Source organism: Brassica napus, chromosome A5 (genome assembly GCF_020379485.1).
Source record: "Brassica napus cultivar Da-Ae chromosome A5, Da-Ae, whole genome shotgun sequence".
Classification (NCBI taxonomy): Eukaryota; Viridiplantae; Streptophyta; class Magnoliopsida; order Brassicales; family Brassicaceae; genus Brassica; species Brassica napus.
Genome location: NC_063438.1, coordinates 28,083,852 through 28,195,823, shown reverse-complemented (window position 1 = coordinate 28,195,823; position 111,972 = coordinate 28,083,852). Strand labels below are relative to the sequence as shown.

The 111,972-nt window shown below is 34.7% G+C and overlaps 23 protein-coding genes and 1 pseudogene across 26 annotated transcripts; 14 read left to right on the top strand and 10 right to left on the bottom strand.

Annotated features, from left to right (window-relative positions):
- Positions 1 to 15,624: 15,624 nt before the first annotated feature.
- LOC106345657 (uncharacterized protein At2g34160) lies at positions 15,625 to 16,758 on the bottom strand. Its single transcript, XM_013784827.3, has 5 exons — positions 16,502 to 16,758; positions 16,359 to 16,407; positions 16,207 to 16,269; positions 16,058 to 16,122; positions 15,625 to 15,975 (listed from the first exon to the last, which is right to left on the bottom strand). The coding sequence occupies exons 1-5, from the start codon at positions 16,655 to 16,657 to the stop codon at positions 15,835 to 15,837; spliced, it is 474 nt and encodes a 157-aa protein (XP_013640281.1). The 5' UTR covers positions 16,658 to 16,758; the 3' UTR covers positions 15,625 to 15,834.
- A 1,693-nt stretch (positions 16,759 to 18,451) lies between these two features.
- Positions 18,452 to 20,540, top strand: LOC106453091 (protein WVD2-like 1). The gene is made up of 7 exons (XM_013895323.3): positions 18,452 to 18,650; positions 19,006 to 19,222; positions 19,326 to 19,417; positions 19,508 to 19,601; positions 19,700 to 19,771; positions 19,838 to 19,948; positions 20,063 to 20,540. Exons 2-7 carry the CDS (start codon positions 19,010 to 19,012, stop codon positions 20,312 to 20,314), a joined length of 834 nt encoding a protein of 277 aa, XP_013750777.2. The 5' UTR covers positions 18,452 to 18,650; positions 19,006 to 19,009; the 3' UTR covers positions 20,315 to 20,540.
- Positions 20,541 to 20,710: 170 nt separating this feature from the next.
- Positions 20,711 to 21,217, bottom strand: LOC106454349 (keratin, type II cytoskeletal 1-like). Its single transcript, XM_048780214.1, has one exon. The coding sequence runs from the start codon at positions 21,215 to 21,217 to the stop codon at positions 20,816 to 20,818; it is 402 nt and encodes a 133-aa protein (XP_048636171.1). The 3' UTR covers positions 20,711 to 20,815.
- A 1,105-nt stretch (positions 21,218 to 22,322) lies between these two features.
- Positions 22,323 to 23,887, bottom strand: LOC106453093 (annotated as a pseudogene).
- Positions 23,888 to 25,529: 1,642 nt separating this feature from the next.
- LOC106345656 lies at positions 25,530 to 26,686 on the top strand. The gene is made up of 2 exons (XM_013784826.3): positions 25,530 to 26,261; positions 26,338 to 26,686. The coding sequence occupies exons 1-2, from the start codon at positions 25,775 to 25,777 to the stop codon at positions 26,415 to 26,417; spliced, it is 567 nt and encodes a 188-aa protein (XP_013640280.2). The 5' UTR covers positions 25,530 to 25,774; the 3' UTR covers positions 26,418 to 26,686.
- Positions 26,687 to 28,866: 2,180 nt separating this feature from the next.
- On the bottom strand, positions 28,867 to 30,867 carry LOC106453088 (auxin-responsive protein IAA16). Its single transcript, XM_013895321.3, has 5 exons — positions 30,480 to 30,867; positions 29,655 to 29,911; positions 29,445 to 29,580; positions 29,265 to 29,326; positions 28,867 to 29,182 (listed from the first exon to the last, which is right to left on the bottom strand). The coding sequence occupies exons 1-5, from the start codon at positions 30,680 to 30,682 to the stop codon at positions 29,145 to 29,147; spliced, it is 696 nt and encodes a 231-aa protein (XP_013750775.2). The 5' UTR covers positions 30,683 to 30,867; the 3' UTR covers positions 28,867 to 29,144.
- A 9,063-nt stretch (positions 30,868 to 39,930) lies between these two features.
- Positions 39,931 to 46,923, top strand: LOC106453086 (mediator of RNA polymerase II transcription subunit 14). Its single transcript, XM_013895319.3, has 7 exons — positions 39,931 to 40,332; positions 41,134 to 42,165; positions 42,347 to 42,444; positions 42,524 to 42,698; positions 42,769 to 44,382; positions 44,954 to 45,939; positions 46,019 to 46,923. Exons 1-7 carry the CDS (start codon positions 40,123 to 40,125, stop codon positions 46,806 to 46,808), a joined length of 4,905 nt encoding a protein of 1,634 aa, XP_013750773.2. The 5' UTR covers positions 39,931 to 40,122; the 3' UTR covers positions 46,809 to 46,923.
- On the bottom strand, positions 46,889 to 48,951 carry LOC106453087 (pentatricopeptide repeat-containing protein At3g04750, mitochondrial-like). Its single transcript, XM_013895320.3, has one exon. The coding sequence runs from the start codon at positions 48,897 to 48,899 to the stop codon at positions 46,944 to 46,946; it is 1,956 nt and encodes a 651-aa protein (XP_013750774.2). The 5' UTR covers positions 48,900 to 48,951; the 3' UTR covers positions 46,889 to 46,943.
- Positions 48,952 to 49,475: 524 nt separating this feature from the next.
- LOC106453085 (pentatricopeptide repeat-containing protein At3g04760, chloroplastic) lies at positions 49,476 to 51,588 on the bottom strand. The gene is given in 2 exon segments (XM_013895318.3): positions 49,476 to 50,279; positions 50,282 to 51,588. Coding segments are annotated over 2 exon segments (1,716 nt in total). The 5' UTR covers positions 51,258 to 51,588; the 3' UTR covers positions 49,476 to 49,539.
- A 1,975-nt stretch (positions 51,589 to 53,563) lies between these two features.
- LOC125608712 lies at positions 53,564 to 55,356 on the bottom strand. The gene is made up of 2 exons (XM_048779171.1): positions 53,987 to 55,356; positions 53,564 to 53,627 (listed from the first exon to the last, which is right to left on the bottom strand). Exons 1-2 carry the CDS (start codon positions 55,354 to 55,356, stop codon positions 53,564 to 53,566), a joined length of 1,434 nt encoding a protein of 477 aa, XP_048635128.1.
- A 1,272-nt stretch (positions 55,357 to 56,628) lies between these two features.
- Positions 56,629 to 57,569, top strand: LOC106454348 (F-box/kelch-repeat protein At4g38940-like). Its single transcript, XM_013896478.2, has 2 exons — positions 56,629 to 56,668; positions 56,776 to 57,569. Exons 1-2 carry the CDS (start codon positions 56,629 to 56,631, stop codon positions 57,567 to 57,569), a joined length of 834 nt encoding a protein of 277 aa, XP_013751932.2.
- Positions 57,570 to 57,931: 362 nt separating this feature from the next.
- LOC106345653 (PITH domain-containing protein At3g04780-like) lies at positions 57,932 to 59,544 on the bottom strand. Its single transcript, XM_013784824.3, has 8 exons — positions 59,395 to 59,544; positions 59,120 to 59,206; positions 58,818 to 58,941; positions 58,674 to 58,722; positions 58,550 to 58,607; positions 58,417 to 58,463; positions 58,263 to 58,340; positions 57,932 to 58,151 (listed from the first exon to the last, which is right to left on the bottom strand). Exons 1-8 carry the CDS (start codon positions 59,431 to 59,433, stop codon positions 58,103 to 58,105), a joined length of 531 nt encoding a protein of 176 aa, XP_013640278.1. The 5' UTR covers positions 59,434 to 59,544; the 3' UTR covers positions 57,932 to 58,102.
- A 2,182-nt stretch (positions 59,545 to 61,726) lies between these two features.
- On the top strand, positions 61,727 to 62,707 carry LOC106453084 (probable ribose-5-phosphate isomerase 3, chloroplastic). Its single transcript, XM_048780213.1, has one exon. The coding sequence runs from the start codon at positions 61,820 to 61,822 to the stop codon at positions 62,648 to 62,650; it is 831 nt and encodes a 276-aa protein (XP_048636170.1). The 5' UTR covers positions 61,727 to 61,819; the 3' UTR covers positions 62,651 to 62,707.
- A 1,589-nt stretch (positions 62,708 to 64,296) lies between these two features.
- Positions 64,297 to 68,387, top strand: LOC106453083 (serine/threonine-protein kinase Nek2-like). The gene is made up of 15 exons (XM_013895317.3): positions 64,297 to 64,882; positions 65,296 to 65,409; positions 65,499 to 65,565; positions 65,663 to 65,728; positions 65,855 to 65,901; positions 65,998 to 66,043; positions 66,126 to 66,206; positions 66,314 to 66,356; positions 66,444 to 66,493; positions 66,571 to 66,652; positions 66,744 to 66,793; positions 66,872 to 66,945; positions 67,017 to 67,068; positions 67,154 to 67,495; positions 67,641 to 68,387. The coding sequence occupies exons 2-15, from the start codon at positions 65,324 to 65,326 to the stop codon at positions 68,232 to 68,234; spliced, it is 1,680 nt and encodes a 559-aa protein (XP_013750771.2). The 5' UTR covers positions 64,297 to 64,882; positions 65,296 to 65,323; the 3' UTR covers positions 68,235 to 68,387.
- A 296-nt stretch (positions 68,388 to 68,683) lies between these two features.
- Positions 68,684 to 71,427, top strand: LOC106453082 (ER membrane protein complex subunit 2). Its single transcript, XM_048780212.1, has 9 exons — positions 68,684 to 68,916; positions 69,234 to 69,298; positions 69,586 to 69,634; positions 70,025 to 70,119; positions 70,205 to 70,290; positions 70,378 to 70,437; positions 70,559 to 70,640; positions 70,954 to 71,067; positions 71,160 to 71,427. The coding sequence occupies exons 1-9, from the start codon at positions 68,730 to 68,732 to the stop codon at positions 71,331 to 71,333; spliced, it is 912 nt and encodes a 303-aa protein (XP_048636169.1). The 5' UTR covers positions 68,684 to 68,729; the 3' UTR covers positions 71,334 to 71,427.
- Positions 71,428 to 71,843: 416 nt separating this feature from the next.
- On the top strand, positions 71,844 to 73,672 carry LOC106453081 (40S ribosomal protein S3a-2). The gene is made up of 6 exons (XM_013895313.3): positions 71,844 to 72,051; positions 72,147 to 72,252; positions 72,592 to 72,729; positions 72,830 to 73,015; positions 73,103 to 73,303; positions 73,391 to 73,672. The coding sequence occupies exons 1-6, from the start codon at positions 71,993 to 71,995 to the stop codon at positions 73,487 to 73,489; spliced, it is 789 nt and encodes a 262-aa protein (XP_013750767.2). The 5' UTR covers positions 71,844 to 71,992; the 3' UTR covers positions 73,490 to 73,672.
- A 1,635-nt stretch (positions 73,673 to 75,307) lies between these two features.
- BNAANNG10680D lies at positions 75,308 to 76,820 on the bottom strand. Its single transcript, XM_013784823.3, has one exon. The coding sequence runs from the start codon at positions 76,441 to 76,443 to the stop codon at positions 75,583 to 75,585; it is 861 nt and encodes a 286-aa protein (XP_013640277.2). The 5' UTR covers positions 76,444 to 76,820; the 3' UTR covers positions 75,308 to 75,582.
- A 701-nt stretch (positions 76,821 to 77,521) lies between these two features.
- Positions 77,522 to 80,408, top strand: LOC106453079 (zeta-carotene desaturase, chloroplastic/chromoplastic). Its single transcript, NM_001315877.1, is given in 12 exon segments — positions 77,522 to 77,654; positions 77,978 to 78,102; positions 78,183 to 78,317; positions 78,411 to 78,483; positions 78,552 to 78,625; positions 78,740 to 78,844; positions 78,938 to 79,182; positions 79,265 to 79,352; positions 79,434 to 79,633; positions 79,725 to 79,853; positions 79,938 to 80,175; positions 80,268 to 80,408. Coding segments are annotated over 12 exon segments (1,686 nt in total).
- Positions 80,409 to 80,431: 23 nt separating this feature from the next.
- On the bottom strand, positions 80,432 to 81,656 carry LOC106453080 (DNA damage-repair/toleration protein DRT102-like). The gene is made up of 2 exons (XM_013895312.3): positions 81,051 to 81,656; positions 80,432 to 80,913 (listed from the first exon to the last, which is right to left on the bottom strand). Exons 1-2 carry the CDS (start codon positions 81,639 to 81,641, stop codon positions 80,512 to 80,514), a joined length of 993 nt encoding a protein of 330 aa, XP_013750766.2. The 5' UTR covers positions 81,642 to 81,656; the 3' UTR covers positions 80,432 to 80,511.
- A 128-nt stretch (positions 81,657 to 81,784) lies between these two features.
- On the top strand, positions 81,785 to 83,436 carry LOC106345651. The gene is made up of 8 exons (XM_013784822.3): positions 81,785 to 81,947; positions 82,017 to 82,171; positions 82,260 to 82,345; positions 82,413 to 82,478; positions 82,630 to 82,712; positions 82,787 to 82,833; positions 82,909 to 82,987; positions 83,079 to 83,436. Exons 1-8 carry the CDS (start codon positions 81,897 to 81,899, stop codon positions 83,166 to 83,168), a joined length of 657 nt encoding a protein of 218 aa, XP_013640276.2. The 5' UTR covers positions 81,785 to 81,896; the 3' UTR covers positions 83,169 to 83,436.
- Positions 83,437 to 87,328: 3,892 nt separating this feature from the next.
- On the top strand, positions 87,329 to 90,622 carry LOC106453078 (serine/threonine-protein kinase WNK1). The gene is made up of 6 exons (XM_013895310.3): positions 87,329 to 87,830; positions 87,917 to 87,954; positions 88,148 to 88,375; positions 88,443 to 88,821; positions 88,890 to 89,358; positions 89,645 to 90,622. Exons 1-6 carry the CDS (start codon positions 87,753 to 87,755, stop codon positions 90,481 to 90,483), a joined length of 2,031 nt encoding a protein of 676 aa, XP_013750764.2. The 5' UTR covers positions 87,329 to 87,752; the 3' UTR covers positions 90,484 to 90,622.
- A 2,630-nt stretch (positions 90,623 to 93,252) lies between these two features.
- LOC106453077 (40S ribosomal protein S24-1) lies at positions 93,253 to 94,735 on the top strand. Its single transcript, XM_013895309.3, has 5 exons — positions 93,253 to 93,468; positions 93,895 to 93,936; positions 94,026 to 94,196; positions 94,397 to 94,483; positions 94,573 to 94,735. The coding sequence occupies exons 1-5, from the start codon at positions 93,397 to 93,399 to the stop codon at positions 94,600 to 94,602; spliced, it is 402 nt and encodes a 133-aa protein (XP_013750763.1). The 5' UTR covers positions 93,253 to 93,396; the 3' UTR covers positions 94,603 to 94,735.
- Positions 94,736 to 95,362: 627 nt separating this feature from the next.
- On the top strand, positions 95,363 to 97,380 carry LOC106453076 (probable transcription factor At3g04930). The gene has a single exon (XM_013895308.3). The coding sequence runs from the start codon at positions 95,757 to 95,759 to the stop codon at positions 97,044 to 97,046; it is 1,290 nt and encodes a 429-aa protein (XP_013750762.2). The 5' UTR covers positions 95,363 to 95,756; the 3' UTR covers positions 97,047 to 97,380.
- A 232-nt stretch (positions 97,381 to 97,612) lies between these two features.
- LOC106453075 (bifunctional L-3-cyanoalanine synthase/cysteine synthase D1) lies at positions 97,613 to 100,190 on the top strand. Of its 4 annotated transcripts, none has more exons than XR_007339604.1 (11): positions 97,613 to 97,761; positions 98,026 to 98,080; positions 98,216 to 98,325; positions 98,494 to 98,551; positions 98,640 to 98,903; positions 98,975 to 99,112; positions 99,182 to 99,336; positions 99,442 to 99,521; positions 99,601 to 99,660; positions 99,748 to 99,828; positions 99,937 to 100,190. XR_007339604.1 is itself a non-coding variant. In XM_048780209.1 (11 exons), the coding sequence occupies exons 1-11, from the start codon at positions 97,625 to 97,627 to the stop codon at positions 100,024 to 100,026; spliced, it is 1,125 nt and encodes a 374-aa protein (XP_048636166.1). In that variant the 5' UTR covers positions 97,613 to 97,624; the 3' UTR covers positions 100,027 to 100,190. The 4 variants fall into 4 exon arrangements, 3 of the variants coding, with proteins under 3 accessions (XP_048636166.1, XP_048636168.1, XP_048636167.1); XM_048780209.1 differs by having other exon boundaries at positions 99,182 to 99,233; XM_048780211.1 differs by having other exon boundaries at positions 97,722 to 97,815; positions 99,182 to 99,233.
- The last annotated feature ends 11,782 nt before the right edge of the window (positions 100,191 to 111,972 follow it).

Sequence of the window (111,972 nt, the reverse complement as noted above, 5' to 3'; positions counted from 1 at the left end):
CTAAATCATTGGACTAACCACTATAAAATTGCTATTCCCTAGAGAAACGGAGACAACAAAGGTTCCAAACCTCTTTGAACTTCATCATATTTTATTACATGATTCAAATATGTATTAAAACAGTATTTCAATTTTTTGAATTTTTCTCAAAATCTATGTGTACCCCCCTACGAAAATAGTGAGTTTTCGATAAATGCTCTATATATGAAGCCTATAATCTTTAAATTGTTTTAAAATTTAAAACCACATTATACCTTTGTATTAATGTATGATAAACTTCTTTTCATGGTACATGGACATCGTTCTAATTTTTTATCCATTAATTTAGCAAAACTGCAAATACTCCCTAAATCATTGGACTAACCACTATAAAATTGCTATTCCCTAGAGAAACGGAGACAACAAAGGTTCCAAACCTCTTTGAACTTCATCATATTTTTTACTTGATTCAAATATGTATTAAAACAGTATTTTCAATTTTTTTATTTTTTCAAAATCTATGTGTTAAAAAACGTTTTCGGTAAATGCTCTATATATGAAGCCTATAATCTTTAAATTTGTTTTAAAATTTAAAACCACATTATACCTTTGTATTAATGTATGATAAACTTCTTTTCATGGTACATGGACATCGTTCTAATTTTTTATCCATTAATTTAGCAAAACTGCAAATACTCCCTAAATCATTGGACTAACCACTATAAAATTGCTATTCCCTAGAGAAACGGAGACAACAAAGGTTCCAAACCTCTTTGAACTTCATCATATATTATTACATGATTCAAATATGTATTAAAACAGTATTTTCAATTTTTTTGAATTTTTCTCAAAATCTATGTGTACCCCCCTACGAAAATAGTGAGTTTTCGGTAAATGCTCTATATATGAAGCCTATAATCTTTAAATTTGTTTTAAAATTTAAAACCACATTATACTTTGTATTAATGTATGATAAACTTCTTTTCATGGTACATGGACATCGTTCTAATTTTTTATCCATTAATTTAGCAAAACTGCAAATACTCCCTAAATCATTGGACTAACCACTATAAAATTGCTATTCCCTAGAGAAACGGAGACAACAAAGGTTCCAAACCTCTTTGAACTTCATCATATTTATTACATGATTCAAATATGTATTAAAACAGTATTTTCAAATTTTTTGAATTTTTCTCAAAATCTATGTGTACCCCCCTACGAAAATAGTGAGTTTTCGGTAAATGCTCTATATATGAAGCCTATAATCTTTAATTTGTTTTAAAATTTAAAACCACATTATAATTTGTATTAATGTATGATAAACTTCTTTTCATGGTACATGGACATCGTTCTAATTTTTAATCCATTAATTTAGCAAAACTGCAAATACTCCCTAAATCATTGGACTAACCACTATAAAATTGCTATTCCTTAGAGAAACGGAGACAACAAAGGTTCCAAACCTCTTTGAACTTCATCATATTTTATTACATGATTCAAATATGTATTAAAACAGTATTCTCAAATTTTTTGAATTTTTCTCAAAATCTATGTGTACCCCCCTACGAAAATAGTGAGTTTTCGGTAAATGCTCTATATATGAAGCCTATAATCTTTAAATTTGTTTTAAAATTTAAAACCACATTATACCTTTGTATTAATGTATGATAAACTTCTTTTCATGGTACATGGACATCGTTCTAATTTTTTATCCATTAATTTAGCAAAACTGCAAATACTCCCTAAATCATTGGACTAACCACTATAAAATTGCTATTCCCTAGAGAAACGGAGACAACAAAGGTTCCAAACCTCTTTGAACTTCATCATATTTTTTACTTGATTCAAATATGTAATAAAACAGTATTTTCAATTTTTTTGAATTTTTCAAAATCTATGTGTAAAATAGTGAGTTTTCGGTAAATGTTCTATATATGAAGCCTATAATCTTTAAATTTGTTTTAAAATTTAAAACCACATTATACCTTTGTATTAATGTATGATAAACTTCTTTTCATGGTACATGGACATCGTTCTATTTTTTTATCCATTAATTTAGCAAAACTGCAAATACTCCCTAAATCATTGGACTAACCACTATAAAATTGCTATTCCCTAGAGAAACGGAGACAACAAAGGTTCCAAACCTCTTTGAACTTCATCATATATTATTACATGATTCAAATATGTATTAAAACAGTATTTTCAAATTTTTTGAATTTTTCTCAAAATCTATGTGTTACCCCTACGAAAATAGTGAGTTTTCGGTAAATGCTCTATATATGAAGCCTATAATCTTTAAATTTGTTTTAAAATTTAAAACCACATTATACTTTGTATTAATGTATGATAAACTTCTTTTCATGGTACATGGACATCGTTCTAATTTTTTATCCATTAATTTAGCAAAACTGCAAATACTCCCTAAATCATTGGACTAACCACTATAAAATTGCTATTCCCTAGAGAAACGGAGACAACAAAGGTTCCAAACCTCTTTGAACTTCATCATATATTATTACATGATTCAAATATGTATTAAAACAGTATTTTCAAATTTTTTGAATTTTTCTCAAAATCTATGTGTACCCCCCTACGAAAATAGTGAGTTTTCGGTAAATGCTCTATATATGAAGCCTATAATCTTTTAATTCGTTTTAAAATTTATAACCACATTATACCTTTGTATTAATTTATGATAAACTTCTTTTCATGGTACATGGACATCGTTCTAATTTTTTATCCATTAATTTAGCAAAACTGCAAATACTCCCTAAATCATTGGACTAACCACTATAAAATTGCTATTCCTTAGAGAAACGGAGACAACAAAGGTTCCAAACCTCTTTGAACTTCATCATATTTTATTACATGATTCAAATATGTATTAAAACAGTATTCTCAAATTTTTTGAATTTTTCTCAAAATCTATGTGTACCCCCCTACGAAAATAGTGAGTTTTCGGTAAATGCTCTATATATGAAGCCTATAATCTTTTAATTCGTTTTAAAATTTAAAACCACATTATACCTTTGTATTAATGTATGATAAACTTCTTTTCATGGTACATGGACATCGTTCTAATTTTTTATCCATTAATTTAGCAAAACTGCAAATACTCCCTAAATCATTGGACTAACCACTATTAAATTGCTATTCCCTAGAGAAACGGAGACAACAAAGGTTCCAAACCTCTTTGAACTTCATCATATTTTTTTACTTGATTCAAATATGTATTAAAACAGTATTTTCAATTTTTTTTTTTTTTTCAAAATCTATGTGTTAACCCCCTACGAAAATAGTGAGTTTTCGGTAAATGCTCTATATATGAAGCCTATAATCTTTAAATTTGTTTTAAAATTTAAAACCACATTATACCTTTGTATTAATGTATGATAAACTTCTTTTCATGGTACATGGACATCGTTCTAATTTTTTATCCATTAATTTAGCAAAACTGCAAATACTCCCTAAATCATTGGACTAACCACTATAAAATTGCTATTCCCTAGAGAAACGGAGACAACAAAGGTTCCAAACCTCTTTGAACTTCATCATATATTTTTACATGATTCAAATATGTATTAAAACAGTATTTTCAAATTTTTTTGAATTTTTCTCAAAATCTATGTGTACCCCCCTACGAAAATAGTGAGTTTTCGGTAAATGCTCTATATATGAAGCCTATAATCTTTAAATTTGTTTTAAAATTTAAAACCACATTATAACTTTGTATTAATGTATGATAAACTTCTTTTCATGGTACATGGACATCGTTCTAATTTTTTATCCATTAATTTAGCAAAACTGCAAATACTCCCTAAATCATTGGACTAACCACTATAAAATTGCTATTCCCTAGAGAAACGGAGACAACAAAGGTTCCAAACCTCTTTGAACTTCATCATATATTATTACATGATTCAAATATGTATTAAAACAGTATTCTCAAATTTTTTGAATTTTTCTCAAAATCTATGTGTACCCCCCTACGAAAATAGTGAGTTTTCGGTAAATGCTCTATATATGAAGCCTATAATCTTTAAATTTGTTTTAAAATTTAAAACCACATTATACCTTTGTATTAATGTATGATAAACTTCTTTTCATGGTACATGGACATCGTTCTAATTTTTTATCCATTAATTTAGCAAAACTGCAAATACTCCCTAAATCATTAGACTAACCACTATAAAATTGCTATTCCCTAGAGAAACGGAGACAACAAAGGTTCCAAACCTCTTTGAACTTCATCATATTTTATTACATGATTCAAATATGTATTAAAACAGTATTTTCAAATTTTTTGAATTTTTCTCAAAATCTATGTGTACCCCTACGAAAATAGTGAGTTTTCGGTAAATGCTCTATATATGAAGCCTATAATCTTAAATTTGTTTTAAAATTTAAAACCACATTATACCTTTGTATTAATGTATGATAAACTTCTTTTCATGGTACATGGACATCGTTCTAATTTTTTTCCATTAATTTAGCAAAACTGCAAATACTCCCTAAATCATTGGACTAACCACTATAAAATTGCTATTCCCTAGAGAAACGGAGACAACAAAGGTTCCAAACCTCTTTGAACTTCATCATATATTATTACATGATTCAAATATGTATTAAAACAGTATTTTCAAATTTTTTGAATTTTTCTCAAAATCTATGTGTACCCCCTACGAAAATAGTGAGTTTTCGGTAAATGCTCTATATATGAAGCCTATAATCTTTAAATTTGTTTTAAAATTTAAAACCACATTATACCTTTGTATTAATGTATGATAAACTTCTTTTCATGGTACATGGACATCGTTCTAATTTTTTATCCATTAATTTAGCAAAACTGCAAATACTCCCTAAATCATTGGACTAACCACTATAAAATTGCTATTCCCTAGAGAAACGGAGACAACAAAGGTTCCAAACCTCTTTGAACTTCATCATATATTATTACATGATTCAAATATGTATTAAAACAGTATTTTCAATTTTTTGAATTTTTCTCAAAATCTATGTGTACCCCCTACGAAAATAGTGAGTTTTCGGTAAATGCTCTATATATGAAGCCTATAATCTTTAAATTTGTTTTAAAATTTAAAACCACATTATACCTTTGTATTAATGTATGATAAACTTCTTTTCATGGTACATGGACATCGTTCTAATTTTTTATCCATTAATTTAGCAAAACTGCAAATACTCCCTAAATCATTGGACTAACCACTATAAAATTGCTATTCCCTAGAGAAACGGAGACAACAAAGGTTCCAAACCTCTTTGAACTTCATCATATATTATTACATGATTCAAATATGTATTAAAACAGTATTTTCAATTTTTTGAATTTTTCTCAAAATCTATGTGTACCCCCCTACGAAAATAGTGAGTTTTCGGTAAATGCTCTATATATGAAGCCACTAATCTTTAAAATTGTTTTAAAATTTAAAATCACATTATAACTTTGTATTAATGTATGATAAACTTCTTTTTATTGTACATGGACATCGTTCTAATTTTTTATCCATTAATTTAGCAAAACTGCAAATACTCCCTAAATCATTGGACTAACCACTATAAAATTGCTATTCCCTAGAGAAACGGAGACAACAAAGGTTCCAAACCTCTTTGAACTTCATCATATTTTATTACATGATTCAAATATGTATTAAAACAGTATTCTCAAATTTTTTGAATTTTTCTCAAAATCTATGTGTTAACCCCTACGAAAATAGTGAGTTTTCGGTAAATGCTCTATATATGAAGCCTATAATCTTTAAATTTGTTTTAAAATTTAAAACCACATTATAACTTTGTATTTATGTATGATAAACTTCTTTTCATGGTACATGGACATCGTTCTAATTTTTTATCCATTAATTTAGCAAAACTGCAAATACTCCCTAAATCATTGGACCAACCACTATAAAATTGATATTCCCTAGAGAAACAAAGACAACAAAGGTTCCAAACCTCTTTGAACTTCATCATATATTATTACATGATTCAAATATGTATTAAAACAGTATTCTCATATTTTTAAAAAATTTCTCAAAATCTATGTGTACCCCCCTACGAAAATAGTGAGTTTTCGGTAAATGCACTATATATGAAGCCTAAAATCTTTAAATTTGTTTTAAAATTTAAAACCACATTATACCTTTGTATTAATGTATGATAAACTTCTTTTCATGGTACATGAACATCGTTCTAATTTTTATCCATTAATTTAGCAAAACTGCAAATACTCCCTAAATCATTGGACTAACCACTATAAAATTGCTATTCCCTAGAGAAACGGAGACAACAAAGGTTCCAAACCTCTTTGAACTTCATCATATACTATTACATGATTCAAATATGTATTAAAACAGTATTTTCAATTTTTTTGAATTTTTCTCAAAATCTATGTGTACCCCCCTACGAAAATAGTGAGTTTTCGGTAAATGCTCTATATATGAAGCCAATAATCTTTAAATTTGTTTTAAAATTTAAAACCACATTATACCTTTGTATTAATGTATGATAAACTTATTTTTATGGTACATGGACATCGTTCTAATTTTTTATCCATTAATTTAGCAAAACTGCAAATACTCCTTAAAGCATTGGACTAACCACTATAAAATTGCTATTCCCTAGAGAAACGGAGACAACAAAGGTTCGAAACCTCTTTGAACTTCATCATATTTTGTTACATGATTCAAATATGTATTAAAACAGTATTCTCAATTTTTTTGAATTTTTCTCAAAATCTATGTGTTAACCCCTACGAAAATATTGAGTTTTCGGTAAATGCTCTATATATGAAGCCTATAATCTTTAAATTTGTTTTAAAATTTAAAACCACGTTATACCTTTGTATTAATGTATGATAAACTTCTTTTCATAGTACATGGACATCGTTCTAATTTTTTGTCCATTAATTTAGCAAAACTGCAAATACTCCCTAAATCATTGGACTAACCACTATAAAATTGCTATTCCCTAGAGAAACGGAGACAACAAAGGTTCAAACCTCTTTGAACTTCATCATATATTATTACATGATTCAAATATGTATTAAAACAGTATTTTCAAATTTTTTGAATTTTTCTCAAAATCTATGTGTACCCCCCTACGAAAATAGTGAGTTTTCGGTAAATGCTCTATATATGAAGCCTATAATCTTTTAATTCGTTTTAAAATTTAAAACCAAATTATACCTTTGTATTAATGTATAATAAACTTCTTTTCATGGTACATGAACATCGTTCTAATTTTTTATCCATTAATTTAGCAAAACTGCAAATACTCCCTAAGTCATTGGACTAACCACTATAAAATTGCTATTCCCTAGAGAAACGGAGACAACAAAGGTTCCAAACCTCTTTGAACTTCATCATATTTTTTTACTTGATTCAAATATGTATTAAAACAATATTCTAAGATTTTTTAATTTTTCTCAAAATCTATGTGTTAACCCCTACGAAAATAATGAGTTTTCGGTAAATGCTCTATATATGAAGCCTATAATCTTTAAATTTGTTTTAAAATTTAAAACCACATTATACCTTTGTATTAATGTATGATAATCTTCTTTTCATGGTACATGGACATCGTTCTAATTATTTATCCATTAATTTAGCAAAACTGCAAATACTCCCTAAATCATTGGACTAACCACTGTAAAATTGATATTCCTTAGAGAAACGGAAACAACAAAGGTTCCATATAATGAAGACTATGGTCTTTAATGTTGTTTTAAAATTTTTAAAGACATTCTAAATTTGTAATGTATATTAAACTCTCTTTCATGGTACGTGGGTATGGTTTTATTTTTTTGTCAATAAATTTAGTAAAACTTCATAATACTCTATAAATTGGTGGACTAACCACTATAAAATCGCTATTTTCTAGAGAAACGTAGACAACAAAAGTTCAAAACATCTTTGACTTTCATCATATGTTAGTGAAGGATGCAACAATGCATTAAAACAAAAAAAAAATTTTGAATTTTTCTCAAAATCTACGAGTTAACCCCTAAGAAAATACTGAATTTTTCGGTAAATGGTCTATATAAAAAAGCCTATGATCTTCAGTGCTGTTTTAAAATTTATAAACACATTCTACATTTGTATTAATGTATATTAAACTCTATTTCCTGGCACGTGAACATCGTTTTAATTTTTTGTCAATTAATTAAGTAAAACTTCATAATACCCCCTAAATTGGTGGACTAACCACTATAAAATCGCAATTTTCTAGAAAAGCGAAGACAACAAAAGTTCCAAACCTCTTTGACCTTCATCATATGTTAGTGAAAGATGCAAGTATGTATTAAAACAGTATTTTCATATTTTTGAATTATTTTCAAAATCTATGCGTCCCCTACGAAAATATTGAATTTTCGGTAAATGCTCTATATACTAAAGCCTATGATCTTTAGTGTTGTTTTAAAATTTATAAACACATTCTACATTTGTATTAATGTATATTAAACTCTCTTTCATGGTACATGGGCATCGTTTTAATTTTTAGTCAATTAATTTAGTAAAACTTCATAATACCCCCTAAATTGGTGGACTAACAACTATAAAATCGCAATTTTCTTGAGAAACGGAGACAACAACAGTTCCAAACCTCTTTGACCTTCATGATATGTTAGTGAAAGATGCAAGTATGCATTAAAACATTATTTTCATATTTTTGAATTTTCCTCAAAATTTATGTGTTAATCTTTACGAAAATATTAAATTTTTGGTAAATGCTCTATATACAGAAGCATATGATATTTAGTGTTCTTTTAAAATTTCTAAACACATTCTACATTTGTATTAATGTATATTAAACTCTCTTTCATGGTACATGGGCATTGTTTTAATTTTTTGTCAGTTAAATTAGAAAAACATCATAATACTCTATAAATTGGTGGACTAACCACTATAAAATCGTTATTTTCTAGAGAAATGTAGACAACAAAAGTTCAAAACATCTTTAACTTTCATCATATGTTAGTGAAGAATGCAACAATGCATTAAAACAAAAATTTTATATTTTTGAATTTTTCTCAAAATCTTTGAGTTAACCTCTACGAAAATATTGAATTTTTCGGTAAATGCTCTATATAAAAAAGCCTACGATCTTTAGTGTTGTTTTAAAATTTATATACACATTCTATATTTGTATTAATGTATATTAAACTCTCTTTCCTGGCACGTGAACATCGTTTTAATTTTTTGTCAATTAATTAAGTAACACTTCCTAATACTCCCTAAATTAGTGGACTAACCACTATAAAATCAAAACTTTCTAGAGAAACGGAGACAACAAAAGTTCCAAACCTCTTTGACCTTCATCATATGTTAGTGAAAGAGGCAAGTATGCAATAAAACAATTTTTCATATTTTTAATTTTTTTCAAAATCTGTGTGTTATCCCCTACGAAAATATTGAATTTTCGTTAAATGTTCTATATAATGAAGCCTATGATCTTTAATGTTGTTTTAAAATTTATAAACACATTATACATTTGGATTAATGTATATTAAATTCTCTTTCATGGTACATGGGCATCGTTTTAATTTTTTGTCAATTAATTTAGTAAAATTTCATAATACTCCATAAATTGGTTGACTAACCACTATAAAATTGTTATTTTCTAGAGAAACGAAGACAACAAAAGTTTAAAACCTCTTTGAATTTCATCATATGTTAGTGAAATATGCAACTATGCATTAAAAAAATATTTTCATATTTTTTAATATTTTTCAAAATTTGTGTGTCCCTACAAAAATATTGAATTTTTCGGTAAATGCTTTATATAATGAAGACTATGATCTTTAATGTTGTTTTAAAATTTATCAACACATTCTACATTTATATTAATGTATATTAAACTCTTTTTCATGGTACAGGGCATTATTTTATTTTTTTGTCAATTAATTTAGTAAAACTTCATAATACTCCCTAAATTGGTGGACTAACCACTATAAAATTGCTATTTTCTAGAGAAACGGAGACAACAAAAGTTCCAAACCTCTTTGACTTTCATCATATGTTAGTGAAGGATGCAACTATGCATTAAAACATAATTTTTATATTTTTGAATTTTTCTCAAAATTTATGAGTTAACCCCTACGAAAATATTGAATTTTTTGGTAAATGTTCTATATACTGAAACCTATGATCTTTAGTGTTGTTTTAAAATTTCTAAACACATTCTACATTTGTATTAATGTGTATTAAACTCTCTTTCATTGTACGTGGACATCGTTTTAATTTTTTTGTCAATTAATTTTGTAAAACTTCATAATACTCCCTAAATTAGTGGACTAACCACTATAAAATCAAAACTTTCTAGAGAAACAGAGACAAAAAAAGTTCCAAACCTCTTTGACATTCATCATATGTTAGTGAAAGATGCAAGTATGCATTAAAACAACATTTTCATATTTTTTAATATTTTTCAAAATCTGTGTGCTAACCCATACGAAAATATTGAATTTTTCGGTAAATGCTCTATATAATTAAGCCTATGATCTTTAATGTTGTTTTAAAATTTATAAACACATTCTACATTTGGATTAATGTATATTAAACCTTCTTTCATTGTACATGGGCATCGTTTTAATTTTTAGTCAATTAATTTTGTATAACTTCATAATACTCCTTAAATTGGTGGCATCACCACTATAAAATCGCTATTTTCTAGAGAAACGGAGACAACAAAAGTTCTAAACCTCTTTGACCTTCATCATATGTTAGTGAAAGATGCAAGTATGTATTAAAACAGTATTTTCATATTTTTGAATTTTTTTCAAAATCTATGCGTCCCCTACGAAAATATTGAATTTTCGGTAAAATGCTCTATATACTAAAGCCTATGATCTTTAGTGTTGTTTTAAAATTTATAAACACATTCTACATTTGTATTAATGTATATTAAACTCTCTTTCATGGTACATGGGCATCGTTTTAATTTTTAGTCAATTAATTTAGTAAAACTTCATAATACCCCCTAAATTGGTGGACTAACAACTATAAAATCGCAATTTTCTTGAGAAACGGAGACAACAACAGTTCCAAACCTCTTTGACCTTCATGATATGTTAGTGAAAGATGCAAGTATGCATTAAAACATTATTTTCATATTTTTGAATTTTCCTCAAAATTTATGTGTTAATCCCTACGAAAATATTGAATTTTTGGTAAATGCTCTATATACTGAAGCATATGATATTTAGTGTTGTTTTAAAAATTTAAAACACATTCTACATTTGTATTAATGTATATTAAACTCTCTTTCATGATAAATTGACATTGTTTTAGTTTTGTGTCAGTTAATTTAGTAAAACATCATAATACTCTATAAATTGGTGGACGAACCACTATAAAATTGCTACTTTCTAGAGAAACGTAGACAACAAAAGTTCAAAACATCTTTGACTTTCATCATATGTTAGTGAAGGATGCAAAAATGCATTAAAACAAAAAATTTATATTTTTGAACTTTTCTCAAAATCTACGAGTTAACCCCTACGAAATATTGAATTTTTCGGTAAATGCTCTATATAAAAAAGCCTATGATCTTTAGTGTTGTTTTAAAATTTATAAACACATTCTACATTTGTATTAATGTATATTAAACTCTCTTTCCTGGCACGTGAACATCGTTTTAATTTTTTGGAAATTAATTAAGTAAAACTTCATAATACTCCTTAAATTGGTGGACTAACCACTATAAAATCGTAATTTTCTAGAGAAGCGGAGACAACAAAAGTTCCAAACCTCTTTGACTTTCATCATATGTTAGTGAAAGATGCAAGTATGTATTAAAACAGTATTTTCATATTTTGAATTTTTCTCAAAATCTATGTGTTCCTACGAAAATATTGATTTTTCGGTAAATGCTCTATATACTGAAGCCTATGATCTTTAGTGTTATTTTAAAATTTCTAAACACATTCTACATTTGTATTAATGTATATTAAACTCTCTTTCATGGTACATGTGCATCTTTTTAATTTTTTGTCAATTAATTTAACAAAACTTCATAATACTCTCTAAATTGGTGGATTAACCACTATACAATCGCTATTTTCTAGAGAAACGGAGACAACAAAAGTTCCAAACCTCTTTGACCTTCATCATATTTTAGTGAAGGATGCAACTATGTATTAAAACTATATTTCCTAATTTTGAATTTTTCTCAAAATCTATGAGTCCTACGAAAATATTGAATTTTTCGGTAAATGTTATATATACTGAAGCCTATGATTTTTAGTGTTGGTTTAAAATTTCTAAACACATTATACTTTTGTATTAATGTATATTAAACTCTCTCTCATGGTACATGAACATCGTTTTAATTTTTAGTCAATTAATTTTGTAAAACTTCATAATACTCCCTAAATTGGTGGACTAACCACTATAAAATCGCTATTTTCTAGAGAAACGGAGACAAAAAAGGTTCCAAAGCTCTTTGATATTCATCATATGTTAGTGAATGATGCAACTATGCATTAAACTGTATTTTCATATTTTGAAATTTTCTCAAAATGTATGAGTTAACCCTTCGAAATATTGAATTTTTCGGTAAATGCTCTATATAATGAAGCATATGATCTTTAGTGTTGTTTTAAAATATATAAATACATTATACATTTGTATTAGTGTATATTAAAGTCTCTTTCATGTTATGTGGGCATCGTTTTATTTTTTTTTCAATTAATTTAGTAAAACTTCATAATATTCCCTAAATTAGTGGACTAACCACTATAAAATCTAAACTTTCTAGAGAAACGGAGACAACAAAAGTTCCAAACCTCTTTGACATTCGTCATATGTTTGTGAAAGATGAAATTATGCATTAAAACAGTTTTCATATTTTGAATTTTTCTCAAAATCTATGTGTTAATATCCCTACAAAAATATTGAAATTTTCGGTAAATGTTATATACTGAAGTCTATGATCTTTAGTGTTGTTTTAAAATTTCTAAACACATTCTACATTTGTATCAATGTTTCTACATTTGTATTAATATATATTAAACTCTCTTTCATGGTACATGGGTATCGTTTTAATGTTTTTTCAATTAATTTAGTAAAATTTTATAATACTCTCTAAACTGGTGGACTAACCACTATAAAATCGTTATTTTCTAGAGAGTATTATGAAATTTTACTTAGTCCAATATTAGTTTCATTTAAAAAAAAATTGCAAATATTAATATTTAAAAAAAAAATTAAAGTGATGATTTGTCAAAATTTAATTGGTTGTTTTATATAGTATAGATTTTATTCATAGGATATTTTTTTATATAATATATCATAAAGATTTTGGAAACTTTTATTGACATAGGATATTTTTTTGATGTTATGATATTAAGTTTTCATTTTTTAATTAAGATTTCGAATATTAGATTGCTTTAATTTTTACAACATATATAGTTTATTTTTTCGTGGTGAATTTTAAAAGATTATTCTTTATTATCTATGATTTTATCTTTTGTAAAATTTGAAATATTATCATTTTGAGTTTGAATATTATTTTCAAAATTTTATATTTTGTCAAAAAAACTTTAGAAAATTATACAACTATTTTGAGTTTGGAAGATTACATGTATTTTGAATTTGTCTTTGTTTACTACATTAATATATTATTTTATAAAAATATTTAATTTTTTGGTCAATGAACATGTACTGTTGCCATTAAATGATGTGTTATTAATTTTATTATCTGAAGAACTCCTACCATAAATGATGTGTGATCTTGATGATACGATGTCTCTTTTAGATTGGCAAGAAAAAAAAAACTAAAAAGTAAAGACTATAGAAATTATGAAAAATAGACTTCTAATAATTTTTAAACTATTAATTTATACTTACACAAATCATCTAAATTTATAATATATACAAATAAAAAGTTTGAAAACAACCTTTTGTCAAAAAAAAAAGGTTTGAAAGGTAAATGATGTGTTATATTATTATTATCTGAAGAACTCTTGTCATAAATGATATGTGTGATCTTGATGATATGATGATGATGTCTCTTTTAGATTGGCAAGAAAAAAACAAAAAAAGTACAGACTATAAAAATTATAAAAAAATAGACTTATTATTATTTTAAAAGTATTTATTTTAGACTTATACAATCATCTAAATTTATAATATATATAACAAAAGTTTGAAAACAACCTTTTGCCAAAAAAAAAGTTTGAAAACAAGTTAAAATGTTTAAAAAAAAAAAATTCTACCGAGTCATTTCATTAGTTCGCTTCCAGTGATCTTACTGAAGTTTTATAAAAATAAGTTGTTGGTCATTTCATTGGTTCGCTTTCAGTGATCTTACCAAATTTCTATACCAAAATAATGCCTAAATTCAAAATCAAAATTAATTAAAATTTTGTTCTATTTCAGCACAAAAAATACTATGGTGTGGGAAAAAAATTACTATGGTTATACTTGGAGAAGTAAATACAATCTAATACAAACTCAATTGAATAAATATTATATATCTAAATTACATATATATAAAGTAAAATATTATAAAATTATTTAAATAAATCATATATATAACACAAAATAATTTAAATAAAATTGGAATATTAATAACTTTTATAATATATATTTTTAATACTTATAAAAGTATGAGCACGGAAAAATCACATAGTAACCCTAAATGTAATAAAATTATTGTGCTGTGATGACTTGGAATAATTCATATGCGTCTATAAACTTCCTCGTATAGTTTTAAAATCCAAAAAATTACTTGACATTATTCCTCTTGATTGGTTTTAGAAGGAAAAAATTGTCATCTGAAAAAGAAGAGGAGAGATAGTTGGATTACTCCTTGATAATTTAGACTTTCTCTCATTTATAAATTTCCTCGTCTAGTTTTAAAATCCGAAAAAATTACTTGACATTATTCCTCTTGATTGGTTTTAGAAGGAAAAAAAATTGTCATCTGAAAAAGAAGATGGGAGATAGTTGGATTCCTCCTTGATAATTTAGACTTTCTCTCATTTATAAACTTCCTCGTCTAGTTTTAAAATCCGAAAATTACTTGACATTATTCCTCTTGATTGGTTTTAGGAGGAAAAAAAAATTGTCATCTGAAAAAGAAGATGGGAGATAGTTCGATTACTCCTTGATAATTTAGACTTACTCTCATTTATAAAAAGAAGATGGGAGATATGTTTTAAATTTCTATTAGCTAATAAAAATTTAATTATTTATTATTCATTAAGCGTATAACTCTAGTATTTAACGTGAGATCTCAAATGCAAAATATCATTTTGCAAATAATAATGTATGTGTGTTGGATATTTAGAAATTAAAAATTAATGTATGATATAGTAGTAACTTTTAAATCATTATTTTACTTTAATTTTGCAAAAGGTCACATTCATATATATACACTCTTTAAAAATTTAGAAGGAATTTTAACTTTTAAAATTTACATTTAAATGATTACCATTTTAATAAATACCTTAATTTTATTATTAAAAAAATTAACCCTCATAAATTATTTATAAATGTTTAAAATTATTTATAAAAAAATGTTAAACTCATCCTCATCCACTAAATACTAAATTCTAAACAGTCATCACTAAAATTTAAAATTCAAATATTATAATTGGGATTTACTATTAAGAAGAAATAAATGAGAAAATATATCATTGGAATGTTTGGGAGAAATATATATTTCTCAAACAAAAAATACTAGAGTAGTATTTTCCTAAACAAACTACTAGCATGTCTATTGAGTATTATGATCGATATGTCACAAAAGAAACAAAAACAACAAAGCAAAGCAAAACAAAAGCGAAAATCGATCTTTCATATGTGGTGTTTCTGAGGCAGCTCCGTCCTAGGCCTCGGTGGCTGCAGCTTCTTGTACTTCAACAGCAGCCTCCGTCTCTGCTTTAGCTACCTCCTCCGGCGTTTTGCCGTTGGTCACAGGTGGTACCAAAGAGTCAAACTTGTCTGATTTGCCCAACACAATCTCAATCTGCGCAGCAACAACAAACCCAAGACGGCTGTAAAACAAGAAATCAACAGTTCTTGAAGAAGATGATAAAGAAGAGACTTGCCTTTGCCTTCTGAACCATCCTTCCTTTAGTCTCGTCCTTCATTCCCACGGTAGATGTCAACACTTCTGTACAAAGATGAAAACATAATCTTGAATTAGACGAAATCTTTTTTTTTCATATAGGAGATGCCTAAGAGAGTTTCTACGTACTCTTCTCTGTAGCCAATCCATTGTTCTTCAAGATCTCAGAGATTGTCACCACAGTTGTGATTGCTATGCACAAAGCAAACATTTCAAATAAATACGCCAAGAGAAAGATCGGTCTAAGTACTTGTAAAGAAAATAATGGTTAAAATCTATACCCATTCCAAGCGCAGAGAGTTCGACCTCATTGTGTTGCTGCATGTACCTCTGCATCAGAGAATAAATCATCAAACGAATCAACTTCTCTCTTTGGAATACGAACAAACACTTGGTAGATTAACGTAGAAGAAAATTAGCATACCTTGGCGAGATTAACGTAGAAGAACAAAGGTTTCTTCGTGTTGGAGACTTGGATCCTGTTCTTCTTGTGAGTCTCAACAGTCGCCGGCGCGAGGATGATGTTTCTCTCCGGTGCGTTGATCGGTGCCGGAGCCGGTGTCGCTACTTCCATCGCCATCTTCTTCGATCGCTCTTCCTTCTTTCACTATCGCTGGCGGGAAAAAGTTCTCTCTGATCGCTTCGGTTGGTTTACTCGGGGGAATTAGGAAACCGTTACGAGGCGTAACGGCATTTATATAGCACCTGACGCGCTCTTTGTGAGCCAACGAAAATGTGACACGTGTTCGTCTTCGAGTGGTTTGTTGACCGAGTAAAGAGCGAAAGACGGATTGGTTCATCTCGCTTCGAATGTTTTGAAATTACGAGATTACCCCCGTGTTTGTGAGGTCTTTAGCGGTTGCATATGGGCCTCTGATTTGCCAACCCAAATGGGCCTGATGTTATTTTATAACTGGATTTTCGAGCGCGAATGATTTGGTTACACACACTTACATTCATTCTTGTTTGACGTTAGTGAACATGCATAGTGTCTTTGTTTATTTTGGTCTCCAACATCATTAGTAACGAGGTGGTACATATCCACAATATACAGACCAATCTCGTTGGTGGTTAGCATTTTCGTAGGCAAAATCTTATTCGGGACCAATTTGTTGGACCAACTGACCGATTTGTCTTTTGTTTTATATTTTCCCAGTATGAATTTTGCCGCCAAAGGATAATCAGATTTTGAGTTGCGACATGGGTCCTACGTTTTTCCAATGCAACGTGGGTCCTGCGTCATTCAAATGAATAATTACTACACCAACATAAACATAAAGTTCATTTTATAATACTTAAGACACTATAAAATCTTACAACTCTTAATTTAAAACAACAACAATAGTAAGAATTCGGTCTTTTAATTTCTTAAATTGGAATTTGGGGTAGAAAACATAATCATACTCACACTCATCTGAACATATAAGAAAATTTATGCAAAATTATATATTTATAAAAACCGATACATCAAATTTCGCGCGTAGCGTGTATCTGCCCTAGTAAACAATATCAAACAGGTGAAAATACACTCGTTTAATTAGTTTATGCTTGTAAAAAATATTGTTATCATGAGCACTGAAATGATTAGATCATAAGAACATGTATACGCATACATGTGTATACTAAAAGTCTAAGAACAAATTGTATGGTCTACGAGGTACAATGGTAGACGCCATACTGTATTCAACCTCAGCACTTTAACAAAGCTGCAGAATTTAAACTAAGCAACGAGGGAAAGTATGGACTACTCTTGAAGTTTGAACTGAAGGACAGGAAACATTTTTTTTAAACGAGTAACATTGTCACATTGGTATTTATTCCGTCTTGTGGCTTCAAAGCCGTGATAGTTATTGTATGATTAGTTTGAATTTCCTTTTCATTTGGTTGTTAGAAGTTGCTTATAGTGGATCTGATTACTAAGAAGACTACACATCTGGATTCAAGCTAGTACATCTAGATTAGGATAATTATTTAGATTTAGTAAATATACTTCTAGACAATTAGTCATCAATTTTTATTTTTGTCAAGTCACAACTTTATTAGATATCCTTAAAAGAAAATTAAACTTAAGAAATTAAAGAAATAATATAGTAATTAAACTTTTATATCAAGATAAGTATAGAGAATGTGTATACTACTACTAACTATACATTTAAAAAAAATGAAACTAATCAACAGAGGTAGGTTTTATTTATTTATTTCAATAAACTAAGAGCTTTTCAATATTTAGGGTGAATATATATTTCTTCAAATATTGGCATGAAAATGAATGAATCTTATGGAGTATATAGAAACTAATTATCAAAGTGATGTAAAGCGCCAAAATTCATTTTTTATAATAAAAATAAATGAATTTTAAACCAATAAATAACCAAACAGCTTAACAAATCAAACACATCTCCAAAATAGTCACCACCCAATAAAAATTCTTCTTTTTCTTGAGAGAGAAAGAGAGGGAGACAAGTTTGGTCTGGATAAAGACATTCATTTCAAATTTTGTCTGCAAAATTCTCACGGGCGTTCGGAGACAGAGGTGGTGCACAAGAATCCCTCCCCGGTCCTATACAAGACTCGTAAGAACACAATTTTTTTTGTCACCCTGTTCTTCCTTGAAAGTCTGATTCTTTTCTATAAAATTGTTCACAAAACCTTAAGAATCTCCTCCTCTATCGCCTGGATTTCAAATTCACATTTTAAAAATATTTCTTTTTGACTATTTCTCCATCTGGGTTTGTTAATGCGTGTTGGTTTCCACTTTTGAATTGTTCTTCTGCGACTCTCTCTCTATCTCTTTGAACCAATCCTTGTTCCTTACCAATCTAACTTTGACAAAGCTGTGACCTTTATAAAGATTGAGATCTTTCATAATCGAATTGTGTTTTTGAGAATCTGTCTAAAAGAGAGACTCTTTGGTTTTGTGTTCCGTAGTGGAATGGGAAGAGAGGTTGTTGAGGTGCTTATGGACCGAAACGCCGGCGTTTCAAGCGGTAGGGTTCACGTTGCTCCTAAGATAGCTGCAGCTGCGGAGTCTGAGACTGAGGAAGAGATCGAAGTCAAGGAATGCACCGAAGAGAATAAACCAAAAGTGGAAACTGCCGAGAGAACTGGAGCTCAAAGCTCGCCTAAAACTCCTAAAGTTTCAAAGGTAAAAACTCATTTCAGAATTAAGACAAACTTTATGTTTTGTAAGTAGTTTGAGATGTGTAAATGATGTGACTTTACCTGTTTGTTCAATGTTCTGTCTGCAGCGTGATGCTCCTCTTCTCCCGGCGAGGAAGCCCTTGCAACCAGAGAACAAGAAGCATGTAGATGAAGATGATAATGTCTCCATTGCTTCTTCGTATCCTTTACCTCCCTCTATCACTTAATCATTATCTTGTCTTTGTATGTATGTATGCACGTACTGTTCCTTAACGTTATTAACTAACAGCGTGGCAACTTCCTTGAGGAGGGCCAAGTCCGGAGTGACTCATGGAAGCGCTCCAACGTTTAGGAGTGCTCAGCGTGCTGAGCAGCGCAAAGAGGTAACTATAAATCTTCCACCTTTGCACTCACTAATATAAAGTCTACTTTTTTATGTTCATTAATTGATTATTTTTTTTGTGGGGTTTGTGTGGTTTAGTATTACCAAAAGCTTGAGGAGAAAAACCAAGCGCTTGAAGCCGAAAGGAACGAGCTTGAACAAAGGCAAAAGGTAAAAATCCATATAGTTGATGCAGTCTTTTCTAAATCTAAATGGTAAATTCAATGTTTTTTGCAGGAAGAACAAGAAGCAGCCTTGAAAAAACTTAGAAAAAATCTCAAGTTCAAGGCTAAACCAGTCCCCAACTTCTACTACGAGGCGCCTCCTGCCAAACCTGAACTCAAGAAGGTATATTAACTCGTACATGTTTGGAGCTCAGCATTGTTCTTGTGACAAAAGTAGCTTATGTTATGTATCTTTGTTCTTGTGACGAATGTAGCTTAATGTTATGTATCTTTCTAGGTGCCTTTGACTCGTCCCAAGTCGCCAAAACTCATCCTTTCTCGGAGAAAAAGCTGCAGCGACGCAGTCAGCTCGTCGTCATCCCGTGAAGAGGTTCCGAAGACAGCATCTAACCGGAACCGACACAGCACGGGAACAGTTCAGAACAAGAACACCAATGATGTGCACGACAGCCCTCGTTCCAGATCAGGCAAGGGTAAAAGTGGGCTTAAACCAGTCAACGAGTCCGTGGAAGAAGCTTGTGAGGCTTGAAATGACGATGATTGATGCCATTGTGTTGTGTTGGTCTGTGTTTAACTTTGATATCTCACCGGGGAAAAATTAAAATTCAAAACAAAGACTCTTTGTTTTTTTCGGTTATAACCGGTATATGTTGGTTGGTTCACAATGTAACCGTCTTTCTCGGGTTTTTTATTTGTAACGTGAAACTTTGATGTTGATTGTTGAAGAAAACTCCTAATGTTGAAAATTTGTATCATTTTGAGCTTTTTTGGATGTAATCAAACAAAATATTTTACAATCGATTATTGATGGATTAAGTTCCGGTTAAGAGAAATTTTATCCAAAGAGCAAACCGCAGTGGAAAGCAAAACCGGCACCAACATTTAACCCTAAACCGGCAATCAAAATTTAAAAAAAATCCTAAAAAACCAAAACCAAACCGAGTGGTGTTTATATCCAGAGAGCAAACCAGTAGCAAGCAAAACCGACATCAAACATTTAACCTAAACCGGCAATCAAAATAAGTAAACCCTAAAAACCCAAAACAAAACCGAGTAAAGTCAATAAACCAAACCAAACGCTAGCACTTTCCCGACCACCGCTTGAATGGTTGCCACGGTGGTGGGAAGCAGCAGCACCACCTCCAACTAACGGAGCCACTCCTCTTCCACCTTTGCGGCCTCCACCTCCACCTCCACCGAAACTGCGTCCGCCTCCACCAAAACTACGTCCACCACCACCTCCGCCGCCTCTGCCGCCTCCACCACCCTTTTTAACAACGATAGATAATTCCGCGGTTTTGCCAACGAAAGCTTCACCGTCCGGCTTCGATTCATGATTTGGAGCAGCGGAGATCGCGTTAAAAGAGTGGTTGTGGTGGATATGGACTAAAAATAGAAAGTATAGAAGCAAAAATGCTTTCCGACAACCCATAATTGCTGTCTCTTTGCTTTTTCTGCCACTTCCGTGTTTCTTCTTAATTTATACAGGTTGTAATGAAAAGGGTATATACGTAATTTAACGAGTTTCTTAGAGATAGTTTCTTTAAATTAAGTTATCTTATCTTAGCCGCCCTCCCTCCAAAATTCACAACCTAAACCATGGGCCTTCTTTAATCACTCGGTCTTCTTTTAATCTCTCCAACCTCTGAAGACGGATATAAGAAGACGGAGTGAAACAAAAAAAAAAAATCATATCCGTCTTTGAGCTCGTGATCACACCAGAGGAAACGCAATGAGAGTTAGAAACGGAATGACAAAGCAAAGTTTGGTCTTCATTTGTGAGTCCAAGTGTTCTTGTAGTATGTAATGGTTTGTCTTAAAATGAATGGCCTTCTTGTTGCAGAACATGGAACTTGGATATTTTTTGAACATGTTTTTGGCTGTTCATTGTTAATTCCTCAAGTCGTAACAACTTTTTTTTTAAGTGAGAAAAAAAACTTGTCGTTTGTTACAGATGAAGTGTCCAGCTTCAACTCTTACATAATTTAGGCTATTATATGAACAATACATGTAATCTCTCTAACCACAGATACAAAACGTTAAAGAAGAAGTAATCTGATGAAGAGCCCTTCTTTGTACTTGACAGCTTTTGAGATTAAACAGGAGCAAGCTATCATGTGTGTTGTTTACCAAGCTACTACTCAAGGTCCCAAACTTGCACACACTCGTCTCCTCCTAACAGCGAACATTATGCGGACACAAAGATCCTCCCATCGTAAGGCTTTTAACTTATCTTGCACTCTGATACCAAATATAGTCTCAAAAATTGTATATGATCACAATAAAGAACTCTTTTTATTAGCTTAAGAAAATAACTCAAAACTTAATCACTCCAAAACACAATCTCTAAAACTCTTGCATCTTCTTATATAGAGACTTTAAATTTCCTAAACTCATAAAAACTAACTATCCTAAACATATCTCGATTAGGATTAGTGTAACTTGTTCGCCAAGTTAACTTTGTGATTATCTCCAACAACCACCTCCTACCTATACTAAAAATTAAGCTTATTTGGTTAAGTAAGAAAATGCTAAGCTGAAGCCAAATTGTTGATGCTTGTCGGTATTGCCACATAATCCAAGTTCACAAAACGCTCTTACAACTCATGTCAAAGTGGAATATAAAATTGCAAACCACAGCTAACACTACAAAGACCAGTTTCTTGAATCCAAAATCATTCTTCTTCAAATCCAAGAGTAGACAGCAAAAAGGACAGGCAGTGACTGACACTGTTTCATCAAGTGTGAGCTGATTGCGAAGACAATATTCTTGAATGGTTATGCTCGCCTTCGTAAGTCACAATTAACATCGAAGTTTCATCTACACATCGCTCCACATGCTTCCTCGCCGGACAACCTCTCACACTGCTGCACTTGTAGTATCCCCTGTAAATGAATCAAATGAGTATATAGACACCAAAAAAAAAAAAGATGAATATATATAAATTATATTATATAATATACCGTGGATGCGGTGAGCCTTTGATAGGTTTCTGACCATACTTCCTCCATGAATACTCATCTGGAGGAATATCTGCAATCTTGTTGCTTATTGCAGGCACCTTGATTGATCTTTTCACTCTTAGTTTCCTGTAAATAAACTCAAAACCGTTACAAAACAGTTAACTGATATCACATTGTCACAAAGAACATTGACGAACCTCTTCTTGGAACAGTGACATTTGCTTCTACTTCCGCATTTCAAACTACCAGAGCACATCTTCCCACGTGATAATCCAGTTAACTGGAACGAGCTCCTATCGACACTAGTATCCATACTAAGAGATGATACAAAAGATCTTGATCCGTTTGATACACTCGGGGTATAGCAACTACTAGCAGACCCATCAAACGTTAGGTTTACACCACCGCTGCTGCTTCTAGAGTAAGCTATTTGCTGGTAAGAAGCTCGAAAAGGCGGTGGCCATCTGTGGCTAAGTGGGTGACCCAATTGGTATCTTGGGTCAATCTCATCAGAAGCTGGAACCATCTGAAGAGGCTCAGGTGCAAGAACTTGAGTGTAATCACTACTCTCATCATTGCCACAGAAAATAGGGCTCTCCAATAAGATATGCTGACGGAAAGATGGACTAAGCTTGTTGTTGGTTCTTCTAACTTTCCATGACCTGACCCTTTGGTTAAAAGAGAGGCTACTCTCTTGAGCTTGGAAACTGTTTCTCTAGTTTCAACCATGAGAGATTTGGAACCACTGCTGGTTTGATGTTGTGACAAGAGGCTCAAGACTCCATGACAGCTTTCTATAGCTAACTTGCTAGCAGCTTCAACTTCCTCCATTTTTATTTTATATTATTCCACCCAAGCTTAAGATGATAGAACAATAAAACCCTGATTCCTCAATTCACAACACTAAAAATCTAACTAGAGAGCCAAGAGAATAAAATATCAAAACTCAAAATCCTAATGAATCTAAACCGATCAGACATGAAAAAGAATGTAACATTTAAAGCTAATTAGACCAAATCAAGAACCTCAACACCTAAATACTCTATGAGAAAACCAATCACTATAAGTTCCTTCCTCAACTGGCTGAATCTTTCTAAATCACTTCACAGGAAGAGCACTGAGTAAATATAATGGGCAAGAAGAAATGACCCAGGGGAGATTAGGTTAGCTCATAAGAAGGAAAACTAAACAAAGAACTCAAAGACAAGAAACCCTGAAGATAGAATTAGATAATGGGCAAGAAGAAATGACCCAGGGGAGATTAGGACATAAAAATAAAAGAGAGATATTGTTCCGGTGTTGTTTGTTGGTTTGTGAGATAGATAGAGATGGGTTGAGAAAGGTGTCAAAGGTTATGACTTTTGCTTTCTCCACTTTGTGGGTGGGGTAGAGTTGGACTTTCTTTTTCTTAAAAATTCCCTCCACCACCACACCCATTACACATATTTTAAAATACACAAAAAGGATCATAATCTTCAAACAGACAAAAGCTAAAGTTGTGTAAACAAATTTTATATAATTAGTAATTACAGTAAAGACATTAGAGCAGTCTCAGAGTCAAACACAGAGCACTCTGTAAGGTTCACACCTGCTTTATTCATTTAAAATTAAAAATTTAAAGCAAAGTAACGGTACAGATTTCAACATGTCTCCATTATTATTATTTTTGTTTCTTGTTTTATGATTATCACAATGATAAGTCTAGTGAATGTAGTTAGTCCAATGCTTAGGAGTTTTTGTATTTAATGTGTAACGGTATATATTTATATTTCAATTCTATTGTTTTTTTTACAGTTTTTTCTTGTTCTTGTTTGGTGATCATCACAAAGATAAGTCTAGTAAATACTTTTAGGCACATGATGAAGAGTTTCTGTATTTATAAATGAGTAGGTGGTTCAAATATGAGGCTATTAAAGAACAAAAGTATCTTATTGCATATTTTTTTTTAAACCTGGATGGGTTATCTTTTATCAAGATTCCTTCCTATTCAAAAATGGTAATCAAATACTTACCATGCTAAACCTTTACATCATATTCCTTGGAGTATCACATAACAGGTTAATATTCAGCTTGAGTAGACAGAACATCCTAATATTCTTTGGATCCGATTCTTATTAGGAATTTACAGCAATTCCATTACATAGATATTCTATAAGTTTTGACAAAAAAAAGATATTCTATAAGTATCTAAGCACAAATAAAGAGGAAAAGATGAATGCAGCTTTGAGTAAACGCTCTTCTTCGCTTTCTATTTTATCGTTTTGTCTGGCTTGTCTTCTACGCAATGAGGTCACTGATGTTGGTGTTTTCTCGTTCTGTGTTGTTCTGTCTGAAAGAGAAGCAGAAGTAGTAAGAGAATTGATGTAGCGGAAGCTTTATAGGATAGAGGTAGAGATCCGTTGATTCTTAGATAAATATTCCAAATATTTATCTACATCAAGAATACATGGAGGAAAAGATTACTTGAACAGCTATGTTTAGCATATGGTTAGAGATATCAAAAAGATTACAGCATGAATTCAATATTTAAAAATAGAAGCTCACATACCATATTGTTTCAAAAATTGTAAAAAAGTTTTGAAAGTTTGACATGATTGAGATATACTAAGATTACGTCTAAAACTCTTTTATTGGTATGGTCATTGATCTAAACAAAGAAGTCTCTAATTAAAACAATGGAGGAAAATAGCTTTTGGACTCTATCCATTGCATATATCAGTGGTGGAAACTAACTTACTATCCTCCATTAAAGCACCTCGAGTCTCCTAAAAGTTTATCTCTGGTCGGGTTGGGCAAAACCTAACTAGAGAAAGAGCGTAATAAACAAGACATATCTGATCAACCCGACCCACTTAATTTAACCTCTTTGTTGGCCGCGTAACATGTTCTAACGCGGCCATCTCACAAAGAACATACATTAAACAAAACCCACAAGAACCAAGAAAGAAGAACCCTAGTTTGCATTCACAAGATACATCTCATAACATATTAGCTTGATTCACACGTCAAGTGATATATATAAAAGATGGTGAGAATAAGAGAAAGCCTTACATTTTCGGTCTCAACACCGGCGCTTCGAGAGGTCAAAACGGCGGCAACAACGCCTGTAGCCTCACAGAAACCAAAACAACGGTTAACAAAACAACTATCTATGTGTGAGTCACCAAGAGACATTGCTTGGGAAAGAAGAAAACGTCAGATGATAATGATTCAAGAGAAGAAGATGCGCGTTTCAGACAATCTTAGTGAACAGAAGAAACTAACCGATGAGGATTTAAACGAGCTTAAAGGATCCATTGAGCTAGGTTTTGGTTTCAATGAAGAAGCAGGACAAAAGCTTTGCAATACATTACCAGCTCTTGATCTTTACTTTGCAGTGAATCGTCACCTCTCACCTCTGGCTTCACCTAGCAGTAGCCGTAGCAGCAGCGCATCTGCATCAGCTTTCTCGATGAATATACCATGTAGCCCGAAGAAAACTGATTCAGATTCATTAAAGATCGTGTGTCCAGGTAAAAAAAGAGAGCTAAACATTTATGATGAAAGTCATGAAACTGAGTGTTAGTTTTTTTCGATGTTTTTTGTTAGGGGACAATCCGCAACAAGTGAAGCAGAGATTGAGACATTGGGCACAAGCAGTTGCATGTTCTGTGATGCAGACATATTGATAAGTGTATATGTGATTGTAAGATTTTCTTTTAAAGGATGAGAAGTAAGAGAATCACTTTATGGCTGTGTATATACTTTGTGTAAAGAGAACAAAAGATAAGAAACAATAAAGCCTTTCTTGTTCATAAACTGTATATACCAAAAAGATTTTGATATGGTCTTGGATTGTGTAATAAAAAAGTGAGAAATTCTTTTGATCTTTTGAGCCAAATATCTTGAAAACCACCAAGAACAACACAACATAGGCCTTTTTATTATATAGTGTAGATAGATCTTGACCTCTAAAACGATTAATATCAAACGCGATCAATGGCCGAAACAAGGATGTTTTAAGAATGACCAGGCTGATTAATTAGTTCATCGTCACAGTCAACAAATTCATAGTCAACAATGAGTTGACCTTGTCCATAGCCAACACCATCGTTATCCAATCTTTTGAAAAGGTCCACTATTCTCACCGTTACTACTGCATTCGTCATGACGTTCCTCACCTCCATCAATTTACAGCCAAAAGTTCATCACACCGGTTTTTAAAAACCAGTCTATGATTACCTTTAAACAATCCGGTTTTGATTAGTTACAGTAAAACTCCGGCTTATATATGATACCTTCAAATTCACTAACACACTAACATTGATGTCATTAAGCTTTCGTATATATACAAGGGGGACAGGTTGAATTTTTATAAAAAATATATATGATTTTCAAAAGAAATAATATATATTGACAAGCAAATTTCAATATTAAATTATCTATTGCAGTTTTGTTTGTGATATTTATAACTAAAATCATTTTGTTATAAATATATAACGCATATACCCTAGTAAAAAGAATATATACAAAATCATAATCGTATACCCTCAAGCATTGCCGCAAAAATCATGACCCTGAGGACCAACCGGTCTGCAGAAGGCGGTCCAGCCATACCTACACACTGCCACGCGTATGATTTTATCAGCATCCCACGTGGAGCAATAAGCAAGCACGAGTCACGGCCATCAGATCCCAGTTATTCTGCTCAGGGTTATAGAAATGGTAGGTGGCGCGTATGTTCAACGCACTAGCTCCTTGGACGCTAGCCCCGCTTCCCAAGTCTGACTTCCGGCTTGGAAGTCCGTACCAGCCACCGTGTATGATAACAGTTTGATGGTTATGCTAAGTCCGGTCTTCATGATCGATAAGTTTTTTGTTGGTGGTCTAATGCATCTCTCTCTATCTATAAATGTATACAAGAGCCTTATCATTTTAAATAAAAATTCAGTAAAATATTTGTACCTACAATCCAGATCTGCCAAATTAAAAGAATTATCCATGTTTACCGCAATGGTTTAAACTATGATATTGCATGCATATACATTAAAAGAGTTATCTCTGCTTTTCTATTCATATTCAATTCATAGTTTAACCTAATCTCCTTTCTTCTTGAGTGAAGCATATGTAACGGTGCTTGCCTTGGTTCGTACTTGGTATCATTATAGGAATATGCTCGATCTATCAATATTGATCTCAATTCAACTTTATAGCAAAACCTTGATTTTTTTTTTCTACTCCACTTGATGTAACCTAATCTATTCTATTAAAACAGCAATATATAGCGGCTGTAACCTAATCTCTTCTATTAAAACAGCAATATATGTGTATTTCAACTATTTTAATATAATTATTAAAATCTCTTATTAATCATTTAAAAGAAATATTATACAAAGAAAAATACAAATATGATTAAATTAAATTATAAAAAATTAAATTTCTAAATTGTGTAAAACAAAAGATATATCCACCATTTTTAATGGTGGATCAGAATCTAGTTCTCTTTGTTAATTCTCAGTTATTTTTTGTCTCTAAGCAGCTATATATTTTGAAACAGCTATTCGGGAAAACTTTTTTGTTGGCTAATTGTACAGATAAATATATGTGGTTAGGTTAGTTTTACAACTAAATCACTATTTGTTCTTGGTGTATTAATCCAGAGTAAGATAAATTAGCAAGAAATAGATAAAACAAATATCATCGTTGTCACCTATTGTTTTTTTAAGCGATGGATGACAGCGTACATCATCAATAATGGAGCATGCATATTAAAGACATTGTTAATTTTATTTGTGATTCATTAATATATTGTCCCCCAACAACTCTACATTATCGGATTATCCACATGCACTTGCACAGTCCACTATCGCACATTACCTTGATCTATTTAAAGTTTTCATATGTGGTTCAACGAAGAAAGACCAAAAATGATATATGTAATACTCAAGAACACACCAATAGGAATTAGGAAATACATACGAAAATGATTGAAGAAATTATTAAATTTAATTTATCGGTTTACGACCATTAACATTTTCAAGTCATTTAACGATCCACTTAAATGAAAAATAGTAATGTAATACACTAAACGTGAATGATACTTTGTCACGTCAAAGTAACACATTAAGATGTCTTACGGATACGTAACCATATAGACAATACAATGCGTAAAAACAAAAGTTGTTCAAAGCGGAAATACATAGATGCCACCTAATATACATATTCATATATGTATATAATATTATACATATAACAAAAAGGGTTTGAATTTATAAAATGTAATACACCACAATATTAATTATTATTTATGAATATTATACGCAAACTCCCTGCTCGTAACAGTAGTTTCGAGCCGGTTTGGCTTTTCTCGGTTTGAGATATCCAACCGGATCGAACCGGTCATTTTCTTAGAGCTCTCAGCTTCTGTTCTTGCACTTTTCTAATGCCCTTGGAGCTGCAGTCAATTGATAATAGTATTAACAAAAGTGCACATAATCTTAAGAGTGTACAGTAAATTCTGGATTGAAAATACTAACCAAGTCCGATTGCTTCTGATCCCTTCATTATTCTTATGCGTTTGCATGAATCAACAAACATCCTAAAAAAATAATACAAATGAAACGTAAGCAAATATATGTGTTTAGTTGCAACAAAAAAATACTAAATTATGTAAACATATAATATATGCTTATTAGCTTATATATAATAACACTCACCCCCACGGTACGTCTCCTACAAGCATCCAGTCTCCATCTTTATCTTCATAAGTTGGAACGTAATCTGATCCGTTCAAAAGATCGATCAACCTACTCTCGTTCATAAAATCTTTCATTCCTTGTGGTCCATAGTTGCCTGAATTTTTTATAAAGATAATTAAATAACGAGTTTAAGTTTTTAATATAGATATTGTCGTCTTTTATATTTACCTAGGGTAAAAGAGCTGAACATTTTGCTTAAGGCGTCGGAGAGGTCTTGATATGTTTTGTAAAGTTTCAAATCAATTTTTCTTAGGTACGGTGCGCCGTCCATGCTAACCTTCACGTAAGCTGCGGCAGAGGAGGTGGCTCCGTTGCTGCTGGAAGTCTTTTCCGTTCCTTCGGCGGCATCTCCAGCGGTTGGCTTTTGGCCTGACATGACGTTCTTCCGGAAAGATCGTACCGGTGGCCATCCCACAACTTGTGCCCTGAAATTCCGTAATTATTTTTAGTTTATAATTTCAATTATATTAATTAGCGTATTTTTGAACAAAAAATAAATTAATTAGCGTATTTAATAAAAAGTATGTAAAATCATCTAGTTGCTTAACACGTGTCGGATGTTAGGTGGATGTAGTTGTCCAAATATTAATTTAGTTTACGTAGATAAAGTAAAGATTCCTTATGTTTTGTATTTTTCTTCATTCTTCCCGACCAAACCTTCAAACATTACCCTCATCAACCTAGCTTTATTATTGGCTATTATTAATCACACATTTAAATAATATTATGTGAAAACTGTTGAAAACATGGAGCAAAACTAAAAAAATGACAGATCTCTAGAGAATAATTTGCATAGCTGCTCTAATTAGCGTAATCATTCAGCGTGTTAAAGCCTATCTCAGATAACCCATAACCGGCTCGTGTTATCTATTTCCTAATCTGTTCACAGATAATCTAATTATTTCAATACATTCATATATATCACTACTTCTACTTTAGAGGATCGTGAATACACATATTAATAGGAATATAGATAAAAGTTTAGTTTCGTACTTGGCTGGTGGTTTTACGACCTTCTCCTTCATATTCTCTAAATCAACTCCGGAAACCGAATCCAAAGCCGTGGATGAAAGATTCAGTTTGAGATCAACGGTCTCAGAAAATCCTCGTTTCCCATTATTTTTCATGGCCATGTCTCCTCCGTGATTGCCACCCGGCAGCCCTAACCTCAGCTCCGTCGCCTCAAAATTGATCATCTTGCTTGATACTGATTAGCAATAAGTAATAAATTAGGTGAGCAGAAAACGAGATGAGAACAAAGATTGTCTTGTTTCTAGGTTTTTTTGGTTCTTTTGATTTATTCTTTCAAATACTAAAACGTTTGAGGAGAGAGAGACAGAAGGATGTGGGATGTGTTTGAAACAAAGGGCTAAATATTGGATCGTGTGGGTATAAAATATATATCGAATTCATTGTTGTGGATTATTGTTTGAACGGCTGAGATGCTGCCACGTGAATGCTGGGATTGGTTGGACCGTTAAGAGTGTTGTCGAGAGATAATGATGTCATGAATGGCGTCACATTCCCGGAATAATTGCGGCCAAGCCAGTGGACAAAGGCCAAGTTGGTGCAGTTTTTCTTCTTTCTGTTCCATATTTTTAGGTTTTTATTTTATTTTGTATTTCTCTCATCTAGTGCTTTAACTAATCCGTTTTAAATTATACATTTAGTTTATAAAATGCAATCAAACTTATTGAAACAATACAGAAGAAAAGATAAACCAATAATATTAACAAAAGAGTGTTTTGTCGGATTTTTTATATCTATTTAAATTAAAATTAGAATAAAATGACAGCTAAGACAGTATGGGACCCATAGATGGGAAAGTTGTCAGCTTCAAACATGTGTTTTGATTCCATGGATTCGTTGTCTTTCTTATGGGGCCCGCCATTCACAAGTGATATGCTTGCCTTATTTTAATGTAAATTAATAATTTTGATATAATAATGCCGACAAAAATAATTGAAATAAATAAAATTTAAGGAATTTATTAAACTAAAGTCTTCGTCTACCATAGCGTTTTCGTAGTATTGTTCCTCCATGTGCTTCTGTCTTGTTTGTTAACTACTGTGAAGTCAAAAGGAAAACTAGAGATTAAGGTACATGTATTCATGTAAATGTGAATATTCATTTACCCGTTTCAGGTTACTTGCACTATGTATGTAATAAGCAAACATTCCCTTCTGATCGATGCTTAGGATATGATATAATGTTGGGATAAATCTAGTGCTATATTAAACATGAGTAACTACACAGTACAATAGGCTAGACAGTTGACCTTTTATGAAAATACAGAACAAACACGTAGAAAATGACGGCAAATGATATTAGAGCATCCGCAACGGTGGACTCCTTCTTGGAGTCCTTATCATTATTATATTAATTTTTTTTTTATTTTTTTTTTGTTTGAATAGTTAAGGACTCTAGTCAAAATAATGTGTCCAATGGTGATCTCCAATTAGGAGTTCTTAGAAATAAAAAAAAATAATTTTTTTTTAAATTGAAATTGAAATTTTATTAATTGCATGATTAAAAATAAATATACCAGAAAAGAAAAGTTTAAAAATGTATAAGTTTAAAAACTATAAGTTTTTCAATTTCAATGTTTTTAAAAAAATTATAAATTATAAGCTAAATAATTTCTATTAGTTTTTCTTATCTTATGTATAAGTTTATCTTCTTAAAACTATAGGTTTCATTTAATATAAGTGTGATAGAGTTTAAAAATGTCTATGTTTGATACAAGTTTAAAAATGTTTACAAGTCAAATGTTTACAAGTCATAACTGCCACGTAGACAAGGATTTGATCCTTAAATTCCTTATGTAAGGATCAATCCTTGTACTATGTTACTCAAATAATAGTTTTTTAATCTGATAAACATTAGATGTGGAGCTAAGGATCCTTAATGGACTCCCATTGCAGATGGTCTTAGGAACCTCTGTTTCTAGGCGAAATGTCTATGGAACCGATTAATTGGTTGAGAGAACGAAAGCTAGACACTTTATCTCTACAACATTGTATAATCTTATAGGGAAACATATATAAACTCTTTAAACTTCACTGTTTCGGGGATTAGTCGATAAAAAAACTTCAGTTTCTCATCAGACATCAGTCGTTTTTTTTTTTTTTTTTTTTTTTTTGGTTAAAAACATCAGTCGTTATTTTGTCGCAAACATTTAAATACCGTAGTGTGATAGTGGTATTATATATGGTTTCTTTACAGTGTTTAGATTAAAACGGTTTTGAAATGTGCACATCACGTTTAAATCTCGACATAAGTTAACACAAAATATGTACTCGTGTTTTACTACACCCGATTACGAAAACAGGAAAAAAGCCTTCAAAATCACATAGAAATTCCAAGTTTATGTTTGCTATATATATATATATATATATTAAATGGCCAACCATGTGATATGACGAAAACATGTCATACACCCATGTCGTCAAATTTTTTTTTTTTGGGAGGGGGGTGGTTAAAATATGGTTATTAGTACAATCAAGAAGGGGCACAATAATATTAGCTTGATTATAAAACAATTTCTCATTCAAATTATAAAAGCATATAATGATCATCAACATCGTTAATTGCTAAACATCATCATGCCCATGCATGATTACAATTGAAGAATCTGACCTAAAAATTGAAAGTCAATTTGACAATGACTTCATCTTGATCTAGAGGGAAAGTACTATATACATATATACGTGGTTATATAAATATATGTAATAAGTAAAATTTATTAAACAAAAAAAAATACGTACCATTTCTTATGAATATTATAAATATTAAAAATGAAAAATAAATAAATGAAATTCATACAACACGTAATACTTCAATAATTTGTATCGTTCAAATTTTCTGGTTTTTAAGCTTGTTTATAAATAATTTTAGAATTGACATTTATTTTGTTAATAACATAGATTATTTGAATCCACATAGTGACTCGTTATACGTAATGGTCTTTTATTAACTTATGTTACTTGATTTAGTTACATTACACTCTACTAATTAATAAATAATGGAATATGTAAGAAAACCTGTTTCTTCTGGAATATGTAAGAAAACATTTGTTCTGGCTGTATGACATCATTAGTGTAAAGTAACTAAAGTAAGTGAAATTTTACTTCAGCCTGTTTCTTCCGATTTTATTCAATCAAGTGAAAACATTTCAGCTCATTTATTATAACAAAGTGGAAAATAGAGGTAAATGTTCCTTCAATTTTTGTTAGATGAAAATGCTACTTTTCATTTGATAGTTTTCTTTCTTTTCATTTTCACATTTTCATTTCCATTATTTTATTCCACTAATTATCAGTCAAGACCCAGATAAATAAAACGTCCGATAAGCATTTTTCTGTGAGAAAACTGATGCCTATATATATGGTAATATAGTATACTGAAAACCATGTTAATTTAAATTAAGCTAATATTATTGCATAACTAGCACAATAGTATTTCAGTGACAAGAAGCCATAAATTACAAAATACTTTAAATTACTCGAAAACACCGGAAAACATTCCAAAAATTAAACTCCATACCCGTGTTTAAATTTGTCAATTGCTACGCCAAATTTTATTTGGCTAGTTGATCCTTCCTGTTTATATATCCCTCTCTCGTATAAATTCTTGTAGAGTAGAGGTGTGTGTTCGAGGAAATAAACGGGTCCACGTTGGCCGAAAACATCAACCCTAGATTAAAAAAAAAAAAAAAGAGATAGAGATGCACCCTCGTGTGGGCTGGACCCCAGTGAGAAATCATGTTCGGTGTTTCATCCGTGTGACTTCTGTAGGTATTAAATGCATGAGCTATTGGATAATGTTGATAGTGAGTGCCTTGCTTTGATCGCCTTGACGCCGCAACATCTTCCCATCCTAACCTGAACTCTTGAATTTTTTTTAACAAGAACAAAATAAAGTAGTCAATTAATCCATTTTTAATGGTAAAAGCTAGTTTCATGTAACGTCTGAAGAAGTAAGAAAAACAACTCAGTGATATTTTTTAGCCAGATTGTCAAGATAAGTACTTTGTCTAGATTATAAAGCTTTAGTTTGAAGTTTTTAGTTAGAGCTCTAGGATCTGGTTCTTGATCTCCGTTCGCTGAACTATTTTAGATGACTGAATTTGATTTGAAGAAAGAAAAATACAAGTGGTGTCCACGGTTTTATAATTTGCGCTCTAACAACATCTTCTAATGTTGAATCAAATGAATGCGATATTTCATAATACTGGTCTTAATTAAATCCAATAGTCGTAAGTCCGGACGGACTAACCAACAAGATTACTTTTGTATATAATTAAGGACTTATGTAATGGAAAATTTACACATTTATAAGAGTAAAAAGAACTAACAATGGGCAATGTAACAAACGGCAAGTACAACACTATACGATAAATCGTAATTACTCATACCACTCTTTATTTGTTATCTTGTTTTTTTTTCAAAATGTGTAAATTTTCCATTACATAACTCTTTAATTATATACAAAAGTAACGTTTTGACGTTCATATCCGAATAAACCGAATGTATGTTATTTTTAAAAAACTGTAGTATATGAATATGGTTCAATATATTTAGCGGTCAAACCGAATAAACCAATAAAACCGATTAACTGAGATATATTAGTATACTTATATACTATATAAAGGTTTAATTGGTTTATTAAACGATCAAACTGAATAAACAAATAATTTGTATTTGATCAATATTTTCGATAAAAATCATAGAAATTGGCTATAATATTAGTAATAATAGTAATTAAAATTTTAAACTAAATATAAGATATAAGTAATGATGATATTATAGGTAGATATTGTTACTATCTATTTATTAATTAATTTTCTTTAATATCATGATAAGTATATTAAATATATATTTTTATAAATAATAGTATATATATTGTTAGAATATGTTAATGTTTATTAATTATCTTAAATATTATGATAAATATATATATATATAGATATCAAAAAAAAATTAATTAAATTAGTGATTTATCCTAAGATCATGGAAAAGATGGAAAAGATGACAAGTATATATATATTTATAAATAATAATATATATACTGTTAGAATATGTTAATGTTTATTAATTATCTTAGATATCATGATAAATATATATAGATATCAAAAAAAAAATATAATTAAATTAATGATTTATCCAAAAATCATGAAAAAGATGACAAATAAACAAATTCTTAAATAGTAACATATATAGATTGATATGTTTTTCAAAAAAAAATACACACTATAAAAACCCTCTTCATACCAATTAGCACAACACTTAATAAACTATTCTGTAAACATTTAATTTCGACACAAATCATGAGCAATCTAAAAGGAACAAATAGGGTTATGGTCGTTGCAATACTCATAGCAGCGTGTGTGTTTATGATCAGCAACCCAGCAGCTGGAAAATTTATTGGATATCCACCAATACGTGGTGGCGATCGTCCCCCTGGCTGTAGTCCTGGCACGTGTCCACCCCCGGAACCAGTAAATCCGTACAAACCGGGATGTCCCCCAGAGGGAAGATGTAGACATGTTCCGCCAGGTCCTCCAACAATCAATATCTAGTTGTATTAGACGATTGCATGTCTAAATCTAAAAAAAAAAAATACATCAATAGATTCATGTAACTGCATCAATCAATAAAATTAATTTTATAATCGATGAAATTTTTTCTGTTTGTTCTACCTTTGATGAAAATGAATTAACTAATGATAAATGTTGATCTTCATTGCCATATAGTCTGCATAAACTATATGGATTTTCGATTTCAGTTTTTCTTAATAAACAATCTATAACAATGTGTGGCTCGGGTTATTGTTCTCGGCCAATGTTCAAAAAATTGTTAGGCGGTAGTTAAATATTTTGTATGAGATTACTGATTAGGTGGATACTTACACTGATTTTTAGAAATCATTACATTTAAGTTTGATTTGCCGACTAAGGGGATGCCTATGCGCCACCCATACCGATTTTTAGAACACTAGTCTCAGATTCTAAAAATATATAATTAAACACTAGTTTAAAAATAAAAATAAAACCTTTTTTTTTTTGAAAAATGGTGGTGAAAATAGATCTGTCTCCATTCTTAAATGTAAGATTTTCTAAAAAAAATTTGTTCTACAAAAATATATTTTTAATATTTTTAAGACAGTTTTGTATAATTTAAAAACTTAATTGAAATAACTAAATTGATTAAATACTATTAAATGATAGTTTTGTATAGTAAACATAAATAATAAATTTTACTTTATTTGATATAAATGGAACCAACGCAAAAATAGATTGTTTCATTTGTTTAAGTTCCATCAAAAATCGTTTTTTTTTTCTCTTCTTCTTCAGTCTATATATACCCATTCCTTCTCTTATCCAAATCAATAATTTTCTCTAATTTATATCGTACAAAAATATTATGGTTTTAAGCTTGTTTAGCAATAAATTTAACTTTTACATTTATTTGTTACTAACATTTTCACCAAAAAGTCGCCAAAAAAGCATGTAGAATGATTTGAATACGGATACTGTCTCGCTATATGCATGTAATAGTATTTTTAATTAGCTCTTATTTTACTCAATTTAGATTACACTCTACTAATAAATGATCAAATACGTAAGAAAAACGTTACTGAGATATCCCTCCCTCATATAAATTCCTGTGAAGGTGAGGTCGAGGAAATAAACGGGTCCACGTTGGCTGAAAAACACCAACCCTAGATAAAGATAGAGATGCACCCTCGTGTGTGCTGGACCCAGTGAGAAATCATCATGTTCGATGTTTCACTCTCCAATAACACTACAGGTTCACCCGTGAGTCTTCTATATGTGTTAAATGCATGAACTATGGATAATGTGGATAGTGAATGCCTCTGATCCCATTGACGCATCTTCTCATCCTTACTTACCCACTTTAATGATTCTTCCCTAGCACAAAGTGGTCTTTGATGTTTACTTAATTTTCGCATCTTCTCATCCTTCTTACAATTTTATTTGTTACAAAAAAAAAAACTAAATGAAGTTAGTCAATTGTTAATCCGTTTCAAAATATTTTAGTGGGTTTTGTTTGTTTCTTATTATTTGATATGACATGATTTTAAAATGAGATTTGCAGCATTTTCTAAATTTTTATCTACTCTTTTTGTTCGTTATTAAGTATAAAGTAAAGACAAGTTGCTTTTTTCGGCATTTGAAGCAACAGAATAAGTATTAATTCAAATTAACTTTAGTCTCTGTCGGATACATCAAAGCTACTTTGTCGGAAATCAAAAGTCCATTGTTTGAACTTTGAAATAGCTTATCAAACATATTTTTTACAGAACATATTTTTTACAAAAGGCAAACACAAATACATTAAGAACGTAATTTGCTTTTGAAGAGAGATTACTACTGTCACAAACTTTAGTTTAGTTGGTTTGACTCTTCATATGCGTGTGCATGGTATCAAGTAATTTGCTTTAAAAAGAGATTACAAAGATATGGAATTGACAACCAGGAAACAAATATATATATTTATACATAATATATTGTTAGCTTCCAAATGAGTTAAAAACAAAACTGGTCATGCATTATTATGGTAATAGTTTCATGTAAAGACTGAAGAAATGAGAAAAACAAGTCAGTATTATGTTCTAGTGTAGATTGTGAAGATAAGTACTTTGTCTACATTATAAAGCTTTAATTTGAAGTCTTAGTTAAAGCCCAAGGATCTGGTTCTTAAACTCCGATCCCTTCTCTGAACTATTTCAGATGACTGAATTTGATTTGAAAAAAAAGAGTGACAAGGAGAATAATGTCTATGGGTTTATAATTTGCGCTTTGAGCTACATCTTCTAATGTTGAATCAAATGAAGCGATATTTCATAATACTGATCCTAATTAAATCCAATAAAGAATGGTATATGAGAATAATTATGCTTTATCGTATTTCTGTTATGCTTGCCATTTGTTATATTTGCCAATTGTTAGTGTTTTTGCTCTTACAAATGTGTAATTTTCCAAGTATATAACTCCTTAATTATATACGAAAAGTAACGTTTTCGACGTCAATATCCGTGTCCATGTTCCAACTCTTTTCAGACGACGCGTTTGGTATGTAGATTTAACTTTCAGACAACAGTCAATGTATATCAGTGACAAATTATTCTGCAGATAACTATCAATATAATTTGATTTGCGACCCATTGGAAACATGTACTTATCACCTAACTTTATATTATATAGAAGTAAAAAGATTAGTATTATCACACATTATATGGAATGTATCGAAAATCCCCTTTGACTTCTTTCTTAATTATGCAGAAAGTATCAGCTGTAATATTTACTGAGATGTATCTTTCAAAACATTTACGCACTATTAATACCCCTACTGATACCAATTAGCAAAACACACCATTAGCTATTCTTTGCACATTTAATTTTGCACACAAATCATGAGCAATCTAAAAGGAACAAGCAGGGGTATGGTCGTTGCAATACTCATAGCAGCATGTGTGTTTATGATCAGCAACATAGCGACTGGAAAATTCATTGGATATCCACCAATAGATCGTGGCGATAATCCTCCTGGGTGTGATCCTAACTACCCTGGCTCGTGTCAACCCCCGCAACCAGTAAATCCGTACAAACGAGGATGTACGATCGGGTCAAGATGTAAACGTGTCCCGCCACTTCCTCCTAAAATCAATATCTAGTTGTATTAGACGATTGCATGTCTAAATCTACATAAACAAAAATACATACAGCAATAGATTTATGTAACTGCATCAATCGATGAAACAAATTTTATAATCGATGGTTTTTGCCGTTTGTTACTTCAGTCTCTACACATGTCTACCGTTGATGAAAATGAATTAACTGAGAATTGTTTATCTTCATTTCCATATAGTCTACATAAAACTTTACGCGGATTTTCGATTTCAGTTTTTTCATAATAAACAACCTAGAATAATACATGGCTTGTTTTATTAGTCTCAGATTCTAAGAATGTATTTCATCCATTTAAAAGTGATCTATGTTTTAGAATTTTTTGTTTCATATAACTTTATATTTTAATATATTTTTATTAGATAATAATGGTAAATTGTAGATTTTGAATAAAATTAACTGTGTTTATTAAATTTTAATTGACTAAAAACTATAAAATAATTAATAAAAATTTACTTATAATCATTTTTTTTATATGTGTACAAACTTCAAAACATATATTATTTTGAAATGGATAGAGTATAACTAAGAATTAGTTAAAAAATAAAAATAAACCTCTTCTTTAAGTAACCTCTTTTTTTTTGGTGAGAAAATATTGGTGAAAATAGTAAGCAACTAATTTTACTATTGCATAATATTGTGACTTCCTGCTTACGTGGAAGAAGTAGGACCCACACAGAAAATAGATTTTTCTCCTTTGTTTAAATTCCATCAAAAATAATATTTTTTTTCTTTCTTCTTCTTCAAATCTAAACCCCTTCTCTCTCTTGTCCGAATCAAATCCGGTTGCTGGAAAAGCTAAGAGCTTCGGGCGATTCGTCGAGGAGCAGCAGAGGAGAAAACCCCTAATTTCGAAATCGAGAACCACCGCAAGTCTCTGAATCGGGCGGCGGAGATTTCGTTCGCCTTCTTTGTCCGCGCGCGATGGCGGAATTAGGGCAACAGACGGTGGATTTCTCCGCCCTCGTTGGTCGAGCTGCGGAGGAATCGTTCCTCTCCCTCACGGAGCTCGTTGAGAAGGCCAAGTCGCCGGAGCTCTCCGATACTGAGAAGAAGCTCAGCCTCCTCAAGTACGTCGTTAAGACTCAGCAGCGGATGCTTCGGCTCAATGCCCTCGCCAAGTGGTGTAAACAGGTTTTGTCTCTCTCCCTGCTTGTTAAAGTTTGGTTCTTTTACTGTTTTTGAGGCAATTTGAAGTTAAAGTTCGAAGCTTTCTTGAATTGGGATTAGATACGATCCACAATTAGGGTATTGTTACTCTTGTGTGATTTTGATGGGGTTTTTGTTGTTATTTGTCTGCTAAAGCTTATATTGTTCTCTAACAAGTCCATTGATGCCTCTCAGACATATGTGTTTGTCATTGCAACTGTATGAAGTTATGTCTTTTGGTTACTCTGGTATATTAAGCAGCCTTAGTGTATGCTAAAGTTTCAGCCTTTTGTTACTTCTTAGAACAAATTAAATAAAAAAATAATCAAACTTTTGGATTTTGTGGTTCGGCTAATGTGGATATATAGTAGTGTTACATTCACTTTTAACTGCTTACATAATGTTGATAAATCTGAGCTATTTGCCTCGGTTGTGTTGAGTTTTTGTATTATCACCATCACTGAACTTTAGAATACTGATTAGTACATTTGAACCAGGTCAGTTGTTATCATTTTGTGAATCTGTTTAGAAAATGTTAAAGACTATCTTTATTTAGTGTAGTCTCTACTTCTAACTAGATTTGTGCTAGTGAGTTAAAAAATCCATTGAACTTAAAATTCAACTCTAGTGTCTTTGTGAAATTCCTAAGCATCTACTTTAGATCAACGTTCCATTAATATTTCATATGATTATTGTTACTTGTTTGTGTTTACTATCTTTACGGAGTAAGTAATCAGAAATTTATTAATTCGCTTATTAACCTTTTTCACACCTCCTTGGCTGCAGGTTCCTCTTATAAATCGCTTGCAGGACGTTGGGAGCACACTATCAGCTCACGATATATGCTTCACACAAGCTGCGGATTCACTCTTCTTCATGCACGAAGGTCTACAGCAAGCTCGTGCCCCCGTCTACGACGTCCCCTCCGCTATTGAAGTCTTGCTGACAGGCTCTTACCAGCGCCTCCCAAAGTGCGTAGACGATGTGGGGATGCAGTGCTCTCTGGACGAGCACCAGCAGAAGCCAGCGCTGAGAAAGCTGGAGGTGCTCGTGCGTTCCAAGCTACTCGAGATCACGCTTCCAAAAGAGATCACAGAGGTGAAAGTCTCTAAAGGCACGGTTACCTTATCCGTGGAGGGGGAGTTCAAGGTTCTGGTGACTCTCGGTTACCGAGGACACCTGTCCATGTGGAGGATACTGCATTTGGATCTCCTCGTTGGTGAGAGAAGCGGCGGCCCGATTAAACTAGAGGTGACAAGACGGCATATCCTCGGTGATGATCTAGAGCGTCGAATGTCAGTTGCGGAGAATCCATTCACTATACTATACGCGGTGCTCCATGAGCTTTGCGTCGCCATTGTCATGGACACAGTCATTAGGCAGGTCAGAACTCTTCTCCACGGGAGATGGAAAGACGCGATTCGCTTTGACTTAATCTCGGACACCGGCACAGCACCAGCAAACCAAGAAGGAGAGGCAGATTCTGTTAGTCTCAAAACGCCAGGAGTGAAGCTAATGTACTGGCTAGATTCTGATAAAAATAATGCTGGCTCGTTCGTCAAAATCGAGCCGGGGTCAGATCTTCAGATTAAGTGTTCTCACAGCACGTTTGTGATTGACCCGCTGACCGGCAAGGAAGCTGAGTTTTCTCTGGACCAGAGCTGCATTGACGTGGAGAAGCTGCTGCTTAAAGCTATTTGCTGTAATAGATACACCCGTCTTCTTGAGATTCAGAAAGAGCTTTTGAGGAGTGACAGGATTTGTCGAGCTCCCAGTGATGTCATCCTGCAGGCCTTCCTGGATGAGCCTAGCAGTGAGGTAAAAAAAGATAATAATCTGTATTTGTTTTGACACAATTGTAATTGTTAAGAATAGTGATTTTCCCCTAGCTTCTTATATCTGTATAGTTAGTATAGTTCAGGCCTTATATCTCTGTCTTTCGGTATTCTCGATATTTATTATTGAATATAATTGTTTCATTCTTCTTTCCTCCTTATAGGGAAGTAGCATGGTAGATTCTAAGGAACAAATAGAGCCAGAGGTATTACGCGTCCGAGCTTATGGATCATCATTTTTCACACTCGGGATCAATATAAGGTATATAATATATACTTCTATATATGTTGAGTGATATTATCTTAGCCTGGCATTTATCATTTTATTTTAATCAATGCAGGACCGGTAAGTTTCTTCTTCAGTCATCCAAGAGTGTCTTGACCCCCTCCATCTTGGTCGAGTTTGAAGATGCGTTGAATCAAGGGAGTATATCTGCTGTTGATGCCTTTATCAACTTGAGAAGCAAAAGCATTTTGCATTTTTTTGCCGCCATTGGCAAATTTTTGGGTCTTGAGGTAAGTAACTGTGTGCCTCAGCTTGTTGTTCAAGTTCAGTTTCTGACTTTTTTTGTTTTGTTTAATGCAGGTCTACGAACATGGTTTTGGTGTAAACAAAGCCCCCAAAAGCCTCTCGGATGGGTCAAGCATCCTGGCGTTGGGATTCCCTGACTGTGAAAGCTCTCACCTCTTGCTCATGGAGCTCGAGAAGGACTTCACGCCGTTGTTTAAATTAGCGGAAACGCAAACGGACGGTTCGGGGAAGCCTCAGTTTCTCAACGATCTCAGCAACGTTCTGCGGGTTAAGAAGATTGATATTGGGCAGATACGGATACTTGAAGATGATCTCAACTTGATCACATCGGATGTAGCTAGCTTTGTATCTTCGTTCTCAGATGCTGAGAGGAGCTTGAGTCAAGCGTCTGGACACCGTGGTCCTGGATTAGTTGAGGAGTCTTTGGCGGAGATGAGTGGAGGCCAGTTGAGTTTCTCTAGCATCGTAGATGAAGTGTTTGGACATCAGAAAGTGACGTCATCCGCTGATGGAAAAGCTCCGTTGTTGACTAGCTATCAATCGGATTCCTTCTACAGCATGCAAGGCCCTTTAGAGCCTAGCTCCTTTAATATGTTGTCATCTCCTCCCCCTGGGAAGGGTTCAGCTATGAAGAAGAACTCTAACAAAGAGTTGTCCATGGTATTGTCTCCATCCCTAACTGTTGTCTCTGAGTCAGCTGATCTTGCAGTTACCTCTGATGGTCCTTTGTTGAGAAAAGACCAGAAGTCACGGAAACGTTCAGCCTCAGATTTGCTGAGATTGATCCCATCTCTACAAGGAGTTGAAGGTGTGACTCATCCCAATAAGAGAAGTAAAACCTCTGCATCACAGGCCCTATCTACTGCAGTGGTAACATCAACAAAAACCATTGGATGCAGCTATGGGGATCTCATAGCTGAAGCAAACAAAGGGAACGCACCTTCGAGCGTTTTCGTCTACGCTCTTCTCCACGTGGTCAGGCACTCTTCTTTGTCCATAAAGCACGCCAAGCTAACTAGTCAGATGGAGGCACTGGACATCCAATACGTTGAGGAGATGGGACTGAGAGATTCGTTTTCAGACATATGGTTCCGTCTTCCGTTTGCTCAAAACGATTCTTGGCAGCACATATGCTTGCAGCTCGGTAGACCCGGGAGCATGTGCTGGGATGTGAAAATAAACGACCAGCACTTCAGGGATCTCTGGGAGCTTCAGAAGGGAAGCAAATCAACACCTTGGGGATCCGGAGTTCACATTGCGAACTCGTCTGATGTTGATTCACATATCCGTTATGACCCTGAGGGAGTTGTTCTGACCTATCAGTCCGTGGAAGCCGACAGTATCAAGAAGCTTGTGGCCGATATACAGAGGCTTTCGAATGCCAGAAGGTTCTCCCTTGGTATGTGGAAACTACTTGGCATAAAGGCGGATAAGAAAACAGAAGAGCCTGGTGGTGCTAATCCCGCTGTTAAAGGACCTGCTGGAGGGAAAGGCGGTGGTGAGGCGGTTGATAGGTGGAGGGCTTTCAAGATTGAGGCAGTGGGATTAACGAGCCTGTGGTTTAGCTTTGGTTCGGGCATTATGGCTCGTTTTGTTGTGGAGTGGGAATCAGGGAAAGATGAATGCACCATGCACGTCTCTCCTGACCAGCACTGGCCACATACTAAGGTGAGTATTTCATAGGAATTACTTTTTACTCTTAAGAGGTATGTACAATAGAAACACCATAAATTAATAAATACCATAAATTAATAAATTTTTCCGGGACCGGTTTAAAATATAACCACAAATCGAATTATATATGTATTAATGGACCGATTTTTCTGGTCCATTAAAATTATAAATTAATAATTTATATATGTATATACATTTTATATAAGTACAAACAAACCATTATATTGTTTTTTATATTCACAATCGAATTATCTTTATATTTTATTAACATTTTATATATTTTGATGAGATTTAGTAAAACTATATCTAAACCACATTTAAGTTCTATAAAACATAATTTATATACACCGAATAATATAATAAAAACAATATAAATGTCGAATTTCAAACTTTTAATCAATGTATATACATGAAAATATTTTAGAAAAATATATTTTAAAAAGAAAAAATCTAAAAAGGAAACTTTTTGTAGATTAATAAAATACCATAGTCCAACCTTATTAATTTATAGAGTTTTTACTCTATATATATATAATTTTTCTTATTGTGGGTTATTCTTGTACAGTTCTTGGAGGATTTCATAAATGGTGGAGAGGTAGAATCTCTTCTGGATTGCATTCGCCTCACTGCTGGGCCTTTGACTGCGTTAGCTGCCGCTACTCGCCCTGCCCGAGCTAGTTCAGCCACTGGCGTGACTGTCGTACCTGCTACAGCGACTTCAAGACAATCAAATCAGACGCAACAAACTCAACCTTCAACTTTAGCAGCTCCTAATGCTGTTGGCCAGTCTGCCTCAGGGAGTGCTCTTGCTTCTCCTTCTCCTGCTCCAAGTCCACTCGGTGGAAGTTTCCATGGAGCTGCAGGGAGAAGCGGACCTGGAATCGTTCCCAGCTCTCTCTTACCCATTGATGTCTCTGTAGTACTCCGTGGACCCTATTGGATAAGGATCATATACCGCAAACGTTTTGCGGTGGACATGAGATGCTTTGCTGGAGATCAAGTCTGGTTGCAACCAGCAACACCACCCAAGGGTGGTGCTTCTATTGGAGGCTCCTTGCCATGTCCCCAGTTCAGACCTTTCATCATGGAGCATGTTGCTCAAGAGTTAAACGGTTTAGAACCGAATCTGACAGGTAGCCAAGGAGGAGCAACAAATCCAAACAGTGGTAGCAGAGTTAACTTTTCCCCTTCTAGTGTAATGTCAAGAGCCGTGATGAGTCGTGTAGGCAGTGTTGCTTCAGGATCTTTAGTGGCTGGCTCAGGGTTGTCTGTACGTAGACCACTAGGGAGCGGTGTGCCAGCACATGTAAGAGGCGAGTTAAACACAGCGATTATCGGTTTAGGTGATGATGGTGGCTATGGCGGAGGATGGGTTCCTCTTGTGGCTCTTAAAAAGGTTTTACGTGGTATCCTTAAATATCTTGGAGTACTGTGGCTGTTTGCTCAGTTACCAGATCTCTTGAGAGAGATCTTAGGTTCAATCTTGAAGGAGAACGAAGGCGCTCTCTTGAATCTAGACCAAGAACAACCAGCGTTACGCTTCTTTGTCGGGTATAATCTAAAACCAAGAACTTAGACAAATCATATCGTGTGCTTATGCTATAACCTTAGTTGTTATTTTCTTGTGTAGTGGCTATGTATTTGCGGTGAGTGTCCATAGAGTTCAGCTTCTTCTTCAAGTCCTTAGCGTAAGGAGATTCCATCACCAGCAACAGCAGCAAAACGGTTCATCAGGTACTGCTCAAGAGGAGCTAACACAATCCGAGATTGGAGAAATCTGTGACTACTTCAGCCGTCGTGTTGCATCAGAGCCTTACGATGCTTCGAGAGTCGCCTCGTTCATAACACTCCTCACACTACCTATACCTGTCTTAAGAGAGTTTCTTAAACTGATAGCTTGGAAGAAAGGTTTATCGCAATCACAACAAGCTGGAGAGGTTGCTCCTGCGCAGAGACCTAGAATCGAGCTATGCCTAGAGAACCATTCGGGTGCAGATGTGGAAACCAGCTGTGCAGCTAAAAGCAATATCCATTTCGACCGGCCTCAGAGTACGGTTGACTTTGCTCTGACCGTTGTTCTTGATCCTGCGCACATACCTCACATCAACGCAGCTGGAGGAGCGGCGTGGCTGCCTTACTGTGTATCGGTTAGGCTAAGGTACACCTTTGGGGATAACCCTAGCGTGACGTTTCTTGGGATGGAAGGAAGCCACGGAGGAAGGGCTTGTTGGCAGCGTGTTGATGATTGGGAGAAGTGTAAACAGAGAGTGAGCCGTACGGTTGAAGTCAACGGTTCTGCTGCAGGAGATTTGACTCAAGGGAAGCTCAAATTGGTTGCAGATAGTGTCCAGAGAACATTGCATCTATGTCTTCAAGGTCTCAGTAGTAATAACACTCTTCAAAAGGAGTTTACCATATAGGGATGTAAACTTTTGTCAGTTTGTTGGGTTAATGTGTACATACAATCCTTTGGTTGTGAAATTTTGGTTGAATTTAGACATTACCATAATCAAAAAATTTGCTTCAGAAAGATTATTGCATTTTTATTACAAGATTTAATGAATAAGATCCAAGTTTGAACTCATTTCTTCACATAGATGATGCAATATTTTTCTAATCTCAAGCCATCTTGGATGGTTCTGCTTCTCTGTAGCCACAAAGCTATGAACTCCCTCTACTCCTACTACACTACTGTATCCTGCAACCTTCTTTACTCCACGACTCTCCATAGCTTCTCTCGTCTTGTCTGAATATCCAAATCTTCTAGCGGCTGCATAGATGTTGGACAGCAACACGTATCCACCTTCTTTTTCAGGCTCCAACTTAAGCAACTCCGTTAAAGCCATCTCTGCAGTTTCAATATCTTCTTTTACTCGGCATGCGCTTAAGATTGATCCCCACATTGACTGACTTGGTCTCATTGGCATCTTCTTTAGCACTATGTCTTTTGCTTCTTCTACTCTCCCCGCCCTACACAACAGATCCACAAGGCATCCGTAATGCTCGGTTTCAGGGTCAAACCCGAATGTCTCCTTCATGTGGTTGAAAACGTGTAGCCCTTCCTCCACTAGGCCGCTATGGCTGCAAGCTGTTAGGACAGCGAGGAGAGTGACTTTGTTAGGCGTCACGCCTTCTTCTTGCATTTCTTGGAATAGTTCCAGAGCTTGCTTGCCATTCCCATGGAAGGCAGTCCCGGATATCATCGTTGTCCATAGCGTGACGTCCTTTTCAGCAACTGTTTTGAAAACCTTGAAAGCTCTCTCGATGCTACCACACTTGCAGTACATATCCACCAGAGCCGAACCAAGAAAGCCATCAATCTGCAATCCCAGACGGATCACTAACCCGTGTGCCCATCTTCCTTGGCTAAGTTCTCCGTTGTCTGCTGCACCACTTACCAAACTTACAAAAGTGACTCTGTCTGGAACAACCTTCTCCACTATCAACATCTCATAGACCAACTCTCTCACAGCCATCTGATCACATCCCTTCTTGGAGTAACCAAGAAGCAGAGAGTTCCAAGAGACGAGATCTCTTTTAGGCATCTGATCAAAAACGTCACGAGCAGCTTCCATGTCCTCAAGCTTAACAAAGCCACCAACCATAGTGTTCCAAGAACACGTATCCTTCTTCACCATCATATCAAACACTCTTTTCGCAAGACCAGACTCTCTGCATTTGAAATACATATCTAAAACAGCATTCCACAGTATCAAATTCGACGAAGAGCCAGGCTTCCTCCTCTCAATCCAACCATGAACTCCTTTCCCAAGCCTAACATCAGACAATCTACCACAACAAACTAAAAGACCCAACGCCGCATACTCGTCAGGCTCAATACCATCACCAACCATCTTATAATACACCTTCATCGCCTCTAAACAATACCCCTTCTTAGCATAACCAACAATCATCGTGTTGAAAGAACTAACATCTCGTTCAGGTATTTCATCGAACACCTTCTCTGCGTAACCCAAATCTCCAAACTCCATATACATCTTCACCAGAGAGTTCCACAGGTAATAATTTTCCCCTTCAGACAAAACCCCAGAAACAGTTACATGACAATGAATCTGCTTCAATTCCGACACAAAGTTCGTTACTTTCATCAAGTACAGAAACGTCTGCCTGTCGGGACGAACACTGTGTCTAATCATAGACCCATAAAGACCAAAACATCCCTTCTTGGAAACAGCAGAAGAGATCATTGTGTTGTAAACGAAAACGTTTGGGTTTGGTGTGAAGTTACGAAACAGAAGCTTAGCCAAGTCGATGTTGTCTGGATGCGTGATCGCTGAGAACAAGATGAGACGGCTCATGGGAAACGTATCGCATATGAGGTTGACGCGCATGATGTTTGCTAAGATCTGCTTGAATTGGTGCCTGGAGTTGCATTTCTCGAGCAGAACAAGAGATGGGTGATTGAGCTCGAGTGAGTGAAGAGGGTCCCATGTTGTCGTCTTGCGTTTACATTCGGTAGCAAAGAAACGAACTCCTCGACGCACGAACATAGAGCAGAAGAAACAGAGCCGAGAGCTCTTTGTCTTTGGTCTGAATATTAGTTTGTCGTATAATAAGTAAGATAATAAAGATTTGATCTTTGTAGTCATGTAACTTCAAATTCAATCATACCTTAGACTAATTTATTTTTATATATTTTATATTTATTTTTAAATTTAATTATAATACTAAATCAGTGAATTAAAAAAAAAACTAAACATTCAATAAAAAATTAGACAAATTTGTATAGTTATATTAACATTATTGTTTGATTTGAGAAATTTATATCAATTTAGATTGATTCAAACTTATTTAAACAAGTTTTTATCGGTTTACAACAGTTTAAACTGATATGAAGCGCATAAATTGTATTTTAAGAAAATCATTTCGAAAATTTATAGATTTGCTGCCTCTGTATAGACCAACTTTTACAACATTGATGTTGCTCATTAGTTTGTCTCATGATTTTTGACAAGTTGCAACGATCAATCACTGTAAAATTAACTAATTGTAACCACTCGCATGACCAAAACGAGTAACTTGCAATCAGTCGCAGTCACAGCGAGCTATAAAGCAGACCAGAGCCGTAGTTTATTGTCTGTTTCTGATTCATCTGAACATTAAAATCAATAACATAATGTGTTGTTTATCCTAATGACCAAATGTCTGAGAAGATCTCTGTAAAACATTAAGCAAAGGGAAAGTCCTATGCAATCTCTTGAACGAAAACTCAGAAATCGCGTCGATCCGAACCAGATCATTAGCTAACTCCATAGCCTCAGCTCTATATCCAGCAAATCCAATCCCTTCAATAAGCATTGTATAAGTAGTCTCATTAGGCTTACACCCATTCTCCACCATTGTATCAAGAACACCTATGGCGTCTTCGATCCTATGAGCTTTACAGTATCCCAACAGAACAATGTTGTATGTCACAACCGACGGATGAAACTCACAGCTTCTCATATCAACCAACAACTCGAAAGCCTCGTCAACCATCCCTTCTCTGCATAGACACGAGATCATCGAGTTATAAGTGATCTCATCGGGGTCTACCCCGTGGTTCAGCATCTCTGATATCATTTGTAACGCCCTGATCTTATCTCCGCTGCTCCACAGCGCGCTGAACATTGTGTTGTAGGAGCTGGAGTTCGGCGAACAGCCGACTTCGCCTAGCTTCCCGAAGATCTCCAGCGCTTGATCCGCTTTCCCATTCTTGCACAACGTAGCCAGCACGGTGTTGTAGTTCACCACGTCGGGCAAACACCCGTCTGAGATCATAGTCTCCAAGAACTTGATGGCTAAATCTAACCTGCCTTCTCTACAAAACGCCGCGATCAAAGGATCATAACTGTAAGCATCCGGCGTCAACCCCTTCTCCTTCATAAGCTAAGGAGATTCAGCGCCTCATCGATCTTCCCATCGCGGCATAAAGTAGTAATCAGAATGCTGTAAGTCACAACGTTCGGCTCGCATTCCTCGGAGAACATCTTGCTCATGAGCCTCTCCCCTTCCTCCCACTTCCCTTGGTTCAAAAGCGCGCGAAGCAAGATGTTGTAAGAGATCACATCAGGCTCACATCCCTTCACTTCCAAGCTCCTAATCATCTCGAAAGCGCGCTCCACCATCCCTTCTTTACACATTCCTCTGATGATCGTATTGTAAGTAAACATATCAGGCTTCAACCCTCTAGACAACATCTCATCCAACAGCTTCAAGGCCTCGTCCACGCCGCCTTCAAGCATCGTCGCTTCGATCAAAATCGTGTAAGTAATCACAGTAGGCTGACAATTATCATTCACCAACTGATCAAACACCTTTAAGGCGAGATCAAGCTTCCCTCTACTACACAAGCTACCAATCATTATGTTGTAAGTCACAGTATCAGGAGAAAAGCCTTTGCTCCTCATCCTATCGAGAACTTTCGTCGAATCATCGATACGGTTCATCTTGCAAAACCCGTTGATCAAGGCGTTGTAGGCGAAGACGTCAGGCTGCCCGAACTTCTCGAGGATCTCCATGACCCTGACGGCTTTGGGGACGTTGCGGAGGTTGAAAAGGCCTTTGATGAGCTTGGTGCAGAGGATCACGTCGGGGCTGTAGCCTTTAGGGACCATGCTCTCGAGGAGGTGGAGAGCTTCGATGTAGTTACCCGCACGGCACGCGCGGTGGAAGATTTTGAGCATCTGTGTGTCTCTGAATCCGAGAGACTGTGAATGGTTTGTTGTGGAGGCTTGAACTTGAAGATTGGTTGAGAAAGGTTTGACATTGACGTTAGAGCAGGTTAAGAAGCTTCGATTGTAGTGTTTATATGTTTTGGAGTAGAAAGGGATGGTGAAACCGACGAGCTCAGAGGAAAGTGGCGTCATTTCTATCTGTTTCAAGGTTCATGGAAGTGGGCGAAAACAGAGCAAATGAAGAAAACAGAGGAAATGTTTAAGTAAAGGAGCAAACTTTCTGGGGAGTTCAGGGGAGGAGCGAGAAACCCAGAAGCGGAATTGCGAACGGGGAAGAATCGAGAGGTGAGACGGTGGAGATAGGGCGAGAGGAGAGGGAAAGGCGAGGACTTTGGAGGATAGAGAAGGAAGGGGGGAAGCAGGAACAGAGGACGACCACTCGTTTTGTAATCCTCAAAATGCAATCTTTAATGTAATAATTTTGTTTGATTTATTGTCTTAACCGGGAAAGAGAAGAATACAGGGATACAGGATAGGATCAATCCCGCTAGTTCAGTGAGTCTTTTGATAAACAGAGAGAGTCAAAAGCATTTGAGCAATACGACGACGTTTGAAGATAATTTAGTCAAAGTTCTTATAGCTTAACGTTCATGATGATAATATTAACACATAAATGCAAATGCCAATATGAGATTTCGCAGTGACTAAGAAAGTTACCGAGGGTAAAAAATGAAGTTAAAATAACCTGTTTAATTACACACTCTGTACGGTTACACTTGATGAGACCCTCTTTCTGGATGAGAAGGATCATAAGGAGTACTATATACTTTTCCCACATGTCTTTCTTCTTCTTCTTCATGCTAGTCATTAGCAGGTGAAGCTACCAGCATGACCTAGTCTCTCTCTCTCTAAGCTATTATCATATAATCTTATGAGAACAAGAAAATTATTTATTTCCTTAGCTTAGTTATATATATGAAGCTTAGGAGAGGAAGACAAGATCATGCTGGCAGCTTAACTGCTACTGGTGCATGGTATACATACAAATATTTACATGCATATTTTGTGTGTGAGCTTCTTGTTTCATGTGGGTAATGAGAGGGAGAAGAAAGGTATAAATAGTCTCGAGAAGCTAGAGGGTGTGATTTGTGAATGAATCATTGATCATTACTTGAATATTATCATATTATTACTTTATTGAAGGTTAGTTGTGTTTGAAGAGTCGGTCTGATGTAAATTTAAAGCTTTTTAATGATGATTTAATTAACAATTTCTGTGTCTGGTTCTTCAGGACATTAACATTCAATTAGTAATAAACACGTGTCTCTAATCTGATTTTTCTTCAAGTACATAAATTAAGTAGTATACATACATGGTACATAGAGAAGGAGATAGATGATGTATTAAGGAAAAGAGAGAAAGCTTAATTGGTCATGATTTCACATTAACATATGTTAGGTTGTTAACCAATACAATGAAACTCATCTACTTTTTGTATTATATTATATCTATACTAGAAATGTCTTTTCAGTTTTTTTTTTCACACATAGTAATAAGATAAAGTAAAATCATTTCACATACAATGAAACAAGACCAAATTCTCACCCAAATAACATTGTGAAATTTCTGATGTTATCTTTATATTATCTATATTTCATTTAGTGAAACAATACTAATATTTACAGTTTCAAAGCGATTTGTTGTAGATAGTAAAGTATTAGTTTAGTATGGTAAACAAAAAGAAAGCATTTGGGGAGTTGAGAAAGTGATGAGAACATGAACTTGTGGTCCCGTTATGAATTACAGATAAAATAAGATGCAAATTGAATATTGTCACGCCTAAAGACAACGCATGCTGACAAACACCATCCTAACATACATAAGGTAAAAATAAACTACAGCCGTCAAGTAAAAAAAAAGATAAAAAAAAATTAGACAGAACATTTACTATTCTGCATACAAGAACCATGCTAACAAGGATCTTATCTTCTTAAGTCGCAAGTGACATGCACACATCAACAACGAAAACACCATTATACAAAATAGGCAAGCACTATTAAAATGCGTTGTGCAAAGCTTCGACTGTTAGTAATTTTCTGGTAGCTTCAAGCATTACAATAATATAGTGTGAAAGCAACCGAAACTAGACTAATATAAAACTACTTGTTGCCATAGTATTAATTGTGGGCAGTCATATCGTAGTATGCATCATGCATGCTAGCATTATATAAAATTAGACTAGTTGATCTGTTATAATGCTGTTAGCATGTGAATTATGAACTGTAAGGACGGCAAAAGTATGATGATGAGAGGCCTATGTTTTGTTCAAATCTTTTGGTTAGAGATCTGGTGACACAGCTATATATTTAATCGTGAGACGCATACCGTTTCACTTTCGGCTAACAAAATTAAAATTTAATAAATATTGGGTTGCCTGCCTATTTCCACCCACAAAAACACAAACCCTACTTATTCCCCCCCAAAGTATTTGCCTCTTCTTAATCCCACCCAAACTTATAGATTCTCTTCATATCTCCCCCTAATCTTTTTTTCTCCCCCTTTCTAATTGAATTTCCAAATCGTGATTATAGAGTAATTAATCGCGTTTTGTAAACAATGATTGCCCATTAAAAACGGAACCCACCCGAAGCATTAGAAAAACCCGACCCAGATTTTTAAATTGAATTGGGGCTTTTCTGACTTACGACGATACAGAGAGAGAGACGAAGAACAGAGAAAAAGAGAGAGAGAGAACAGAGAACAGAGAAGAGAGAGAGACGAAGAACAGAGAGAACAGAGAAGAGAGAGAGACGACGAACAGAGAGAGAGCAGAGAGACAGAGAGACAGAGAGAGAGAGAACAGAGAACAGAGAGAGACGAAGCTTGTATTGTGTCTTTTGGCGATGCGTTCCATTGCTTGCCTCCTTATCATCTCAAGCATTGGGACCATTGATTTCGCTCTAGCTTTTGTGATAGTGGAGTTAAAGGACTCTGTTGCGTTGTTATCAACGTCTTCACAGCAGCTTCCAAGCTTGTAAAAAGGTCGAGACCAAGTTTCCGGCAGCTCCTTCATAACATCATTATACAAGGCCAAATCGTATACTTGTAACTTCCTGACATTGTAGTCAAATTCCGACTTCGTATAGCTCCGAGCAATATCCCATATCCTCGGTTTCAGCAAGTCTTTCTTGGCATGATTCTTCTTCACATTCTCCACAATGTGTTTCACACACTTTCTATGCTCAGCATTCGGTAACTCTGACTCCATGGCACTCTTCAGTCCCTTTGATCTATCTGAAATGATGACAAACCCATTCCCATCTTGTAGAACTAAGTCATGTTTTAATTTCTTGATAAACCATAACCAACTATCAGTTGTCTCGGATTGAACAACGGCCCAAGAAATCGGGTAGATTTGATTGTTGGCATCATGTCCAACAGCGGTTAGCAACACCCCTTTCACAGCTCTCTTCAAGAAAGTACCATCAAGTCCGATTATTGGCCTACAATATCCTCTCCAAGTGTCCCGAAGAATCCCAAAGCAAACATAAAAACCATTGAAAACATCTTCCCCTGCTTTGTTTTTGTATGTGTCTACAATGGCTGTGGAACCCTGATTCGACACCATGATCTCCTGTGCGTATCCTCGAAGATGAGCAAATTGCTCCTCATACTCTTTCTCAAGCCATTTCAGAGCTAAAAGTCTGCCTCTTTGGCACTGATTCCGTGTACTGACTATTTTCCACTTCTCCTTTATAATCTGTTGAATCTCCTCGGGCATCAAATCGGCTTTCTGTCTCAGTTTATCCAAAAATAGACTTGCAATCACCGGACTTTTCAACAGCTTGCATTTCCCATCCGGAGTGCAACTATGATACCTGTACCTCGTCTTCAACAACCATTTTTGACTTTCAACATCATAGGAGCAATAAATCCGCCATTTACACTTCCCACCAATGCCACACACAAATGAGACTTTTGTCTTATCCCACCTATCTTGCTTAATATTTCTTCTCTTGCTCAAAGCATATTCCAAGACAATCTCTTTAAACTCATACAATGTGTAGTAGCTACTCCCCAAAGCTAATTTATCATGATTTTTTCTTCTTTTCATTCTCTTCTCACGCACATCAATCTCATCCTCGGAGGAGTCATCTGAACTCTCTGGAATCTCGTTTCTCTCAGTTGGCATCTCATCCTCAAAATCAGCTACTGATTCTTCGATCTCATACTCAAATCGACCAAGAGTATCTTCAACTTCATCCATCTTATCTCGTTTTCCAGATTTCATGTCTTACTCATACTCTGTCTCATAACCTCTTTCTAAATCTTTCTTCTCGGTTTCACCCATGGTGTCAGCACTTTCGATTTCACCTCTTTTATCTCTGTAAAAAAAAATCAAACTCAAATCAAGACATGAACAAATACAAAATATAAGTTAAACAAGCTTAAAAATTCTCCATACCTAACAGCAACAGCTCCTTCAACATTCTTCATACTGTCAAACATCTCTGCAACGCTTCTCGGATCATCTCTTCGCGTCTCAGTTTCGTCTGTGGTACCATCCCTCACTGTCTCTCTCTCCTCTGCACTCTCTTCTCTCGTTTCTCTCTCTCTCCCTTTCTCTGTCATCATCGTCGTTTTTCTTTACGTGAAGATAGAAGAAAACCCTAACTTTAATTATATCTCCAGTTTAATTTTTTTTTTAATTTCGGGTCGGGTCGAATCTGTGTTTATGTCGGGTCTGGTTTTTTTAATTGGGTAATCGCTGTTTACAAAACGTGATTTTGGTTCCTTTAATCACGACTTAGGAATTTAATTAGAGAGGGGGATTAAAAAAGATTAGGGGGAGATATGAAGAGAATCTATAAGTTTAGGTGGGATTAAGAAGAAGTAAATACTTTGGGGGGAAATAAGTAGGGTTTGTGTGTCTGTGGGGGGGAATAGGCAGGCAACCCATAAATATTTCATTTTTGGTTATTATAGACTTGTCATTTGCTTAGCCAACCAAACCTCAATTACCCAATCACATGAGACCCATATGTGAATTGATATTGTATTCGAGAAAGGCGAATGATTAAATTATCATAATATATACACGAAATTTATTTTCAGACAATAAATGGACTAGACCCTATAAATAAGCAAAGACGAGCCCCAAGTCACACCAATTGAATATATGAGTGCATACTTATCCAGCTTTAAAAAGAAAACAAGAAAAAAACATTAGTGTAGTTTTGACAAAATATGATCAAAATCTGATAGTTTTAAATCAGGATTTTTCATGAGAGATTGATTTTCAAATAATTAGATAACTAATCCATCTAGATTTTCTTAACTTTTGAAACATATAGACACACATATATATAAACTAACGTATATTATTATTTATCCATAGTAGATCCTGTCTATTCATAAATCTCTACCCACCCTCTTGCTAATCATTCCCAGCATATATGTATAAGCTTCCATATACCTTTGTAAAAACACAAAACAAAACAAAAAAGCATTATAGCCTTGAGGGTGCATAGTCTTGTGTTGATTGAAGCAATCGATAATAGCCATGACTATCAATTCACTTCCCGAAGACATCATCATAGACTGTATATCTCGTGTACCGAAACGTTACTATCCAACACTCTCTCTCGTTTCGAAATACTTTCGATCTCTTATCACATCGCACGAACTATACGCTAGACTTTTCTCTTAGACCGCACCGAGTATTGTCTCTACGTTACCATATCTAAATATGACATCAACAACGATGGTGATGTACACCGTTTGTATACTCTTCGCCAGAACTTCAACTCACCTGACAAAAAATATTCCTTGGTCCCTGTCACATCACTCCCTCGTCTACCTCCGAATGCTAGCTACGTGACCGCGGATTCGAAGATCTTTGTGATCCCTGATGATAAGAGTCTCGCATCTACTGATACGTTACTCATCGACTGTAGGTTTCACACGGCACACCACCTCCCAAGCATGCCAAACGAAGTCGGTGAGATAAGTATCGAAGGATACTACAAAGAAGTGTCTGACGGGGTCGCTATGTTCTTGAACCAGATCCCTCGGACTTTGGTATGTATGTATGAGTGGACTTACAAGAGTGATCATAAGCTCTACATGGTGACTTTAAAGACGGATATCTTAAATTTAAAGGCTTGGCATCACGACAATAAATGCTTTCTGGATGGAGTGTCCTACTTCTCTGATCCACAAGCGGTTGATGTAAGACAAATTTGTGTAGAAGATGTGAAGGGCGTCAGACTAATCACTGATGAGGATGCTAATGTGTCGTGCACTGTGATATATGGTGAGAAGGTGGTTGTGTTTTTGCAGATAGAGATTTGTCAGAAGAACGAGATCTGGTGTGTTGAGATCAAAGTGGAAAAGGATCAAAAGGGAGAGTTGTGTGGAAGAGTTGAGTGGTGTGGTTGTTTGCTTGAGGGACACTGGGCTGCCGGCCCTGACCTCAAGGACGCTCTTGTTGTTAAGGTCTGATCCATAGTTTTTAAAATCGGAGCAAAAACCGAACTGAATAAATTTTTGGTCACGGTTCAGTATAATTCGACCGGATCAAACATGATTTAATATTTTGAACTAATATATATTTTAATATAATTTAAAAATAATGTTAGTAAATTTGATACATAATTAAAATATAAGTAAATATAAAACATAAAATATAATTTAGTTTTATGTTTATATGGATGATTTTTAAATTTTTGATAGTTTTAATGATTTTTATCAATTTAATAACTCTAGCTACGTGACCAAATAACCGGTTCATGATCGAACCTGGTTTAACCATCAGGTCGATCCAGTTTTAAAAACACCGACTCTGATCATATTGAGCCCTAATGTGACTGGAAATCTTATGAAATAAGCTTGTAATCGCAAGTTCTAGTCTAATTTCAAGATTTTAAAAAACTTTAACAAGTGAAAATAAAATAAAAGAAAAGAAACCAACAACAGAATAGTAGAAATCAAAGTGATAAACGATCATATGATGATATTATAACTCTTTTGTTTGCTCAGTGATCTTCAATCTTTTTCAACCCCTTCATATCAGTAGTCTCAACCCTGCAATTGCACATTGCAGTTTTTAGCAAAAGTATAAGACATAAGAACAACTAAGACCAACATTATCTTAGGACTGTAAGACTAGTAATAAAACATTTCTGAGAGACTTACGTTGAGCCGTAAAGAGCGATCTTCTGAACCTTTGTGAGCTCAGAACCCGATTGGTTGTCTTCAATGAAGATCGTCAAGCTTGAATCAAATAGATAAAAGGTTAGGTCCGCTGAGAAAGTATAATATAACGCATAACATGGTAAAAGTCTTTTACCTACGGACATTCTGAAACTTAACATATTTAAGGACCACCGGTTTTCCCTGTAAAATTGATTTCAACAGAGAGGTCTCAACACAGATGAAATAGATGTCACCAAATAAATATTAGATTTTAAAAAATGTGTTACCTTAAGGTTTTCTTCGGTTAGTTCAGCGGTGTCACTTGGAGGAAAATCATTGACATTGCTGTATCAAAGAGGTTTGAGTTATTACAACGATAATATTAATCACTACGTAATATAGCTAAAATACCTGAAGCACATGTGTTCTTTGTTTGAGAAAAACTTCACTGTTTTAGGACCTGAGATGTTAATCAAAAAACATTAATAACAAGTAACAAGACCAAGGCAACACTTAAAAAAACACAAACAAATGTTTTCTTTTAAACAACATTACCATCCTCTTCAGGGCCTTTGATAGCAAAAGAATGCAGTTTAACAACTTGGTTAAAAGGAATATAGATTAGTAGCTGTTCATCAGCATCACTCTCTAGGTTCAAACCCGCATCTTCTCTATACCCCTACATTCACAAACAAGTAAATCAATCAAACAGGTCATGAAAAAGCAATCAAACAATTTGTAAACTATTATTTTGTACTAAGGACTAATATGTTCTAAAGAAGTAATATATTCATAATCATATGAATATCAATCCAGAAGAAAACTCAGTTTCCAAGAAAACTTTGGTATACAATAACCTGCTTGAGAGCATTGGGCAAGGAGTGACTTGAGCTTTGGTTGAGACATTCAACACCAGACCAGTCAATGAAATCTAGCAGATCAACCTGAAATATCAAAACACAACCAATCAAACTTAACAGAATCCATTGCTCAAAAAATACATCACAAGAGACTCGAAACCCTCTCAATTCTCAGAACCTTAGATATTCTTCCCAACCAAAAAAAAATTAAGATTACTTTTAAAAGAATATACAAAAGAATAAAAATCTAAAACAGATTACAATTAGTTCACCTGTCCCTTAGGAATATCGCTGGCTGATTCGGCGGACATCGTGAGTTTTTTGGTTTCGTTCTTACAAAGAAATCTGAAAAATCGAGAAAGTGGAGGAAAGTAATTAGACTTGTAGACGAATCGAAACGACGCCGTATTATAACCCTCTGACTGCTTCGGCGGGTTAGGATCTTCACCAACCAATTACGAGATTGATATTGACGATTATACCCCTACACCAACTACAAAAGTACTAGGCTTGGGCATTTCGGATATCGGTTTGGTTTGGGTATTTTGAGTTTCGGGTTAGAGGATCCATTTACTAGAAACCAGAAAATACTCGGCAAAAATCCGGTTCTCATTTGGATCCGGTTCGAATTCTGATAGTTCAGATAAAATATTGGTTATTTAGAGTAAAATATCAAATAGTTAGGATGATTCAGATAAAAAATTTTGGATATTTTGGATTACCTTGGATATTTTGGATAAAACTATTTGGATAGTTTCAAATAATTTCGGATAGTTCGGATATTTTATAATAATTTAGTTACCCTCACCTATTTTCAGATACTTTTAATAAATTTAAAATATATGTTTAGTTAATAGTTATGTTATATGTATATATAATTAATATTTTTATATATTTAGGTATTCGTTCGGTTCTCGGTTTGATTTTAATTCGGTTATTTCGGATATAGAAACTGTTCGGATATTTGAGAATACTGGTTCAGTTCAGGTTTCAGGTATTTCAAGTATTTTGGTTCGGTTCGGTTCGGTTCTTGGGTTCCGCTTATTTTGCCCGGGCCTATACAAAACTATTAGACCATCATTAACGCATGTTTTAATGACGCCTCTTAAGGCAAATAAAATAAAAAAATTAATAAAAAAAGAAGAAAAGCATAGACTCGCCTCTTCCGTAAGGCGTAGAAGGCCCGCCTCTTCGTTGCCACGCGTCAAGCATAGAGACGCTCTCTCTTCGGTCTCTCTCTCTTTCTCTCGAAATCTCTCTCGACGAAAGGGATTCGGTTCTCCTTCACGAATCCCATCCTCTTGATCTCTCCAGTATCCCATGGTTCCATCTTATCTTCTTCAAATCTTCTCATCTCTCTGTTTTCCTCGTAGATCCCTCTGTTATCCCTTTATATCCTTCACGACACGGCTGAGGATCAGGGTTTGGGGCTTTTGCGTGTGAGTGATTGGAAGATGGCTTTGATTATGAGGTTGGGGCTGGAGGTGAAGGAAGGGTTGTTGTTGTGGTGGCTTTCGAGAGGGATGACGGAGAACTTGTTTCGGTGGAAGTGATGAGGACGACACTTGTTGCAGTAGTGTGTTGACTGATAAAGATTTGTTTTTTTTTTCTCTATTGGTTGGGGCAAAGAAGGGTCAGTGATTAAGCAGAAGACAAGTGCTTGTCTCTAGTTATTGATCCAAGTTCACTCAGCTCTCTTGGACTCCTAGGTTGGTTTGTTTGTTGCATTTTGCTATTAAAAAAAGAAAGAACTTTGTGGTTTGATTGTTTTGAAGATCTAAGTATGTGATATCTTCTGCAGGGTGTTTTTTTTACAAAGGACTTCTTACAGATGAGGAATGTGATCATTTCATCAACTTGGCACTATCAATCAATCAATCATCTTCTTGATTATGCTTTTGTTTGTTTGAGAACTTAGTGATGATGATCATGGAATGTTTTGAGACTGTGTGACTAACGTCAACTACTTTGTTTTTTTAGGCGAAAAGGAAACTTGAGAAGTCAATGGTTGCGGATAATGATTCAGGTGAGAGCGTGGCAAGTGGAGTGCACACTAGTTCTGGAATGTTTCTTTCCAAAAGACAGGTGAGAGCTTCTGTTCTGTAAAGGTTTCAAAATTTTGTTATTTCTTAATTTACATGGAGAATTCATTGAAAAGCTGAGTTTGTTATTTCTTTACAACAGAAGATGAGTTTTGCAGAGAGATAGAGCTTCTCGCCAGGCTGCATCACCGCCATCTAGTTGCTTTGAAAGGCTTTTGTGCTAAGAAGAACGAGAGGTGAACTATTATTACACTTTTGCCTCCTTTCTTTCTCCTCTGCTCATCAAACCTGAGAGTTTCCAGGTTCTTTATCTACAAATATATGGCAAATGAGAGCTTGACGGATCATCTACATTTTATGCTCATGACTCCTAAGTTTTCTTGCTATATTGTAGATTTGACTTCAGAATTTTTGACTTTTTATTTAAGAACCTTTAGTTTAGTTCTTGCATTGGAGCACTAAAATTAATTGTCTCTTAACAAAAGTTTTTAGCTTAACTTTATTATTTAAATATTCATTAAGAGATCCTAATGGGTTTCATGGTTAATGATGCTCTTAAAACTACCCCTCACCTTCCTCTTCCACTCAAATCTCAAAAACCCAACCTTTACTATTTTGTTTCTTCCTTACTCCAACCAAACACTTCTCGTCTCCAATGGCTTCCTTATCCTTCGTCTCATCATCTCACCTCACTCTACGCGCTCCTTCTCCCAACAACCTCCGCTCCTCATCTCCCCGTCCCACCTCCGTTTCATTCTCCGTCAAGGCCCAGTCCGTCGCACTCTCCCAAGACGACCTAAAGAAACTCGCCGCCGAAAAAGCCGTCGAATCCATCAAACCGGGGATGGTCCTCGGCCTCGGAACCGGCTCCACCGCCGCCTTCGCCGTCGACCAAATCGGAAAACTCCTCTCCTCCGGCCAACTCCACGACATCGTCGGCATCCCGACGTCAAAACGCACCGAGGACCAAGCCCGATCCCTCGGGATCCCCCTCGTGGCCCTCGACACGCACCCCAGAATCGACCTGGCCATCGACGGCGCCGACGAGGTGGATCCCAACCTGGACCTGGTCAAGGGGCGCGGCGGCGCGCTCCTGAGGGAGAAGATGGTGGAGGCCGTGGCCGAGAGATTTATCGTCGTTGCGGATGATACGAAGCTCGTGAAGGGGCTGGGAGGGAGCGGTTTAGCGATGCCAGTGGAGGTTGTTCAGTTCTGTTGGAAGTTTAATTTGGTGAGGCTGAGGGATTTGTTTAAGGAGTTTGGGTGCGAGGCGAAGCTGAGGGTTGGTGAGGGTGGGGAGGCGTATGTGACGGATAATAGTAATTTTATTATTGATTTGTATTTTAAGGAGCCGTTGAAGGATGGGTTCGCCGCGGGGAGGGAGATTGGGAAGTTTGAGGGGGTTGTGGAGCATGGTTTGTTTCTTGGGATGGCTACTTCGGTGATCATCGCTGGGAAGAATGGTGTTGAAGTTATGAACAAGTGAGGATGAGAATTTTTCTCCTTTGTATAATTTGAAATAAAATCTTTAATTACGGTTCAACATTATTCGAAATTTCAGCATTTGAGAAGGGGATTAGCAACAAAAATGAATTGATTTTCGTGTCCGTGATTGCAAATTTGTATACAGAGAACTTTAATTCCAGTAACAGTGAGTGAGCTACTGAGAAAGTAGTCTAAATTATTCAAGCCCAATCTCATGAGTGATGGGCTTTAATCAACCTTTTTCAAGCCCAGTGATATATTAAGGCATGCTATATAACATATTTAGGCCTGCTCTGTTTTTAGTAGTTTTTTGATGGACTCTCAAATTCAAAGCACGATCAATTAACTTATTAAAATATTTATCAAATTTCATATATTATTGATTTAGATTTTTACTACTATGAAGTGTTTTTTGCACCAAAAAATTGATATTATTAAGTGTTATTGAATATAAATGATTTTTTTGTCAACCAATAAAAAGATTTTACACATGGCTTTTGATTGGTAATAGATTTAAAATGATCGATTTATTGATGATTTAGGTTAGAAATACATCATGTAATCCCAAAAGATGAAACTGGCTTCTCCAATTCAATATAAAAAATCTAAATACAACTTTGATTTTTTTCATGAATTTGCATTTTGATTTTTTGAAACTATTTATTATACAGTACAACCACGGGGAAAAGGACAAGAAGAGGATATAGCTACAGTCTGACTGGATCGAACAATGAACCTCCTTGCAATTTGATAGAACAACTCTAGAGAATAAAACAAAATACAAGAGTTACATCCATGTAACCTGGTAACCTTTAAAAAATAAAAAATAGATCTCCCGTTGAAGATCTATCTAGTTTAATTTCTGTTGCTTTTGTGTTTTATTGTAATGATCAAAGAAGATGGCTAATTCCCTCTTGTAACCCAGAAATTTAGTTAATGAAGTTTAATGTTTAACAAAAAAAAAAAGATCTCCCGTTGACATGATTATTAAAATTCGGTACACTCACGGCTCACGCGGTTTTGCCTTTGCCCTCAGCTACTAAAGGTCTAATAAATAGTTTCATGGAGAAGGAAAGGAAGATATAAGTGGGTGTGAAGTAAGACGAAATAAGCTTTGCAAGAACTTATAAAATGAATAAAGACAAATAAAGATGTTTGCATAATGAATCATTTTTTCTCAGACAGTAAGCTTGAGGGACAAAAATATTTGTGTTGGTTGAGTGCCACTATGTTAATGACTTAATGTACAGACCCATTTTCATATCTAATTACAAACATATATGCATGTTTAATGAAAAATATGTATTAGCGTTTTGTTTCTACTGTAATGTTCAGGGTCATCTGGTTGTAAAATACTGAAATTGTAATGGAAAACTTAAGTAAATATTTTCTATAAAATGAAGATGCGCTGAACAAAATAAAATAATACTAATATAACAATGGAATATTCAAAATTTTATCTACTAGTATTGGGTTGTTATTAGAGTGTGTATTTATAAAGAGTTAATATATATTTTGAATTTTGATTTTACAATGATTCTAGTGTTATTTAGTTGAGACTTTTCAAAACAATGTTATTTTTTGTCAACACAATAATGTTTTCTATAACAATGACATATGAACAAATATAACGTGGCAGCAATTAAATGACAGAAACCATAAGACAAGAAATACTTACTCAAAAGCTATGTCTCTATAAAAAAAAAATGAAGCTATGTCTATGTAGATATAGCAAAACAAAATTCACTACCTTTTAAAATACATTATTTGCCATGGCTTTTTTATAACTCGGCCTAATCAATTATTAATCAAATAATATTAATAAATCGTTATGCACGAACTACAAAGAATAATATATATTATCTCAAGCTTATAAAATAAAGTAAGGTCACATCATATGGATAAAAGGGTGAGACATAATATTATACTGTAAATATTAAATTAATATTAAAGTATATTGCTGTCTGAAATTTTATATATAAGGAAATTACAAAGTCTTGTTAACTTCCATCGAGCAAAATCTGTCGTTTTCCTCTCAAGAGAGCAGGTCTCATGGCGAACCAGTTTCTTCACCTTGTATAATGCCTCCTCTTATTCACTAGCGTTGCTCCTTCTCCGGAAACGGTGCCGTTTTGTAGCTTCCTCCACGTAATGCAGGAACTTCTATCTTACAACTCCTTCGTTTTCTTATTCAAAATCCCCGATTGAATCTCACAACGACGTCGTTTCAAAGGTTTGTTCTCTCTCTCTCTCTCACCGAAATAACCGTTTTTAATTTCTTTTTAGCAACAATGCTGTGTTCTTCGTTGTGTTATAGACTGTCAAAAAAAGCTGTGAATGCGAGGATAGTGATCTGTAATTCCAGTTTATCTCAGAAAAGTTTTATCTTTTCACAATAAAACGTTAGAAACTCTTAATTACTGCATGTTACACGACGAAAAGATTCGATTTTTACTTTATTGTTTGGTGGGTTCGGCACGGCAAAACTTTTAGAACAATTGAAGAAAGAAAGTTTCACTCTTTCCGTTTTTGTTTAGTGCTTATGCTCATTCTATTTGAGGTACGGTTCGTGTTGCTTAACGCGAAACATGATTTAAAGATAAACTGATTGTTTCAATGTGTCTTTTTATCTTCATTTGGCGTCAGATATTCTATAATCTCAGAGTTTAAGACAATGGAGCATTACGAGGTACTTGAGCAAATTGGAAAAGGGTCTTTTGGGTCTGCTCATCTTGTGAGACATAGGCATGAGAAGAAACTGTAAGTACTTCACCTAAAACATGATTGCGTGATGTTGTCTGAAATTTGAATTTATATGTATAATGTTCTGTTTCTTTTGCTGTCTGAAGGTATGTTCTGAAGAAAATCAGGCTTGCTCGGCAGAGTGGTAGGACAAGAAGATCTGCTCATCAAGAGGTTGTTTTATATATCTTCTCTGTTCTGAAACATTCACATATATGATTATATCTATGCTTTCTGTAAACTAACAGTCTCTCCTGTTATCTTCTTGTAGATGGAGTTGATTAGAAAGATAAACAACCCATTCATTGTGGAATATAAAGACTCTTGGGTTGAAAAGGTATATCATCTTTACATTATCTTTTCGTTTCTTACAAACTTTGAAAAATGTAACCATCAGCTCTGTGTTCAAAAAAAAAAAAAGAAGTAACAATCAGCTCTATGGCCTATGGATGTGTGCTTGTAGGGGTGCTATGTGTGCATTATCATAGGCTATTGCAAAGGAGGAGACATGTAAGCTTATTCCTTCTCAGTAGATTTCTTCTTTGCTTAACTACTGACTAGAGAAGAGCATATTTGACACAGTTACTGACTTTTTCTGCCTTACAGGGCGGAAGCGATAAAGAAAATGAATGGCGTGCACTTCTCTGAAGAGGTTTGTGCTAAGACAAAGTGTGAATGAATGATTTTGGTCATTGACACAGTTTCTGAATCTCTTCTTTTCTGTTTGTTATTAGAAACTCTGCAAATGGCTTGTTCAGATCTTGTTGGCTCTTGAGTACTTGCATGCTAATCACATTCTCCATCGTGATGTCAAGGTAAGTTATGTAGAACATGCTAATCATGTTCTGTCCCAGGACCAGACACAATTTGTAGAAAATAATCTCTAGAACGATACAGAACTAAATGATTTTTATTCTTCCAGTGTTCAAACATCTTCTTGACAAAGGATCAAGATATACGTCTAGGTAAAGATGCTTATCAAATTTGTTACATTATAATCATTTTCCTAACCAACCATAGTGTGTGACAAATCGGCTAATTGATATTGGCAGGCGATTTTGGACTTGCTAAGGTCTTAACATCAGAGGACCTCGCATCTTCAGTAAGTAATAGTTTCCTTAAATTCTTTCCACATATTGATTTGTTCCGGACTTGGGTTTGATTTTTTTTCAAAACCAGGTGGTTGGGACGCCAAGCTACATGTGCCCTGAACTACTAGCTGATATACCCTATGGATCCAAGTCGGATATTTGGTCCCTTGGCAAGTTTATTATCCCATGGCTAAGATTCTTAACCTTTAGCTCTAGGTAACAAAATAATATTCATCTGAATCTTGTTCTTCTTTTCTTCAGGTTGTTGTATGTATGAGATGACAGCAATGAAGCCTGCATTCAAAGCTTTTGTAAGCTCTCAAACCTTACATTTATATGTTCCTCCTCCGGTTATGTTTTTTCATCACAAAGTTTTTTGATTGTTGCAGGACATGCAAGGACTAATAAACAGGATTAACAGATCAATCGTTCCTCCACTTCCAGCTCAATACTCTGCTGCCTTGTAAGTCTGTAGGATCTTAGTTTTATCTCAATGTGATATCTATTACTGATCTAGGCAACTGCTTTATTCAGCCGGTGTCTGGTTAAAAGCATGCTTCGGAAAAATCCAGAAGCCAGACCAAGCGTACGTAACGTTTTATCATTGTCCTTTTTGTGAAAAGTGAACAAACTTGATTTAGTAAACAGAATCTCTCTTTCTCCTGTTATAGGCTGCTGAGCTTCTCAGACAACCGTTGCTTCAGCCCTATATCCACAAGATTCATGATCCAGGAAACAATGTGTTGCCAGAATCTGAATCCACCAGGAGGAACAGCTTTCCTGAGCAGCAGAGAAGCTGTCATCCACGCAAAAGCCGTAGCTTTGGTCCAAGCAGGTTCAGATGTAAAGAGGAAGAAGATTCTGTTTCTTCTTCCATTAAAAAACCTGTGCAAGCATTGTGTACAGATGAAGAAAGTGGAGATGGAACGGTTGCTCGTAGAACCTCAGAGGCTTCTAAAAGGTCCAAGTATGTTCAAGTTCGATCAAGACAGCCTAGGAGTGACCTTGGTCAAGTAAGTGATCTATCACTCAATACTCTACTTACTGGTTTTACTGATTGTGTTAGATTCCGGTTTATTACGAGTTTTCAACTTAAAACCAATTGGTGATAAAGTGGATTGGCACTAACAGAAGGCTTGTTTATACAATGTTGCACAGCTTCCTGTTTCATCACATCACACAAACCGAAGATCAGCAGCAGCGTTGATTCGCAGAGCCTCCATGCCTAGCACAAGACAACCTGTAAAAGCAATCAAAGACTCCTCTCTCCACCAGATAAACTCTCCCAACGTGTCAATGAACGCACCAAGAATCGATAAGATTGAGTTTCCATTAGCATCATACGAGGAAGAGCCATTTGTTCCAAAGAAAGCATCGTCCCGAGGCTCATACAGCCCACCACTAGACTGCTCAGTCACAAAAGACAAATTCACCCTTGAACCAGGCCAAAACACAGAAGAAGATGCATACCAAGAAAGCAGGAGTGAATCATCTGATCAGAATGCAACCGTAGGAGCATCAAGCAGGGCTTCGTCCGGTATAAGAAGACAAAGATTTGATCCTAGCTCTTATCAGCAACGTGCCGAGGCACTTGAGGGTTTGCTTGAATTCAGTGCGAGGTTGCTTCAAGATGAGAGATACGATGAGCTGAATGTCTTGCTGAGACCTTTTGGTCCAGGCAAAGTTTCACCTAGAGAGACAGCGATTTGGTTGTCCAAGAGCTTCAAGGAAACTACTAAGCTAGATGATTAACTGAATCATTTTTTAATTCTAACTTGTTGTGACTGTGAAAAGAAGCTTCTACTTTTGATAGTTAACTACTTAGGCTGTGTTATGTAATGAGTAGCTAACGTCTCCGTGTCTCTAATACTTTGAAATTCAAGAAATGGAAACTATCATTGACGATTTGATGCTTATTTTAAGAAATTACAACCAGTTGTATCAGAGAAGATGCTACTTGAGTGAAGGATATGAAGAGAAAAATGGATTAGCCTTTAGTTCTTTGAATTCTAGCTAGTGATGAGTATGTTATTAGATTAAAGCCGGTTATTAAACCCGGTTATTAAACCGAACTCGATTGACTTAAACCGAACCGGATCAATTAAAGGCGACTTTCGCGATGTTCGTATCTCTCAGATCCGATGATGTTAACCAGATCGGTACGAAAATATAACCGAACCGGGATCAATTACAGGCGAACAATTTTTGAAGGCACAAACAAACAACAGAGCAAATCTGGAGAGAGAGATGGTGACGAAGACGGAGGAGAGAGAGCTAAACCAACTCGAGAATCAAGTCGAGAATGGAGGCGGAGGCGTTTGGGAGTATCTTTACCTCGTTCGTAAGCTCAAGGTTCGCCGATCAGAGATCGTGCTCAAGCACGGTCTCTCGATCTTAAACGATTCGGGAAAGCGATCCGCTCTTGGTCCAGATGGTATGCTTGAGTGGTGTTTGTTGATTTGCTTCTGAAATCTAATATTGATGTAATTATCTGGTATTGTTGCTATATTGGTTTGCTATCACTACTTGAACACTTGTTGTAAGGAAAGACTTTTGTTTCCATGGAATCTATTTTGTTATGTCTGTGGAGTTTATTTTTTTTTGTAAATGTCATTTCTTTCCCAATCTGTTTTTGTTGTCTTAGCTTAATTAGAGGTTAACTTTACACTAGTTGTGGATATGCAGTGAAAAGATGTGCTGTTTGTTTTGTAAACTTAGAGAGCTAAATTTTCTTCCCTTTTTTCTGTGTAGAATGGATACTATATGAGCAGGTAGCAATGGCAGCTATGGACTGTCAATCTCTTGCTGTTGCACAGGTCAGTTGCCTTCCACTGCTACATTGAGAATGATCCTATTTTAAGGTCACGCCTTTTTGTGTATCTATGCTATTTTCTGAGGCTTAACCCTCTTTTCTTGCATTATATATCATGTAACAATCATGGATGCATTCTTAAGATAAAAGGATTGATTAAGAGTATAATTCGAATTGGGTATCGCCTTTGCCTTCCAAATCATTCTTCTCAATTCCGCACTTAGTCAAGCCTGCTTGCTGTAGATATTTGGATATTTCACAAAAAGGAGGCACTTGTTTTTTTTTTTGTAGAATTGCATCAAGGTTCTGCAGAAGAAATTTCCAGAAAGCAAACGTGTTGGTAAGTCCATATCAACTCTTTTTGGACTTCATAATTTGCTTGCTTCCCTCTCTCTCTCTCTCTCTCTCTCTTGGCTAGCTACTAGGATACACCATTAACTATCCAGGAATCCAGAACTAGGTCTTAAACCTTTTTTTCGCATTTCCTTCCCAAAAGTAAGAAAATTTAGTATACCACCAGCTAAGCCAAGCTGAATTCATAAGTCTGTAAGCTTTGTTTATTCACCAGCTCTTACTCAGTTTTTTTTGTTGTTGTCTATTTTGTCATTTTGGAGTCTTGCATATCTGTGCGCTGATGTTTTTTTTTTATGAAAAATGGGGCTCTGCAGGCATCTAGTTTCTTAGTTTACCTTGATCCCAATCTGAGCTGTATCTTGGTAATGTATTTCAGGAAAGCTGGAGGCGTTGCTTATAGAAGCAAAGGGGATGTGGGAAGAGGCTGAAAAAGCCTATTCAATCCTTTTGGAGGATAATCCACTCGATCAAGTAAGTTGTCCCATCTTTGCTTCATGAAACTACCCACATGCTGCATCCAGATGTTAAAGTGTTGTAAGTAAAACTCGATGTCTAGGTGATACACAAAAGAAAGGTGGCTATGGCCAAGGCACAGGGCAAACCTTCCTTAGCCATTGAACATCTAAACAAATATCTTGAAGTGTGAGTACTTACTAACCCCAAGCTGGATTAATACAAGTATATCGGTGAAATTGATCACCTTCATTTGCTCTTCTGTGTCTAATGTAGATTTATGGCTGATCATGATGCCTGGAGAGAACTTGCGGAAATTTATGTTTCCTTGCAAATGTGCGCCTCTCTATCCTCAGTCCTCTGGACTCTCTTTGACAAAACAATTCACTAAGCAACATTTAACAATTATTTTTTCATTTTTTTTGGCAACCATATCTAATTTATAATCCTGTAACAGGTATAAACAAGCAGCTTTCTGCTACGAGGAGCTCATTTTATCTCAGCCTACTCTTCCCTTGTACCACTTAGCGTATGCAGATGTAAGTCTATGTAACGTTTCCATTGCTTCATTTACGGACGTCACCAAGAAGTCTGTTTAAGACACTGTATTGAGCAAACATCTTAGACTTAGTGGCCATTCGTATGTGTAAGTCATGAAGTAGCTTTATAAGAAAGAACAATCGTATGGAGCTTTGAGCATTGGTTCACACAGCTAATATCAATGCAAAACTCGGATCCAATTTTTTTTTGAAAGTTCTGTTTGTTCGAACTATAGTTACCGCTTTGGTCATGTATGATTCTTCTGGTATTGTGTTGTTAATGCTATTTTTTTTTTGTAATCCTCAAAATCAGGTTCTCTATACGATTGGTGGACTTGAAAACCTCATCGCAGCAAGAAAGTACTATGCAGCAACCATAGACTTAACAGGCGGTAAATGCACAAGAGCCCTCCTCGGAATATGCTTGGTAAGATCTCCTTTCATCCTCTCACACCGGTTTAATCCACCTCGGTATCCAAGTTGACACCAAACTGAAGTGATTTATCTATGTGAAACCAGTGCGGATCAGCGATCTCACAGCTCTCAAGAGGCAGGAACAAAGAGGACAAGGACATGGCTGCACAAGAGCTTGAGTCTCTGGCTGCAACTGCTTTGGAGAAAGAGTACAAGCAAAAATCTCCGGCCAAACTCAACCTCCTCTCGTCTGCTTTAAGAAGCTTGAAACTTTCTTAAGTTCATTAGAGACCACAAAAGGAATGAAAAACGCTTGCTCACATTTATTTGTTTGGCTTTTTGTTGTCATTGTTATTATAATTTTTTTTTCATCTTTGCTCTTGGTTTATTATATACATTGACTCCCAGCTACACGCTTTTACTAGAGGTGTTTAATCGAGCTAATTAAATTCTAACAAAAAGAACCAGAAGAACCACATTTAATCTATGTAGTCTCACATTTTTTTTTGAACTAATTTTACAGTCTCACATTTGTTGGTTTAAACTTGTTGTTGTCTCTTGAGTTTATTATACATTGATTCACATATTACATGGTTTACGAGACTAACAATTATATTTATCAACTGATTTATCTAATACAACTTTTGTATAACTTATTTTGTTTTGTATCCAATGATTGAGTTATTTTTTTTTTTAATCAAACACAAGTATCAAATATTGCCATTTTTTGTTACCTCTTTTTTCACAAGTAAATATATATTTGGGCCTTTTAATTGAGCCTTATGTAAATTACTTTGAAAAGCCCAAACTGTTCGATCTCATCGTGTCCAACGAAAGAAACTCAAAACCCTAATACGCAGGTTTAAAACACAACAAGCCGCCGTAGAAGTTACATCTTCTTCTGTTTGCTTTCGTCGTCGAGCTAATTATCCTCAGCCATGGCCGTCGGGAAGAACAAGAGAATCTCTAAAGGAAGAAAGGGAGGGAAGAAGAAGATGTAAGTGTTATTATTTATACATCTTTTGAAAGCTCTTTAATTCAATTGAGTTTTGTAATTTGATTTGTTTTTTTTTTCTAATTGAATGATTGCAGTGTTGATCCTTTCTCCAAGAAGGATTGGTATGACATCAAGGCTCCCTCCAACTTCACTCACAGAAATGTCGGAAAGACACTTGTTTCTAGAACTCAGGGTACCAAGGTAACAACATGTTTCACTGTCTCTTTAGCTTTTGAGATTCTTTGTAAGAGTCTGTGAGGTTTGTCGGAACTTAGTGCAAATGGTTCTTTAGATTGATTCCGACAGTTGTTAGTAATGTATGGTTACAAGTTCATGTTGTGTCGGCAATTAGTGTAATGTTACTGGTTCCTTAGATTGATTCCGACAGTTGTATATCTCATGTTGTGATGTTACTGTAGTAATCATAGCTTTGAGAATTGTAGTGATGTTGTAGTGTATTGTATATGCTCACTTTGAGATTGAATGTATCCTTTTATATATATTTGAATTGTTGCTATATGTGCTTTTGAAACATACCAGATTGCATCAGAGGGTTTGAAACACAGAGTTTTCGAGGTTTCTCTTGCTGATCTCCAAGGTGATGAGGATCACGCTTACAGGAAGATCCGTCTCAGAGCTGAAGATGTCCAGGGCAGGAATGTGTTGACCCAGTTCTGGGTAAGCACACATGATTTAAAACATTAGATTTCGAACATTGTCTCATGTTTTTCTTGTGGCGCACTCCTGAGTTCTTACTCTCTCTCTTTTTCATCTCTAGGGTATGGACTTCACAACCGACAAGCTCAGGTCCTTGGTTAAGAAGTGGCAGACTCTGATCGAGTCTCATGTCGATGTCAAAACCACAGACAACTACACACTGAGGCTTTTCTGCATCGCCTTCACCAAGAGACGTGCTAACCAAGTCAAGAGAACTTGCTATGCTCAATCCAGCCAAATCCGTCAGGTATATATATTCATACTAATATCAAACTCTTTAGTTCTGATCTCTTTGATCATTCAAACTTTTTTTTGTTTGTGTGCATTCCCTTAGATTCGCAGCAAGATGAGGGAGATCATGATCAAGGAAGCTTCGTCTTGTGACCTCAAGGAGCTTGTTGCCAAGTTTATTCCCGAAGCTATTGGGAAGGATATTGAGAAGGCGACTCAGGGCATCTACCCTCTTCAGAATGTTTTCATCCGTAAAGTCAAGATCCTCAAGGCTCCCAAGTTCGACCTCGGAAAGCTCATGGAGGTGAGTAGAAATCACCCTAACAACACATCCTGTTTTGATTTTTTATAAAGAACAAATCAAATTGTTTTGTTTATAAATTCTGTGTAGGTTCACGGAGACTACACAGCAGAGGATGTTGGTGTCAAGGTTGACAGGCCGGCCGATGAGACTGCTGCCGAGGAACCTACTGAGATCATTGGAGCTTAAGATGTGTTTTCGAAGAAGGGATGAATTTGAGAGATCGTTTTTTCTTCTAAACTTTAGTTTCTTTAATGCTTTGTGTCTTTTCACACTCTTTTGGACCCTCAGCTTCTTAATTTTGGTGTATTAATTACTTTTCTCAGTATAAACTCGAGTTTTGGATAATTTATGCTACATCTTTTTCTCAAATTGTGTCTCTATACTCAACGCTTCTTCTAGACAGGTACAGCATGATCTTGCATCTGATCATCTTATTTGGAGTCATCACTACACTAAGTTTCTTTTTCAAGATCAGCTTAAGTTTAGATGAATAAAGCTTCTCTTTATCCTTGTCTTTACACCTTCTTTGTAAAAATGCTATGAATGATGCAAGTTTTAATCAAGTCTTTAGATCCAGTAGTAAACATAGGGTGGGGTCTAGACTCTAGATGGCATGGTATAGGAAACTGATGGTCATTGGCATTATTATAACAGTAGCTAGACACAAAGGCAGACATGTGATGATTCCACAAACACCCAAAAGAAACTTTGTTGAAGCAATAGGAAGCAATTGTAAAGGGACACATCTATGTCTCTCTCTTTTCTCACTAAAACTTTTCAAGATTCCCCCACAGACCAAAAGAGCCAAAAAGAGTGATTGTGATCAAAGCCAAACGGCAAGCTGTTTCAAAGGCCTTCTATTAAACTGCATACAGTTTTTTTAGTTGGGGTCCCCCCCCCCCACCCATTGAGATATGCAAATCTAAAAATTTGAATTGACAGTATAAAGAGACTAAAGTAACTTGGCTTGTTCTAAAAGATATTTCTTTCTCTGACTTGACAATCCAAGGCAACTTTGATGTTCTTTCAAGCAAGAGTGCAAAGCTGTACACTTTTTTTTTGGTGGATATACAATCATAAAACTATGCAAAAGACTCATGTCACGGGTCAATGCTACAATAAACAGTTCCAATGTCAGTTTTTGAACAAACATTTCGACGAAGACAAGAATCCATTTCAAGTGGTTTAATGTTAAGCACTGTTTGAAGAGTTTTGTTGTGTAAAACCATATACAAACAAGATGGTGACAATTAAACTCTGGAACTTTTCAGCAGGGCTTTGATGGATGGCTACAGAAGCGTCCAAAAACAAGGGAAATAATAATTGTAATGTGAAAACATTAGTAAACCAATGACTTGCTGATTCAAAATTTTCAGGAATCTTCAAGTACAAACCCATCTCTCTCTCTCTCTCTCTCTCTCTCTCTCTCTCTCTCTCTCTCTCTCTCTCTCTCTCTCTCTCTCTCTCTCTCTCTCTCTCTCTCTCTCTATATATATAGTCTTCCTTGATAGTGGCATTGGACTTTTGTACCTGCATAAACGGTGAAGGGCTGGATAACGGCATTGGACTTTGTTAAGTTCTGTATACAATGAAAAAGTATGGCGAGAAACAAAAACAAAGCCATGATATGTCTTTAAGGAGGTTCAAAATCAAATGCTTAATACATTTGAATATTAAAAAAAACAGCTCCATTGTATAGGTTTAGAAAGAATATCTACAGGTTTGATAATCATCTTTGGAGGACTTTCCACAAATGCCCGGAAGACAATCATAACAGAACAAGAACTATAAGCAATGTTATCAAAAAACGCTAGGCGGTGGTTAGGCGTCTTATAAAATTTTATTGTTTATGCAGCCCCTAGACTGATTTTTTAACGCTGATTTTCTATTAAATCGGTTTGAAAAAAATCGTATTTGCCGATTTTCTAATAAATCACCTATTTTCAGAACACATACTATAAGTCAAAGAAACATGTAATGTAGTTAACAACTTAACAATCTCCATCCTAGTAAAGAACATTATGCTACCAGGAGACCAAAACATAGTATCTGGACATTTGGTTTCTTGATACAGGACCAAAGCAATCTGACTTTGAACAAGAGTCTTTACAAGTGTCATGTAGAAACTATGACATGAAACTGATATATACCAAGATCAAGTTCTTCTGACGATCCTATGATAAAATCAATTGAGAAGAATCAACAGTTCCTTTTTAAAAATCTTTTGTTAGCACTCAAGAGAAAACAAAAGAACTCTCAAAACTTCTTCTTCTTATTCTCTACTCGTTCTTCCAAGCGTACAGAACCAACGAGAACCCAACACTCTGAGACTTCGAGCTCGTTGGAACCTGTTGCGAAAACGACCAAGTCTTTTCAACAGGTTGTTGACAAGTCCTGAACATAAACACAGCATGCCCCGGTGACGACGGCAGACCAAAGAACCAACTATGAACATCCCAAATAACTTCCACAGAGATCCTATCGACAACCATCGTATCATTACCACGAAACTTCCAATGAACCCGCTTCACCTTCATCAAGACCTTCCCATCAACAAGAACAACGAGACAAGGATCAGAAACACTCACGTCACATTCTATCACAAGATCATGCGTTTTGCCATCGTTCGAGAACTGAGCTTTTGTTTCAAACGTTCTCTTACCAAACACATGCTCTCTCTTAGCCATAATCACAGCACCGAGAGATGAAGACGGTGCAGCGTTAGTTTTTTTAAAAGCTTCTTTCCTCATATCACCGAGAAGAAGAGTCATCTCTTTGTCAACAACCACGCATACGTAGAACCCTCCTAAAGGCTCGGGGCTGGATCCAAACTTAGCAGAGGAGAGATCCCAGAAGACACTAATATTACTTAGATTCTTGGAACCTTTTCGTTTAGTGAAGAGCCAGGGCTTAATCTCGACTTTACAGAGACTTGTGTTGCAAGAATCATCGACTCCGATGGTTACACACTGACCCATCAGAGACTTAGTCCATGTGACAGTGATCAAGCAAGTCTTGCCACGGATGCGGCAACGGTAGATGCAAATGACAAGATTCTGAGCTGTTTTTCCGGCGGTGGAGGATGGAGAATTTGCAACCTGAACGCCGTTTTCGCCGGAGCAAGAAGGAAAGTCTCTCATTTTCTTCTCTCTGGAGCTTCAAGGGGAATGCAATTTTCTTAAAAAATGCATAGAAATGAGAAAAAGTGAATAGATTTGAAATGGGTTTTCTCAAATGGATCCAGTTTCTACAAGAAAGTTCATCGAACGAGGAGGAATTAAAGAGAAAGCCTGAGAGTTCGGGAGGGAGAGAGAGAATGAATGTGTGTGATATACTATTACTGGAGTCAATCAGACAGTAACAGACAAAAACGAGACTTTGTGTTTCACTGTCGATTGATTACTTTATACGTTAGGTAATTAACGAATTTTTTATTTATCTATATCTATTAGTACCAAATACGAATTAATTTATTTCATTCCATGGAAAAAGACCGTAGAACTGGGACACAAACTTATCTGAGTTGGCAAGAGATTTTAAATGTTACAAATAATTAATAAAAAAATAAATAATTTAAGCTTATATATATATTAATTCTTAAGAAATTAAAGAATTAAAATTGTTCAGATCAAGTAATATATATGAATTTATCTTTTTGGATGCGTAATAAAACGATATTTAAATAACAACATGGAGTGTCTTATCTTGTCATTACAAAGACAAAAAGTGTTCATAGCTGTAATTTTCTCTTGATTTTTATGTCAATCAAAAGTAGGTTTGCAGTTATATTACCCTACACGTGTGCGGTTCCATGACTAATTGTCATGCAAAAAAAAAAAAAAAAGACTAATTGTCATGCATTTAATGCCCAAAACTGAGCCCATACATTTCTGCTCCATTGGGCTTTTACTAGTTACACTTATTAGGTATCACTTACTAGTCAAAGTTTAAATAAAGTAGTTGACGGATACGTTTACCCGAATAGATTGGTTCGGTATTGGCTATTTCCGGTATTATGACAATTACTCGGTTTGATTAAATTTTTAAACAACAAAATAAAAAAAGTTTTATCCCACTGGCCACAGTTAGGCCACAGAGTCTATGCGGAGAGAAAAGGAAAGCACTTATCATCATCATCACAAACCACTTTCTTCATCTCTCGTCACTTTTAAGCTTTAACCGAATTAAAATCAGCTCTTATCTCAGAGTTGATTCTCGATGGCTTCTTCGATCGTTTTCGCCGCAACTCCTGCTACTGCGTTTCTCTCCTCTGTTCCTCCGTGGAAGACGCCTCGGAGGTTTCATGTTAGGTGTTCACTCGACGCCGATGTTTCCGACATGAGTGTTAACGGTAATAACCCAACAAATAAAAATTGAACCTTTACTGTCTACTCTACAGAAAGTTGATTCCTTTGGATGTTTTGGATTCTGGGTGGTTGAATTGGACTTGAAACAATCCGAAAGTTTTGATTTTTATGCGAAGTTTGTGAATTTGACATGTAGATAGGTTTAAAGGCTTTAGCTTTATGCCACAAACAGTCTTGATTTTGAATTTTGAGAAAATTGACATGTATTTGGTTTAATCCAATCGATCAAATTGATTCTGTGTATAGAGAACTTATGAACGGTGATGATTTGGGTTACAGTTTAAATGTTCTGGTTATGAAAATGCAGCTCCAAAGGGTCTGTTTCCACCAGAGCCTGTACCATACAAGGGACCTAAGCTGAAAGTAGCTATCATTGGAGCTGGACTTGCAGGCATGTCGACTGCTGTTGAGCTTCTCGATCAGGGTCACGAGGTGTTGTGATTGTTGCATCTCTAATTCTTTTTTTTGTTTTTACCTTTTGATTTGGATATGTGAATGTGTTATTGTTTCAGGTGGATATATATGATTCAAGGACGTTTATTGGTGGCAAAGTGGGCTCTTTTGTAGATAGACGAGGGAACCACATTGAAATGGGTCTACATGTGTTCTTTGGATGCTACAACAACCTCTTCCGCTTGATGAAAAAGGTTTTCTGTTTTACCAAATGAGTTTTTGCTTTGATGAATGAAGTTCAATTCTCATATATGAAGTTTTTTTTTCTTTTTTTTGGTGATGTGTAGGTGGGAGCTGATAAGAACCTTCTTGTCAAAGACCACACTCATACGTTTATAAACAAAGGCAGCGAAATTGGAGGTTTGTCTCTCAGCTCATTGCTCTCCTCTGTGGTTTCAGCCTTACTGAGATGTGCATTTTATATGCAGAGCTTGATTTTCGGTTTCCTGTTGGAGCTCCAATTCACGGTATCCGCGCCTTCTTAGTCACAAATCAACTCAAGGTATAAGTTACACTTCTCAGCTCATTCTGTTCACTGGCGTGCTTAGCAGATACATATCTCTATAAGCACCTACCTCAAGCTGACTATTGGATTATTCTTGTTTTGGCCAAACAGCCCTATGACAAGCTGAGGAACTCACTAGCTCTTGCATTAAGCCCGGTCGTTAAAGCTCTTGTTAACCCTGATGGAGCAATGAAAGACATTCGCAACCTGGACAGTGTAAAACAATGATAGATATAATCTCTGTGATTGCTCATTTCTACTTCTATTTTTTTGTATTTCTCTGATTTTTTTTGGGATACCATTTTGCAGATAAGTTTCTCGGATTGGTTCCTTTCAAAAGGTGGGACGAGGGCGAGTATCCAGAGAATGTGGGATCCTGTTGCTTATGCACTCGGTTTCATAGACTGTGACAACATGAGTGCGAGATGCATGCTTACCATATTCTCCCTATTCGCCACCAAGACAGAAGCTTCTTTGTTGCGTATGCTCAAGGGCTCCCCTGATACTTACTTGAGTGGTCCTATCAAACAATACATCACAGATAGAGGTGGCAGGTGTGTGTGTGTGCGTCTGTTATTATCTATAACAATGGTTATTCACTATAAGCATCTCATCAGCTTATCATCTTCAAAACAGAATCCATCTAAGGTGGGGATGCAGGGAGATACTTTATGATAAAACAGCAGATGGAGAAACTTATGTCACAGGACTAGCAGTTTCCAAGGTGAAGTTTAGCTCCTGACATCGGATCTTAGCTTGTCTGTTGTCTGAAGGCTGATTAACTGTTTTGGTGTTTTGCTTCCAGGCTACGGACAAGAAGGTTGTGAAAGCTGATGTGTATGTTGCAGCATGCGATGTGCCTGGAATCAAAAGGTTACTACCCAAAGAATGGCGAGAATCTCGTTTCTTCAACGATATATACGAACTAGAGGGAGTACCTGTTTGCACGGTGCAGCTCAGATACAATGGTTGGGTCACTGAGTTGGAAGACATTGAACTCTCCAGGTCCCATTCTTCAAAAAGTCTTTTATGTAGTTGATTGATTCTTGAAGGCTTTTTTACTTACCAGAGTCTATCTGTCTTATGTGTTATATAGGCAATTGAAACGTGCGGTTGGTTTAGACAACCTTCTCTACACTCCTGATGCTGATTTCTCCTGTTTTGCGGATCTTGCGCTCGCTTCGCCTGCTGATTATTACATTGAAGGACAAGGCTCTCTGCTTCAGTAAGAAACACTAACCCCTTCTTTCTACAAATTAACTAGCAGGTAGGTCTCATGGGTTCTTGAACATAAACTCTGTTTCTACAGGTGCGTGTTAACTCCAGGTGATCCATACATGCGATTACCGAACGAGAAGATCATAGAGAAAGTAGCAATGCAGGTCACTGAGCTGTTTCCATCGTCGCGGGGTCTAGAAGTCACATGGTCATCAGTTGTCAAAATAGCTCAGTCTTTATACCGTGAAGCACCAGGCAAAGATCCATTCAGACCTGATCAGAAGACGCCTGTAAAGAACTTCTTCCTCGCTGGTTCATACACAAAGCAGGTAACTAACTCTTTTAACACTTAAAACATAATGTTTCATGCAGATCCACAACAAAGTCAATAAGTTAAATGTTTCTGGACTACTACTTGCAGGATTACATAGATAGTATGGAAGGAGCGACATTGTCAGGGAGACAAGCTTCGTCTTACATCTGTGACGCCGGTGAAGAGCTAGCCGAGCTAAACAAGAAGCTTTCTTCTTCTACAGTTTCTGATGAGCTAAGTCTTGTCTAATGATTGTACAACAAGAAACAATGTGTAGAAAAAAACTCTTATAGCATTCACAAGAGACGAACATTTGTATTATTTATTTAAAACTTTCATAACATTCACAGCTTCAAGAAGCTTCTTGTTGGATGGCTTTCTTTGCAGTCTCGAGATCTTCGTCAAGGAAGATATCCCAACGACCATCCCAAGTTATAAAGAACTCAGTGTCTTCATAATACTTGACTCTATGAACATCACCAGCCGGAGTGAATAGATAATCTCCCTCAACGAGATCAGCTCTCTCACTCTTACTCACATTCCACACGCTCTTCTTCCCTTTGATGACTACAAGATCATGACCAAACGTGTGGTGGTGCGCCGGCTCCACGCTTCCCGCTTTAAACCTCACGATGGCAGACGTCGGAGTCTCCCTCATTATCTTCATCGAGCCTCCAGGCATGATATCAACTGGAGTGAACTCTCTGTTCTTGGCCAAGCAGCAAATCGCGCATGAATTGTATTCTGGTTTAGTCTGGTTAACACAATTCAACATAAAATTAATGTATAGAACCGATATAAACCGAATCTTATTCAACATAAATTAACGTATTGAACCGATATAAACCGAATCGTATTAAACGTAAATTAATGTATTGAACCGATATAAACCGGACTAAGATGATCGGTGGATTTTCCGATTTGAGCCATCTCGGAGAGGGAATCGTCGAGAAAGGAGGAGATCTCGGAGCTCCACGGCTCCGATCCGGAGGCAGGACACGGAGATTTGAACGGAGTTCCGATCCACGCGTCGAAGATCTCCACCGCGGATTCCGGCGAGGTTTTCGCGCCGGAGAGCGCGAGGACGTTGCAGTCGCTGATCGATCGAGCGTTCACGGCGTCTTCGACGGTGAGACACGTGGCGGCGTAGACTCCGGGGAACTTGTTGGCGAACATCGCGACTCCGACGCCGGTCCCGCAGCAGACCAAGCCGCGGATTTCGGAAGAGGAAGATGATGCGGAGGAGACGCGGCGGCCGACTTCGGCTCCGGCGGAGTAGTATGACGATACGCCGGTATCCTCCACGGCTATGCCGAGGGAGCGGAGGTGGGAGACCATCGCGTCCTTGAGGCTCGCTCCGAACGCATCAGCTCCGGTTATGATTTTTAACGGTGGATCGGAGGTGGAAGCAGCTCCCGCCATTATCTCTCTGCAGAGCTTTTGGCAGTTACGAGTGACTACAGAGGCAGAGCTTATCCACATTTTTATTCAAAAAACGAGACATATTATATAATTTATCCACATTTCACCCCTTAATTTATTTCTAATAGATACAACACCCCCCAAATCGTGGTGGAATGGGTACTTAAATCTAATAAATAAGAGTTTAGGGTACATTTCGTAGTTTCCAAAACATTTGGGTGGTTTGTGAAACTTGTTTTTTAATACTTAAATATAAGGTGGAGAAATGGCGGTGTGTGGATAACTGCCGACGACGACCGTTATAACAGGAAGAAAATGGCGGGAGTGACTTCCCAGATATTTATCAGCTCATCTTCGACCCTCAAGGTGAGTGGTGGTTTCTGTTGATTTGTTTATTATTCATCTAGGGGATTTTACGATTCATTGGGTGTGCAGAGGGTTGGTCGTCGGTCGACGAGATGCTTCTCTGGATCGCCGGAGAAGAAAACTCCGGCTATCTTGAAGTGGGCGGTTGGAGGAGTCACTGAAGTGCTCCGGCTGTTCTCAGTCGCTTCGTCTCCTTCTACCACCCTTCGTATAAATGAGGATAAGTAAGTAATCTCTAGAGCTTTCAGTTAATGTCTCTTATTACACTCTGTTCGTGTTTGGTCTGAAAATATCGGTTGGAACTGGCTACAGATCAGATTATGAGGAAAATGCTCGAGATATTGATGATGTGATGGAGGTTTTGAGATCAGACTATGGAAATGCCTATTTCGTCACAGGTATGTGATTACAAACTAAGCTCAGACACTAACTGGTTAAAGTCATGTCTGAAAATAATGGTAACAGGAATCTTCACTACTGCAATTTACTCTGATGATTGCATCTTCGAGGATCCGACGATCAGCTTCCAGGGTGAGTCATTGCAGAACCCTTCGTAGAGTATCTGCTTGAACAAATGTAGAACAAGCTGGTGTTCATGCACTCTTGTTAGATTGGTGGGATCAGATCATAAATCTTGATATTAGAAATAAAAGTGGTCTCTTTTGGGTTTTGGCTTTGGCAGGTACAGAGTTGTATGAACGCAACTTGAGATTACTGGTTCCGTTCCTTGAAGATGCATCCATTGAACTTCAAAATATGGACAAGGTATAGCTATTTGTTAGATCCTAGTGTGTGTTTTATGCTCTCAGTGTTCTTGAAATCGATTTAATACATTACAGAGTGAGTTGTCCCAAGGAAACTATATACGGGCGACGTGGAAGCTAAGGTATTCTGATTAAAATAAAAGGTGTGAATTGTGCTTTGTATTAATGATGTTTATGTCTCTTGAACTATGTTTCAGAACTTACCTGAAACTTCCATGGAGACCATTGATATCGATCGATGGAAGTACGGTCTATGAACTTGATAGAGACTTCAAAGTAAGAAAAGATACAAAACATTTGCTCTTTACAATCATCACAAGATTCCTTTCCGTCTTTTGTCTGAGACATTTTGTGTGTTGTGTGAAAGATTGTGAGGCATGTTGAGAGCTGGAGTGTCTCTGCGGTTGAAGCAATCAGGCAGATATTCACCTTCAACTCTTTCACCTCTCGGAGCTGAGAATCTAAAGCACTAGAGATTCATGTATTTGGACATGGTCAGATAATGACTACTATCTCTTATTATATTTGTAAATGTAAATTCACCAAATTTTACATCCATTTAAAGTTGTGTGATGCTAAAATATGTAGTTTGTGTTATGTGTGCTACTAGAATGTATGTAGCTTCCAGTAAAAAAAGTCGATAACTGATTCCACATTTTTGGAAGACATGATATTTTCTGATTTTCTGAAACTTAGAGATCTATGTACATTTTGTTATTCTGTTAGTTTAAAATATTTACCGGATTTGCTAAGCCAAATTCGAAACAAAATCATAACAACAAACCAACAAAAAATGGGACAAGGTCAATCTTTAGAACGATCATGTGTGTGTTGTATACAAAAGAATATGAAGTGATTTATGGTAGCGTTTTTGTTTGTACTCCTCACTTTCTCTGCTGGTAATAATCATTCCAGTCATTTTTACATATATTGATAATGATGTTTGCCATAAACTTTGTATTAAAAACAAAACACACACGGCCGGCTTGTTACTCATGGCGTATGCCCTGATATTCCAAGTGTTAAAGATTGTTACTGTTTCCATACATGTTAAATTCTTTTTCACATGCAGAAGCACAATATGTTGAGTCTTTTAATTGTTTACCTTCTACGGTAAGAATGAAACACTTCAAAGATTTGTTGTTATTAACACATCATCCTCTCTATGTTTTGGGCAACTCCACTTTTCGTTTGTTATGAGACATTTTTCGTTCAAATCATCACCTATCGGCCTATAATCTCTAAAGGTCTTTGGTTTGGGCTTAGATGTCTACTATGTTTTACTAAGCTCAATATTTCTGGTTCGATGTATTCGACATCCGATAGAGCAAACTGTTTTAGATAACCGTAATTTGAAGCCAAACTAGAAAAAGGAAAGAAGTTGTTTCGTAAAGAGTATCAAACTAAATCAATAATTGCAATGTTATTTAAGATTTTACTGCATTGTAAGTTTGTAGCCAAAAAGACTTAACCAAAGTTGATCAGTTCATTTTTTCTCCCAACTAATGATTATTTGAGATGTAGATCCAAACTTTTTCATACCAATGAAGAAGTTAGCTATTATAAGAATCTTTTAGTACAAAAAAAAAACAGAGTTTTAAATCTCTCTTCTTGTTTCTGTGACAAAAAAAAAAAAATCTGTCTTCTTGTTTTTTTTTCCTGACAATACAAGAGAGTTTCAAGTGGTGTTATTTTTATAGAACTAATCAACTAATGAATTATCTTTCTTAAATCTTATGGGATTTGGAAATCCCTTTGCATGAGACTTGACTTTCGTTACTTTTATAACACAATTATATAGTTTTCTTACTTATTTTTGTTCCAAGATTCTTTTTATGACCATTGAGTATTTTTTTCATTGAGTATATTTTAATTTAGTTAGTTATAAAAACATAATGAAATAGAGAGTTTGATTTGAGTCCAGGTTGCTAGTCTTCTGTTTTTATATTGGATATATTCTAGTTTTCACACTTGAGACTTGATTATAAAATTTGACACTTGAGGTTTGATTATTAGTTTTCACACATGAGACTTGATTATTAGATATTTCTTATGTTGAATTTAGCATTTTTCTAGTTTTCAAAATTTATAAGAAACATCACCAAATATACAGAACAAATAAATTAGAGGAAAACACACGCATAATTGTTTGAGATTAATTAAACACACAAAGAAAGATATCAAATGAAAAACAAATTTCCGTAACCAGGAGATAGTAAGAAAACCAGTCGTAATTTCCATGGTTATTATAGATTATATATATATGTAAGTTATATTAGCTAATATATTATCTGTCACAGTTTATAACAAGTATCATTACGTTATATCAGCTAATCTATTATCTGTCACAGTTTATAAAAAGTATCATTGATGTATATACTATGGAGATTAGACGAATAGTTGGGTCCATATGCATAGTTAGTGTAATATATTTTCGCTAAGTGACGACGAGGCAAATACTGTCAGTAGTATCTTACAAAAAAAAAATTGTTTTATTAGTTAGTAATTAATTGAGGATAGCGTTGTGAACTTGTGATTACCGTAATTCCGTACGGACACCCACGGAATAACCAGCCAAGCTAATCAAACAAGGTCCAAGTTAATTATTAATTATATTTTATTAGTTACTGGCAATAAAGGTAATCACATTATTTTCATCGTTTATTATATTCTAGAACTATAAATTAGTAATAGATATCAATTTGGAATCAACAAAGAAAAAAAGCCAATAACCTGTATAAAATTTATAAAAATGAATAGCAATCAAACTAAACTTTATGATAAAGTTTAATGGTGTGAGGAAAAGGCCAAATGGATAAGATGTGTGGTTGGTGTTATTCATTATCACAACCAAGCCTTATTAGCTTTTTCATTTTAAAAGGCTATGATGATCGTGCATGTCTTTGTATTCACCCACATGCACATGTGTGTTCTTCGTCTAATATTAGATGGCCAGACCCCCATCGATCTTTTGACGTTTATTAAATAAATACTGTGATTTTTTTTTTTTGGCCGTGTAAATGTACGTACGTAATTTTGTCTCGTTTCCTGCCGATCTAAACAAGCTCTTATTAGTCTAATGGTGGAAGGGGTATACAAAATACGTACTGATCAGAATATAGTTTATAGTAAAAGAATAATCAAGGGCATGAAAATTGCTATGGATAGATATATCATATATCTATGATTCGGCGTTCAAAATATGACCACAGACTGTTTATTCATGTCTTGGTGCAATTGATGGCGTGTTTGCTATGATATGACTATATTTCTTTGAAACAATTTATACCGTTTATTTTTTAGGCATGATAGATAATATGTATATGGTCAGCATATTATCACTAATTTATGTTTTAGTTGCTAAAATTACTAATATATTAAGTTCAAAATAGTACAGATATATATAATCTAATTAACCAAGCGCTCGTAGCTTGGTGGTAAAGGAGGTACAGCTGTACTGCCTGCCACCCGGGTTCGAGTCTTGGCCACAACGGATTTAACATCCTTTCCGTTGGGGCGCTGGACCCCTTTCGGGGGATAGTTGGGAATGTGGCTGCCCAGATACCAGAGTTATCAAAAAAAAAAATATATAATCTAATTTAAATTTTGGACAAAACTATAAATAAGTCTTAATTTCGTTTCATGATTATTGCTCAATGTACTATTTATATATGAATTGATGTATGGTCAAGGATAGTGTGTGATAACGCAAGCAACTAAACACGTGGCCAAACTAGCCTTTGTTGCCTCCTCTGGAACATCCATTCGACATGCTAATGTATTATCTCGCTGTCTCCAATCCCATTTTAGGTTTGTATTTGATCTTTTACCAAACTTGTTATGGTGCATTGGTAGTTATATAGCACCCGGTTTTTTGATATACACTATGTTTGTTTCAATTTACATTTTTTTGCTTAATTCAAGTGTCAGAACTTAGAACTACTGCATGTGAAGTAAGGGATACTTAAAGTATAATAAGATGGATGGTGGTTCAAATATAAGACGTTACATTTCTTAAAAGGGAATCCGATTCAAAACTGACACAAACACTCATCAGCGTGCTGAAAAATCTTAAAATTTTCGTAAAATATAAGCGTTACATAAACCTAAAATAATACATAAAACATGAATTAATTCATTAATTTCAGTTGCTTTCGAATTAAGCACGCAAAACAAGTTAGCAAAAACAATATAGAACTAATTCACTTGATATACTATACGGTCAAAGATTCGTAATGCATTATGGATACCATTCCCCCACCACCGAACGTTGTAATCATACAAAAACTAACATTTCAATTATATTTAATAACTATAGTTGAAAATGATGACATATAAATACAATTTCAATCTGTATAGTGGGAATATATATATAGCAATTTTCTTTTGGTCGTAGATAAAAATTTAAACTCAGCTAGATTTAACTTTACAAAAAGTAAGTAAAATACCCATAATTAATTTTAAAAATGATTAGCTAGATTTCGTTCCTACGTAGTACAAGTGACCGTATAAACCGTTGCTAGTTACTACTGTTGAGACTTCTATAAACAGTTGACAAAAGTTAAAAAAAAAAAAGACTTCTACAACAACAACAACAAAAGAAAATGTTGATATTTTGTATTAGTTTAACCCCCTTTGGACCACCGTTCCCGCAAGAAACGCACACACCGTCTTTTGTCTTTCTTTCACGAGGTGCTCGTATTCCTCTGTAATAACCCACCAAAAGAAAAAGAAAAAATTAAAATAAACTTCCATTGAACTCTTGAAGAAAGCTTGGCCTGTCTGTCTTCTAAGCTCAAATCCCTTTCTCTCACTATAGAGTATTTATTGTAATAATGAGAGTAAATACAGAAACTGTTCTTATCTACATGAGTTTTATCTTCTCTCTGTTCAACTCTTTCTGTCAGAAGAACAAGATGACTATGACCAAATTTCTATAAGAATAAACTCAAACCCACCCATATATATTATTGGTAGATCTATTCATTTATAAACTTTTGGAATTTTTCTTCTTCTTCTTTCTGATTGGGAGATAAGAGAGATGAACAATCTGGTGAGTTATCTTGAGCCAGATTACTCTGAGTTTGTTGAAGTTGATCCTACTGGAAGATATGGAAGAGTAAGCTTTTCCCTCTCAATCAACCAAATCTCACTTAGTTTTATTTCTATCTTTGTTGTTGACTTTAATGTTATTATTGTTTGCAGTATAATGAAGTTCTGGGTAAAGGAGCTTCAAAGACTGTGTAAGTTAATCACATCTCTTCTTTCTTTTTCTTTTCTTGATCTGGTGATGTATTTAACCCTATGATGTTCTTCATAGGTCAAACAAATTAAAGAGATCCATCCACAAAAAGAAACTTTCCTATTGTGGAAAATAGCTTAATTTGATCAATACACACATTAAATGTTGTTTTCTCTTCTTTTGATTATTTGTAGTTACAGAGCATTTGATGAATATGAAGGCATCGAAGTAGCATGGAACCAAGTCAAGCTCTACGACTTCTTACAAAGCCCTGAAGATCTCGAGAGGCTTTACTGTGAGATCCATCTCCTCAAGACCCTTAAACACAAAAACATCATGAAGTTCTACACCTCTTGGGTCGATACCTCTAACAGAAACATCAATTTCGTCACTGAGTTGTTCACTTCCGGCACCTTAAGACAGTAAGCTTCTTCTCCTCTCTCTCTTTCTCTCTTTGTTCTTTGACTCTTACACGGTAATGGATCTCAGGTATAGACTGAGGCATAAGAGAGTGAACATAAGAGCGGTGAAGCATTGGTGCAGACAAATCTTGAGAGGGTTACATTATCTACACAACCACGACCCTCCTATAATCCACAGAGATCTCAAATGTGACAACATTTTCGTTAACGGCAATCAAGGCGAGGTCAAGATTGGTGATCTTGGCCTCGCCGCCATTTTAAGAAAGTCCCACGCTGCTCACTGCGTCGGTACACCTGAGTTCATGGCTCCTGAAGTCTACGAAGAAGCGTATAACGAACTGGTTGATATATACTCCTTTGGTATGTGCATTCTAGAAATGGTAACGTTTGATTACCCTTACAGCGAATGCACACACCCTGCTCAGATCTACAAGAAAGTTATGTCGGTGAGTGAGACTTTCCAAACAAAGCTTTCATCTCTATCTATTTGTAGCTAAAAAATGTTCGGTTTCAGGGAAAGAAGCCAGATGCATTGTACATGGTGAAAGACCCTGAGGTTAAATACTTCATTGAGAAATGCTTGGCTACTGTTTCTCTTAGAGTCTCTGCTCATGAGTTGCTAGATGATCCTTTCTTTCGAATAGACGACGGTGAGTTTGATTTGAGATCAGTTGATGTGGATTATCCGGTGATGCCGCCACTAGTTAGGCAGCCTCATCATCATCTTGCTGACTACTACAACTACCCGTTGAATAGTAGCTCTTTGAATCGTCAGTATTCAAATGGTTACCATGAGTATCAAAACAGGTGGGCTTATAATCCAGGTGAGACAGAGGAGACTCATGGAATTGAGCTCTTTGAGTGTAGAAATGAAAATGATCAAGAAGAAGACAAGAGCTCTGGTAATGTTGATATAAGTATTAAAGGGAAGAGAAGAGATGATGGTGGCTTGTTCTTGCGTCTTCGGATCACCGACAAAGAAGGTAACAACAGTCACTTTAATTGTTCTCAATTGGTCCGTCCATCGTGGACCATTATTTTTTGGATTATAACTAGTCCGTCTACAATGGATAATAGTCTCTTTTAGATTTAGATATTTTTTTGCTAAAACCGTAAAATTTTATTTTTCGCTAAAACAGTAAATTATATTTTTCTCTAAAATTGTATAATTACATTTTTCTAAAATTGTACAATTACGTTTTCTACTAAAATACTAGTAAAATACATTTTCTAACAAAACCGTTAAAGAAAAGGCGTTATTGTTTGCAGGGCGTGTCCGAAACATTTACTTCCCATTTGACATCGAGACAGACACGGCACTGAGCGTTGCAACGGAGATGGTAGCGGAGCTTGATATGGACGACCACGGAGTCACGAAGATAGCCAACATGATTGACGGCGAGATATCTAGGCTTGTACCTAGTTGGAGACCTGGTCCTGAGTTTGAAGAATCTCTTGCTGCTGCAGCTGCTGCAAATGCCAACATTTGCAGCAACTGTGTGTCGAACCGGACTTCAATGGGCTCGGTGATGGATTTCTTGAGGACCAATCCTGGAGCAAACGTTGCACAGTGTTGCAGAAACGGGTGCGGCGAGACTCATGGACGGTTTGAAGAGATTACGATAAGAGAAACCGAGGTTAGGCTTAGAGAGATATGGAAGCTGCAGCAACAGCAGGAGAGCCGAGAGCTTAGCTCGATAGATTCGGGGCAAAACCATTCAGAAGAGGAAGAGGAAGAAGTGTATGAGGATCCTGAAATAACGTTTTCTTGTGAAGCAAGTAACACGCTAAACCATCTAACCGGGTCTGGTTCGTTCTCGTTTTTACCGTCTCTATACTGTGATGAGGTAGAGAAAACAGAAGACCAGGTCCAACAAGAGTTCAGATGGCTTAAAGCTAAGTGTCAGATGGATATAAGAGAGATGCATGATGAACAGTTGAAGTCCATGTGGTCGGAAACAGGAGAAGAGGGTCTGAAAGATGGATTCTCCGGTTCGGTTTCGGGGTTGGGAAGAGGAGGAGATGAAGATAAGGTGTTTGGAGGAAGGTCAGTACCAAAGTGTCTGAAAAGGACAACTTCTCTTCCTGTTGATGCCATTGAAGCTTGATGTTTCTTCATGTATACATATTGTTCTGGTATACTTAAGAGATTCACTTCAATTCTTTTGTGGTTATTCTTACAATAATACCATTCGAGGATTTAGTTTGTTAATGCATGCAAATATGCAATAAGATTGTATTTATTTAGCTCGTTTCTAAGAATTACGGCTAAATTTCATATCTAGCAAGTTATTTATAAAAACTACTCCTAACTAACATAAATATGTTTGCAAAATATGCTAGCAAGTTGTTTATAAAAACGTTTTAGCACTAACATAAATATTTTCTTGGAAACTCAATAATATTATTGTAATGATTTAATCTCTGAGCATTTTGTTTTCATTGTACTGTACCATTAAATGCATGTGGGGAGGAAGAAAACAGGTTGGATTCGAATTAATGACAAAACAATAATGGAAGCGAACTATTGAGCAATGTAATAAACATACTAAATTTAGTAACTACTTTTCGTTATGAAAACCATCCCACAAAATTAATCTGTGTTTATAATTTTCATAAGACGTTCGGATAATGTAAAGTGAAATCAGTGGGCAAAATAGTAAACTACAGGTGCAAACCCACAGCAGCACATGGCCATGTTCTAGTGCCGACCAATCTACTAGAAATGTGGGTTCATCCACATGCGTTGGTATTTATTTTTTATATATAACATGATTTGTTTTTCGTTCGTCTGTATGACTGTCGTGTAATATAAATGTTCAATAATACTTTTATTGTCCATATCTACACTAGAAAACGATCCTCCAAATTAAGTTCTACGTCTGGTTTGAACTTTCAATAGTAACTCACAAGCTCTATGACAAAAATATTATAATCCATCAATTTTTGTAGATATTCTGTATATACAAACAACATTAAAATGGAAAATAGTAACACTACACGCATCAATTATTATTATTATTTTAAAACTACGCGCATAATTAATTAGTTTACAACCGCATATGACACTCATGTGGTAAGCTACATACTATAACTGCCCTTCTACTAAAAATATGAAGGTCATCAGAGCATATCTTGCAGATCTAAGATATAGGTAGACGATAAACTCTTCTATGATATGTTATGATATGTTAGGTGATCATTGTGATCGTTATGATTATTGTTCAATTATTTTACGTAAGTTGGTGGTTTCTTATGACTTTCTCATGCAATCACAAGATAAACAATTACCATTTCGTACTTTGAAGCGTAATCAGGAGACTAAGGTTCGTGCGGATTGACTTCGTCGGTTATTCTACCTGTTTTCGTGGTTGTTGATAAAAAAAAAAAACTTTTAGTACTGAAATTGTATTCAATTGTTAATTCTAATGTTTATTTTTTAATCTTTTTTTCCACTTTTTTTGGGGCTTAAACAACTTGTGCTTTTTCATTCTCATCAATGAAATATTTATCTTTTAGTAAAAAAAACAATTACCATTTCGATATAAAGCTCATAGTTAGCTGACTTAGCTCTTGAGTAAAGAATAATAATATTTTCAATATATAAGTCATTTTTCTTACTAATTTAAGAAAATGACAAATCCTATAATACGTAGGTAAGATTACGAGTGAATGTAAATTCGTTAGAATTTTTTTTTGCTTTTTTTTTTGTCAATATATAAGTTCTTTTTCTTACTAATTTAAGAAAATGACGAATCCTATAATATTTAGATAAAATTACGAGTGGATATGCATTCGTTAGAAAAAAATTATGCATTTTTTTTGACAAAAAAAAGCATTAGTATCGTATGTATCTATTTAAGAAATATTTCCACATATGGTATTTTAGTTTAAGATATTGTAAGATTTTAATTAATTTCTTTTTTTCAAGATTTTGATTAAGTTACTTAGATCAACAAGAAAGGACGACTAAACGACCCTAAGCCACAATGTGTTTTACGACAAACATGTATCAAACATGAAAATGATGCCTTGTCCAAATTCAGAGTCTGAAATTTACGTTAAACGGTTTATAAAATTCAATGGGGGAAACAAAAGACAATGAAAAATGGTAGGGACATGATATGAAGAATTGAATTAGGTTGACCCTATCAATTGAAGATAGTAATAATTGATCTTAAAAGGAGCCTTACAAAATCTTAAATTATCGTGTTTATTGATGGCATGTGGTATTGAATATGTACAGATCAAACGTACCCTTTTCGTACCCAACCCACTTCAGTGCCAACCATTCGTCTCGTATCTTCCTCCTCCACTAACGTGTCGGTCCTTCAAAAGCTTTGGTCGATATATCTTTTTGCGGTGGAATGCCAACTCATCTGATCATTCGTGTGTGTGGCTAATAAGTCCAACAAAATTATTTATTAGTTCTTATCTTAATAAATAGTTAATTACTCTTCTTTACCACGTGTTTTTAAAGTAGTCAATGAATAAATGATTAATTTAGTTTTAAAATTGTCAAATTAGTTAACTAAATCCAAACTAAGCAAAAAAAAAAAAACAGATTCATGTTACTCAATTTCTTTCAACTTAACTAATTTATTTCATGAATGAGCTTCAGACTCTGCATATATAATATTTTTATTTTATTTTACTGATTTCAATAACTTATATATAAAATAGACCAGGCTGACCAAAAACAAAATTAAAATAAATTAGGCTATACACAGTTAAGAACTCAAGCCCCACTGGACTCTTCTTTTACTTCCAAGTTTTGTTTTATAGATCAAACCTCAATAAAATTTCAAAACCGGGTTAAGATTTAGTAAGCCCAATAAGGTTAAAGCCCATTAAATGTCCGAAAGAAAAAAACCCTAATCAAAGACCTTTACTATAAAAACGCTACATCTTGCTTTGCGCGTCTCTTTCTTTTCACCCGAGCCGACGAACGAACGAACGAACGAACGAACTCAAAGCTTTTGCAGACAGATCTTCGTTTGATCACCGGCGCAATCGCAACAATGGCGGAGAAGGCAGTCACGATCCGAACCCGTAAATTCATGACCAACAGACTTCTCTCAAGGAAGCAGTTCGTGAGTTTCTTAGCTCATTTTCAATCTCTCTAATCATGCTAATCAGTGCCTTGTGCATTTTTTGGTTTTTATCGGATTAAAGTTATAACTTAATGCAATGAGAGTGTTTATTGTCTTTGGTTATTGATTGCTAGAATAGTATGATTATTGATAACGGGGGAATTAAGAAGAGTGTGAGCTTCTTCATCGGTTCCGTGTCGGGTCTGTATTAGTCGGTTAGGGTAGATCCGGTTAACCCCGGTTTAGGTTTATGCTTGTACTGGTTTCCTTTCTATTATAATAATGATAATAAATTAAAAAAAAAGAAGAAGAGTGTGAGCTGATAGTTTCTGAATCTGAGTAACTTAATGCAATAGATTAGTCTTGAAACTCATATAAGGTTGTTGGATCAGTTAGTAAGAAAAATGGTTGGGTTTGTGGATGTAGGTTATTGATGTTCTTCACCCTGGAAGAGCCAATGTTTCAAAGGTATGATCTTTACCATTTCAAAGACTAGTCTGTTAAAGTGGTTTTGAAATTGGTGAAATTCGTTTTTGATTTTTTTTTTAATTTTAAAGGCTGAGCTGAAGGAGAAGCTAGCAAGGATGTACGAGGTCAAGGACCCAAATGCCATCTTTGTTTTCAAATTCAGAACCCACTTTGGAGGTGGTAAATCTTCAGGGTTTGGTTTGATCTATGACAATGTCGAGAGCGCTAAGAAGTTCGAACCCAAGTACAGACTTATCAGGGTAAGTAAATGCTCTTTCCTCTCTTCATTTATTTCCATTATATATCGATGTATTGAAACGTCTGATCTCATGCTATTTAGTCTAGAATTAGTCACTAGCTAGATACTAATACTATCAGTACTCTTGATCATTAGAGTTAGTCTCTCTCTGCCTTCTTCTGAAAACTTGTGAGATGATATGTTTCAATATGTGATTTGTAGAATGGTCTTGACACCAAGATCGAGAAATCAAGGAAACAAATTAAGGAAAGGAAGAACCGCGCCAAGAAGATCCGTGGTGTTAAGAAGGTGAGACCTACTGTTACTAGTAATCTTTACACACAAGTGTTATACACTAAGATTCTGTTTTCTCATATTTCTTTGCTTTTACATCGCAGACCAAGGCTGGGGATCCCAAGAAGAAGTGAGAGATCACAAGACAGCATCAACCATTTTCTGTTTTTCGTAATCAACTTTTATGTTATCTTAAAGTTCTTTGTTTGTTGTTAGATATTTTCTGCAACTTGACATTTAAACTTACTCGGAAGGTTTTGTTCAATACTAGCTCTTCTCACCGTTTCCAGTTTCAACTAGTGGTGAAACAAAAACTAAACCGACTTAAACCAGAATTCATTAATCCAATTCTCAAACGTGTAACCTAATGTTATCAGATGTATGTACCTAAACCCGATTCCGACGTACTCATACTTTTGGCTATTCGATATTCTTTCCGTTTAAAAAAATTTCGTTTCAAAATAAGTGTCGTTTTAGAGTTTTAGTGCAAAATTTACTAATAAATTTTTTTATTTTATTTTTTTTTATTATTTAAAATATAGTTAAGTGTATAAGTAATTGTGTTTTTATTTTGGAAATATACAAAATCATACGTTTTTTCTGTGTATAACGTAGAACGATAATTAAAATTAAGCAGATGTGCCTACTCTCATACTTTTGGCGATTTGATAGTTGTTAAAAGTGATTTTCACACATTTCTATTGAATGAAGAATATAGGCATTTGCTTTTAAGTTTCCGAGACTATGAAAAAGAGAGAGAACGTTAAATAAACTTCTCTTTTTATGACATAGAACCTACCACATAGCCAGTCATGCACCCAATTACAAATGCTTTTTAATTTTGTAAAACGAAAAGATAATTAGTTACGGTTTACATTGGGCTTGTGTGTGTTTTTGTCTAAATAAGTACACATGGGATCTACCACGGAGTCACGTTTACCTAACGCTCTTTCTTAGGACTTTTCGTTGGGACCGAGAGACGTCAGGACACAACAGACCGCAATAATACGCAAGTGCGTGTAGGAGTGGGTGACCACTTGCTTGCCTATTCGTGAAAACGTTTCCAACCTACGAAACACCGAAACTACCCCTGGCTGGGCCGAAGAATCCCATGCCCCTACCCACCCAACCCAATCAACAAGCGCGTAACCAACCAAACCAATCCTCGTGAACCCACCTCTTCTCTCTCTCAACCGCATCTGGTTCCTTTGGCTCTTAACCTGTGATCGCGAGCTCAAGCTATAGCCCCAGATCTATTTTTATTCTCCGGTGATTTTTGCGTTTAATCATGACATCTGATCAACGCGACGTCGTTTTCTCCCTCGAATCACCGGATCTAGAAGAAGGAGCCGCTGGAGATGGAGGAGAGTCAGACACCGACGAGGATCTACGCGAAAACGATGACGTGGCGATTCCCGAAACAAACGAAGAACCTGAAGACGACGATCCGGAGGAGGAAGATCTAACGGCCGCCGTAACCGTCTCCGCCTCCTCAACAGACGCCGTAACCGTCGCGCTCCCAGCCGGATCCGCCGTCCCGGTCTCCGTGATCCCCGTCGACTCCTCCGACCCCAAATGGCACCGCGTGACGGAGATCGTCCACCACCAGAGACCACTCCCGCCGCCGACGCCGATCGACGACTCTCGCCGCCTCTTCCAGAGGCTCTGGACCGACGAGGACGAGATCGAGCTCCTCCGCGGGTTCCTCGACTACGTGGCGACGCACAGAGGAGGGAACAGCTCGCACCCGCCCGATACGGCGCCGTTTTACGAGATGATCAAGTCCAAGCTCCAGCTCGAGTTCAACAAGAACCAGCTCGTGGAGAAGCTGAGGCGGCTCAAGAAGAAGTACAGGAACGTGATGAGCAAGATTAGCTCTGGCAAGGAAGTGTTCTTCAAGAGCCCTCACGATCAGTCTACCTTCGAGATCTCGAGGAAGATTTGGAATCAGACTGGGAAGATCATTGGGTTTGAGGATAACAATGCGATGGATTTTGAGGAGACTAATACTAATGGTAACTACTTTAACAGCCCTGGTGGTTTGAATCCGAGTAATGTTGAGATTGATTCTGAGAACGGAGTTGAGAAGAGGCTGATGATGATGAGTAGTAGTAGCGGAGGATCAAGAAAACGATCAAGATCGAGAATAGGGAAGATTGAGGAAGACAACAAACCGGTCATCACTCCCTCTGAGGGGCAAACACCAAACGCAGCTAGCAATGTGAACCTCAACGAACCGGCGACGGCTGTAATCGGAGGAAACATTGGTGTTCTGATTGAGGAGACTGTGAAGAACTGCGTCTCTCCTGTGATCAAGGAGATGATGAACGGGACGACGAGTATGATGATGGCTGCAATGGGAGGTGGTGGTAATGGTCATGGCTTTGGCTCGTTTAGTCCCGTGTTTACACGGCCGTTAGGTTACGGTGTGGAAGGAGGGAACAAGGCGGTGAGTGATGAGCGGTGGAGGAAGCAACAGATTCTGGAGCTGGAAGTGTATTCGAGGAGATTAGAGCTGGTTCAAGAGCAGATTAGAGCTACATTGCATGAGTTAAAGACCATGCCGAGTGGTGTATGATGATGATGATGAAACAAGAAGAGGGAATAATAAGACAATAACCAGTTAGGTTGATATTTGATATGAGTTTAACCTTCTGGAGTGTGTGTGGTGAGTTATTATTAGTATGAGAGATTTTAATATTTTTCAAGTTATAAAATTTGCTTAAGGTATTATTATTGTGATGTTTCTCTAGGTTTGATTTTTGTTTTCTTCTTTAAATTATTTGTCAATAGGGATGAATCATAGTGGGGGTTTGTGTATAACCTTTGTATTAGATTTATAGTTTTCTCGTATAACCTTTGTTTCATCATGATGCAGTTACTGAAGTGTATTATTATTATTATATTTGACACATGACTTGAATCAATTACTTAAAAACTTTATTAAGAGAACACCTTGTTTCTCAAATTCTTTTGGGGTGAAACGCAATACGACAACTGACACCAGATAATCAGAAAAAAATCCAGATTTAAAGTAATAAATTGCTAGAATGCAGAAAATTAGTTATACACGTGAAGAGGTGGAAGGTTAGGTGTGGATTTCGTATGTTTAGCACGTGGTATTTGTTTGTTATGTACTTAGTGCTAAAAGTATATATGATGGGGTATAATACGCAATCGTTGCTCTACATTATAGACGGTAGTACTATCGCTCTCACTCTATCTTCCACCATTAACACCTCTCTCTCTATATCTATCTCTTTTGTGGACCAGTCTTTACTCTCTCCAGCTTGGTAAGTTCATTACGTTTCTTCTGAACTCTTCATCTGTTTTCTAAACATCTTCAGGTTCGATTTCAACTCAAGAACAAGAATTTGTTTGCTCTGCCTCATTCACTCATTTGTTTCATCCAATCGTTTTAGACACTGCTTTAACCATCAGTCATTGTCATGTTAAACTCCTAAATCTTGAGATTAGTTTGAGATTACATTGTTTTGCTGTGTAGTAGAGTCTCTTTGTGATCTCCAGTAACCAAATCTGGGAAGTTAATCTTGCAGGAATTACAAAGATCTTGATAGCATGGAGTACTCAATCAAGGATGACGTGACTCAAGTAAATCCATATCTTTCTAGTATTTATTTTTATTTTTTTTCTAATTAATTGTTACATTGGACTCAAAAACTTTGTCTTAAGTTTCTTTGTTCAAGTTATGTGCTTAGTTCCATGTATTTTGCATGCTGGTGACAGTTGATAGGTAACACTCCAATGGTGTACCTAAACAACATTGTAGATGGTTGCGTTGCACGTATCGCTGCTAAGCTTGAGATGATGCAGCCTTGCTCTAGTGTCAAGGACAGGTATATATATATATATATATATATATATATATATATATATATATATATATATATATATATATATATAACTTATCTTGTCTGCTCCAAAACATGCTTATGTTCTTTTTCTATTTTTTTGTTTTGTTTGCTCCAAATTTATTTAATTGAATGATATCTTCTGCTTGGTAGAATTGCTTATGGAATGATTAAAGATGCAGAAGACAAGGGACTCATTTCTCCCGGCAAGGTACAAACAATTAAAACAAATAATCTCATTAATATTAGAATCAAAATTCTTAGTTAAAAAATCTTTGTGATTTACTTACTACATTCAGAACATATTGATTGAGCCAACATCTGGTAACACCGGGATTGGTATAGCAATGGTCGGAGCAGCTAGAGGTTACAAAGTTGTGATTACAATGCCTGCATCAGTGAGCATTGAGAGAAGAATCGTACTTCTAGCATTAGGTGCAGAGCTTCACCTCACTGATCCAAGCAAAGGCGTTATAGGAGTCATTGTCAAAGCTGAAGAGATATTAAGCAAAACTCCAGATGGTTTCATGCTAGAGCAATTCAGAAACCCTTCAAACCCACAAGTATATATTTATGGACTCTCCTTTCACATTACTCTTTTTCATTTTGATTAAAATTTTTGGTTTCTCTGCAGTCTCATTATGACACCACTGGTCCAGAGATATGGAGAGACTCTGCAGAGAAAGTAGATATGTTGGTTGTTGGTGTTGGGACTGGTGGAACGATCTCTGGAGCAGGGAAGTTTCTCAAGGAGAAGAATAAAGACTTTAAGGTACAAAACTGATATATTACAGAACATTTGTTAGATACTAAGGCTTCTGAGCATTTATTTTATCAACAGGTTTATGGGGTGGAACCTGCAGAGAGTGCTGTACTCAGTGGAGGGCAACCTGGTGAGTTAGTCTCTTTTTAGCACTCAAGCTTACAACTCTTGTTCTTGAGCATTCAACTCTAATATTTAAATAAACAATCTTATTAATATTAGAAGGCAACCTGGTGAGTTAGTCTCTCTTTTTGGCACTCAAGCTTTTAAATATTTCTCTTGAGTCTAACACACATATTGTAATGAACATAACATTTCATTGGTTACACGGTTTGTAGGTCCACATGGGATCCAAGGTATTGGAGCTGGACTCATCCCAGACAACTTGGATTTTAGCGTTCTTGATGAAGTCATTCAAGTAATGTTGTAGCTAAAACTTTATCAGTATTTTTTTTGTGTGTCTGTTCTTGAACTCCATTAGCTATCTCCATTTTCAGGTGACAAGTGTGGAAGCAATTGAAACAGCCAAACTTCTTGCCCTGAAAGAAGGATTATTGGTATAATTAAATCTGTCGGTTTATTGATTCTCTTTTTGGTTTAAACCATAAAAACCAACGTTTATGATAAGTGTTATTGTCTGTCAGGTTGGAATATCATCCGGAGCTGCTGCGGCCGCTGCTATAAAAGTGGCAAAACGGCCAGAAAACGCTGGGAAGCTCATAGTTGTAAGTGAAACAGAGTTATAATAAACCAACCTTTTATCTTTAGACCGAAATCAAACCGGATTTTAAAATGAATAACTCGGTTATCTACTTATCTCGTCCGGTATGCAGGTGGTTTTCCCGAGTGGCGGGGAACGTTACTTATCGACTCCAATGTTCGACTCGATCAGATGTGAAGCAGAGAATTTGGCAATAGAATGAGAGAGACTTATCATCCACTACTACTACTACTACTTAATTCGGTTCGGTTATGTAATAAAGTATCAAGATACCGGTTTTCTCATTTTTGACAACACATAAGAAGTGTTGTTTGATTTGAAATGACGTAATATTGCTTCCAGAATAAATTAAGAAAATTCTAGACATGTTGATAAATTTCTACAAAGAACAAATAAACAAAATTAAAGCGAAATCCTCGCCGATTTGGTAAAGTTTAAAGTTTAAAGCAATCTAATTACTCTATACTAGTGTCCAAGAAACTAAACTTGTCAACGTGAGGTGGCAGAAAATGTTAGGGAATTAGTAACAATTAAAAAGTAGGCTGTAAGAAACATAACTAACACTACTATAGAAATGTAGTATTAAAGTATTCATCACGAGTTTCATGCGCTGTGTTAATTATATATAATTGTACGTGGCAATTATTGATGCATGCGTAGTGTACTTGATGATATATTCATATCATTCTCTTTTCCCTCCAAAATTTTCCAACTTGAATAATTTCTCCTCTTTACGTTTGATTTTCATCATAAGAACACCAATGCATGCTTTGCATTACTCGCTGAGATACATCATTTGCTACATCTTTTTAATTAGTTTGATACGCATGTTTTTCTGCTGTTCAAACCTGCGTTCTACTCTGGTTTACATTTTTTCCAGTTTGAGTTTTAAAAATGATACATTGTCTCGTTTTCACTCCACTGAATCGAATCTGAAGCAGTTTTAAAGCGGACACTGTCTTGTTGCTTACACAGTCGCTGATTTGTTCTTTAATTCTTGCAGGAACTTCAAAGACCCTTATTAGCATGGGGTGCTTTATCAAGGATGACGTGACTCAAGTACATCCGAGATCTTATGAACTTTTTTCCATCAGTTGTAACGGTCACGTTCTAAGTTTCTCTGTTCCCGTTTTGTACTTAGTTCCATGTGATTTGTTCTGTGCGTTATGTGACAGTTGATAGGTAACACTCCGATGGTGTACCTGAATAACATCGTAGATGGTTGTGTTGCTCGTATAGCCGCAAAGCTTGAGATGATGGAACGTTGCTCTAGTGTCCTTTAACTGATGGTCTACCTTCGGGGTTACGTTAGAATTTTATAGGTAAAGATCGCTGTTATTATGTAATTTCTCGTCAATGTGATCATATTAAAGTCTATGATCATAGTGTTGTATTAATGTATACTAAACTATATTTCAAGGTACATGAACATCGTTTTAATTTTTATCAATTAATTTAGTAAAACTTCATAATACTCCCTAAATTGGTGGACTAACAACTATAAAATCACTATTTTCTAGAGAAACGGAGACAACAAAAGTTTCAAGCCTCTTGTTAGTGAAGGATGCAACTATGAATTAAAACAATATTTTCATATTTTTGAATTTTTTTCAAACTCTGTGTTAAACCCTACGAAAATATTGATTTTTTTGGTAAATACTTTATATACTGAAGCCTATGATCTTAGGGTTGTTTTAAAATTTCTAAACACATTCTACATTTGTATTAATGTATACTAAACTCTATTTCATGGTACATGAGATCGTTTTAAATTTTTATCAATTAATTTAGTAAAACTTCATAATACCCTCTAAATTGGTGGATTAACCACTATAAAATCGATATTTTCTAGAGAAACGGAGACAACAAAAGTTCCAAACCTCTTTGACCTTCATCATATGTTAGTGAAGGAAACAACTATGCATTAAAACAATATTTTCATATTTTTGAATTTTTCTGAAAATCTATGTGTTAATCCCTACGAAAATATTGAATTTTTGGTAAATACTTTATATACTGAAGCCTATGATCTTAGTGTTGTTTTAAAATTTCTAAATACATTCTACATTTCTATTAATGTATACTAAACTCTATTTCATGGTACATGAACATCGTTACTGCTGTTTTAAAATTTCTAAACACATTCTACATTTGTATTAATGTATATTAAAATCCCTTTCATGGTACATGAGCATCGTTTTATTTTTTTTGTCAACTAATTTAGTAAAACTTCATAATACTCCTTAAATTGGTGGACTAACTACTATAAAACCACTATTTTCTATAAAAACGGAGAAAACAAAAGTTCCAAACCTCTTTGACCTTCATCATATGTTAGTGAATGATGCAACTATGAATTAAAACAGTATTTTCAATTTTTTTAATTTTTCTCAAAATCTATGTGTAGCCCATAGATTTTGAGAAAAATTTAAAAATATGAAAATTTTGTTTTAATGCATAGTTGCATCCTTCACTAACATATGATGAAGGTCAAACTGGTTTGGGACCTTTCTTGTCTCCGTGTTTCTAGAGAATATTTATTTTATAGTAGTTAGTCCACCAATTTAGGGAGTATTATGAAGTTTTACTAAATTAATTGACAAAAAATTAAACCGATGCCCATGTACCATGAAAATGAGTTTAATATACATTAATAAAAATGTAGAATGTGTTTAGAAATTTTAAAACAACCCCAAAGATTATATGCTTCATTATTAGATCATTTACCGAAAAATCAGTATTTTCGTAGGGGTTAGCCCATAGATTTTGAGAAAAATTCAAAAATATGAAAATTTTGTTTTAATGCATAGTTGCATCCTTCACTAACATATGATGAAGGTCAAAGAGGTTTGAGACCTTTTTTGTCTCCGTGTTTCTAGAGAATAACTATTTTATAGTGGTTAGTCCGCCAATTTAGGGAGTATTATGAAGTTTTACTAAATTAATTGACAAAAAATTAAACCGATGCCCATGTACCATGAAAATGAGTTTAATATACATTAATAAAAATGTAGAATGTGTTTAGAAATTTTAAAACAACCCCAATTATCATATGCTTCATTATTATAGCATTTACCAAAAAATTCAGTATTTTCGTAGGGGCCCATAGATTTTGAGAAAAATTCAAAAATATGAAAAATCTGTTTTAATGCATAATTGCATCCTTCACTAACATATGATGAAGGTCAAAGAGGTTTGGACCTTTTGTTGTCTCCATTTCCCTAGAAAATAGCGATTTTATAGTGGTTAGTCCACCAATTTAGGAAGTATTATGAAGTTTTACTAATTTAATTGGCAAAAAACTTAAAACGATGCCCATGTACCATGAAAATGAGTTTGATATATATTAATACAAATGTAGAATGTGTTTAGAAATTTTAAAACAACCCCAAAGATCATATGCTTCATTATTAGAGCATTTACCGAAAAATTCAGTATTTTCGTAGGGGTTAAGCACATAGATTTTGAGAAAAATTTAAAAATATGAAAATTTTGTTTTAATGCATAGCTGCATCCTTCACTAACATATGATGAAGGTCAAAGAGGTTTGGGACCTTTCTTGTCTCCGTGTTTCTAGAGAATATTTATTATAAAGTGGTTAGTCCACCAATTTAGGGAGTATTATGAAGTTTTACTAAATTAATTGACAAAAAATTAAACCGATGCCCATGTACCATGAAAATGAGTTTAATATACATTAATAAAAATGTAGAATGTGTTTAGAAATTTTAAAACAACCCCAATTATCATATGCTTCATTATTATAGCATTTACCGAAAAAATCAGTATTTTCGTAGGGGTTAGCCCATAGATTTTGAGAAAAATTCAAAAATATGAAAAATCTGTTTTAATGCATAACTGCATCCATAACTAACATATGATGAAGGTCAAAGAGGTTTGGAACTTTTGTTGTCTCCATTTCCCTAGAAAATAGCGATTTTATAGTGGTTAGTCCACCAATTTAGGAAGTATTATGAAGTTTTACTAATTTAATTGACAAAAAACTTAAAACGATGCCCATGTACCATGAAAATGAGTTTAATATACATTAATACAAACGTAGAATGTGTTTAGAAATTTTAAAACAACCCCAAATATCATATGCTTCATTATTAGAGCATTTACCGAAAATTCAGTATTTTCGTAGGGGGTTAGCCCATAGATTTTGAGAAAAATTTAAAAATATGAAAATTTTGTTTTAATGCATAGTTGCATCCTTCACTAACATATGATGAAGGTCAAAGAGGTTTGGGACCTTTCTTGTCTCCGTGTTTCTAGAGAATATTTATTTTATAGTGGTTAGTCCACCAATTTAGGGAGTATTATGAAGTTTTACTAAATTAATTGACAAAAAATTAAACCGATGCCCATGTACCATGAAAATGAGTTTAATATACATTAATAAAAATGTAGAATGTGTTTAGAAATTTTAAAACAACCCCAATTATCATATGCTTCATTATTATAGCATTTACCGAAAATTCAGTATTTTCGTAGGGGTTAGCCCATAGATTTTGAGAAAAATTCAAAAATATGAAAAATCTGTTTTAATGCATAATTGCATCCTTCACTAACATATGATGAAGGTCAAAGAGGTTTGGAACTTTTGTTGTCTCCATTTCCCTAGAAAATAGCGATTTTATAGTGGTTAGTCCACCAATTTAGGAGTATTATGAAGTTTTACTAATTTAATTGACAAAAACTTAAAACGATGCCCATGTACCATGAAAATGAGTTTAATATACATTAATACAAATGTAGAATGTGTTTAGAAATTTTAAAACAACCCCAAAGATCATATGCTTCATTATTAGAGCATTTACCGAAAAATTCAGTATTTTCGTAGGGGTTAGCCCATAGATTTTGAGAAAAATTAAAAATATGAAAATTTTGTTTTAAAGCATAGTTGCATCCTTCACTAACATATGATGAAGGTCAAAGAGGTTTGGGACCTTTCTTGTCTCCGTGTTTCTAGAGAATATTTATTATATAGTGGTTAGTCCACCAATTTAGGGAGTATTATGAAGTTTTACTAAATTAATTGACAAAAAATTAAACCGATGCCCATGTACCATGAAAATGAGTTTAATATACATTAATAAAAATGTAGAATGTGTTTAGAAATTTTAAAACAACCCCAAAGATTATATGCTTCATTATTAGATCATTTACCGAAAAATCAGTATTTTCGTAGGGGTTAGCCCATAGATTTTGAGAAAAATTCAAAAATATAAAAATTTTGTTTTAATGCATAGTTGCATCCTTCACTAACATATGATGAAGGTCAAAGAGGTCTGGGACCTTTTTTGTCTCCGTGTTTCTAGAGAATAAGATTTTATAGTGGTTAGTCCACCAATTTAGGGAGTATTATGAAGTTTTACTAAATTAATTGACAAAAAATTAAACCGATGCCCATGTACCATGAAAATGAGTTTAATATACATTAATAAAATGTAGAATGTGTTTAGAAATTTTAAAACAACCCCAAAGATCATATGCTTCATTATTAGAGCATTTACCGAAAAATTCAGTATTTTCGTAGGGGTTAGCCCATAGATTTTGAGAAAAATTCAAAATATGAAAATTTGTTTTAATGCATAGTTGCATCCTTCACTAACATATGATGAAGGTCAAAGAGGTTTGGGACCTTTTTGTCTCCGTGTTCTAGAGAATATATTTTATAGTGGTTAGTCCACCAATTTAGGGAGTATTATGAAGTTTTACTAAATTAATTGACAAAAAATTAAACCGATGCCCATGTACCATGAAAATGAGTTTAATATACATTAATAAAAATGTAGAATGTGTTTAGAAATTTTAAAACAACCCCAATTATCATATGCTTCATTATTATAGCATTTACCGAAAAATCAGTATTTTCGTAGGGGTTAGCCCATAGATTTTGAGAAAAATTCAAAAATATGAAAAATCTGTTTTAATGCATAATTGCATCCTTCACTAACATATGATGAAGGTCAAAGAGGTTTGGAACTTTTGTTGTCTCCATTTCCCTAGAAAATAGCGATTTTATAGTGGTTAGTCCACCAATTTAGGAAGTATTATGAAGTTTTACTAATTTAATTGACAAAAAACTTAAAACGATGCCCATGTACCATGAAAATGAGTTTAATATACATTAATACAAATGTAGAATGTGTTTAGAAATTTTAAAACAACCCCAAAGATCATATGCTTCATTATTAGAGCATTTACCGAAAATTCAGTATTTTCGTAGGGGTTAGCCCATAGATTTTGAGAAAAATTTAAAAATATGAAAATTTTGTTTTAATGCATAGTTGCATCCTTCACTAACATATGATGAAGGTCAAAGAGGTTTGGGACCTTTCTTGTCTCCGTGTTTCTAGAGAATATTTATTTTATAGTGGTTAGTCCACCAATTTAGGGAGTATTATGAAGTTTTACTAAATTAATTGACAAAAAATTAAACCGATGCCCATGTACCATGAAAATGAGTTTAATATACATTAATAAAAATGTAGAATGTGTTTAGAAATTTTAAAACAACCCCAATTATCATATGCTTCATTATTATAGCATTTACCGAAAAATTCAGTATTTTCGTAGGGGTTAGCCCATAGATTTTGAGAAAAATTCAAAATATGAAAAATCTGTTTTAATGCATAATTCATCCTTCACTAACATATGATGAAGGTCAAAGAGGTTTGGAACTTTTGTTGTCTCCATTTCCCTAGAAAATAGCGATTTTATAGTGGTTAGTCCACCAATTTAGGAAGTATTATGAAGTTTTACTAATTTAATTGACAAAAACTTAAAACGATGCCCATGTACCATGAAAATGAGTTTAATATACATTAATACAAATGTAGAATGTGTTTAGAAATTTTAAAACACCCCAAAGATCATATGCTTCATTATTAGAGCATTTACCGAAAAATTCAGTATTTTCGTAGGGGTTAGCCCATAGATTTTGAGAAAAATTTAAAATATGAAAATTTTGTTTTAATGCATAGTTGCATCCTTCACTAACATATGATGAAGGTCAAAGAGGTTTGGGACCTTTCTTGTCTCCGTGTTTCTAGAGAATATTTATTTTATAGTGGTTAGTCCACCAATTTAGGGAGTATTATGAAGTTTTACTAAATTAATTGACAAAAAATTAAACCGATGCCCATGTACCATGAAAATGAGTTTAATATACATTAATAAAAATGTAGAATGTGTTTAGAAATTTTAAAACAACCCCAAAGATTATATGCTTCATTATTAGATCATTTACCGAAAAATCAGTATTTTCGTAGGGTTAGCCCATAGATTTTGAGAAAAATTCAAAATATGAAAATTTTGTTTTAATGCATAGTTGCATCCTTCACTAACATATGATGAAGGTCAAAGAGGTTTGGACCTTTTTTGTCTCCGTGTTTCTAGAGAATAACTATTTTATAGTGGTTAGTCCACCAATTTAGGGAGTATTATGAAGTTTTACTAAATTAATTGACAAAAAATTAAACCGATGCCCATGTACCATGAAAATGAGTTTAATATACATTAATAAAAATGTAGAATGTGTTTAGAAATTTTAAAACAACCCCAATTATCATATGCTTCATTATTATAGCATTTACCGAAAAATTCAGTATTTTCGTAGGGGTTAGCCCATAGATTTTGAGAAAAATTCAAAAATATGAAAATCTGTTTTAATGCATAATTGCATCCTTCACTAACATATGATGAAGGTCAAAGAGGTTTGGAACTTTTGTTGTCTCCATTTCCCTAGAAATAGCGATTTTATAGTGGTTAGTCCACCAATTAGGAAGTATTATGAAGTTTTACTAATTTAATTGACAAAAAAATTAAAACGATGCCCATGTACCATGAAAATGAGTTTATATACATTAATAAAATGTAGAATGTGTTTAGAAATTTTAAAACAACCCCAAAGATCATATGCTTCATTATTAGAGCATTTACCGAAAAATTCAGTATTTTCGTAGGGGTTAGCCCATAGATTTTGAGAAAAATTCAAAATATGAAAATTTTGTTTTAATGCATAGTTGCATCCTTCACTAACATATAATGAAGGTCAAAGAGGTTTGGAACCTTTTTGTCTCCGTGTTCTAGAAATAGTTATTATAGTGGTTAGTCCACCAATTTAGGGAGTATTATGAAGTTTTACTAATTAAACAAAAAAAAAAAAATGTACCATGAAAATGAGTTTAATATACATTAATAAAAATGTAGAATGTGTTTAGAAATTTTAAAACAACCCCCAAGATCATATGCTTCATTATTAGAGCATTTACCGAAAAATCAGTATTTTCGTAGGGGTTAGCCCATAGATTTTGAGAAAAATTCAAAAATATGAAAATTTTGTTTTAATGCATAGTTGCATCCTTCACTAACATATGATGAAGGTCAAAGAGGTTTGGACCTTTTTTTGTCTCCGTGTTTCTAGAGAATAACTATTTATAGTGGTTAGTCCACCAATTTAGGAGTATTATGAAGTTTTACTAATTAATTGACAAAAAATTAAACGATGCCCATGTACCATGAAAATGAGTTTAATATACATTAATAAAAATGTAGAATGTGTTTAGAAATTTTAAAACAACCAAATTATCATATGCTTCATTATTATAGCATTTACCGAAAAATTCAGTATTTTCGTAGGGGTTAGCCCATAGATTTTGAGAAAAATTCAAAAATATGAAAATCTGTTTTAATGCATAGTGCATCCTTCACTAACATATGATGAAGGTCAAAGAGGTTTGGAACTTTTGTTGTCTCCATTTTCCTAGAAAATAGCGATTTTATAGTGGTTAGTCCACCAATTTAGGAGTATTATGAAGTTTTACTAATTTAATTGACAAAAAATTAAAACGATGCCCATGTACCATGAAAATGAGTTTAATATACATTAATACAAATGTAGAATGTGTTTAGAAATTTTAAAACAACCCAAAGATCATATGCTTCATTAGCATTTACCGAAAATTCAGTATTTTCGTAGGGGTTAGCCCATAGATTTTGAGAAAAATTCAAAAATATGAAAATTTTGTTTTAATGCATAGTTGCATCCTTCACTAACATATGATGAAGGTCAAAGAGTTTGGGACCTTTTTTGTCTCCGTGTTCTAGAGAATAGCGATTTTATAGTGGTTAGTCCACCAATTTAGGGAGTATTTTTGAAGTTTTACTAAATTAAACCGATGCCCATGTACCATGAAAATGAGTTTAATATACATTAATAAAATGTAGAATGTGTTTAGAAATTTTAAAACAACCCCAAAGATCATATGCTTCATTATTAGAGCATTTACCGAAAAATCAGTATTTTCGTAGGGGTTAGCCCATAGATTTTGAGAAAATTCAAAAATATGAAAATTTGTTTTAATGCATAGTTGCATCCTTCACTAACATATGATGAAGGTCAAAGAGGTTTGGGACCTTTTGTTCTCCGTGTTTCTAGAGAAAACTATTTTATAGTGGTTAGTCCACCAATTTAGGGAGTATTATGAAGTTTTACTAAATTAATTGACAAAAAATTAAAACGATGCCCATGTACCATGAAAATGAGTTTAATATACATTAATAAAAATGTAGAATGTGTTTAGAAATTTTAAAACAACCCAAAGATCATATGCTTCATTATTATAGCATTTACCGAAAAATTCAGTATTTTCGTAGGGGTTAGCCCATAGATTTTGAGAAAAATTCAAAATATGAAAATCTGTTTTAATGCATAATTGCATCCTTCACTAACATATGATGAAGGTCAAAGAGGTTTGGAACTTTTGTTGTCTCCATTTTCCTAGAAAATAGCGATTTTATAGTGGTTAGTCCACCAATTTAGGAAGTATTATGAAGTTTTACTAATTAATTGACAAAAAACTTAAAACGATGCCCATGTACCATGAAAATGAGTTTAATATACATTAATACAAATGTAGAATGTGTTTAGAAATTTTAAAACAACCCCAAAGATCATATGCTTCATTATTAGAGCATTTACCGAAAATTCAGTATTTTCGTAGGGTTAGCCCATAGATTTTGAGAAAAATTCAAAAATATGAAAATTTTATTTAATGCATAGTTGCATCCTTCACTAACATATGATGAAGGTCAAAGAGGTTTGGGACCTTTTTTGTCTCCGTGTTTCTAGAGAATATTTTTTATAGTGGTTAGTCCACCAATTTAGGGAGTATTATGAAGTTTTACTAAATTAATTGACAAAAAATTAAACCGATGCCCATGTACCATGAAAATGAGTTTAATATACATTAATAAAAATGTAGAATGTGTTTAGAAATTTTAAAACAACCCCAAAGATCATATGCTTCATTATTAGAGCATTTACCGAAAAATTCAGTATTTTCGTAGGGGTTAGCCCATAGATTTTGAGAAAAATTCAAAAATATGAAAATTTTGTTTTAATGCATAGTTGCATCCTTCACTAACATATGATGAAGGTCAAAGAGGTTTGGAACCTTTTTTTGTCTCCGTGTTTCTAGAGAATAGCTATTTTATAGTGGTTAGTCCACCAATTTAGAGAGTATTATGAAGTTTTACTAAATTAATTGAAAAAAATTAAACCGATGCCCATGTACCATGAAAATGAGTTTAATATACATTAATACAAATGTAGAATGTGTTTAGAAATTTTAAAACAACCCCAATATCATATGCTTCATTATTAGAGCATTTACCGAAAAATTCAGTATTTTCGTAGGGGTTAGCCCATAGATTTTGAGAAAAATTCAAAATATAAAAATCTGTTTTAATGCATAGTTGCATCCTTCACTAACATATGATGAAGGTCAAAGAGTTTGGAACTTTTGTTGTCTCCATTTCCTAGAAAATAGCGATTTTATAGTGGTTAGTCCACCAATTTAGGAAGTATTATGAAGTTTTACTAATTTAATTGACAAAAAATAAAACGATGCCCATGTACCATGAAAATGAGTTTAATATACATTAATAAAATGTAGAATGTGTTTAGAAATTTTAAAACAACCCAATTATCATATGCTTCATTATTATAGCATTTACCGAAAAATTCAGTATTTTCGTAGGGGTTAGCCCATAGATTTTGAGAAAAATTCAAAAATATGAAAATTTTTTTTTAATGCATAGTTGCATCCTTCACTAACATATGATGAAGGTCAAAGAGGTTTGGAACCTTTTGTCTGTCTCCGTTTCTAGAGAATAGCGATTTTATAGTGGTTAGTCCACCAATTTAGGGAGTATTATGAAGTTTTACTAAATTAATTGACAAAAAATTAAACCGATGCCCATGTACCATGAAAATGAGTTTAATATACATTAATAAAAATGTAGAATGTGTTTAGAAATTTTAAAACAACCCCAAAGATCATATGCTTCATTATTAGAGCATTTACCGAAAAATTCAGTATTTTCGTAGGGGTTAGCCCATAGATTTTGAGAAAAATTCAAAATATGAAAATTTTGTTTTAATGCATAGTTGCATCCTTCACTAACATATGATGAAGGTCAAAGAGGTTTGGGACCTTTTTTGTCTCCGTTTTTCTAGAGAATAGCTATTTTATAGTGGTTAGTCCACCAATTTAGGGAGTATTATGAAGTTTTACTAAATTAATTGACAAAAATTAAAACCGATGCCCATGTACCATGAAAATGAGTTTAATATACATTAATAAAAATGTAGAATGTGTTTAGAAATTTTAAAACAACCCCAATTATCATATGCTTCATTATTAGAGCATTTACCGAAAAATTCAGTATTTTCGTAGGGGTTAGCCCATAGATTTTGAGAAAAATTCAAAAATATGAAAAATCTGTTTTAATGCATAATTGCATCCTTCACTAACATATGATGAAGGTCAAAGAGGTTTGGAACTTTTGTTGTCTCCATTTCCTAGAAAATAGCGATTTTATAGTGGTTAGTCCACCAATTTAGGAAGTATTATGAAGTTTTACTAATTTAATTGACAAAAAATTAAAACGATGCCCATGTACCATGAAAATGAGTTTAATATACATTAATAAAAATGTAGAATGTGTTTAGAAATTTTAAAACAACCCCAAAGATCATATGCTTCATTATTAGAGCATTTACCGAAAAATTCAGTATTTTTCGTAGGGTTAGCCCATAGATTTTGAGAAAAATTCAAAAATATGAAAATTTGTA

Bases quoted from the DNA above. Each gene is read 5' to 3' on its own strand.
- LOC106345657 (XM_013784827.3), bottom strand. From the start codon at position 16,657: ATGGCGATGGAAGTAGCGACACCGGCTCCGGCACCGATCAACGCACCG. The intron at 16,408-16,501 runs GTATGCTAATTT...TCTCTGATGCAG, and splicing joins TCTACGTTAATCTCGCCAAG to AGGTACATGCAGCAACACAA. The intron at 16,270-16,358 runs GTATAGATTTTA...CTTTGTGCATAG, and splicing joins ACTCTCTGCGCTTGGAATGG to CAATCACAACTGTGGTGACA.
- LOC106453091 (XM_013895323.3), top strand. From the start codon at position 19,010: ATGGGAAGAGAGGTTGTTGAGGTGCTTATGGACCGAAACGCCGGCGTT. The intron at 19,602-19,699 runs GTAACTATAAAT...TGTGTGGTTTAG, and splicing joins GTGCTGAGCAGCGCAAAGAG to TATTACCAAAAGCTTGAGGA. The intron at 19,949-20,062 runs GTATATTAACTC...GTATCTTTCTAG, and splicing joins CCAAACCTGAACTCAAGAAG to GTGCCTTTGACTCGTCCCAA.
- LOC106454349 (XM_048780214.1), bottom strand. From the start codon at position 21,217: ATGGGTTGTCGGAAAGCATTTTTGCTTCTATACTTTCTATTTTTAGTC.
- LOC106345656 (XM_013784826.3), top strand. From the start codon at position 25,775: ATGGTGAGAATAAGAGAAAGCCTTACATTTTCGGTCTCAACACCGGCG. The intron at 26,262-26,337 runs GTAAAAAAAGAG...GTTTTTTGTTAG, and splicing joins ATTAAAGATCGTGTGTCCAG to GGGACAATCCGCAACAAGTG.
- LOC106453088 (XM_013895321.3), bottom strand. From the start codon at position 30,682: ATGATCAATTTTGAGGCGACGGAGCTGAGGTTAGGGCTGCCGGGTGGC. The intron at 29,581-29,654 runs GTAAATATAAAA...TAAAAAATTCAG, and splicing joins GTTCAGCTCTTTTACCCTAG to GCAACTATGGACCACAAGGA. The intron at 29,183-29,264 runs GTTAGTATTTTC...AATTGACTGCAG, and splicing joins ATCAGAAGCAATCGGACTTG to CTCCAAGGGCATTAGAAAAG.
- LOC106453086 (XM_013895319.3), top strand. From the start codon at position 40,123: ATGGCGGAATTAGGGCAACAGACGGTGGATTTCTCCGCCCTCGTTGGT. The intron at 42,699-42,768 runs GTAAGTAACTGT...TGTTTAATGCAG, and splicing joins GCAAATTTTTGGGTCTTGAG to GTCTACGAACATGGTTTTGG. The intron at 44,383-44,953 runs GTGAGTATTTCA...ATTCTTGTACAG, and splicing joins AGCACTGGCCACATACTAAG to TTCTTGGAGGATTTCATAAA.
- LOC106453087 (XM_013895320.3), bottom strand. From the start codon at position 48,899: ATGTTCGTGCGTCGAGGAGTTCGTTTCTTTGCTACCGAATGTAAACGC.
- LOC125608712 (XM_048779171.1), bottom strand. From the start codon at position 55,356: ATGAAATCTGGAAAACGAGATAAGATGGATGAAGTTGAAGATACTCTT. The intron at 53,628-53,986 runs GCAAGCAATGGA...AAATTCAATTAG, and splicing joins ATGCTTGAGATGATAAGGAG to AAAGGGGGAGAAAAAAAGAT.
- LOC106454348 (XM_013896478.2), top strand. From the start codon at position 56,629: ATGACTATCAATTCACTTCCCGAAGACATCATCATAGACT. The intron at 56,669-56,775 runs GTATATCTCGTG...CTTTTCTCTTAG, and splicing joins CGAAGACATCATCATAGACT to ACCGCACCGAGTATTGTCTC.
- LOC106345653 (XM_013784824.3), bottom strand. From the start codon at position 59,433: ATGTCCGCCGAATCAGCCAGCGATATTCCTAAGGGACAG. The intron at 58,942-59,119 runs GTTATTGTATAC...TTGTGAATGTAG, and splicing joins TGCCCAATGCTCTCAAGCAG to GGGTATAGAGAAGATGCGGG. The intron at 58,464-58,549 runs GTAACACATTTT...TCAATTTTACAG, and splicing joins TAACCGAAGAAAACCTTAAG to GGAAAACCGGTGGTCCTTAA.
- LOC106453084 (XM_048780213.1), top strand. From the start codon at position 61,820: ATGGCTTCCTTATCCTTCGTCTCATCATCTCACCTCACTCTACGCGCT.
- LOC106453083 (XM_013895317.3), top strand. From the start codon at position 65,324: ATGGAGCATTACGAGGTACTTGAGCAAATTGGAAAAGGGTCTTTTGGG. The intron at 65,566-65,662 runs GTTGTTTTATAT...ATCTTCTTGTAG, and splicing joins GAAGATCTGCTCATCAAGAG to ATGGAGTTGATTAGAAAGAT. The intron at 65,902-65,997 runs GTAAGCTTATTC...TCTGCCTTACAG, and splicing joins TATTGCAAAGGAGGAGACAT to GGCGGAAGCGATAAAGAAAA.
- LOC106453082 (XM_048780212.1), top strand. From the start codon at position 68,730: ATGGTGACGAAGACGGAGGAGAGAGAGCTAAACCAACTCGAGAATCAA. The intron at 69,299-69,585 runs GTCAGTTGCCTT...TTTTTTTTGTAG, and splicing joins AATCTCTTGCTGTTGCACAG to AATTGCATCAAGGTTCTGCA. The intron at 71,068-71,159 runs GTAAGATCTCCT...ATGTGAAACCAG, and splicing joins CCCTCCTCGGAATATGCTTG to TGCGGATCAGCGATCTCACA.
- LOC106453081 (XM_013895313.3), top strand. From the start codon at position 71,993: ATGGCCGTCGGGAAGAACAAGAGAATCTCTAAAGGAAGAAAGGGAGGG. The intron at 72,253-72,591 runs GTAACAACATGT...GAAACATACCAG, and splicing joins CTAGAACTCAGGGTACCAAG to ATTGCATCAGAGGGTTTGAA. The intron at 73,304-73,390 runs GTGAGTAGAAAT...AATTCTGTGTAG, and splicing joins ACCTCGGAAAGCTCATGGAG to GTTCACGGAGACTACACAGC.
- BNAANNG10680D (XM_013784823.3), bottom strand. From the start codon at position 76,443: ATGAGAGACTTTCCTTCTTGCTCCGGCGAAAACGGCGTTCAGGTTGCA.
- LOC106453080 (XM_013895312.3), bottom strand. From the start codon at position 81,641: ATGTGGATAAGCTCTGCCTCTGTAGTCACTCGTAACTGCCAAAAGCTC. The intron at 80,914-81,050 runs GTTTATATCGGT...TGTGTTAACCAG, and splicing joins CCACCGATCATCTTAGTCCG to ACTAAACCAGAATACAATTC.
- LOC106345651 (XM_013784822.3), top strand. From the start codon at position 81,897: ATGGCGGGAGTGACTTCCCAGATATTTATCAGCTCATCTTCGACCCTC. The intron at 82,346-82,412 runs GTATGTGATTAC...TAATGGTAACAG, and splicing joins AAATGCCTATTTCGTCACAG to GAATCTTCACTACTGCAATT. The intron at 82,988-83,078 runs GTAAGAAAAGAT...GTTGTGTGAAAG, and splicing joins AACTTGATAGAGACTTCAAA to ATTGTGAGGCATGTTGAGAG.
- LOC106453078 (XM_013895310.3), top strand. From the start codon at position 87,753: ATGAACAATCTGGTGAGTTATCTTGAGCCAGATTACTCTGAGTTTGTT. The intron at 88,822-88,889 runs GTGAGTGAGACT...GTTCGGTTTCAG, and splicing joins TCTACAAGAAAGTTATGTCG to GGAAAGAAGCCAGATGCATT. The intron at 89,359-89,644 runs GTAACAACAGTC...TATTGTTTGCAG, and splicing joins TCGGATCACCGACAAAGAAG to GGCGTGTCCGAAACATTTAC.
- LOC106453077 (XM_013895309.3), top strand. From the start codon at position 93,397: ATGGCGGAGAAGGCAGTCACGATCCGAACCCGTAAATTCATGACCAAC. The intron at 93,469-93,894 runs GTGAGTTTCTTA...TTGTGGATGTAG, and splicing joins TTCTCTCAAGGAAGCAGTTC to GTTATTGATGTTCTTCACCC. The intron at 93,937-94,025 runs GTATGATCTTTA...TTAATTTTAAAG, and splicing joins GAAGAGCCAATGTTTCAAAG to GCTGAGCTGAAGGAGAAGCT.
- LOC106453076 (XM_013895308.3), top strand. From the start codon at position 95,757: ATGACATCTGATCAACGCGACGTCGTTTTCTCCCTCGAATCACCGGAT.
- LOC106453075 (XM_048780209.1), top strand. From the start codon at position 97,625: ATGATGGGGTATAATACGCAATCGTTGCTCTACATTATAGACGGTAGT. The intron at 98,081-98,215 runs GTAAATCCATAT...TGCTGGTGACAG, and splicing joins TCAAGGATGACGTGACTCAA to TTGATAGGTAACACTCCAAT. The intron at 99,829-99,936 runs GTAAGTGAAACA...TCCGGTATGCAG, and splicing joins ACGCTGGGAAGCTCATAGTT to GTGGTTTTCCCGAGTGGCGG.